This window comes from Micromys minutus (assembly GCF_963924665.1).
Source record: "Micromys minutus genome assembly, chromosome: 26".
NCBI lineage: Eukaryota > Metazoa > Chordata > Mammalia > Rodentia > Muridae > Micromys > Micromys minutus.
In genome coordinates, this window is record NC_137961.1 from 41,741,645 (window position 1) to 41,844,210 (window position 102,566).

The window sequence follows — 102,566 nt, forward strand, 5'->3', positions numbered from 1 at the left end:
TTAGGAGGAACTGGCAAGAGGCTCAGAGGGTAAAGACCCAAAGCCCGATGAGGTGAGTTCAACCCCCAGGACCACAAGATAGAGGAAGAAAACTGAGAACTGATTCCTACAAATTATCCTTTGATCTGTGCTTACATTCACATCCCTACACAAACACCTCATACATAAATGCGCGTGCGCGCGCGCGCACACACACACACACACACACACACACACAAGTAAATGCAGGAAAAGAGAGCAGTAAGCACCTCAGGAAGTGCTGGCTTTCCCTGTGGATGCTGTTGAGTGATGAGGCCTAGCTGCAGTCCGAGACTGATTGAACACACAGAGGACGACAACTGTAATAGACTAGTAAGGAAAAAGTGGAGCCAGAGTCCTGGATTAAGTTAATCCTAACTTTTTATCTTTTTTTCCTGACTCTCTACACTAATACTATGTTGCTTAAGTCTGGTTTTGTTAGTTTATCTGAAGGAAAATGTGTCTAAAATAATAGATGGCCTCCTTCAAATCCATTATGGCAGTTACTAGAGTTCTTGGTAAAGACATGGTGGTAGGGTCCCAACAGTCTGGTCTGGCCATTCAGTCCCTGCGGTGTTGAAAGCAGGATAGGGTTTATTTTCAGTGCAGATGTACCAGGGAGAATAGAGTCTAGTGACCTACAATCTGTCTTTGAGGTGTAAGCAACAGCTCTGCAGCTCTATATAGGGAAGTGCCAAAGTCAAGGAGATCTGCATAGCTAGTGATCCCCTTGAGACTGGGGTCTGGCTGGTTATTAGCCCAGGACTGGCCACTGCCACAGAAATTACTGCTGCTTTGGCAGGCAGTTTTCATTTCTGTCATATCTGTGATCCTAGAATTTAAGGTAAAGCAGGGGAAGAGAGTAACTCAGAGAACAGAGGGAGACACAGAATCAAGCCAGTGGCTGGGTCCTCTTCACCTGTACCGTTAGCAGAACCTCCTCTGCGTTTGTTACACATGAAGAATGTCCTCGTTAGTGTGACTTTAGTATTTCATTTTAAATGCATTATTTAACTGTGAGAGTTATTAGCTCAGATGCTATAATCTTGTTTTTATTGTGTTTTGGATACTGAACCCAGGGCTTCACACATGCCAGACAAGCCTTCTTCCAATGAGTTGCACCAGGTGGGTTTGTTATACATAAGTTTTTAATGTTTATATGTTCAATTTCTTCGTGATTTCTCCTTTTATCATCTACTGTATAGTTGTTGCTTGGGGCCTAGAAGGGGCAGGGTCCCAGGTATTCCAGGATGGCCTTGAACTCTCTGACCCTGCAGCTTCCATCTCTAAAGTGTTGTCATTATCTTAGAATGAGTTTCACTGCTGTGAAGAAACACCATGAGCACAGCAACTCTAATAAAGAAGATATATAATTGTAGAAAAAAGAAAAATATACAAAACCAAACTCTAGCTTACACACACACACACACACACACACACACACACACACGTATGTACACAAAACACACCAATGTGGGGGGTGACTGGACAAAGTTTATACAGAGTTGATAGATTACAAATTGTCTCTGTTAATTAAAACAAAGAATTTAAAAATGTATACAAGCCAAGTAGCTCAGATCATCATGACTGACTCTTACCCTTATCTTAAAGTGTTTGGGGTAGGTGGTGTTCATCTGGCTTATCCACTTTGGTGATCAGCACTATGGGGTTAGCACCAGCTAATACTGTAGAATCAGCACTGTGAGAAGCATAGCATGTTTAACATAAGGGCATTATTTGCTATGCTACACACAATACCTTCTTCACAGATATTTCAGGGCATAATTTCTGGTCTTAGTACCATCAACTTTCACTGCTTGCCTTTATGTTACAGCGGAGGGATTGTACAAATAGTGCTGATTCCCTGTGGACTTCCTGAAAGCTCTAGAACATACTTGTTGCCCAACTTCACTTCATTCTTTCTTGTTAAGCTTAAATATGTGGTTATACTTTATTTTTATTATAGTATGCAATTTTATACATTACTTTAAATCCTTTTAGTACAGGGCCAGGTACATATACATACATACATACACACACACATACATGCATACATAATCATAAGTGGAGAATGCCAAATTTCAAAAACAGTATAAGCTGTAAGCGTTTCATGTACCCTTAATTGAAATTAGTAAAATTCTTGTTCCTACTTAATACTACTTCTTGTTAAAATTTATAGGTAACCCAATTTTTCTACTTCTCATTTTTATTAAGAAAATCCATTTCAACTTGTCAGAAACTTAAATTTCTCCATTTCTCAGAGGAGAAAGCAAGCCTTCTGCTTTCTATGGAACAACTTCTCCATCTACTGGCCTAATTTAACATAGCAAATATCTTGGAATGAAGTGATCCTTTGTAACTCTATGTTCTTCATTGTGTCTCTCAAAAACAAACAAACAAACTCCACTGTCTGCAATTAAATGCATTTTCAAGCCTTAAGCTTTTCTGTCTCTGGGAGTTTATAAATCTATAACACAAAGCCATGTAGATGCTTAGATCACTGTCTCTATCTCTTAAAGAAAGCCAAGCCAGATTCTCCACAAAAGTATGAAACAGAATTGTGCATAGATTTAATAAAGAACAACTTAAAATGTAGGAATCATTTTAAATCTTTTTCTAAAGGCTTACTGGACTACTGGAAATGTCAACATGCCAATACTCACTTCTGGAACAGGGTAAGTGTGACAAATCAAGTGGGGATCCAAAAGGGCCAATCAGTTTTATGATTATGCATCAAAAACTCGTGCCACACACTGAACCTGAAACCAGTCTGACCATTGCATTCCAAACAAGAAAGCTTCACCCTTGAGGAATGTATTCCCTTCTAACACAGTAAGCCTCTTTTGTCTTAAACAAAATATCCTTGAAATTCCTGTGATGTTCACTCTTTGTATGACTCTCTATCTCTGTAGTATAATATACAATACATGTACTCTTAGACCTTAGGTGAGATTGAAATCCACCTTTTCAGGGATAAAGAGATGGCTCAGTGATTAAAACAGTTTGCTGCTGTTGCAAAGGTGTTGTATTCCCAGCACCGTTATTGGGTGACTCACAAGGGATCTAATGCTCTGTTCTGGTATTCACATGCACACACACACACACACACACACACACACACACACACACACACACAAATAAAAACAAATCTTTAAAAAAACAAAACAAAGCCAGCCAGGCAGTGGTGGTACACACTTTTATCCCAACACTTGGGAGCCAGAGACAGGGGACCTCTGTTAGCTCAGGGACAGCCTGGTCTCAGGGCTACACAAAGAAACCCTCCTCCAGCTAACCTCCAGTCACTTTTCTCTCCTCACAGGTTTCTTTCTTCATGAAGTAATTGTCTCCCTGTGTTAAGTAAGATGCTATTTAAAAAGTAAACACCACTAAACAGGCTCTTGACAAAGGGTAGCTTTTTGCTGGAAGTTACTGTCATTGTAAGAAGAAAGGATTTTGCTGTTTTCCCATAATCCCCTTCTTCATTAAATCTCTGACCAAAAAATAAAAGTCTATGATGACCCAAACACTGCGAGGCTCACAAATAGCAAGAAACAATAAGACTCCCATGAAGACTCCAAAGGACAGAAGCAAAAACAAAAGAAAAGTAAGCCCCTTCTTTCTCCAGTCTTTCCAACTCCCTAAGCCTCACACTCTATTGGCAGAGCCCCACAAAGGGCATCTAGCACAGTGTAAGGGAGAGCAATGGGTCCCAGACACAGCAAGGCAAGAGAGAAGGCAAAAGGCAGAAGGGTGACCTTGCAGGGGAAAATGAGATAAACAGGTTTGTTCTCCTAGAAAAGACCAATAAAATACACCTGGAGACTGGACTGGCCATGTAAAGGGCTCGGGAATCAACACATTATCCTAAGAAAAAGCTAAGAGTATCAGAAGAGAAAAAATCAATAACTCTTCCTAGACCATCAGAGAAATGAAGTCTACTATGCCTGAGGTCACATCAGAGGAGATCAGAAAGGTGAGCAGAGAATGTCTGCCATATGGAGAAGAGCAGAAGTCTCAGGACAGACCATGAACCTGGCAAGTGTGGGCATTAATAAGATGGGCAAAGTGAACATGAGATATATTAGAGGCAGAATTTAAATTTTCTAAGAGCTTATTGAAGATAAAGCATTTGAATCATATCAAACACCATGTGAAGCCATAGGGGAGACTTAATGGTAGAGCAATGCAGTCTGGTTTATATGTTAGAAGGAAAACAGCACTCTGTGGATTGTCCTGAGAAATGACTGGAAGCAGACAGCCCAGGTGGGGTGCTCAAGGGAGTAGAAAAAATTTCTGGGGGAGCTAAGGGAAGAAGGTGGTTGTAATGATAAGACAAATGTAAAGAGATGGAGAGATATTTTGGAGGGAAAATCGACTCTTTGGATAGATGGGATGTAGGACTCTAGGAATAGATGAGCTGTGGGTGATTTCTAGGGTTTCAGCTCAAGCAAGGGAGGATCATACTGCTTCCAGGAATATGAAAGGTGGGGAGAAGTAAGACCAGGCTGCTGAGGGAGAAGGAGTGAGGTTCTCCTCTGTTCCTATGAAATTTGGAAGTGATTTGAGTTCCTGTGAGAAGAGCTCAAGGGAGAAAGTTATCACATGAGTTTGGACAATAGGATAGTCTAAGTTGAAGAGCTGATTTTGATAGTGTTTAATAAATATTCTGGATAAGAGCACCAGGAAAAGAGAAGGAGGTAGAGAAATCCTATAGCAGGATTCCAAGACTCCCCAACATTAGGCCAAGTAGATATCAATCTAAGTAACAAACCAGGGAACATCTCCAAATACAGCTCATTTATTTGGGAGTGGATCTCATAAGGAACATGTACGTAGGAATATTCAAGGAGGAAAAGTATATCACCAGTTTTAAAGATATGACGAAGAGTGTTATTTAGGTTGCTGTATAATGATGACTACAAACCTCAATAACAATGATGTCATCAATCCAGGAAGGGCATGAGGCTGTGGGACAAATGTTCTTACAGGAATATTTGTCCTGTATCACTAGCTATGGGATAACCTTCTGCCTTAATTTGTAATCTTTTGCTAGAGCTTGGTACAAGTAACCCCATTATAATTCAAACAGCATTCAGAGTGTATGAAAGGAGAAAAGAGAGCTGTAGTGGAGTAAGCAGAATATCCAGAGGTTATACTGCTGATGCAAACAGAGAGGGCACAATTAGAAGGCAAAGTAGCTACTGCTGTCAGGAGGCCAGGAGAGATGGTTGTTGGCTTGGCAACATGAAGTCACTGCAGCCTTGACAACAGGAGTTTCCAAGGACTGTTGACAATAGAAGCCAAGAGGAATGCTGTGTGTCAATGAGAGGTGGGATGGTGGAGTGGGAAGCCTTGAATTCTCATACTGTGAATGCATGAGTTCATGGTGGGGTGGGAGGAGCAGGGATAGGCTCCTGGTGGGGTGGGAAGAGCTTGAATCCAGTGGCATTCTAGTGGAAAGAGAATGAAAGATCTCCAGGTAAACCAAGTGACTATCTGAGCATTGAAATCAAATTAGCAGCAGCCTCCTGAAAGTGAGAGAGAAGTGCCTTGGGCAATTGCACTCAGAGTGTAGCAAACTCAGGGTGTAGGGACTATCAGTCTGAGAAAATAGCCCCTACCTTCAGGATGCTGGTGATAATTCTATCATCTCTATCATATGCAAGTACACATTTATGAACCCTTGAAGAAGAAGTCAGGTCACAGGGACAGCAACTTGGGAAAAAGACCACCCAAAGCACAAAGTAAAAATCTACAGAGAAAATGAAATATCTACTGAAGACTTGTCACCTGAGATAGGATTATAACGTAATTGAAATAAATTCTTGCTACCTCCCCACCCACTTAACTCCATGCCCTTTATTTGTCTCTCTCTTTAGAAAAAAAAATAGGCAAACAAAAACAAAAAACAAAAAAAACCAGAATTTTAAAAGACACACACAAACATAAAAACACAAAGTCAGAAACCATAACAATCAAAAGACCCAATAAGACAAAAAAAAAAAAAAACAAAAAAACAAAAAACAAAAAAAAAAACATGCCATATAAAGCAATAGGAGACAAAAGGCCTACAAAAACACCATTGAGCTCATTTTGTGTTAGCTTCTACTGCTGGGCAGAGTGCCCACCCTGAAGTGTGCTTCGTATACACAGTGGGATTCGGTGTTTTTCTTTGTAAATGGTTGTCAATTGGAGATAGCTTTTTTTGGTTGAGGCTAGGAGCCTGTGTTCACTCCCCCATCTTAGTGCTGGAACCCTGTCTGGCTTGAATCTGTGTAGCTCTGTGCATGCTGCCACAGTCTATATGTGTCTGTCTCTATGTGCAGCTTCTTAACATCTTTCCACCACCTTTTCTAAATAGCTATCTGAGCCCTGAGGGGAGGGATTTGACTTAGACATCCCATTCAGGACTGTTTCAAAGTCTCCCACTGCACATTTTCAGTTGTGAGTGCCTGTATTTGTTCCCATCTACTGCAAGAGAAAGCGTCTTTGATGGTGGCTGAATGAGCCATTGTTCTATGGGTGTAGTAGAATGTCATTAAGAGTTCTTTTGTGATCTGGAGAGATGGCTTGGTGGTTAAGAGCACTGGCTGCTCTTCCAGAGGTCCTGAGTCTAAATCTCAGCAACCACATGTAGCTCCCAACTATCTGTAATGAGATCTGATGTGTCTGAAGACAGCTACAGTGTTTTTATACATAATAAATAAATAAATCATTTTTAAAAATAGTTCTTTTGTTAAAAATGTTCCTTTAGGAGAACAATAGAATTTGGTGTTCCTCTAAGAACATGACCTATCTGGTTTTGGGCTCTTGGCTACCCAAGCAGTGTGAGGCATGGTTTCTGCACTATGGAATATGCTTTAAATCCAAAAAGAGTAGTTGGTTACTCCTATAATTGTTCTGGGACTTCAACAGCATGTCATGCAAACAGGTCATTGTTATAGAACACAGAGTTTGTAGCTGGATGTTTGTACAGAGTTTGTAGATGGCTAACTTTCTCCTCTGGTAGTCCATGGGGTAAAGGCTCTAGTTAGGCACCAGCTCAACTTCTCCATGTTCAAAAACATATGTAAGTGTGGTCTTCAGCAATGGAGCTATGGTTATAATCTAATGGAAATTAAAATAAGCAAGTTAAATGTATTAGAGATTATAATAAAGTAATAACTCTCTATGCTTACCTTTAATGACTGTACTACTTAGGTTGTCAATGGGATACAAGATAGAGTCACTGAAAAGAAGGACCCAAAATTGAGAAAGCTCCTCTATCAGATTGGTCTGTGGGGCATGTTTGAAGAAGCATTGCCTTAATTAGTGATTGATGTGGCAAGAAGAACCAGCCCACTATGGGAAGTATCATCCCATCAAAGGTAGACTTAGATTGTATAAGAAAGCAGGGCGAGCAAGCAAGGGGGCAAAAAGCCAGTAAACAGCATTCTTCCATTGTCTCTGCTTCATTCTGCTCCTGCCTTGAGTTTCTGCATAGATTTCTTTCAATGATGACTGTAATGTACAAGCAAAATAAACCCTTTCGAAGTTTCCTTTGATCAGAGTGCTTTTATAACTGCAGTGGAAATTAAATCAGGACAGAAGCTGATCCCAGGAATTGGAGTGTGGTTGTGACAGACTTGACCTTGTGGTTTGGAGGAAGATTGTAGAAACATTTGGAACTTTGGGATGCAAACACTGTTGACTGTGTTGAACTTAATGAACATCCTGTGGGAACTTGCAAGGTAACTTTTTGGGGGGGAGGGAATTACACACAATAAAAGTTGGCTTATAAAATGTCACAGGGGAGTTTGAATGCCTCAAATACTATATCAAAGTTGGTTATTATATTTTTAGTTAAGGATATGTGATTTCTTCTCAGTTGGGGCTGAAGAAATAACAGTGATTAATAAGAGGCCATCACTGATTTGAAATCTCCTGAAGGTGTTTCCTCAGAGACAGAGACAGAAGCTGTGATCTAAAAGAAGCAAAGAGTGCATCAAGCTGACAGCTGAATGTGGCAAAAAACATGTGAGTCTCCTGCCTCATACTGGTTTTAAAAGCATGAAGGGGTCATGGACCGAGCTGAGTCTGACATTCTGTGGCTGAGTTGGAATGTCCCAGTAAAGGCCAAGAGAAGTCAACAGTGCAGACAAAGACTCAGTTGCAGTGGAGATCCCAAGATTTTGGAGATACCAGAACCAAGAGATAGCACCAAGGAGAGAGTGTAGGTGTGGAGTGGAGCCACCCTGAGCCTACAGGACAAGCTGTAAGTGCTGTGGTTTGTAGAACCAGAGAAGTAGAGCTGCTTAAGCCCTCAGGAGCCCCAAGGATTGTGAGTCCCAGATGTCAGACACTGAACTAAGTTTTACGTTGCTTTGATGGTAACTGTCCCCTGATTCTCTCCTCTTGGAATAGAAAAGAAATACATATTATATAACAGGAGCCTGCAAACAAGAATCTTTGAACTTGTAAGGGGTTTGAATTTTTTAAAGACTGTAAGACTTTTAAAGTTATATTTAACATTGTGATCCTGTGGATAAAAAAGAAGAGTTGTGGTTTATAATTATCATGTATTTGCATATCAAATTGACAAGGAGTCAACTGTCCGTATAGTGTTGTCATTGTGACACAAGCTAAAGTCATCTGGGAAGAACAAACATCAGTTGAGAAACTGCTTCTAACAGACTGACCAACAGACAAATTTTCTTGATTAATGATTGATGTGGGAGGGTCCAGCGACTGGGTATAGTGCTACCCCTTTGCAAGTAGTCCTGGGTGTGTAAGAGAGCAACCTGAGTAAGCCATGAGGGCAAATTTGTAATCACTACCCCTTCATAGTCTTTTAGTTCATGGCTTCAGGTTCCAGCCTTGAAATTCTGCCCAAACTTTATTCAGGGATGACCTATCATCTAAGAGTTGAAAGATTATAAGCCATTTCTACTTCTTCTAATTTTGGTTAGTGTTTTGCAAAACAACAGAGAAATCTACAGTTCCATGACAGGGCATAGTCAAGATGATAAATGTCACTTCCAAAACCATCTTCATGACTCTTTGAAGTTCGTTGCTCTGCCATGTTCTATGTGTTTAAAATATCCCAGAACAACATATCAGTGCTGTTATTATGTGGGAATCATTCATTTTGATGCCTGTATTAACAGTGTGTTTCCATTTCATTGTTGAGTATCCTACTGAGTGGCCACACCATAACCATGAAAATAATTGTTTTAATAAACTTTTAAGAAAAGTTTGTAGTCTTATGTATGGTGATTTAAGTAAGAATGACCCCATAGTTTCAATGCCTAGTCATCAGTGAGTGGCTATATTTGGGAAGGATTAAGAGGTAGGTATAGCCTTGTTGGAGAAAAAGTGTATCACTGGGGGTAAGCTTTGAAGTTTCAAAAGCCCAAGCCAGACCCAGGCTTTCTTTCTGCCTAAAGATCAACCATGGAGCTACTGCTCTAGCACCCACCTGTGTACTCTTATGCTCCCCAACATGATAATAGTGAACTAAACCTCTGAAGCCGTAAACAAGGCCCCAGTTGGGTGCTTTCTTTCATGGGAGTTGCTTTGGTCATGATGACCCTTCACAGAAACAGAACAGTGACTAAAACACTAAGTTTGCTTAAAACAGTCTTATTAGGTGCTCTTCACAGAGACAAAAAGAACAAGACATTTTGGCAGCCCATAAAATATAGGCTTGTATATAGTTTTGAACAGTGTGTGTGTGAATGTGTGAGATTGTGTGTGTGTGTGTGTGTGTGTGTGTGCTTTCAAGTATTTTTCTGTAAATATGTTTTACCATTACAACAATCAGAGTGCTCTCCAGAGCTGCCCCTTATTTCAGCTTTGTGTGAACCCACTTTTACTTACTATATAACCATAAATGTCTCCTTCCAGAGTACCTCCTTTTTGCTCTCTTTAAAAGTTGCAAAAACAACTGAGACACTGAGCACTTTAATTGCAGCGATGATGTATTGGCTGCACTCAGGGAATTAGCTCACAGATCTGTTCCCTGAGGCAAAATAAAAATGTCATGCACAGAGGCATCGCCGTGCTTATGCTAACTCTGGCATTTTACACACTTGAGCTCATTATTAATCTCATTAATTTTGTGATTGTTAATAACACTGCTATTTATATGTAACTTAGCCTTTGCACATTTCCATCAAACACAGCAAAACCCAGTGGATAATGGATTTAGAATGTTAGGCATGTGTCTGAATAATTTTCTGCAGCAGGAAATATTCTTTGAGATTCCATACAGATGAGCATACTGTGAAAATTGAGAAATGGTTTTATTCATGCTTTGATATGTAGGGTAAAGTCAGGTAAAATGCATTCATTTGCTCACCTGAGAATAAGAAAAGATAAATTTTCTAAAAGTATATCAGGTTGTAAACAAGATATCATGTTAGTTCTCCAATTGTAATATTTTTTTGAGCCCCAGCAAAAGCAATCTATGATGGAAAAGTTTGTTTCTGCTCACAGTTTAGTTCCAGTTATTTAGGTAGTCATGGATCACCCAATATGGGTTTGGGAAAACAAACTCAGGTCCTCGGAAAGAGCAGCAAGTGCTCTTAACCACTGAGCCATCTCTTCAGCCTTTAGTTTGTAAAATTTTATAAAGATTAACAAGAAACAAAAGTTTATGCATCGGGATGAAGCGGCCGCACACAGGTCCCTGGGAGCTTGAAAGAGCAGCAGGAACACTTTCCATCCTAATCAGAAGAGCGAGTCAACTTCTTCTGTCCATGTTCTACCCCTGAAAGGCTACCCAGAACTCTCAAGATTCAAGCAGCAGAACGGAACAGGGGTCCACACTTCCAGCCCAAGGCCATACCGGGTCCAGTTGCACCAGGACGGGGTGGCCCGCCTGCTCACAGGTTCCTGGATGCTCAGAAGAGCTGCAGAAACACTTTCCATCCTAAGAAAAAGGAAGACTCAGTGCCCTCCCCCACATGACTGAGCCCTAAGAAGCCTTGCAAGCACCCTCCCTACTGAGCACAAGGTAAGCCCAAGGCCTGACACATGCCCTCATTGGCTGTCCAGGGAGGGAACACCTGGTAGTTTCCTGAGCGAGAGATAGGGAGGTGAACAGTGGGATCAGGTCCTCTCTGGCCCCGTAAGAGGACCTACCCACAGATGTTTGAGACCCAGGAACAGCCTTGCAAGTGCTCTTCCAACTGAGCCCACATGGACCTTGCCATACAACCTTCAGGCTGTCCCAGGAGGAATGGCCTGGAACCCCTGAAGGCCAACTAGCCTGGTGCACTCTGGGATTGGGTCCTTTCCATCCCAGCAAGAGAGCAGGGTGACTTAGGACCCACCTGTACATGGCTGAGCTTCCAGAATAGCCTCACAAGAGCTCTCCCACCTGAGTCAATAAAGACAGAATGGAGTCGCAGCAATCAGAATTCACTGCCTGCCTACAGAGAGCCAAACACCGAGAACCAATTTTCTTCCTGAGCCCACAGGCCCTCAGATCCACAGGAAAAACAGGTTTCACACAGAGACAACAAGATCACCTATAATCACAGATAACAGGATGGCAAAAAGAAAGTGAAAGAACCTAAGCAATGGAAACCAAGACAACCTGGCAACATTAGAACGCAGCTCTCCCACCAAAGCAAATAGTGAATTGCCTAACACACCAGGAAAACAAGACCTAGACTTGAAATCATACTTCATGATGATGATGGAGATCTTGGAGAAGTGCATAAATTATACAATTACAGAAGAACCAGAAAAAAATCACTCAAAGAATTACAGGAAAACACAACCAAACAGATAAAGGAATTGAAAACAGAAATAGAAACAATAAAGAAAACACAAAAGAAGACAACCCTGGAGATGGAAAACCAAAAAAAGAACTCCAGAGTTACAGATGCAAGCATCAACAACAGACTCCAAGAGATGGAAGAGAGGATCTCAAATGCCGAAGACAATAGAAAACATAGACAAAACAGAGAAGATGCAAAAACCAAAAAGGTTCTAACCCAAAATATCTAGGAGATCCAGGACACAATAAGAAGACCAAACTTAAAGATAATAGGTGTAGAAGAGAGCAGAGAATATCAACTAAAAGGCACAGTAAATATCTTCAACAAAATCATAAAAGAAAACTTGCCTGCCCTAAAGAATGAGATGACCATGAACATACAGGAAACCTACAGAACTCCAAATAAATTGGATCAGAAGAGAAACTCCTCCCGACACATAATAGTCAAAAAACCAAATATTCGAAACAAAGAATTCTAAAACCTGTAAGGAAAAAAGGACAAGTAATATATAAAGGCAGACCAATCAGTATTTCACTAGAATTCTCAACAGAGACTACGAAAGCTAGAAGATCCTGGACAGAGGTCATACAGACCCTGAGAGAACACAAATGCCAGCCCAGGTTACTATATCCAGCAAAACTCTCAATCATCATAGATGGAGAAACCAAGATATTCTAGGGGAAGAAAACCAATTTACACAATATCTGTCCACAAATCCAGCCCTACAAAAAAGGATAAATGGAAAAATCCAGTAAAAGGAAGGAAACTGCACCCAAAGAAAAGCAAAAAAAATAATTACACAAAAAAGTCAAAAGAAGAAAAGCAAACAACCATAATTCTGCCTCTAACCACAAAAATAACAGGAAACAAAAGTCACTATTCCATAATTTCTCTTAACATCTATGAACTCAATTCCCCAATAAAAAGATATAGACTATCAGACTGCATATGTAAACAGGATCTAGCATTTTGCTGCATAGAAGAAACTCATTTCAGAGACAAAGACAGACACTACCTCAGAGTAAAAGGCTGGGGGGAAAAAAACTTCCAAGCAAATGAGCCCAGGAAACAAGCTGGAGTAGCTATTCTAATATCAAATAAAATAGATTTTTCAACCAAAGTTATCAAGAAGATAAGGAAGGAAATTTTGTACTCATCACAGGAACAATCTATCAAGATGAACTCTTAATCTTGAACATCTATGCTCCAAATACAACCACACCCACATTTATGAAAGGAATCCTACTGAAGTTCAAAGCATAGGTGTTTTGAACAATAACAATAATAATGTTAAACAGTTAAGAATAAACACAATGACAGTGGGAGACCTCAACACCCCACTCTCATCAATGGACACATCATGAAGACAGAAACTGAACAGAGACACAGCAAAACTAGCAGAGGTTATGAACCAACTGGAATTAATAGATATCTACAGGAAATTTCATCCAAAAACAAAAAAAATACTTTTTTCTCAGCACCTCATGGCACCTTCTCCAAAACTGACCATATAATCAGTCACAGAACAAGCCTCAATAGATAGAAGATTGAAATACTCCGATGCATTCTATCAGATCACCATGGACTAAGGCTTGTCTTTAATAACAGCAAAAACAACAAAAAGCCCACATACACACAGATGTTGAACAATGCTCTGCTCAATAATAACATGGTCAAGAAAGAAATACAGAAAGAAATCAAGGATTTTTTAGTATTTAACAAAAATGACACCACTACATACCCAAACATATGGAATGCAATGAAAGCAGTACTGAGAGGAAAACTCATAGCTCTGAGTGCCTCCAAAAAGAAACTAGAGAGAACATACACTAGCAGCTTGACAGCACAGCTGAAAGCCCTAGAACAAAAAGAAGCAGATACACCCAAGAGGAGTAGACAGTAGGAAATAAACTCAAGGCAGAAATCAACCAGAGACAAAAAGAACTATATAAAGGATCAATAAAACCAAGAGCTGGTTTTTTGAGGAAATCAACAAGATCGATAAACCGTTTAGCCAGACTAACTAGAGGGCAAAGAGAGAGTATCCAAATTAACATAATCAGAAATGAAAGGGGAGACATAGCAATGGAAACTGAGGAAATTGAAGGGAACATCAGATCCTACTACAAAAGCCTATATTCAACCAAACTGGAAAATCTGGAGAAAATGAAAAAATTTCTAGACAGATTCCAGATACCAAAGTTAAATGAGGATCAGATAAACCATCAAAACAGTCCCATAACACCTAAAGAAATAGAAGCAGTCATCAAAAGCCTTCCAACCCAAAAAAAAAAAAAAAAAAAAAAAAAAAAAAAAAAAAAAAAAAAAATCCCCAGGACCAGATGGGTTTAGTGGAGAATTCTATCAGACTTTTATAGAAGACTTAATACCTATACTCTCCAAATTATCCCACAAAATAGAAACAGAAGGAACACTATCCAACTCATTCTTCAAAGCCACAATTGCACTCATACCTAGACCACACAAAGACCCTACAAAGAAAGAGAACCTCAGAACAATTTCTCACTAAAACATCGATGTAAAGATACTAAACAAAATTCTTGCAAACCAAATCCAAGAACACATCAAAACAACCATCCACCATGACCAAATAGGCTTTATTCCAGGGATGCAGGGATGGTTCAACATAAGGAAATTCATCAATGTAATCTACCATATAAACAAACTCAAAGGAAAAAAAACCACATGATCCACTCACTAGATGCTGAGAAAGAAAGCATTTGACAAAATCCAACACCCCTTCATGATAAAAGTCTTGGAAATATCATGAATCCAAGGCCAATACCTTAACATAGTAAAAGTAATATACAGCAAACCAGTAGCCAACATCAAACTAAATGGAGAGAAACTTGAAGCAACCAATTAAAATCAGGGACTAGACAAGGCTGACTACTGTTCCCCTACCTATTCAATATAGTACTAGAAGTCCTGGCCAGAGCAATTAGACAACAAAAAGAAATCAAAGGGATTCACATTGGAAAGAAAGAAGTCAAAATATCACTATGTGCAGATGATATGATAGTATACTTATGTGACCTCAAAAATTCCACCAGAGAACTTTTACAACTAATAAACAACTTCAGCAAAGTGGCTGCCTATAAAATTAACTCAAACAAATCAACCTCCTTCTTCTATGCAATGGATAAACAGACTGAGAAAGAAATTAGGGCACCCACTCAGACTGGATACACCCAAATTTTAAATCATTAATAACTCAAGAGCTCAGAAAATAGCCTTGTGGCAATTTTTGGTATTTAAAAATCATTATGTTTAATCTATACACACCAAGAAAACTTTGACTATTTCCGTGTTACATTTTGCTTTACATGTACTTTATGCTTATGGTAACTAGTAAGATTTCAATGCATATTATCAAATCTTTTTTTAAAAAATCAAGTACTGACAAAAAATATATTTATATACTTTTATGCAAAAATGCTTTTAAAATCTGTACATTTATCTCTCTTTTTTAAAAAATAAAGTTGTAAGAAAAAAAAGAAGTTAGGAAATTGACACCATAATAGTCACAAAGACTATAAAATACCTTGGGGTGACCCTAACCAAGCAAGTGAAGGATCTGTATGACAAGAACTTCAAGACACAGAAGAAAGAAACTGAAGAAGTTCTCAGAAGATGGAAAGATCTCCCATGCTCATGGATTGGCAGGATCAACATTGTAAAAATGGCCATCTTGTCAAAAGTAATCTACAGATTCAATGCAAGCCTCATCAAAATTCCAACTCAATTCTTCATAGAGTTGGAAAGAGCAATTTGCAAATTCATCTGGAATAACAAAAAACCTAGAATAGAGAAATTTATTCTCAAGAATAGAAGCACTTCTGGGGGAATTACCACCCCTGATCTCAAGCTATATTACAAAGCAATTGTGATTAAATAAAATAAAATAAAATAAAATAAAATAAAATAACTGCATGGTATTAGTACAGAGATAGGCAGGTAGATCAATGGAACAGAATTGAGGACCCAGAAATGAACCCACACATCTATGGTCACTTGATCTTTCACAAAGGAGCTAAAACATTCAATGGAAAAAGGACAGCCTCTTCAACAAATGGTGTTCATTCAACTGGCAGTCAGCATGAAGAAGAATGCAAATCGATCCTTTCTTATCTCCTTGTACAAAGCTCAAGTCCAAGTGGATCAAAGATCTCCACAAAAGAGCAGGTACACTGAAACTATTAGAAGAGAAAGTGGGAAGAGCTTAGAACCCATAGGCACAGGGGAAAATTTCCTGAACAGAAAAATGGCCCTAAGATCGAGACTCAACAAATGGGACCTCATGAAATTGCAAAACTTCTGTAAGGCTAAGGAAACTGTTAAGAAGACAAAACAGCAGCATGCATATTGAGAAACAATCTTTACCGATTCTACATCTGATAAAAGGCTAGTATCCAATATACAAAAAAAAAAAAAAACTTAGAAAGCTAGACTATAAAGAAGTAAATAGGCAGAGCCCGGCCCATCTGCCACGCGGACTGCCAGCTCATAAGGTTGAGAGACTGGTGAGTGGGAGATCTGGGCATCTGGGGAGCAGAGAGATCTCTGCGGAGTGCGCACGCGGGGTGCACCCTCCGACCTGCCTGATCCGGGGACCAGGAACAGAACTTTGGAACCTCTGTTCCCACCCGGCGACCCTGAGGCATAGAACAGGGCTGGGTCCATCTGCCACCTGGACCAGTGGAGATCCAGGGACACAGACCAGATACAAGGGAAAGGCAAGAACATATCACTGACAACAAAATGGCAAGAGGAAAGCGAAAGAGTATATCCCAAGGAAACCAAGACAATCTGGCAACACCAGAACCCAGCTCTCCCATAAGAGCAAACATCAGAATTCCAAACACTCCAGAAAAAGAAGAGGCTGACCTGAAATCATACCTCAAGATGCTGATAGAGATACTTAAGAACGGGAGGAAAAGCAAAAAGATTCAGAAGCTTTTAAAGAGGAAACAAGAAAAACACTCAAAGAACTCAAAGAACTAGAGGAAAACAGAACCAAAGAAATAAAGGAATGGAAGAGGGAAATTAAAACAGAAATTGACACAATAAAGAAAACACTAAAAGAGATAACCCTAGAGGCAGAACACCAAAAAAAGAAATCAGGAGTCACAGAAGCAAGCATTTCAAATAGATTACAAGAGATCGAAGAGAGAATCTCGGGGACAGAAGACATTGCAAACATAGACAAAACAGCCAGAGAAGATGCAAAAAACAAAAAGCTCCTAACACAAAATGTCCAGGAAATCCAAGACACAATGAGAAGACCGAACCTAGGGATAATAGGAATAGAAGAGGGAGAAGAGTATCAACTAAGAGGAACAGTAAATATCTTCAACAAAATCATAGAAGAAAACTTCCCTACCCTCAAGAATGAGATGACCACGAGCATAAAAGAAGCCTTCAGAACTCCAAATAGGTTGGACCAGAAAAGAAATACCTCCCGACACATAATAGTAAAAACATCAAGTGCCCAAAGCAAAAAAAAGAATACTAAAAGCAGTAAGGGAGAAAGGTCAGGTAATATATAAAGGCAGACCAATCAGAATCACACCCAATTTCTCAACAGAGACTATGAAATCTAGAAGAGCCTGGACAGACATCATGCACACCCTAAGAGAGCACAAGTGCCAGCCCAAGCTGCTATACCCAGCAAAACTATCAATCACCATAGATGGAGAGATAAAGATATTTCAAGACAAATCAAAATTTACACAATATCTGAACACAAACCCAGCATTACAATGAATTATAGGTGGAAAACCCAATACAATGAGGGAAAATACAGCCTCGTAATAACAAGAAAACTCCTAAACAAGAAAACTAAAAAAAGAAAAAAGACACAGACACAACACAACCCACAAAAGCAATAATGGCAGGAAACAGAAACAACTATTCCTTGATATCTATTAACATAAATGGACTCAACTCCCCAATAAAGAGACATAGGCTATCAGACTGGATACATTAAAAAAAAATCCAGCTTTTTGCTGCATACAGAAAACTCATCTCAGAGACAAAGACAGACACTATCTCAGAGTAAAAATGTGGGAAAAAAACTTCCAAGCAAACAGCCCCAAGAAGCAAGCTGGAGTGGCTATTCTAATATTGAATAAAGTAAATTTCCAACCAAAAGTCATCAAAAAAGATAAGGAAGGACACTTTTTACTCATTACCTGGGAAATCTGTCAGGAGAAACTCTCAATTCTTAACATATATGCTCCAAATAAAAAATCACACACATTCATAAAAGAAACCCTACTAAAGCTCAAAAAATACATTTCACCCCACACAATAATAGTGGGAGACTTTAATACCCCACTCGCACCAATAGACAGATCATGGAAACAGAAACTGAACAAGGACACTGCAAAACTAGCAGAGACTTTGAACCAACTAGAATAAATAGATATATAAAGAACATATCATCCTAAAGTAAAAGAATACACTTTCTTCTCAGCACCCCATGGCACCTTCTCGAAAATTGACCACATAATTGGACACAGAACAAGCCTCAATCGATATAAGAAGATTGAAATACTCCCATGCATCCTCTCAGATCACCATGGTCTACGGCTGGTCTTTAACAACAACAAAGACAACAAAAAGCCTACATACACATGGAAAATAAACAACTCTCTGTTAAACGATAGCAGGGTCGAAGAAGAAATAAAGAAAGAAATTAAGGACTTTCTAGAATTCAATGAAAACGAAAACACAACATACCCAAACCTATGGGATGCAATGAAAGCAGTACTGAGAGGAAAACTCATAGCCCTAAGTGCTTCCAAAAAGAAACTGGAGAGAGCAACCTGACAGCACAGCTAAAAGCCCTAGAACAAAAGGAAGCAGATATACCCAAGAAGAGTTGACGGCAAGAAATAATCAAAATTAGGGCAGAAATAGACCAAATAGAAACAAAAAGAACCATTGAAAAAATCAACAAAACCAAGAGTTGGTTCTTTGAGAAAATCAACAAGATTGATAAACCCCTAGCCAGACAACTAGAGGGCAAAGAGAGAGTATACAAATTAACAAAATCAGAAAGGAAAGGGGAGACCTAACAATTGAAACTAAGGAAATTCAAGAAATCATCAGATCCTACTACAAAAACTTATACTCCACAAAATTGGAAAATCTGGAGAAAATGGATGAATTCCTAGACAGATACAAGATCCCAAAGTTAAACCAGGACCAAGTAAACCATCTAAATAACCCTATAACACCTAAAGAAATAGAAGAAGTCATCAAAAGCCTCCCAACCAAAAAAGACCCAGGTCCAGACGGGTTCAGTACAAAATTTTATCAGACATTTATTGTGGATATAACACCAATACTCTACAAACTATTCCAAAAGATAGAATCAGATAGAATGCTACCCAACTCATTTTTTGAGGCTACAATAACCCTTGTACCTAAACTACACAAAGACCCTATAAGGAAAGAGAACTTCAGACCAATCTCACTTATGAACATTGATGCAAAAATACTCAACAAAATCCTTGCAAACCGAATCCAAGAACACATCAAAACCATCATTCATCATGACCAAGTAGGCTTCATCCCTGGGATGCAGGGATGGTTAAATATAAGGAAATCCATCAATGTAATCCACCATATAAATAAACTTAAAGAACAAAATCACATGGTCATCTCACTAGATGCTGAGAAAGCATTTGACAAAATTCAACACCACTTCATATTAAAAGTCCTGGAAAGAACAGGAATCCAAGGTCCATACTTAAACATAATAAAAGCAATGTACAGCAAACCAACAGCCAACATCAAACTTAATGGTGGGAAACTTGAAGCAATCCCACTAAAATCAGGGACTCGACAAGGCTGCCCACTCTCCCCCTACCTATTCAACATAGTACTGGAAGTCCTGGCTGGAGCAATTAGACAGCAAAAGGAGATCAAGGGGATACAAATCGCAAAGGAAGAGATAAAAACATCACTCTTTGCCGATGACATGATAGTGTACTTAAGTGACCCCAAAAACTCCACCAGAGAACTCCTACAGCTGATAAACAAGTTCAGCAAAGTGGCTGGATACAAAATCAACTCAAACAAATCAGTAGCCTTCCTATACTCAAAGGACAAACATGTGGAGAAAGAAATTAGGGAAAACGTACCCTTCACAATTGTCACAGAAACTATAAAATACCTTGGTGTGACTCTAACTAAGCAAGTGAAGGACCTGTATGACAAGAACTTCAAACCTCTAAAGAAGGAAATTGAGGAGGATCTCAGAAAATGGAAAGATCTCCCATGCTCATGGATTAGAAAGATCAACATTTTAAAAATGGCCATCCTACCAAAAGCAATCTACAGATTCAACGCAATCCCCATCAAAATTCCAACACAGTTCTTCATGGAACTGGAAAGATCAATGTGCAATTTCATATGGAACAACAAAAGACCTAGAATAGCGAAATCCATCCTCAACAACAAGAAAATATCTGCGGGAATCACTATACCTGACCTCAAGCTATATTACAAGGCAATTGTGCTGAAAACTGCATGGTACTGGTACAGAAAGAGGCAGGTGGATCAATGGAATAGAATAGAAGATCCAGAAATGAGCCCTCACATATATGGTCACCTGATTTTTGACAAAGGAGCCGTAAACATTCAATGGAAAAAGGACAGCCCATTCAACAAATTGTGCTGGTCCAACTGGCATTCAGCATACAAAAGAAGTAAAATAGACCCTTTCTTATCTCCTTGTACAAAGCTCAAGTGTAAGTGGATCAAAGATCTCCACATTAAACCAGATACACTGAAACTATTAGATGAGAAAGTAGGGAAAACTTTAGAACATATAGGCACAGGGGAAATTTTTCTGAACAAAACACCAATGTCTCAAGCTCTAAGGTCAAAGATTAACAAATGGGACTTAAGAGATTGCAAAGTTTCTGTAAGGCTAAGGACATTGTCAAGAAAACAAAACGGCAGCCAACAGAATGGGAAAAGATCTTTACCAACTCCACATCAGACAGAGGCCTATTATCTAAGGTATACAAAGAACTCAAAAAGCTAGACACCAGAGAATCAAATAACCCTATTAAAAAATGGGGTACAGAGCTAAACAAAATGTTTTCAGTTGAGTAATATCGAATGGCTGAGAAATATCTGAGGAAGTGCTCGACATCCTTAGCCATCAGGGAAATGCAAATCAAAACAACCCTGAGATTCCACCTCACACCAGTCAGATTGGCCAAGATCCAAAACTCAGATGACAACAGATGCTGGCGAGGTTGAGGAGAAAGAGGAACCCTTCTCCACTGTTGGTGGGGTTGCAAACTAATACAACCACACTGGAAATTAGTCTGGCGATACCTCAGAAAATTGGACATAATACTACCTGAAGACCCAGCTATTCCACTTCTGGGCATATACCCCAGAGACACTTTAATACACAACAAAGATATACGCACCACAATGTTCATAGCAGCTCTATTTATAATAGCCAGAAGCTGGAAAGATTCCAGATGTCCTTCAGAAGATGAATGGATACAAAAATTGTGGTACATTTACACAATGGAATACTACTCAGCCACCAGAAACAATGACTTTATGAAATTCTTAAGAAAATGGTTTCATCTAGAGAATATCATCCTGAGTGAGATAACCCAGTCACAAAAGAACAGACATAATATGCAGTCACTGGTAATGGGAATCTAACCTCAGAGGCTCGCACTGCCCCAGAAACAACTCACAGAGTGTATGAAGTCCAAGAAATAAAGAAAACAAAACAAAACAAAAAAAAAAAAAAAATCTCTATACAACAAGAAAACTTTGTCTATTTCCATGTTACATTTTGTTTTACATGTACTTTATGCTCATTGTAACTATTAAGTTTTCAATGCATACTATCAAACCTTTAAAAAATCAAGTACTGACTAAAAAATATATTCATACAGTTTTATGTAAAAAATTATTTTAAAATCTGAAAAAAAAAGTACTGACAAAAATGTATTGTATAATTTTATGCAAAAATGCTTAAAATCTGTACATTTATCTTTGTTTTGTAAAATAAAGTTGTTTAAAAAAAGAAGTAAATAATCCTATTAAAAAATGTGGTACAGAGCTAAACAAAGAATTCTCGGCTGAAGAACATTGAATGGCTGAGAAGCACCTAAAGAAATGCTCAACATCCCTATTCTTCAGGGAAATACAAATCAAAACAACCCTGAGATTTCACCTCATACAAGTTAAAATGTCTAAGATCAAAAACTCAGGTGACAGCAGATGCTGGCTAGGATTCGGAGAAAGAAGAACACTCCTCCACTCTTGGTGGGGTTGTAACTTGGTACAACCACTCTGGAAATCAATTTGGTGGTTCCTCAGAAAATTTAACATAGTACTACCTGTAAACCCAATCTATTCCACTCCTGGGCATATCCCCCAAAGATGCTCCAACATATAACAAGGGCACATGTTCCACTATGTTCATAGAAGCCTTATTTATAATATTCAGAAGCTGGAAAGAACCCATATGTCCCTCAACAGATGAATGAATACAGAAAGTGTAGTACACTTACATAATGGAGAACTACTCAGCTATTAGAAACAATGACTTCATGAAATTCAAAGGCAAATGGATGGAACTAGAGACTATCACCTGAGTGAGGTAACCCAGTCACAAAGAACACACATGGTATGCACTCACTGATAAGCGGATACTAACCCCAGGAAGCTTTGAATACCCAATACCCAAGAAACAATTCACAGACATTATTAAGCTCAAAAAGAAGGAATGCCAAAATGAGGATTCCTCAGTCCTTCTTAGAAAAGATAACAAAACTCTCATGGGAGGAAATGCAAGGTCAAATAGAGGAACAGAAATTGAAAAATTATCACTCAGAAGCTGCCTCATCTGTGGATCCACCACATATGGAGCCACCAAATCCAAGCACTATAGCTGATCCCAAGAAGTATTTACTGTCAGGAACCAGACAGAGATGCCCCCTCAGGGACTATGCTAGAGTCATATAGGTACAGCTGAGCATGCTTGCAGCTAACCATCAGTCTTAACACAGGGACCCCAATAAAGTTGCTTAAGAAATGACCTAAAAAGCTGAAAGGGGTTGCAACCTCATGGGAAGATAACATTATCAACCAACCAAACACTCCAAAACTCCCATGGAGTAAAACACCAACCTTTGTTGGCAGTTTGAGAGACCTATTGATCCAGTTGAATATGTAGCTGAAGATACCAGTGTCTTGCATCAATGTGAGAAGAACTTTTGTTCCAGGGAGGGCATGTTTTCTCAATGTAGGGGAATGGCAAGGTAATGGGGTGCAGAGGGGGACCAGAAGGGAGTACAGTACCTTTGTGAAGGCAACTGAGGGGGAGGGGGATGGGAGCAGTGCAGGGTAAAGAGATAACATCTCAAATGTAAATACAGAGTATCTAAGAAAAAAGAGAAAAAAAAACAAAAGTTTAAAGTTGCTGTACTTTTTTTGTTGTTGAAAACAAAGCATAGCTTCCCAGAAAATACATCTGTCACTTTTGCAACAAATGAGTTGCTCATTGATAGAGTAATTCATAATTACTTCTCTCTCTCAGCTATGTCTCTATATAGTTGTAAAGTTATGAACAAAAAACATTTATTCTATTATATATAACTATGTAAGAACAGGGACACTATTATAACATTGTCCAATCATGTGTAAAAGTGTGATAATTACTGTTGTTAATGGTGAAAATTCTAACAGCTAACAAAGCACTCACTGGTGATAGAAATACTTCTATCGCATTTTGGGAATAATTTTATTTTGCTTTGGAGAAATTGTTTAGTTTTCCATCCTGGGAATTGAACTCCAGATCTCATCCATAGTAACTGAACATTCTGCCATTGAACCACATCTCTGAATCCTGTGGAGGAAATATACATCAATTTCAGAAAATACTGTGAATATTTTTCCCAACAAACAGAACTAGCTATGATTTAGAAAGTCCAATACAAGATTCAATTACCAATAACTATGAGATAATTGTGTCAAAGACATAACTATATTTTCATAGAGACTAATTTTGTTTCAGCCTAAGTGTCCATGAAGAGATAAGTAAATAAAGACAATGTAGTGCCCCTATGCACACTTACTGAGCTTTAAAGAAAGAGATCCTTGTCAACTGTGAGAATATAGATGAACTTGGAAAACATGTTAAGTAAATTAAGCAGGCACAGAAAAACAAATTATGTCACTAATTTATGTAATCTAAAACACTGGGACTCATGGAAAGAGCAGGAGTGAACTGGTGATTAGCCGAAAACTGGGGGTAGTGGAAGGAGTTAGAGAGACGCTTAAGCAAAAATTCAAAGTTAAAAAGGAGTAAATTCAAGAGGTCTATTTACATCTTGGTAATTACATATAATAACAATACACTGCATGTTTGATATTGCTCAAAGAGTAATTGTGTTTTTAACCACCAAAATATACATAAAGAATTTATGTTAAGTGACTTAATTAGCTATTTATGCATCATACATAGTATATTTATATACCAAAACATAGATACTATTTTGCTTATATATTAAAATACTGCCTTATATGGAGACTTAGACTGATGGAGATTAAATTGTTGCCTCTAGGAAACAAGTCTATTCTTTTAAAGCCTGACTTTGGTTTTGGACCACATTTCTATTTCTCTGAGATAGACTCTGTTTAAACAAAGAAACAAAAGCTGAAGGTATTGTCTCTATAGAGATCAGCCTGACAGCAGTGAGTTCCACTGTGCTCAGACTACCGTCTCTAAGGACTATTTTCCACGGAAGGAAATGGAGCTTTTCAGAGAATTGGCAGGTACTGGGCTAGGGAATGCATCGGACAAAGCAAGTGTGGAGACACGTTATATCAGAATGGAAGGACAGTATCAAGGCTGTCTGAGTTACATCAAAAGGACTCAGGAGCCAACCTGAAGACAGTCCCACTGAGTAAAGGTAGATTAATTTAACCATCAATCAAAATAATACTACAGATATTGAAACCAACATGTCTAGATTCATGAGTTCATGAACCCAAGAAAAGCACAACTGGTCTCGTTGGAAAATCATAGGAATCTAGTTTATTATTCTGAAACCTAGCAGTAAATAAGTAAATGCGATTGATGGGAGTAAAATAAAGTGTCTGTCTTTCCTAGAAGAATTAGACCTAAAGGAAACTAAATAGTTAATAAAGAAAGACATTCTTTGAATTGATGAAGGAAAAAAAAATTCGAGCTCCTGGTTTGGGCCGCATGGAGTGGGCTGTGGTGTCGGAAGGTATGAGGGTCCCCGCGAGTTGAGCAGCGGGCCTCTTCTGTGTGGATCCAGCTGTTGGGGTATCTCTTCTTTCTTCCTTCCTAAGCGTCCATTCTGGGAGTTCGAAGCTGTCCAAGAGGCACCGGTTGGATCTGGGAGAGGATTTCCCCTCGGTCAAGAAGGTGGGGGGAGATCGATGGGAAAGACCGGGAACAAGATTGGGATGGAGAGGACTGATCTAAAGATCGCGATAGAGAACTCAGTAGAGGAGACAGAACGGGAGAGGGAGAGAAGGAAAAGGAATTGAGAGCTTCCAGCAATGCTATGTTTATCAGGGCTGGATTGCCACCTTTAAAAGCTCATTCAGCTCACCCAACCTGCTCATTCAACACATTCTACGTTCTGCCCGTTCAACACACACCAGACACGCAGGACACACCTCACTTCCACAGGACGTTAATCCATTTACCAACCTGCCCCATACTCCTCGATATTATGATATTCTAAAGAAATGGCTTCAGCTCCCTGACTGGGAGTACAAGGATAGATTTACAGATATTCTTGTTAGAGGTCAGTCATTTGTACTGGTTGGTGAGACTGGGTCTGATAAAAACACAGATACCACAGTGGTGTGTGGAGTATACGCGATCCTTGCCAGGACCCAAAAGGGGTTGCCTGCACACAGCCCAGGAGAGTGGCGGCCATGAGTGTGGCTCAGAGACTTGCTGATGAGACGGACGTGATGTTGGGCCAGGAAAGTGGATACTCCATTTGATTCGAAGACTGCAGTACAAAAAGCATTCTTAAGTATATGACTGGCGGGATGCTACTTCGTGAAGCTGTGGGTGATCCCTTCCTGGAGCGTTATGGTGTGATAATTCTTGATGAGGCCCATGATTGGCTACAGATGCTCTCATGGGTATTCTAAAGGAGATCAGACTTAAGGTCAGTTATGAGTGCTACCCAAGAAGCTGTCACGTTCCAGATCTGCTTGGATACCTATCTTCTCTTAACTATACCTGCCCAAACACATCCTGTTGAGATTTTTTATACTCCAGAACCAGAAAGAGATTATCTTGAAGAATCAATTCAGACAGTGATCCAAATGCACATGTGTGAAGAGAAGAAAGGAGATCATCTTCTTTTCTTGAATGGTCAAGAAAAAATTGTTGAGGCCTGTAAGAGAATAAATCGTGAAGTTGATGATTTGGACCCTGAATTTGGTGATATTAAAATCATTCTATGGTATTCTATACTTCCACCCCAGCAACAACAACACATTTTCTAGCCACCACCTCCGAAAAAAAAAAAAACAGAATGGAACAATTGAAAGAAAGGTAGAAAGGTGGTTGTGTCAACTAACATTGCAGAGACCTCTTTGACAACAGATGGTGTGGTGTTTGCAATTGACCCTGGATTTGCAAAGCGAAAGGTATATAATTCTAGAATCAAAGCTGAGTCTCTTTTGGTGACAGTAATTAGTAAAGCTTCAGCTCAGCGAAGGGCTGGTGGAGCTGGACATACCAGACCTGGGAAATGCTTCAGGCTGTACACAGAGAAAGCTTATAAAACAGAAATGCAGGATAACGCCTACCCAGAGACCCGCATTCTAATTCAGGATCAGTTGTATTGCAACTGAACAAGCTTGGCATTGATGACTTGGTACATTTTGATTTTATGAACCCATCAGCTCCCAACACCGATGAGAACCCTAGAACACTTTATAAACAATGATGGAGATCTGACTGAATTGGGATCCACGATGGCAGAGTTTCCTTTTGATCCACAGGTCGCTAAAATGGTTATTGCAAACCATAACTACAACTGTCTTAATGAGCTATCTGTTACTGCTAGGCTGTCAGTCGCAGTGTTTTGTTCGCCCCACAGGGGCCAGAAAAGCTGCAGATGAGGCCAAGATGAGATTTTCCCACATAGACGGAGATCACCTGACACTGCTGAATGTCTACAACACTTTTAAACAATATCATGAATCTGTTCAGTGGTGTTATGCCAACTTCATTAACTACGGGTCCCTGGTGTCTGAAGACAATGTACAGCAGCAGCTATCAAGAATTATGGACAGATTTAATTTGCCTTGTCAAAATACTGATTTCACAGACAGGGACTGTTATGTTAATATAAGAAAAGCATTGGTTACTGGGTATTTTATGCAGGTGGCACTTTTAGAATGAACAGGGCGTTATTTAACTGTGAAAGCTAACCAGGAGGTCCAGCTGCACCCCTACTGTGCTGGATCACAGCCTGAATGGGTGCTTCATAATGAGTTTGTGCCGACAACAAAGAATTATATCCGGACCTGTACAGATATCAAGCCAGGATGGTTGGTGAAAATTGCCCCTTAATATATGGCATGAGCAATTTCCCACAGTGTGAAGCAGAGAAAGTTGGACCACATTATTGCCAAACTTCAACCCAAGGAATACTCAGAGTACTGACTCAATGCTTAGATCTGAAGTTATTCAGAGGACAGCTTTAAAAGATGAATGAAGTTAAGCTCAAGCTGTGCTCTTCATGTTGACTCAATAATGGCCTTTATTTAAAAGATTTTTAATTTTTCTTCACAGTAAATATTCCATTCTGATTTCATAAATTAAACATTTACGCCTCCCTTTTGTGTTGACACTGTAGCTCATACTGGAAGAGTCCATCAATGTTTTGCAGTTTATTGAAAGTAGTTCTATATACAACAATGTTACAAGCCTTTCTTTAGAAACTGTTGAAAATGCTTCTAAAATGTGATTATCCATGGTATGCATGGTTGTAACTGTTGACATTCCGTTTAGAAGTTACAACTGTTACAAGTGCTTCAGTAGACACAATCTTCTGTCTCCATGTAGAGGCACTGACTTCAATAAACTCTATTTATACTAAAAATAAAAACTCATAAACCCACCAAGGTTTGCTATGGTCTCCACTTGCAATTGATAAAGCATGGTATCATTTCATGGGTCTTGAAGATGCAAGATGCCGGGGTCACAGAGTCTGTACTCAGGACACAGAAGGCAGCATTCTACAGCACTGTCTCTCCACCTAGTGGAGGGATCAAAAAAAGTACCACACATACAGTGGGTTAGTGTCCCAGCAGGGAAAACTAAGCTGATGATGCTGAGCTTGGCTAAAGGAACCACGCAACTGTGATTAAGTTAAATGAGGCCTGAGGAATGAGGATAACCTCACTGGAGCAGATCCACTACAATCCCAGAGAGCCTTATAAGAGGGAAACAGAGGGGCAGAGACAGAGAATGTGGAGGTCGGAGAAGGGACGATGGTGCGGAAAGAGGACACAGCAAGGCAAGCATGTGCTTACTAGTCCCTGGGAAAGAAAGGACACTGTGGATGGAGCACAGTTCTGCCAACAATGCCATCTGCCCTCAATTCTGGACTTCTAGACACCTGATAACTTGTTACAACTGTGATTCAAAATTTACTATAAGGAGAGAAGAGGAGTTTTTTAATTTTTGAAGAATCATTGTGCCTTTTCCTTTAACCTAGGCAATGTGAAGGATTGTAGGCCATTGTTGAGAACTCAGTAAATTACATACCCAATGTCAATGTAATGCCACATGTCTTCAGGCCACATGTGGATGACTTTGTCAACTCTAGCAATTGCATCATAGTTAGATTTTGTCAACTTGACATAACTTAGACATACCGGAAAAGAAGTCATCTCAGTTGAAAAACTGCTTCTATCAGCTGGGGTTAGGGCATGTTTGTGGGTCACTTTCATAATTGCAGGTTGATGTGGTGGTAGACACCATGCTTGAGAAGCTGCAGTGGGCAAGTGAGCTTCCTGGATACAGCCACCATTTTATAGCATTTCAATGGGTGTGCCCTGGAGAGGGATTACCCCAGGGGCTTTGTCTCAGGATTGCTTCTTGCTACTGATGTGCCTTCCCATGTTTGTCATTGCTACATCCCTCATCTATCTGGTATGACTGGGTGTTAGGAGACCTTCATCTCCTATAGCCTGGTATGACTCCTTCCTGGGTGATAGATAACCTACTCTATTGGGCAATTTTTCTGCAGACCAACATTAAGATAAGCTTTGATAAAATATCATTTAGATGAATTAATTATTTTACAAGATTCTTGATTTTATTTAAACAGTTTTAGGAAGTTAGAGTAGTTGGTAGGGAATTTAAGGAACTGGCTTAAATTGCTTTGCCAGAAAGATATAATATAGTTAGAACCAAGAATAGGCTGCCCTTCGGTGTAGGATAGCAAACAGAGGCTACATAGGTTAGAAAAGGAGAATAGACTGTCCCTCGGTGTAGCTTCGCAAACAAAGGCTGCATAGCTTAGAAAAGGAGCTCAGTGAATGTTCATGCATTACAAGTGTGTAATTACTGAAGAGAAAAACAGGCTTGGGACAAGTTAATGGTCAAAGAAAACACTTCTTTTAGGTTGGGTCTGAGTTCCTGATCTAGGGATGTAGTCATAGGCACAGGTTTCTGTGTATACCATGAAAAGCCAGGGTTCTGAATAAAGAGTAAATAATTCTGAGTATAAGAATAGAGAGCAGATGATTAGCCAACTTAGCTGAACAAGATTTCAAAAATAAGACATAAGAGAGATGATGATCTGTTTCTTGGTAAACACAAATTGCTGTCAACAAAGCATAGGGAAGCACTTGCTGTTGTAAACTAACTTGCTTATACTTTGTTAATCAATAACAAAAGAATTATTGCTTTTGGGTCTTGAACTTTGGAGTGAAAGATAGATGAGAAATGTTTAGTTAGGTATAAGTTTCAAAAGAAAATACATAATCAGTCATCCTGTTGTAATTTTCTTTTGGGTAATGATTTTAACTTGTTTTTGAAAAATATGTTCTTGTGGTGGTTGTTTTCAGAGAATATGTAACTTGTAGCTATGATCTTTTTCTTACATAGAGAACTCTGTCTTGGGTGATATAAAAAGACTAAAAGAAAATAAAGTTGTTGAAGTCAATTCATTGGAGTTTGCTCTATCTACCAGATTATACATACACGCATGCACACATGCACACACACACATTGGCTGGAGTTCTGTTCCATTTACTCAATGTATGAATATGTATCTCTGTGTGTGTGTGTGTGTGTGTGTGTGTGTGTGTGTGTGTGTGAAGTTGTTGAAACTTGCACATTGGTACTTGCTTCATCCACCAAGTGTGCCTGCTTTATATCGTCGCCGACCCAATATCCCTCCTCAGATCACTGAACATATTGTTGGAGCTCATCTTAGACAATGTGGTAGGACCAAGCCCACTATGGGCAGTGCCATTCCTAGGCACTTGGGCCTGGACTGTAAAGGAAAGTAGCTGAGCAAGCCAGAGAAGGTAGTCTGTACCAGGCCTCTCCCTTGTTTCTGCTTCCAGCTCTTATCTGACCTCCCTCAAGGATAAAGTGTCATGGAAGTGTAAGCCAAATAAACCCTTTCATCCCCAGATGGCTTTTGGTCAGTGCTCTCTCACAGCAACAGAAAGCAAACTAGGACAGAAATCCAGCATAAAAATTAGTTAATTCTTAGAAAGATTAAACTAAGCAAAAAGAAAAAATGCAACAGATTATTAAAAAATATAACCATAAAAAACAATTGCTAAGCTTCAGAAAATGGAGATTTAGACTAACAGAACTTCTCAACAAACACCATAAAAACCAGATTTCTGGCCATTTTTAGGAGCTGGAGAAAAGAACTGGTGCTGGAGTTGTGCATGAGGCGCTGAGCTTGATGGCCAGCATCATGTAAACTGGGTGGTACCTGACTGTGAGGCCAGCACTCAGGGAGTCTATGCAGACTGTGATTGCAAAGTCTCAGCTATATATTGAGCCAGCCTGGGGTAACCCTGTGGAAGTAGAAAAAGGAATTGGGAATGGGGGTGGGAAGGAGAGTTAAGAAGAACAGAGGGAAAAAGAAAGAAAGCCATTTCTCCCTCAAAGTTAAATTGTGAAGTTCCAGTAGACAGATGTAAGAGAAAATATTAAATATTACTAACTTAACAGGAGCCCAGAACCTCTGAACAAAACTAGACATGAAGGAAGAACAAGCAAGCTAGAAAGTGTACACATAAATGCAAATAAATACTGGACAATAATAATGCCTTAAAGAGTTATTACCTAAAAGTATAACATCCAAGACAATAATGGCACAGAAATGGAAAAGCAGTAAAGTAGTCAGTGTTGCAAGAACCTATAATTACTGGGGAGAAAACCAAAAGTCATAATGAACACTAGATTTGAATGCAATGAAGATGAACACTGTCCAAGCTTAGGTAAACATTAAGATGGTGAACAAAGGGCTTTGGGGAAACAACAGCAGCAGTGATCCCCAGGTTCTTCAAAGTACGGATTAATGTGGTCAAAGTCATTCTGGGAACCACAATGTCAAGCTCTTAATAAAGCTAATTTGCTGACCCAATGCTTTTATTTCTATTGTGACCTTTGGACAGACAGATCTTGGGTCATGGCATTATATTTCAGTGCCCATATAGATATGATGAATCAGTCTTGGAATTTTCCTAGCCACTTAAAAGATTAACATTCATTAATCTGTTAATGTGTCTTTTAAAGAAGTTGCAGGATGCTTGTGAGCCACTTGATGTGGGTGCTAGGAACTGGGTTCAGATCCTCTGTAAAAGCAGTATACACTCTTAGCCATCTTTCTGGCTCCCGTTAATTTTTCTTGTAGTCCATTGGCACTCTGCTTTTCCCCATGACTGCATGCTCGCCACATGTTCACATTCTGCCAACAGAGGGCAGCAGCTGACCACGATCCTGTTCACTTAACCTTGGCACTTTCATTGCAGAACTTGGAATGGGCATGATGTAGTGTGTTGCTTCTTGTCACCAAGAAGGAGATGAACATGATGAGGAAGGCTCTTCCATGTTAAAAACAACACTGCTAACTGAACTACACTACCAGCCCCCGGCTATTTTTTTCCCTCAGCATTCTCAGCATTTAAACCTACATGTGGAAGTGGTTTTCATGTACTGGAAAAAGAAATGAGCCAGGCAAATGACAAATTTGGTGGGTTTTCTCTCCTTTCATTTGTCAATGCTACCCAATCATTTCATTGGAAACATAAATCAGCAACAGCTGCCTTGGGTCATGGCATTATATTTCAGTGCTGGGACAGATATGATAGATCAGTCCTGACATTTTCCTGCCCACTTAAAAAGAGCCTAGGAAATTAACATACATGAAGGATACTCAGTAATTACACAACAATGATGAGAGTCGAGGCTGAGCTGCCCTTGGTTCTAACACCCCACCCCCCGGTGAAGATCCCTCTTACCTGGCTGTCCCTACATTACCACCCTACAGCAAGGATCTCTGTTCTGCAAAGAACAAGCTGGAAAACAGTTTAATACAGTATTGTAGACCACGTGGTGACTAAAGTTTGATCTCTCCTTTTTGTGTAACTAACAGTACTTATAGCAATACTTTGTAATGTCGAGGTGTCAGCCATTTTGTTGGTAAAGGTTGAAAGGATGAGCTCTGGCGTAAAATGAGTCTTCATGCAAACCAAGATCACCATTTTCTCTGTGACCTAAGGAAACTCACAAGACCACTCTGAACGCCAATTTCTCCCCTATGAAACAGTACTGGTAACTTTACAGACCACAAACAGTTGTTTAAATGGGCATTTAAGAAGACGATCTTTTTTTCAAATGGCTGAGAAGCACCTAAAGATATGTTCAATATCCCTAGTCATCAGGGAAATGCAAATCAAAACAACCCTAAGATTCCACTTCACACCAGTCAGAATGGCTAAGATCAAAAACTCAGGTGACAGTAGATGCTGGTGAGGATGTGGAGAAAGGAACACTCCTCCACTGTTGGTGGGGTTGTAAACTGGTACAACCACTCTGGAAATCTGTCTGGAGGCTCCTTAGAAAATTGAACATAGTACTATCTGAAGACCCAGTTATTCTACTCCTGGGCATATACCCCAAAGATGCTCCAACATATAACAAGGACACATGTTCCACCATGTTTATGGCAGCCTTATTTATAATAGCCAGAAGCTGGAAAGAACCCAGATATCCTTCAGTAGATGAATGGATACAAAAATTGTGGTACATTTACACAATGGAGTATTACTCAGCTATTAGAAACATTGACTTCATGAAATTCCTAGGCAAATGGATGAAACCAGAGACTATCATCATGAGTGAAGTAATCCAGTCACAAGAGAGCACACATGGATGTTCTTTTGTGAACTGCACAGAGAATGACAAGACAAACAACTGAAGAGGAAAAGTGATCTCCCCTAAAGACACGGAACTGGTAAGTCTGGACAAGAACCCAGGCTTGTAACCATGAAAACCAAGGATTTTTTATACTACTCTTGTACAAAAGAGATCCAGTGATCTTTACAAGCTATCTTGCTGGGAAATGCCCAAAGTCGAAAGAAGCCAAAAAGCACCTCCAGATGGCTGAGAGTTGATTGAACCAACATGGGATGAACTAGATAAAAAGATGAGAGAAGCTGAAACTGAACCCCATGAGGGAAAGAGGAAAATGGAATCTCTGTGGTCCATCTTCAGCATCCATCAGCAGAAAACCCACTACATATTCAACCTCTACCAGAGGAAAGCCATACGCAGAGAACTATGGATACTGCATTAAAGGAGGCTATGCGGACAAAACCTGACTGCAAAGTGGAAGAAGCGGGGCTATGCGAATCTACGCTGCCTACAATGCATTCAGACTCAGGACACCAACTCTGGCACCAACTGCATTTGCTGGCTTCCCAAAAGCAGGCTGGAAGAGGGTCGCATCATGGAGTGCACACACTGCGGTTGCCGGGGCTGCTCTGGCTGACACCCTTGACTCCTCTGCATCCTGGACTTTTGGACCTCGGGCTTACGCTTATTGGGCCACTGCCTCCTGAAGCAGCTCTTCTCAGAGTGGTGCTCAGAGAAAAGGCCCAGAGGGAGCATGAGCTCTAGTGTTCACCAGTTGAGATCTGTAAAAATAAAACCTTTAAACCTCTTTTTAAAAAAAGAAGATGCATGGTATGCATCCCCAAAGCTGGGAATACCCAAGAAATCATCCACAGAACTTAAAAAGCTTGAAAAGAAGAAAAGCCAAAATCGGGGTGCCTCAGTCCTTCTTAAAAGGGAGAACAAAACACTCACAGGAGGAAATGCAAGGCCAAATAGAGGAATAGGGATTGAAGAAAAGATCATTCAGAAGCCACCTCACCCGGGGATCCACCCCATATGCAGCCACCAAACCCAAGCACTATTGCTGATGCCAAGAAGTACTTGCTGGCAGGAACCAGAAAGATACGCTCCTCAGGGACTCTGCCAGAGTCATACAGATACAGCTGAGCATGCTTGCAGCTAACCATCGGACTGAACTCCAGGATCTCAATGAGGTTGCTAAAGAAAGGACTGAAGAAACTGAAAGGGGTTGCAACCTCATGGGAAGAACATTATCTACCAACCAAACCCTCCAAAACTTCCATGGACTAAAACTCCAACCATTGAGCACACACTGAGAGACCTTTGGCTTCAGTTTCATATGTAGCTGAAGATAGCAGTGTCTGGTATCGATGTGAGAAAAGGCCTTTGGTCCAGGGAGGGCACGTTTTCCCACTGTAGGGGAAGCCAAGGCAATGGGGTGGAGAGGGTGAATCTTCGTGAAGACAAGTGAAGGGGAAGGGGAGATGTGAGCAGAGTTGGGAAGGGGATAATATTTCAAATGTAAATATAGAGGTATCTAATAAAAAAAAGGAGTAGTTTTTATTAGGAAAGTGTTGCTTTATTACCAGTAGCTGGCCAGGGCATTCTGGGAAAGCCTCCAAGGATTCAGATACCTAGGCAGTAAGAAAGAGCAGAAAATTAAGGGTGTGGCAGATTGGGAGAGGGTGGGACTGAATGTTATGATGCTGCCTTTCCTTATGATGATAGCTTTGGGGGTTAAAAAGAACAATAAAGTATTAATTTCAATTTTTTCCTGGCATGGAAAAATGTGTACACTGAATGAAGGAGAAAGGAGATATTCTGGTCTTCTCAAATAGGAAATTTAGGAGGAACAGTTTATACTTCATTTGTTGACAGATTTCATTCCTCTGTGCTAGGCAAGAGAAACCTGAACTGTGTGGAGGCTAACAGGAACCAATGAGGAAGCAGCGGTGAGGTGCTGACAGCAGGCAGAGTCAGCAGCCCCGTGCTGCCGTCTGTGATGTGTTAGGCTCCGTGTGCCAGGGAAGGAATGAACTGGCATGCCTCCCAGTCCTCATGAAGTAGATCTTTCTAGGTAGTAGTTCCCTGTGCCAATCTATGAGCATGCTAAAACAGAATTGTGTGATAAAATCTTAGCTTCCTCAGAATCTGAAAACGGATTCCATCCACAAAACAATGAATCAGACACTTTAGGGTACATGGGAAGCTATATTTTTAAAGTGTCCTCTGATTCTGAAAAATACCACCAGTGTTTCATGGAAGAAAGGCTGCTATGTTCCCAAGTACCATGCCATTAATGGCGTGGTAAAGAGCAGCTGAGAAGAAGGGCGTAGAAACCTCCCAGATCTTGGCAAGCATTCTTAGCTACCTCCTTTCTTTTCACATCTGTGATTGGACTGTTTTCTTCACTGGCTATCAGTTATATTCATGTTGTAATTGAACCTTAAGATAGGCCAAGTCATTGAAGTCAGGTAGGCTTGGCTTCACCCTACTTCCGGCCTTCCACGGACTCTCACCTTAATGCCCAGGGGATGCTAATACTCCTGTTCTTCAGGTTTTTATGGTGAACATCTAACATACATGGGCATCCAAGAAACAAACTGTCCACTGAATGGAGATGGAATTTGGGGAGTGGGTGGAAAGTCTCCTTATCTGTTAGATGCAGAAATTATACCTCCTCTACAAAACTGAGTATAGTGGAGGTAATGTTGTACAGCAAGATCAAGAGACAGACAGAAATACAACAGTCAGATATACTGAGGACTCAATTCACTGTGGCCCATCTCACACCACTCAGCTCTTTAATGGCGGTTGGAGGAGCTGAAGTGAATGACATGAAAAGATTCAGCCATGGGTCTCTACTTCTAGCATAGTAACTGCATTACTGTATAGACTGGCCAAACAGATGAGAAGGACCAAGTCTTCCCTTACTGACATCTGGCTAGAGATTAAATATAATTGAGTATAGATGACAAGACTTAATTTCACACACATTTCAAATGCTTACTTTCCCTCCTAATAAGTTGAGTTATTGGGTGCCAGGCAGGGTTGATTTTTAGATCAACAACTGCCAAACATGCTCTTTGTACACTACTGCCTTGAGTAGGGCTCTATCTACAAGGCAGCTTATCCTGACAACTGGCAGACTGTCATCAGGCCATTGTGGTTGCTTCAGATGCACTGCAGATGCCCGGGGCTGGGGGGATGCTGAGACACCATTCCTACAGTGATATGAAGAAATGTCTACTCACCCCAGACTGATCAGAGACCAAAGTACAAACACTGTCAGAAGTCCAACCTAGTGAACCAATAAGTTTTGATTTGTTTTACTTACAGAAATATGTGTGAGGAGTTACTCATAGGAGCAGAAACTACTCAAAGACATCTGTATCACCAAAGCCCACCCTAGCATAGATAACGGTTCACAAAAACTAGAAACCTGGAAAACAACGGACATCCCACAAACAATTCAGTGTTTTAGAGGGTATGTTTTTTTTCTAGGTGGTAGAGTTGGTCTGAATCTCTTCCCGGCAGCTATGCTGGACTTTGCGTCTTCTAGGCAGCTTGGCTTGAGAGTGACTCTGAACAACTCTTACTGCTTATATACATTTGAAGTGGAGAGTGATTCTGGTCAGTTTCAGGAACTCCCTGAAGCTATTTTGAGTCATTTACTTACTGTTTTATGAAGCTTCCCTGCAGTGTGGAGTGTTTCACCCCTGTGAATATCCTGTCTTGAAACAGCCTGTTGTTTTACCTCCCCTTTATATCTTAAGAACTTCTATCTTAAGAAGTTTCCTTCCAAAATGCAAGGCTGGAAAGACTGCTACTCAACAGCTAGCTATTCCACAGAAACAAGGAGCACTCTACCTACTGGCTGCTGTTGAAGCTAAAACTTTTGATCCAGGAGCCCCTGCTCCAATCATGACTTCTTCAGCAAACTGACTTTGGAGAACTGACCTCTGTAAAACAGCCAAAAAAATTCCAGATGAGTCTGCAAACTGGGAAGTAGTCTTCCTCCAGACTAGGGAAGGGAGTAACAATTTATTGACTCTGGGAGAAAAGTAAACTGTGATTTGGTACAATGTGGGGCTTGTCATTTTGTTTATGCAGCACTTGTGATTAGAAGAGTGCCTGTGCAGGGATGTGACCAGTGAAATTACAGTCCATACACAAGTGTGTCCTGTCCACTTCCAGCCATGTGAGGCTGTTTCCTCTAACTTCGTTAGTCTGCAAGACTCCTGGGATTGCAATATTAGGCCGAATACAGCACCTAGTCTCTATCAAGCTAGGCAGGTTATACAGAGGGAAGATGCGGCTTCCATATCTGATGGCAGAGACAAAAAAACTTCCATATCTGATGACAGAGACAAAAAAACTTCCATTTCTGATGGCAGAGACAAAAAAACTTCCATATCTGATGGCAGAGACAAAAAACTTCCATATCTGATGGCAGAGACAAAAAAAACTTCCATATCTGATGGCAGAGACAAGAACTTTTATATCTGATGGCAGAGACAAAAAACTTCCATATCTGTTGACAGAGACAAAAACTTCCATATCTGATGACAGAGACAAAACAGCACTGGCATTGGTAGTGACTAAGTAGCTGAAGAGTTCCAGAGTCATCAATAACTAAGACTATCAAAGTCAGTGGTCAAAGATCAGAGAGACAACACAGAAGGCAGCTAAGAGTTCCCGAGCTCAGGTGTTTGCTGGCAGGAACCAGATAGGGGTGCCTCCTTGGGGCTCTGCCAGAGTCATGCAGCTGAGCATGCTAGCAGCTGAGCATCAGACTGAGCATGAGGACTTTGGTGAGGGTGCTGGGGGGTGGGGATGTAGGAGGTGAAGAGGGTTGTGGACTTATGGGAAGAACAACATTGTCGACCAACCAAATCTTCCACAGCTCCCATGAACTAGAACACCAGCCATTGAGCGCGCATTGAGAGGCCCATGGCTCCAGGTGCATATGCAGCAGAGAGTAGCAGTGTCGGGCATCAGTGTGAGAAGAGGCCTTTGGCCCAGGGAGGGCGTGTTTTCCCAGTGTGGGGGAAGCCAAGGCACTGAGGTGGAGAGGGTGATTGGGAGAGGGTGCACCTTTGTGAAGACAAGTGGAGGGGGAGGGGGGCTGTGAGTGGGATGGGGGAATGGGATAACATTTCAAATATAAATACAGAGAGTATCTAATTAAAATTAAAAAAAAGAAATTCAAGGTATATTTATTTTCTAAATAGATTAAAAAAAGAGAGAGAGAGATAAAACATTCTTCCAAAAAAATGAGTTCCCGAGCCCTTCAAGAGCTCTGACCTATACTACTATGGAATGGTTAAAGGATTTCCAGGACAGGAAATGCAAGAAGCTATGACTACATAGGAAGAGCAAGAGTGTAGGCAGGCAGAAGCTCTAAAGAACAGGAAGCAGAAACTGTAAAGCTTGGTCTCTTTGATGGCAATCCTGACAACCAAAGATCAGTAGTTACAAGTCTACCAGCTGCAGAGAATAAGCAAGAGCAATGAGCCTCTGCCTCGAGTACCTGGAATAATAAACCTTAGACTTTGACAGTTTGGAACTGAATTCCAGTCTATGAGTGTTGGGATTCTGCAGACCCCACCCCTCAGTTACCTGGCAACAGCCAGGTATGCTCTGCCCCACTGACCTGACCCTGTAAAGGGCGCTGCTTGCCCTCTCCTCTCTCTTGCCTCTCTTGTTCTCTCTTTTGATATCTCCCCCTTACCCCTCCTTTCCCCTTCCCTTCCCCACTCTCTCTCCACGTGCTCATGGCTGTCCTCTACTCCACTACTCCTCCATTCCTCTCTTGTCTCTCTCTGCCTCCACTACCCTCTTAACTCTCCTGTAACCTAAATAAACTCTATTCCGTACTATACCATCATGTTGCTGGTCCCTCAGGAGGAAGAGATTCCCAACATGGGCCCCCAGAGGCATCTCTCTTGCCCCCAGGCCTCTCCGCACCTCCATGGGCCGTATCCTCCCCCCTCCCCCACTCTCTTCATCCTTTTCCTAATATTGGTGCTGAAACCCAGGACGTCATCTTTTAACAACATTGGTGCCCCATGACTTTTAACAAAAATGAGTTCCTGGAACTCAGGGCCTTCAACACTAAGTGACAACCTAGAGCAGCAAAAGCCCCATCCCTAGCCAGATGTTTGACATACTAGTTATTAGTCATTCTCCCTGTATGATGCTTATTCAAGTAACTCAATATCTTAGGGTTTCTACTCCTGCACAAACATCATGACCAAGAAGCAAGTTGGGGAGGAAAGGGTTTACTCAGCTTACACTTCCACACTGCTGTTCATCACCAGAGGAAGTCAGGACTGGAACTCAAGCAGGTCAGGAAGCAGGAGCTGAGGCAGAGGCCATGGAGGGATGTTGCTTACTGGCTTGCTTCTCTTGGCTTGCTCAGCCTGCTTCCTTATAGAACCCAGGTCTCCGAGCCCAGGAATGCACCACCCACAATGGGCTGAGCCAGGGATGGCACCACCCACAGTGGGCTGGGCCAGGGATGGCTCCACCCACAATGGGCGGGGCCCTCCCCCCTAGATCACTAGTTGAGAAAATGCCTTACAGCTGGATCTCATGGAGGCATTTCCTCAACTGAGGCTCCTTTCTCTGTGATAACTCCAGCTTGTGTCAGGTTGACACAGAACCAGCCAGTACACTCAATGAAGAAACCTACACTGAATTTCCAAACACTCTGGGCAGCAAATCCTCACAGCCTTTCATGTAGAGCTAATCATATCTCTGAATTTACACTGACTTGAGAGGCTACACTGCTAAACATGAACAGAACCCCTACTCATTCTCACAGCTCAGCCTTTAGGTCGGTGGACAGCACGTTATATAACGGGTTGCTGTGGGCTGGAAGCAAGTTTTATGTAGAAATTTTGCATTCTGTGTAAGTTACAGAAATGTTGAGGTCCTATTTTTCGAGGGTGTTCCTGATATCTGCTTCTTGTGCTTTATGCAAGTAGAAACAGAGAACTGGCTTTTTCAGGCAATTACAGGTCACATTCTGTCCCACGTGAGTGACAGTCAGCCTTCTCCCTTGCTCCAGAAGACCTAGAAACCCGCTCTACACTTCCTGGGACTGAGCCACTAGCAATGCTAGATGCAACCCTAAGGCCCAGTCTCTCCCGCCTATGGGGCGGAGCCACGAAGATCAATGGCCTTCAGCTTAGGGCCTTCGTGCTCTGGGCAGTAGGGAGGGGTGGAGCAAATCCTAGGCTCCGCCCCTGCCCGAGGCCAACAGTCTCTGGATCTAGGGGCGGGGCCCGGGCTCGGGCGCCCCACCCCTCAGCTTAAGTCCCCAGGGTCGGCCATGTAGGGGATTCGTCCCTCAAATATGACCTGCCTTCAGTCTCTCGAAAAGGAGGTGTCCTAAGTATTGTCCCTTGTCCGGAACCTCAAGTTCTGGCCCTTGGGACTGAATAGGCCCTAGACTCCGCCCATCTGCCGTGGTCGGAAGGTTCCGAAGGGCGGGCAGACCCGGTTCAGCCTCCAAAGCTTCAGCCACAGCCTGCAGCTTCTGAAGGGAGGAGGTGCCCAGGCCCCGCCCCTCTCCTGCAGCAGCTCGTTCCGGCCGGCTCTTGCTCCGGTCCCGCCTCGCTGCCAAAGCGTCCGGAGAACCGCTCAGGGGGAGGAGCGCGGAGTCGGCCTAGATCCTTGCTAGCACCCGGCCGTGTGCTCGGTGAGCCCCACTGTGAGCGGTGAGTACCACGCGGCCCCGGGGCATCGGTGCAGGCCTTTCCCACGGTGCAGACCGGGAGACAGCAGGCGAGCTGCGTGGGGAGGCCGTGGAGCTGGCTCCTGGGGTGACCTCTCTGCCCGCTCCCCAGCCTGCGTCGCTTTGGTCTGGGAGTGGCTTTACTCCGCGCCCCGAGAGTTGTCGCCTTAGTGTGAGGGCCGCGCCGCCGCCGGGGTGTCATTCTGCCAGGCCGGCCCTCACACTAAGGGATAGAAAGCAGCGATTGGGCCTGGCAGGTTGGAGACCCCAACACGGGGCGAAGACTGGTGGGCTGAGGGTGAGAGACCCCTCAGTGAAAGGGTTGGGCATAGAGTCCAAGGTGATTGATTGAGAAACCTAAGGAAAACGGGACTGTACTACTCCGCCAGGCCAGTATTACTAGAACTGCACATCTCCTTGCACGCATGACAGCCTCCAAGCAGAAGTTGCTGAACTTTGGATTTAGGACCGGCTGTGCGCCTAAGAAACTTTTGTTATATGCATTGTACCTATTGATTTTTGTGTATATATACAACGTGTAGACATTTGATATGCTTGATTCAGAATAGACCAATTATATTTTAACATAACATTTTTTAAAATCCCGTGTTTTCCAAAACATTGTTATTAACAGTGGCATTGTTTAACCTTTCTGCAAATTGCTGCTTAGAAGACACTCAGCCTATTGCAGTGTGACATGTCATGTAATTTCCGAAGACTTTCAGGTATATTGATGAAAGTGTAACATTGTATTGTTTAGAAGTGGTTTTGGCAGCCCAGATGCCTACCTGCATCTGTGTTTCTCTGCAGCGTGTTTTAGAACTACTGAAGTAGCCGTAGGAGGCACAGCTCACTGGGTTCGCCACTTTATGGAGCTAGTTAACCTCTGATACTCAGGAGCGCTCTGGACTTCACTTCAGAACTGAATGCCAGATCCCCACCGTTGGTGGTGACTCTGGGCTTCTGCAAACTCACCGACGGTTCATGTGTGCCTTGGTTGTTTCTATGTACACATCCATTTCCATGGAAGCATCGGGTTCCTGCATTAATGGTCCAAACCAGACCCATGGGTTGAGGGAGGTGTGTATGAATAGGTTTAGGGTAATGTTACCAGCTAGCTGAGAGGTGATCTCTGAAATACCAGGTGGCATGTTCTTGCCTTCTTTCCCTCTGTTCAGTTCTGTCTGTGGTTTCTAGCCTTGAATTTGTTGATGTGTCCCAGTCTCTGAATTCTGCCACTTCCACATTCCTGGTGAGCTCTGTGTGTGGTCCTTCCTCTGACACTAGAAAGCAGTTGCCTAGCATGTCCGTGTGCAATAGATGGAATGCTGCATTAGAATCTTTCCTTTGTTTCATGCTGGCTACACAAATTTGAGATAAAATTATGTACATGTTAGCATATACATATATATATATATCAAACCAAACACATTTCTTTATCCTCTACCCAAGAGGGTATTGTGTTCTGATTGAGCAGCTTAAGCACTTTGGATAATACATTAGAAATGGTTTCTGCATGTCCTGTTGTACCCACAGTCAGGAAGGAGGGACTGGGATGTAAACCCTGGACACTTGTCTTGGTATAAGACTTTGCAGCGATGCTGGAGTAGATACATCTCATCCCCAACTCTTCTGAATCTTGGGAAATTAAAGATTTTAAAAGATGAAGGGCCCATCTGGAATTAATTTACAGTCACGAACATAGGTAACTACCATTCAGTTAAGATAATTTCTGGTCTGTATTTGTACATGAAACACAGTCATGTAAGAAAAGCAATACCTGCAAGTAAAGTGTGTATCAAAGCACATGCAAAGGGTACCAGAGGCCTAATGTGAAGGGCAATGAAAATAAAAGGTGCCCATTACCATGTTCCTGGTAAACAACGTTGTCCTGTTTACTCCCTTCTGCCTTGTAGGAGAAAATACCTCCTGGGGTAGCTAGAACCTGGATAGGGAAATCCCCTCCAACCTGTGTGAATTCTTGGCCTTGTGGAGGTCACTTGAGCTCTCAGAACCTCAGTGTCTCTGACTTTACAACTAGGCCATTGTTAGTAGGTGAGCCCTGAGCACCCAGGGCTTCCTGGGAGATTCATGCGTTTCTTCTCAGTTCTGTGTCCAGCGGTTACATTTCTGAATAGGCTTTAATGGGAATATTTATTTACACCCTGGAAATCATCCAGCACTCCATATCTGAGCTTTTCCTACCCAGGAACAAATTGCTAAACATTTACCAACACACTGCTGCTGTTGTTGGAGCCAGGGCTCATTTAATTTGTTTAGTTTCTTTCTTTCTTTCCTTCTGTTTTTCTTCCTTTCTTCCTTCCTTCCTTCTTTCTTCCTTTCTTTTTTTTTTCAAAACCAGACCCCTTAGCTGGAACAAAATTACTAGGTATGGGGAGTTTTATTCAAGTTTTCCAAATTTTTCATAGATGGGGGTGGGGGAAGCTATATTTAAAATATACTAATATTGATCAACATTGTGTGTGTGTGAGAGAGAGAGAAAGAGAGAGAGAGAGAGAGAGAGAGAGAGAGAGAGAGAGAGAGAGAGAGAGAGAGAGTGTGAAAAACCAAACAGCAGAAGCCACACCATGCAGTTCTTATGCTGCTACTGTATGAAAGCAGCCATGGCTGTATAAAGCAAAGGAACTTATCTGTGTTCAAATACAACCTGTTAACAAAACAGGTACTGGGCTGTGGTTTATGAACCCTTATACTAGAATATAAAGAGGAAGCCTGTTTCAAAATATCTTCTGTGTAAAAAGGAGATTCTTTAGAAATTCTGGGAGTGGAATCTCCAAAATGGATGTATGTGGAAGTTGAAGCTACAGAGGACTTAGAAGCAACCATAGAAGAACGTAAAGAGGTTGTTCACAGAAGGACTCCATTGGCATGCACAGTGAGTGGGAATCCTTATTCCCAGCTCTCTGGAGCCATCTCAGGTTTTTACTGGGGTAGATGAACCAGCCTTCTAATACAGTGTAGACTTTAACTGTAGGCACAAAACCACCAGCATCTCTAACAGCTATCCTAACTTCAGGGGCAGGATAGATCTTCCTTATACACGTGTAGATTATAATATTTACACATGTTTGTACACATACTATAGGCATGTACATGTTACCTGTACACATACATAAGTTGTATTCTTATGTGATCTCACACCCAGGAACTTAAAGTAGCCTCAGAAGTGGAAAACAAGCAGTAAACCATTAACAGTTGCCATTTCTAAGAAGGAGGGGAGAGTAGGATAAAACCAAGTCAAGAAGGAGCCTTTCCCCTCTTAGTTTTTGTAATATTAGAACCTTATCTGTCTTGTTGGATTCATGGGTTGTTTTTGCAACCTCAAGCAAGAAAGAAAATTGGAACAGCCTATGCCTTTAAAGGGAGATGGGTGATTTTTTTTTTTTTTTTTTTTTTTTTTTTGGTAAGAATGCTCCTACACCACACCCCCAAAATAAGGCAGGTGTCTTAGTGTTTTGTTGTTGTAAAGAGACATCATGACTATGACAACTCTTAGAAAAGAAAGCACTTAATAGGGCTTGCTTAGTTTCAGAGGTTTAGTCCATTATCGTCACCAGGAATGCGCTGTCAGGAAGGCAGACTTGGTGCTTGATCTACTTCAGCCAATAAGAAGAGGAGAAACTCAAAGCCCACCCCCGGTGACACACACCTTCCAACAAGGCAACACCTCATAATCCTCCTCAAGTAGTGTGATTCCCTAATGACCAAGCATTCAAATACATGAATTTCACACCACCACAGCAAGTGGCATTGCTGTGTCACATTGCGGAGTAAGTATGTGTAATACTAGTATATATTAACCCAATATTCAGAGCAAACCCTCTCAAGTCAAAACATCTCAGTATATATCCCTAGTGTTTGCTTAAATTCTTACTAGAGGTTAGAAGTGCTAAAAGCTAAATGTTCATTAATGGGCCCTATGCAAACCTTTGCACTGGTGCTATGAAAATCTGGTATGTAGTACTTAAGATAAAAGGTCTAAAGTGAGTGTTTCCTTTGATCTCTGTTTTTGAGGAGAGAAAATAAAAGTGTGCTCATGGGTGTGTGTGTGTGTGTGTGTGTGTGTGTGTGTGTGTGTGTGTGTGCGTGCGTGCGCATGTGTCCACCTGGGTAAAGAGACTGGGTTGGCCACAGTAATTAGTAGATTTCTCTTGGTGATGGGGTTAATGTGGGATTTGGATTTTCCTCAACATTGCTTCTTAGAGCTTTGCAGCATAAATATGTTCTAAATTTGCTTGTGACAAAGCTAATCAGCACAGTTGTTTTACAAGTAACACGTGGAGAAAACAGTTGCCCCCTTCTTAAGCTGAGTCACCAACAGGCTGCCTGGGCTTTGCAGGGCTTTTTTTCCCAGTGGAGGCAAGAGAGGAGAGCAAGGCGTGGGGAACTGAAAACAGGCTCACTGACTACTGGAGTCACATTGTGCTGTGTTGACTTCCCCCTGGAGTCTACTGTGACCCTTTGTCCACTTGACTGGGAGGTTAGATTTAGTGCCATCAGCTGACCTCTTCCTGGATCTTTTGGATGCCCCCTGACCCTCCATCTGTCTCTGCCTTTCTGTCTCTCTCTTGCTCGCTCACTTGATGTCTCATTTTGAACTATCTTAATAAGAAATTTGGGACACACAAGTGATCTAGCTTCTACAGTCTGGACATTACCTAGAGACCTGTCTCTTCTTCCATATCCTTCCTCCTCCCTCACCTTCTCCCTGAGCCAGGAGTTGTCTTCTAGTTCAGCTGCTTACATTAACAAAAGGAACTAACACCCTTCTTTATGGTGCTTTTGTTTGTTCTTTTGTCTGTCTTTCAGTTGCCTCCGGTGAATCTGGTAGAGCCTCAGTGCTTGAGCCCTCCCACCTTTGCTCTTAACCTCACCTGAGCCAACTCTGGCTTTTCTAAAGCCTTCCTCCCATCCCAGTTGTAGCTGGTTTTATGCACTGTTCTTTCTTCTGGCCCTTTCATATTGTAATTAAATGTGTGATTTGTCAGTGTTTTCTTTTAGGTTGTAATCTTTGAGTAAAAGGTGTGTCTTTTTATCTTCTTTTGTTCTGTGGTACCTAGTAATTACTGCAATAAAGATCCTCCAGAGATGCACGCCAAGAGTTGATAACTCCCTGGAGCAGAGCTGGATAGATGGCTCACCAATTTAAGAACACTGGCTGATCTTTCAAAGGGCCTGAGTTCTGTTCCCAGCACCCACATGATAGCTCCAATCATCTGTAACCCCAGTTTCAGGGGGTCCCTCTGGCCTCTCCACCTGTACCAACCACCCAAACGGTGTACATGCATGCATGCAGGCAAAACCACTCATATGCATTAAATAAAAATATATTAAAAAGAATCAATGGAGGAATAAAACGAGTGTAAAAGATGTTTTCAAACATTAGCTATGGCTGAGTAAAGTTTCTCATTTGCATAGATTTTTGAAAGTCTTAAAGAGTTGTGATGGACCAGTCGTTTGCTTTGCTTGTTTTTTAAGAAAAATTAAAAAACATCTGTATCTGGAACCTTCTTAAGATTAGATCTGTCTAATCTTACGATGCTTCTTCCCAGTCCAGGAAAAGTACTTAAAAATCCATATCTTATTAGATGAGAGTGTTTCTTGGCTCTGTTTAATAAATGTGTTTTAAGGTATAGATTTAAATCTATAAGAGGAATGGGCTATTTTTCTAGCCTTCCACCTTCATGCAGTAATTTGGTAACATCTCATCAATTACTGTAACTCATGTCATAAAGCTCCCAGGATGTGCAGTGCTTAGTGGGTTTAACTCTCTCAGACGTCACAGTTCCTTGTCACATGGGCAGAGAAGCACAGACAGGTACTGTGACTTTAAATATGCAAAGAAACAGTGATTTTTTTTTTAAATCTTCTTTAGGAAATTCTTGTCTACTGTCCTAAGGAGTAGCCAAACTGAAGTGCAAATTAGAAAGCAAAGAATTGGGGATTAAATGTTATGGACTTGCAAGGGCATGAACCCACCTTGCTAAGCACGGTATGTCAGAGCAGTGCGGCACTGGTTCTGACCACTGACTGCTTTATTATCTACATTACGACTTCTCATTCTCTGAGTCAGCAGTTCCTTTGACTTTGCAGATGTGACTGTGCTTCTCTCTCTTGTTCACTGCTGACTTAGGGCAGTTTGGGGAAGCTTGGAAGCCTGTTTCTGTATGACTTGCCTTGGACCATCGCTCCAAATGACTATACAGACCACTGATTACTCGTTGTCCCCTCATCTTTCATGTGTTAGCATTACAGAACAGGTTACAGGTTATGCCACGGTTCAGGACGATGCATCATTCTAAGTTGGCCTCCTACGTGATTCACTAGTTTGAATCTTTGGTTGAGAAGAAGAGCGATTAATAGACTTGGTCAAGAACGGCCAAGAGTCTGCCATGTTTGAGAGCTGTACCAGGGAGATGTAAGGAAGATGAGAGTCTGTTGCATTCTCCAGCCTTGGGAGTCAGGATGTTGTTTCCTGCATTGGCAAGATAAGGAATCAGTTGTCTTCATGCTGCTTGCTTGCCTTACGTGCTTGCCTTACCTGCATGCCTTAATGCATCCCTTACATACTTACCTTACGTGCATGCCTTACATGCTTACCTTACATGCATGCCTTACATGCTTGCCTTACATGCATGCTTTAATGCATGCCTTACATGCTTGCCTTACATGCTTACCTTACATGCATGCCTTACATGCTTGCCTTACATGCATGCTTTAATGCATGCCTTACATGCTTGCCTTTCATGCATGCCTTACATGCTTGCCTTACATGCATGCCTTACATGCTTGCCTTACATGCTTGCCTTAATGCATGCCTTACATGCTTGCCTTAATGCATGCCTTACATGCTTGCCTTACATGCTTGCCTTAATGTATGCCTTACATGCATGCCTTACATGCTTGCCTTACATGCATGCCTTACATGCTTGCCTTAATGCATGCCTTACATGCTTGCCTTACATGCTTGCCTTAATGTATGCCTTACATGCTTACCTTACATGCATGCCTTACATGCTTGCCTTACATGCATGCCTTACATGCTTGCCTTACATGCATGCCTTACATGCTTGCCTTACATGCTTGCCTTAATGCATGCCTTACATGCTTGCCTTACATGCTTGCCTTACATGCTTGCCTTAATGCATGCCTTACATGCTTGCCTTAATGTATGCCTTACATGCATGCCTTACATGCTTGCCTTACATGCATGCCTTACATGCTTGCCTTAATGCATGCCTTACATGCTTGCCTTACATGCATGCCTTACATGCTTGCCTTACATGCTTGCCTTAATGCATGCCTTACATGCTTGCCTTACATGCTTGCCTTACATGCATGCCTTCACTATTCACATCAACCCATCCTTTCCAAGTTGCCCCAAATTAAGGACATTTTAGGGAGCTTGAGACTGTCTGGTCCTCACTTAGATACATTAGAGTTTGAATTATTTGTGATTTAGTTCTTTCAAACGCTATTTAATTTGGATATTTGTATGTGAAATGACTCTGCCTGTAGCTGAGAGGTTGCATCCTGAGTGCAAGAGAGTTGACTGTGGCAAGATGAGGCCTGAGATTAACTCCTAGCTAGGCTATCGCCCAGAGGCCTCACAGGTGATCATACCCTTCTGACTGTCACTTATAAAATAAGACAGTGGCACCTTGTGAATGAGTTGCTTAAAGAGTTGTTCACCAAGTCTCCTTATCAGGAATTCACTGATCATCTTGTGAAAACCCACACCAGAGTCTCTGTTCAGAGGACCCAGGCTCCAGCTGTGGCTACCACATAAGGATTTTTATAAAAGACAAAATAAATAATGAACCAAGAAAAAAAAAGAGTTGTTCAGCACTTTTAGGTGCTTGGCACTGCAGTAACAACCCGCGTATCCTTGAGCAGTAGCTGCTTCTGCCCTGTGATGTTGTAGTGCTTCCCAGCTGTGGTCCTGACCCCACCCACCTTCAGGTCTCAGCAAATGCATGAGTGAATGAAGGTGATGTTATCTGCAAACATACTAGGTCACATTATCCTAAGACACATGTGGCCCACAGGCTTGATACTCCTTCCTTGGACAGTCCAAAGAGGCACAGATACCAAGACTCTATTACTTGTTACATCTCTGACCTAAGGAAGTGGCTGGCAGTCATGTGTGTCAGCCACACCACATGAATTCACTGAGCTGGAACTACAGTGTTATTGCCTAAGAGTTTGAGGGACTGCATTTTGCATTGCAGTCCAAATCTCAACACTTCTGCCTGTGGCTTCAGAGTGTCCCATACTGGCTGTGATGATCCCTGCTGTGGGGCAGGAATATGCTGACAGAGAGACAGGAGGGAGTCTCAGGCTCTGCAAGCTTTTGCTGTTCTTGTAGGAAATCACTCAGACAGGTTTGTGTTTGTGAGCTTGTGGGAACTTAGCATGGGTCATTTTCTCTTGAGTCCTAACAGTTCTGAGACTCTGACTAGACCACCTTGGGACCTCCAAAACCTGGTGAATGCCAAAGTAAAAGTAGCCTTGGGAGGTCCCTGGAAAGAGTCTCAGCTGCTCCTGCTATGTAAGACTTCCCTCCCTCTGCTCTTCCTCCAAATGTAGATGCAAGCCAGGAATGGTGGCACATAAGCCTCAAATTCTAGCATTTGGGAAACTGAGGCAAGAGGTAACATTTACAACACACAGATTGACACACTCTCACACATACACAGTCACACCCATTTACACACACACTCACATATACACACTCACATTCACCCACACTCACAATTTAGATGCAGAGAGGGTAGTTGTGGTCTCTGTGGGCAACTCTTACTAAGCCCACTAATAACCATAAGAAACGGCAGGTGAAGACGACATACCCCGAGGAACTGAGGGTGACCTTCTCTAGTAGAGAATGAGGCAGGCTGGCCTAGGGCCTGACTGCTGCCTCAGCACCTCTGCTTTCTGCATTAGTGTTTTGTGCCCCAGGGTGGCTGTTTTTCCTAGATGTCTCTGGAATCTATAAATGCTGAAATCGTGAAACTGTTTCAGTTAGCGCCCCCCCCCCATGATCCTAAAAATAAAAAAGAAGTCTTCTGTTGTCGTGATTTGCTGAGCTAACTTAAAATGAGTTGATTGGGTTGATTCTTTGTCTTTGAGCTACAGGTACAGACATTGCCCCCTTCAGGATTGGGAAGCCCTAAAAAAGAGAGAACTTGTCAGGCATTGCTGCGCCTTCCTCCTGTCCCCAGATCATGACCACATTTACAGAGTGTGTACATTTGCTAAGTACTACATGATCATTTCTGTGATGCATACCCAGAGTTTCCAGTGTTGTTTAGTACTGAACTAAAAAGAAACAAAGGTTAGGTTAGACTCAGGAAGGAACCACATCTTAATTATAATCTAATATTTTCCTACTGAGTTCATGTCTCATCAAATTTTAACCAACTTTTTTTTGTTGAAAGCCTATAATTTAAACCAGGTGGACAGCCAGGAATATAAAACTGTCTTTATAACGCCCCTCCAGTGGCTGAAAAGTCCCAAGTAGCCTGATTCCCAGCTTGGTGTTTTCCCTCTGGTTCTAGCCCCACTAGTCTACCCACAGGGCCCTTGCATGGGATCTCAACCTCTTGCTCAGACCTTGATGGAATTGCGTATAGGAGCTGCCTTCAGTTTTCTGCTTGGTGGCTTTAGTGGAGGATCCTTGGTCATCTTACCTTCCTTCCCATTGTCCCTGAGCTGCCTATTGTCCTTGCCCTACTTTACAAAGAGCAGAGTCCCCACTCCACATTCTACTGTGTGTTTACTTGTTTAGTCTGTGTATACTGGCCTGTAATGGCAGAAGCTCTGTTTCTGTCTCTTTGCTGGTGTCTCCCTGGAACCTATCACAGTTTCTGAATCAATTAATATAAATATTGAATGCACGAGTCAGAAATTGTTATTGGAGGGCTTTCTGGACCATTATCTAACTTTACCTTAGACCCTCGATCTACCTTACTTTGTACATTGTGAATGTGGAACTTACTTTGTACATTGTGAAAGTGGAGTGTAGAAATGTTGGATACCTACATAAAAACTAATTATTTCACATCCATTTAAAAAGTAAATGGCCATCTAGAAGTATATGGCCTAATCTGGTCTGTTACCTAGGATAGGAGAGAAGACAGAAAGGAAGTAGATCAATAAATAACGTACAAACGTACCAAGAAGAGGCAGCCTGGCACAGGCTTTCTGAGAGGGTAGTTCTGCATGTAGCATGTTATCGGTGCCCCAGAAAAGGTGCTGTCAGAGCTGGTGGCTGCTTCATTGTTTTTTGGTTTGGTTTGATTCTTTTGTGACAGGGCCTCACTATGTAGCTCTGGCTGTCTAGAAACTCACTATGTAGATTAGACTAGTCTTGAACTCATACAGATCCCCCTGCCTCCGCCTCCCAAGTTCTGGGATTAAAGGTATTCGAATGTGAATGCAGTGCGTGCAGAGGCCAGAAGCAAGCATCACATCATCTTGAGGTGGAATTAGATGTGGTTTTGAGACATGGATGCTGGGAATCAAAGTCAGGTCCTCTGGAAGAACAGTCAGCACTCCTACCTAACCCCTGAGCCATCTGTCCTACCCCAGAACTGACTGCCAACAAACCATTGCTTTCGCCAAGGCCTTGTCAAGTGTCGCTGTGGTTTTCTAGTCTCTCCCAGAGCAGATAATTGTACTGGCTTCTCCATTAAATCATGCCATTCATAAGACAATAGCTTTTAGTTAAGAGGTTTTCATTCGGTTCAAATCACTTTTACAAATAGCTGGAAGAATCAGAGTTACCCTGCTTCTGAGGAAATTCATTCCCCACATGTACCCACAGCACACGGACAGCAAACCCGTCCTAGAGCTGGGAACAAGCCGTGGCCATTCTGCCTTGGAGACACCTGGCCTCATGTTCATGCACACATACACAATCTTGCATTAAAAAAAAACAAAAAACAAAAGTTGTTTATAGGTAGCAATGTTTGCATGCCAGTCAGTTTGGGAATGGGACCAATTAATTTCTCTTTAAATAGAAAGAAAAACGGAAGCATAGCTTAGCTGCCTTTCCAGTGAACTGAAGTAAACTCTAAACGTGACAACTGACTTTGGAGTTGAGAGCTGTATACGTTTAGAACGGACGATGGGGAAAGGTGGCCACACAGCAAGAAATGCCAAGGAAACCTCTCTGTCCTCACATAGACTGTTAGTCTGTAATGTGCTCTTGTTATCTCTTCAAGTCCCAAGTGAGCAGTACTGAAGGTGTGCTGTCTGTGGCTCCTGCCCGTCCAGCTTCTACAGAACATGCAGTGCCCAGGACGAAGACCGAAAGCCCCGAATTCTGCATCCATTCCACTGCAATAGGGCTGTGTTAGGCAGATCACTCCTCTGCTTCCTCCTCTGAGGGCGCAGGGTCCCGTTGACTGTGTCTCTTACATAGGCAGTTTGACAGGAGTCAACTCTGGTAGTGAGGTGCAACATTGTAACATAGACCTCATAAAGAACTCTGGTAGTGAGGTGCAACATTGCAACAGACCTAGTAAAGCTGAGAGCTGGAGTCCAGTCCGGAGGATGCAGCCTGTCTTGGTTGGTTGGTTTAGTTTGGTTTGGTTTGCCCTGATCATTGGCACTTTGCTCCAAAAAAATATGTCTTTGGTGGACAAAACCAGCATGCACCCTTTGGTCCTGACGCTACTTATAATGTGGTTCACCATGCCTTTCAAGCAAGGGTGATGGTTTGGCATCCATTCATCAGCAGTACTCAGGCTTTCTCTTAGAACCCACTTGTAAGATTGCTGCTTGGAAATGGAAGTTTAGTCAAGGGCTGCACCTTGGCCTAGATGGGAGTTGTGCTTTCACTTAAACCAATAAGCCTCTTGTATTGCTGTTGTAGGCTGTGAGGCTCTCAATTTTGTAAGCACAGAGCCAACTGTGCAACACATTTTAGAGCTTTGTTTATGTAAGGGGAAATCCAGAGTCTGAGTCGCAAATCCAGATGCAGAGCAAGGGCTGTCCCATTTCCTCTGGGATTACAGCACCGTCCCTTGTCAGTATTAATACCTCAGTTACATTCCTTGGACACGAGAGCATCTGGTCACCAGAGGCTGTCTCACTTCGTCACCCAGTTTGACCTCACTGACAGATAAGCAGTTTACAAATGAAGAAATTCACATATCTAACAGACAAATCAGAAATATTTAACTTTATTAGCTGCTAAGGAAATATAAAGATTGCTTTTTATCTCTCAAAACTTGGCAAAATGCAAGAACAAATTATCTTGCCTGGTCTGTGCACCTCTGTTCACTGCTGGCATAAAAAACATTCAGATAACCTTTCGGGGTGCTTGGACAAAAGTGGAGATGGAAAATCCTCTCACCTAGCAGTCCTGTTTCTAGGAACTGAAAGCTGACGGTTTATTAAGTGGATTGGGGGCCTCTAAAGCTCTGTGTACAAAAATGCAGCATTGTTTGGTGATATTTGCAAACAGCCACGGTTAGGGTGAGCCAAGGTGTGATGGAGGGGATCCCCACAGGGCAGTAAGACCAAGGAGAATCAGAACTTACCGGCATGACTCCCCCTTTATAGTCTACCTCGGATTAGGGTGTCTGTGCTGGATACGTCCGTATGTGTTTATTTTATGATCTCCTCTAAGTCCCCAGTGTTTGTACCCTGCAGTCCCCCGTGCAGATGCCCCGTGCCCTCCCAGTCACTGCTCTAATCACATCATTGTCTTTACTAGTTCAGGACATGGGTACAGTGATGTCCCACTGAGTGCAGACATCCCTTTATTAAATCCTTCTGTATAAAAACCCTTACACTTTCACTTGACTGAGAGCCAGAGGTGAGTGTTCCAGGGCCCCAGGTATTCAGCTAAGCTCCAAGGAGGGCAGGCTTTGAACGATTGCTCTTTGGGAGAGCATTGCCCAGTTTTTCTTATTTTCTCTTCTCCCTTTTACTTGTTTGCTTTTTCTCCTGCTTCTAATATTGAATTCTGTGAAACAGAAAAGGCAGCAGCCTAAAACAGTCTGCCCTGTATGCTGACTCTTCCCACTGACCCAGAGAAGAAACCAGAATAGTGTGCTGGCCTCTTCCCCCTAGCCACAGCTCAGTCTCTGGGCCCATGCCTGTTTTACAGTGTTTCTATATGCAGATTAGACTGATAAAACGAGGAAAGAGGCCAGAGCAAAGCCACTGGGGAGAAAGCAGGATAGAGAGGAACGCTGGAACCTGCGTTTACTCAAACGTTCATAGGGTCCTCTAGCCAATTGGTGGGCTTCCTGGACAAAGCTGGACCTCCTGTTTGGAGGTTTACACGAAGATTCTTGAGTCCTCCAGATTATTTCCCAACTTCCAAGTAAAACCAGTTTTTACTTGCTATCACACAGCTACTATTGTTTTTGACCTGTGGCTCAGTAAAGATGAGCAGGGCATGTGATTAAGGCGTGACTCAGAAGGGGTGCTAAAGGAAAGAATAAGTCCGACTTGCTGGTCCTTGGAGATTTCTGGTAGTTATCTTCAGCTAGGTGCACGTGGGTAGCCTGGTTGGGCCAGCATTACTTCCGTAGGGGAAGTGGGGCAATGGGAACAAGCAGGGATCAAACCTCACTCCGTCTCTTCCTAGGATAAATACATTGTAGCATCCCTCGGCCGCTGTTACTACGGATGATGAGTGGGAATGCAGACGTGCTGCCTTGGTGGAACTCTCACCAGGACTGCAGCGACAGCACAAGAGCTGCCTTCCACATCTCTCCCTCCTGATCTCTTTTTGCTGGAGGGATTTTTACACGGCCTGAATAAAGGTATAGAAAAAGACATAGACTCCAGGTATTTACTGAAATATAAAGAAATCTATTTTAAAACAAGTCTTTGATATATGTGTTAACTTCTCTATACACACACACACACACATACACACACACACAATTTTAGTATCTATTAAAGAAAAAGCCAGTTTACACACTAATGGGATGAATGTGCTTGTTTTGTTTTATATGAAGAACTAAATCTTGGCTGATTATTTGATACTGCAAGATTGGAGTTGACTGGTATCCTGATTTTATCACCATCAATGCTGAGAATGCTGCTTCGAATCAGTACACAGTACAAAATGGCAAAGACATGCTTAGGGACATTCAGAGACTGATAGAAACTGTTGGAATCCTAATGCAAGATTCATTTTATGATTTGGTTTTTTTTTTAAGGTTTATTTATTTTTATATATTTGAATACACTGTCATTGACTTCAGACACACCAGAGAAGGCACTAGATCCCATTACAGATGGTTGTGAGCCACCATGTGGTTGCTGGGAATTGAACTCAGGACCTCTAGAAGAACAGTCAGTGCTCTTAACTGCTGAGCCATCTCTCCAGCCCCATCAAGATTTTTTTTTAATGAAACTGAAGTTAGCAATCAAATTGCACTTTTTAAAAACCAAACATTTTAACACAATACAACTCAAAGATACACTTTATTTGGTATTTACAAGAACGATAGTAAGAAATATTAAAAGTTTCTGTTTTCCATAATTAAATCACTCTATAAGAACAGAAAACTTTGACTGTAGATCATAACAGACAGTAGTTTGGATTCTGAGTGGAAGTGCTGGGTAACATCGGTTGGGGTGGTGTGTTGTAACGACATGTAGTTCTGTGTGCTCGTGTGTGTGTGCAGAGGCAGTGGGATGGTGTGTTGTAACAACATGTAGTTCTGTGTGCACGTGTGTGTGTACAGAGGCAGTGGGATGGTGTGTTGTAACGACATGTAGTACTGTGTGCACGTGTGTGTGCAGAGGCAGTGGGGTGGTGTGCTGTTACGACATGTAGTTCTGTGTGCACGTGTGTGTGCAGAGGCAGTGGGGTGGTGTGCTGTAACGACATGTAGTTCTGTGTGCACGTGTGTGTGCAGAGAAGTCTGGTGTGGCATGAGTGAGCACTGGCAGAACCTTCTCAGGATCATTACCCAGTGGATTTTGAGTTGATTTTTAGTAGTTGTGTTAAATTCTTCCTGCCCACCCCATCATACAGACAGACTATTTGAGAAGCTCAGGGTACTCAGCTTGGTGCCTGCTTCTGCTCAGTGAGTAGGACGTACTTCCTTTCTCCTCTAATGCAGGGTTTGCTTTGTGGCCTTAATACTGTTAGCGTTACCGACTTCCAGGGGAAGGGGAGTCAGTGAGAACGCATCATACAAGCCAGTTTCTGCTGCAGCCGATCGAGCACTGTATCCGTCCTAAGATACGATCTGCAGGCTGCTGGGAGTAGCGGAGTCACGTGAGGACCAGAGTTACACCCAGGGCATCGGAGAGCAGTGCTAAGGAAATCAGCTCCTTGGCCCTCACTGAATGGCAGTAGGTACGGGTACAGGCTAGCAGTTGATTTAATTGTACATTTTTGACTGGCTGCAGGCACCTAGCACCTTATAACAAGATACGGAGATAGGAACTATTCGGAAGTTAAGTGAGTGACGGTTTTGATCAGTCCTTTGAGCATTTTCCTTACTTCCTCTAACTGCAACCCTAGAGATGTTCTTCAGTCTATTTTTCCCCCCTAGGCAGGAAAACAACAGGTTTATCATTGTAGTTGCTATAGTGTGGAGTGAAAAATTTGAACATGGGGCCTAAATAAAACATGGATGGCAAATTCAAAGGATATAGCAGTGTGGCATTTGTAAACAGATGCCTTCTTCAAATTGATTAATCTCAGTTTCACAAGCTCTAAGATTTGCACACTACTTAAATAGACAAGTTTGATGTTGCTTATTACAGAGTATTGATTTTTTTTTTTAAGACTTCATTGGTTCCCCACTTGCTAAGGTAAGGCTGGGCATGGAAGTGCATGTCTCCGTGATCTCCAGCTCTTAGGAGGCAGGGACAGGTATGCCCGTGAGTTCAAGGCCTGTTTTACTGAATAGCAAGTTGCAGGCAGCAAGAGCTACACATTGAGACCCTGTCCAAACAAACAACAAAACCTAAAACCACTGCTCACCCCCACCCCACCCCACCCTGTGCAGTCTCCTGTTCGTGTGCATGTACCTTGGTGTGTGCTGGTTAGTTTTCTGTAAGCCTGACCTGCACTAGAGTTGTCTAGTATGTTACTTTAGTTACTTCTCGATTGCTGTGATAAAGCACCATGACCAGGGTAACGTAGCTGAAAACGTGTTTATCTGAGCTTCAGGCTCCAGAGGGATGAAGTCGTGTGGACAGCCCAGGCTTGGCAGCTGAATTCTGAAGCTGAGAGCTTATACCTTGAGTCACAGGCAGGAGGCAGGTGAGGTAGGGGACTGGGAATGGCCTGTGGCTTTTTGAATCTCAAAGCTTTCCCCCAGTGACACATTTTCTCCAGCAAGAACACACCTCCTAAAACACCCTGAACAGTGCCTCCAGCTGGGGACCAAGTGTTCAAGCATCTGAGCCTCTGGGGGACATTCTCATTCCAACCACCACATCTGGGAAGAGGGACACTTTATCAGATTTGCCGGTAGCACATCTCTGGCATTTTCCTGATTGGTAACGGATGTGGAAAGCACAGGCTGCTGAGGGTGATGCCATCCCTGGGGGAGTAGTGGAACTGTTATCATAGGGTTCAGCTTTGTCTGTTGATGGTAGTTTCATAGGAAAGCATATCATTGTGAACCTCACTCAGTATTTCAGACATTAAGGAATGTTATAAGTGACTGTAAAATAAATCATTCCTGTGTATAAAGCAGCAAATCATAAGGATATTTTTGTTTTTGTTTTGTTTTGTTTTTAAGGAGAATACCTTTCACTTTTTGGAATTACTACTCAAAGATTTTGTAATTATTCTCCAAGTAGGTTATTTAATAAAAATTAAAAAAAAAATAACCTTGTTCTCAGTTCTATGTTTGGCTGCTAGGATCTGCCTCTGTATTTGTTGTGATCTGGCAGAGCCTCTCAGGAGACAGCTATATCAGGCTCCTTTCAGCGTGTATTTCTGGGGATCAGCAGTATTGTTTGGGTTTGATGGCTGAATATGAACTAGATCCCCAGGTGGTCTCTGGATGGCCTTTCCTTCAGTTTCTGCTCCAAGCTTTGTCTCCATATTTCCTCCCGAGAATATGTTTGTTCCCCCTTCTAAGAAGGACTGAAGCACCCATACTTTGTTTGTCCTTCTTGAGCTTCATGTGGTCTGTGAATTGTATCTTGGGTATTTTGAGATTTTGGGCTAATATCTACTTATCAGTGAGCGCATACCATGGGTGTATTTCTGTGATTGGGTTACCTCATTCAGGAGGATATTTTCTAGATCCATCCATTTGCCTAAGAATTTCATGAAGTCATTATTTCTAATAGCTGAGTATTATTCCATTGTGTAAATGTACCACAATTTCTATATCCATTCCTCTATTGATGGACATCTGGGTTCTTTCCAGCTTCTGGCTATTGTATATAAGGCTGCTATGAACTAAGTCCTTTTTGTATGTTGGAGCATCTTTTGGGTGTATGCCCAGTAGTGGTATAGCTGTGTCCTCGGATAGTGCTATGTCCAATTTCCTGAGGAAGAGTCACACTGATTTCTAAAGTGATTATACCAGCTTGTAATACACCAACAATGGAGGAATGTTCCTCTTTCTCTACATCCTCACCAGCATCTGCTGTCATCTGGGTTTTTTATCTTAGTCATTCTGACTGGTGTGAGGTGGAATCTCAGGGTTGTTTTGATTTGCATTTCCCTAGTAACTAAGGATGTTGAACATTTCTTTAGATGCTTCTCAGCCATTAGGTATTCCTCCATTGAGAATGCTTTGTTTACCTCTGTACCCCCATTTTTAGTAGGATTATTTGGTTCTCTGGAGTCTAACTTACTGGGTTTTTGTGTATATTGGATAATAGCCCTCTATCAGAGGTAGGATTGGTGAAAATCTTTTCCTATTCTGTTGGTTACCATTTTTTACTAATAACAGTCTCCTTTTCCTTACAGAAGCTTTGCAGTTTTATGAGGTCTTATTTGTCGATTCTTGATGTCAGTACATAAGCCATTGGTTTTCTGTTCAGGAAATTTTCCCCTGTGCCTATGTATTTAAGGCTCTTCTCCACTTTCTCTTCTATTAGTTTCAGTGTATCTGGTTTTATGTGGTGGACCTTAATTCACTTAGACTTGAGCTTTGTACAAGGAGATAAGAATAGATCAATTTGCATTCTTCTACATGTGATCACTAGTTGAACCAGCACCATTTGTTAAAAATGCTGTCTTCAATTCTATTCCATTGATCTACGCGCCTGTCTCTGTACCGATACCATGCAGTTTTTATCACAATTGATCTGTAATACAGCTTGAGGCCAGGGATGGTGATTCTCCTGGAAGTTTTTTTAATTGTTGAATATGGTTTTTGCTATCCTGAGTTTTTTTTGTTATTCCAAATGAATTTTCAAATTGCTCTTTCTAATTCTATGAAGAATTGAGTTGGAATTTTGATGGGGATTGCATTGAATCTATAGATTGCTTTTGGCAAGATGGCCATTTTTACTCTGTTAATCCTGCCAGTCTGTGAGCATGGGAGATCTTTACATTTTCTGAGATCTCCTTCAATTTCTCTCTTCAGAGACTTGAAGTTCTTGTCCTACAGATCTTTAACTTGCTTGGTTAGAGTCACACCAAAGCATTTTGTATTATTTGTGACTATTGTGAAAGGTTTCATTTCCCTAATTTCTTTCTCAGCCTGTTTATCCTTTGAGTAAAAGAAGTTGACTGATTTGTTTGAGTTTAATTTTATATCCAGCCACTTTGCTGAAGTTGCTTATCAGCTGTAAGAGTGCTCTGGTGGAATTTTTGGGGTCATTTAAGTAACTATCATATCATCTGCAAATAGTGATATTTTGACTTCTTCCATTCCAATTTCTATCCCTTTGACCCCCTTTTCTTGTCTGGTTGCTCTGGCCAGGACTTACAGTGCTGTATTGAATAGGTAGGGAGAGAGTGGGAATCCTCGTGTAGTCCCTGATCTTAGTGGGATTACTTCAAATTTCTCTCCATTTAGTTTGATGTTGGCTACTGGTTAGGTATATATTGCTTTTACTATTATTTAGGTATGGGCTTTGAATTCCTGATCTTTCCAAGACTTAGCATGAAGAGGTGTTAAATTTTGTCCAATGCTTTCTAAGCATCTGGTGAGATGATTTTTTTTTTTTTTTGAGTTTGTTTATATAGTGAATTACATTGATGGATTTCTATATATTGAACCATCCCTTCATCCTTGTGATGAAGCCTACTTGATCATAATGGATGATCATCTTGATGTGTTCTTGGATTCAGTTTGTGAGAATTTTATTGAGTATTTGTGCATCGATGCTTATGAGGGAAATTGGTTAGAAGTTTTTTTCTTTGTAGGGTCTTTGTTTGATTTAGGAATGAGCATAATTGTGGCTTCATAGAAGGTTGGGTAGTGCTTTCTCTGTCTCTATTTTGTGGAATAGTTTGGAGAGTATTGGTATTAGGTCTTTTATGAAGATCTGATAGAATTTTGTACCGAACCCATCTGGTCTTGGTCTTTTTTTTTTTTTTTTTTTTTTTTTGGATTGGGAGTGTTATAGGACTGTTTGATTCTTATTTAAGTTTGGTAGCTGGTATCTGTCTAGAAAATTATCCATTTCATCCAGATTTTCCAGTTAAGTATAGGGTTTTATAATAGGAGCTGATGATTTCTTGAATTTTCTCAGTTTCAGTTGTTATGTCTCCACTTTCCTTTCTGATTTTGTTAATTTAGATACTCTCTCTGTGCCCTCTGGGTAGTCTGGTTAAGGGTTTGTGTGTCTAATTGACTTTTTTTAAAGAACTAGGATCTGGTTTTGTTGGTTTTTTTTTTTTAATATATATATTTTTTTTCCTTTTTGTTTCTACTTGGTTAATTTCAGCCCCGTGTTTGATTATGTCCTGCTGTCTACTCCTCTTGGGTGTATATGCTTTTTTTTCCCCCTAGAGCTTTCAGGTGTGCTGTTAAGCTGCTAGTGTATGCTCTCTTCAGTTTGTTTTTGGAGGCACTCAGATCCTGAGTTTTCTTCTTAGCACTGCTTTCATTGTGTCCCATAAGTTTGGATATGTTGTGCCTTCATTTTCATTAAATTCTAAAAAGTCTTTCATTTATTTCTTTGTTTCTTCCTTGACCAAGTTATCATTGAGTAGAGCATTGTTCGACTTCCATGTGTATGTTGGCTTTCTTTTCTTTTTGTTGTTATTGGGGACCAGTCTTAGTCCATGGTGAATTGATAGGATGCATGGGATTATTTTAGTGTTCTTGTATCTGTTGAGGCCTGTTTTGTGACCAATTACATGGTCATTTTTGGAAAAGGTACCATGAGGTGCTGAGAAGAAGGCATATATATATTTTGCTTCATAATTAAATGTTCTGTAGATGTCTGTTAAATCCATTTGGCTCATAACTTCTGTGAGTTTCACTGTGTTCCTGTTTAGTTTCTGTTTCCATGATCTGTCCATTGATGAGAGTGGGGTGTTGAAGTCTCCCACTATTATTGTATGAGGTGCAATGTGTGCTTTGAGCTTTAGTAAGGTTTCTTTTATGAATAAGGCCCTTTCATTTGGAGCATAGATGTTCAGAATTGAGAGTTCATCTTGGTGGATTCTTCTTTTGCTGAGTGTAAAGTGTCCTTTTTTATCTTTTTTGATAACTTTTGGTTGAAATTTTATTTTATTCAATATTAGAATGTCTATTCCAGCTTGTTTCTCTGGACCATTTGCTTGGAAAATTGTTTTCCAGCCTCTTAATCTGAGATAGTGTCTATCTTTGTCACTGAGGTGTGTTTCCTGTGTGCAGCAAAATGCTGGGCCCTGTTTATGTATTAAATCAGTTAGTTCATGTCTTTTTATTGGGGAATTGAGTCCACGTGTTTTAGTTTTTACATTTACCTGGGCAGTGTGGCCCTTGGTTGTAATCCTACACCCAGAAGGCTAAAGAGAGCCACTGGCATGAGTGCAGAGCTGCCACTGGCTACATGGTGAGTGACAAGCCAGCCAGGGCTGCACGGTCAAACCCTGTGCCAAGGGTTCTCTCACATTATTTTGTTTCTTGAAATATTGCCAGGGCACAATTAGATCTCTCAGTGATGAAATTAAGTCTCAATATAAAATATGTTTCATATATGATCTGTGTGTGTGTGTGTGTGTGTGTGTGTGTGTGTGTGTGTGTGTGTCCCTAAAGGCAATATTGTACACTGTTTGCTAGCACAGCTGTGTTTTAGTTGTACCCAGTCACATGAGTTCAAGTATAAAATCTCAGGTTATGGCATCCTCTCAGTACACAGAAGCTCAGGTTCTCCATCATTTTAAATGTAAGATGTTTGGAATTGGCAGATAGTTCTGTGCTGCACTTTGGACTGATGCACAGATAGCCATCACAAACAATTCTATCCTGTGCCATAATGACATTCTGCCATATTGGTCATTCTATAAGTGTAGCGACTATCTAAATAATATTTACTCATATAAACCTTGAGATGAAGCGTGGAAAATACTATTTTTATACTTAAACTATAAGTATTAGGGCAGGCCTGGAGAGAGCACACACACATGGCACACACATTTTACATGCAGGCAAACATTAGTACTCATCAAACCAAAGTAAATAACAATATTGGAGAATAGGTTAATGGAAGGGTAAGTCCCATTTTAGTGTGATTTGTTCTCAGTTGTGTTGTTAAATAAAAATACCTTCATATGTATGTTGGTCCTAGGAATAGTGTCTTTCTGAGCTAGGGTAGCTTCCCCTGCACACACATGTGGGGAGTTGGAGCCTGACCTGAAGCCCAAAGGAAAAGCAGGAAACAGCATGGGAGAGAACGGATTCTCAGATGTCAGCACATTGTTTACTAAGCGCTGCCAAGGCGGATCAGGAAGGCTTCCAACCATCGTATTCAAGTTTACTAAAAATGCTGCAGAAATTTAAAAAATGGAACCACATAGAACAGGATCTGAAAGCAGGCTCTTGGGCCCCTGCTCCCAGTAATTTCAGCAGTTGTGGTGGTTTCTGAGAGGCAGATCACAAGATGTATAAACTCACCTGCATGGCCTCCTGGCTTCTACTAACAGATGAGTCCAGTTTCAAGGTTTGCTCATAGTGCCACAATTTTCTGTGAGATGCAGCTTTTATTTCCGCTCTTTGAAGTTTATAGAAGAATGTTGGAAGGCTGTAGAAATATGAGAGACAGTACTTGGTCCATTTGCTGTTTTGAGAAGCAAATGCTGGCTTTCAGACATGGCAAGAAGCACATTGTTGAGGTTATCAATCTTGTGTTAATTCAAGTCCCATCCCACCTTCTATTTTGAAAAGTTGATAAATAATTTATGGATGTCAGTATGTACCATAATTTCTACAAAGAGTCCAGCTTCCAAAATAAAATTATTTTCGAATTTCATACATAAATAAAATTACTTTGATTATATTCATCCTCCCCTTAACCCCACCCCCGTTATTTTGTTTTGCAGAGACACGTAACCATCAATAATCATGAAGAACCCATTTGCACACCTTTCTGAGCCCTTGGACCCTGCACAGCCAGGAAAGAGATTCTTCAACTTGAATAAATTGAGCGACTCAAGATACGGTGGGTGCATCGCTGTGCTGTGATTGCTCTGTTAGCAGCTGGTTTCATGCTGTGCCTGGTCCTACGATCACATAGCCTTCAGGAGGGAGCTGGGGGAAATCATAGGAGACAGTGCAGTGTGTGGTTTATACACAGACAGGCACAAACTTCCCCAAGTCTACTTCTTACTTTCTTGTCTAATTTGTAATAGTAATTTTCATATATTTCAAGATAAAATTTCTATTTTGTAAATAAAATAGCTTTTTAAATAAGTTATTGTTATATTAAGTGGCTATGCTATCTTATGTTTAGGACTTTTAATTGGGTCATATTCTCATTTCATAAGCATTGGGTTTTTTTTTTTAAGATTTATTTATTTATTATATATAAGCATACTGTAGCTGTCTTCAGACACACCAGAAGAGGGCATCAGATCTTATTACAGATGGTTGTGAGCCATCATGTGGTTTCTGGGATTTGAACTCAGAATCTGTGGAAGAGCAGTCAGTGCTCTTAACCACTGAACCATCTCTCTCCAGCCCAAACATTGGTTTAACAAATGCTATTCCATGTATCTATAAAAATACATATTGCTTGCTACATATCACACAGTGAAGTCTAGACTGATCATGCATTCTGATGACTTACTGGTAACTTTTCTTTCTGTTAATGAATTCAAAATAAGCAACCATTTAACATAAGTACATAAACTGTTTAGTCTAATTTTTGAGTATTTTCAACTACTAATGTCTCCTAAATCTATTCACTGTACATAGTTTTCACCTTATATACATTTTAAACTTGCTGATCACTTGGCCCTCTTTCCCTGTTAGAAGAATAATCTAATGTCATGTATGAAGTTTATCTAAAGATTGGCTTTCAGGAGAGTGCCCACCCTGCAGCTTGTGGTTTGTAACGCTTTCTCCTTTATCCCCAGGACGCTTACCATTTTCTATCCGGGTTCTCCTGGAGGCAGCCGTTCGGAACTGTGACGAGTTTTTGGTGAAGAAAAGTGACATTGAGAATATCCTGAGCTGGAATGTCACACAGCATAAGAACATAGAAGTGCCATTTAAGCCAGCCCGAGTCATACTGCAAGACTTCACGTGAGCTGTAACAAAAATGCTTTGTCTCTGAGAAATCAGGACATAAAAGGAAAGCAAGGAGTCTGCTTTGGAACAAGAGGAGACTGCTGTGTCTCTAGTAGTCACCCCCTACCTGACAGGAGTGCCATCCTCAGAACTGATTGCACGAGGAAGGGCAGAAGGCAGCGTGCAGGGGGCCCTGTGGGGCCTGCACTCAGCTTGTGTCCTGCTGCTCCTGAAACCTGCACTGCCCTGTGGCACAGTCCCACACACTGTCTTCCCACTTTACTCTCGTGTTATTTTATTCCCTTGGTTTCTTTATGTTTCTTTATATGGAAGGAAATCACTAGATTTTATATTTTAAAGATAGTAGAACTAATTTAATTAGTATAAGTCTGATTGGCAGCCCATTTTTCTAAATTCTAACTTTTTTATTGTAAATTCTCGTATATTGTTGCATAATGTAAGTAGGTAATGTCCACTGAGCACATTGTCTGCATACCTCCTACTCCCCCTTTTCTCCTCCCTTCCCCTCCTGTAGGTCCCACTGCTCTCTGAAACAGTTTCACATCTACTTTCATGTAATATACATACAGACAGTGTTATATATGTACAGAAAACTCAGGAGCCGCACATGAGAGAAAGCGTGTGTTTGTCTCCCTACTGGCATGGTCAACTCTAGAGACAATCTCCAGTAGCATTCATTTTGCTGCACATGGTTTAATTTTTAGGGTTAAATTCGGTTCTTTGGGACTACCATCATTTGTACTGTGTGCTCCATTATACTGCCTCTATCCGCTGTTGTCTCTTAGATATCTAGTTGGCTGCCGCTGGGACAGGGCCACAGAGAACTCATGGTCAGTGTCTGTGATGTGTTCCTGACAGGAGCCATTTAGGTTTTTTCCTAAGAAATCTCTGTGCTGACTGCCACTCTGGATGGACGATTGTGCGTGCCCATTCTCAGTGCGGACTGTTCCCTTTGGTCCACATCCGGAAATCTCTGTGCTGACTGCCACTGTGGATGGACGATTGTGCGTGCCCATTCTCAGTGCGGACTGTTCCCTTTGGTCCACATCCGGAAATCTCTGTGCTGACTGCCACTGTGGATGGACGATTGTGCGTGCCCATTCTCAGTGCGGACTGTTCCCTTTGGTCCACATCCTCAGTATGTGTTGATGATTTTCTTAATGACTTCCATTTTAACTAGAGTAACATGGAATCCCAGTGTAATTAAATTCACTTTTCTTTGGTGGCTACTGAGGAACTAAACATTTTATGTTTTTATTGGCCATTTGTATAATATCTTTTAGGAACTGTCTTTTCATTTCATTAGGCTGTTTATTGATTCAGTTATTTACTTGTTTAGTTTTTGAGATCTTTGTGTATTCTAGATGTTAGTTCTCTGCCGGCTGTGTCAATAGCAACGATCATCTATTCTTGTATTGTCTGCCCCTTCATTTGATAAGCCATTAACATGAGTGTCCAGAACCCTCTAAATGATGGAATCTCTAGTGTTACTCTTCTTAGTGTGGTGGCTAGTGTTGTGTTGTCACCTGGACAGAATCACCTGGGAGAAGGTCTCTGAGAATTCTGTGAAGGGTTCATTGATGTGGGAAGGCCTGTGGTAGTTGTGCACAAGACCATTCCCTGGGCAAGGGCTCTCGACTGTATGAGTGGACTGCTGTGTGAGGACTGAACATGTGTGTTCTTGGCGCTCTTCTTGATCGACTGCTTCAAGCTGCTGCCCTGACTTCCCCATGAAGGGGCTGCACAGAGTGCCAAGGGTACCGTTCGGTAACCCCTCCCCCTTAATAAGTGTGTTTGTCACTGTTCCACAGCAGTGAGAACAGAAGACATCGTGGGGGCTTTGGCAGCCTGGGGTCTTTTACATGTCTGAGTGGACTTTAATGTTGTATTTTTCTGTATCTGAAAAATAGCATTAGAATTTTGATGAGGATTACATTTAACAGTAATTTTTCCAACCCATGTGTATGAAACTCTGACCGTCTTTTAGGGTCCTCAGATTCTTTCTTTGGTGTTTTGAAGTTGTCACTGTAGAGACCTTTTACTGTTTTGGAAAGTCTTATTCCAAGGCATATATTCAGTCCTTTGAGTTTGGTCTAAGGCTGAAGGGTGCTCTGGGAAGCAGTCATTCTAGTAGAGTATAAGCACTGGTTTCCATGGTTTCTTTTGCTTAAGTTAACAGATGGTGGAATAGACAAGGAGATTCTGCTCACTCATACTACCTGCCACCTATGTGGTTTCCACTTACAACTTCCATTTGTCTCAGTCACCTTTCCTTAGCTCATCTGAGAAGATGGCCCTTGTCCTTATTAACACTGGCAAACCTGCGAAATCCAGTGGCACACATTGATGGCTGTCTTATGCTTGCTCCTTTCTTTCCTTAGGGGTGTGCCTGCTGTGGTTGATTTTGCAGCAATGCGTGATGCTGTGAAGAAGTTGGGAGGAGATCCAGAGAAAATAAACCCTGTCTGCCCCGCTGACCTTGTAATTGATCATTCCATCCAGGTTGATTTCAACAGAAGGTGAGGAGACTTAGGAGGAATACTTTGGGTTTCTGCTTTGTGCAAAATATTAGAATATATATCTTTAAAAAATATGTGTACGAGTTGGACTGATGATAGCTTAGCAGGTTGTCGTACTTGCTGCCAAGCCTGAGGCCCTGACTTCCGTCCTTGAAACCCACATGAGAGAAGAAGAGAACCAGTTTGCACCAGTCATTCTTTGACCAACATATGAGGGCCATGGAACATGCATGCCCACACATGCCCATTTACGTTCAAATATATGAAGGAAGATTGTCTTTAAAGGTGTTGCCAGAAAATACTCTCCTGTGAATGACACAGGGAGAAGTGGGCTGTGTAAACCCTGTTATTGCTTGTTTGCTTTGGATAGGAGTGTTCTGCATCTAGTAGCTTGAGTATAGCTTGAAGTCTGATTCAAAACACAGGTGTGCATTTTGTCTCGAGAGATGGTCAACGAAAGTGCATGTGTAACTTTAGAGCAGTCGGGTTGCTCTGAGTCCACTACAGTGTTATTCCTGCTTTTATCACAAGTACCTGTTCTGTCTCTGGCTACCTGGGCCTTGCCATAGTGCCTGCTCGTTTTACCCTTCATCGTTCCTGCTTGGGATGTATCCTCATTCTCTCCTGCCAAAATCCATCCAATCTTTCATAGCCAGCTTAAATCCTTCATTGGCTAGCCTGTGTTCATCTTGCTGGACCCTGTCTAGAGTGGACCCATAAGTCCTGGGCGTACGGTGGCCTGAGTTGCCTGGCCTACTGAAAATAATACACACTTACCATAACTAAAGCGGTTGACCTTGAACTCGACCCTGCGTTAAAGGAGAAGTAAAGTTAAGGTGACAGCTACCTTGAGATGGGGAGAAACTAATTTCTGAAGCTGACTGGGCATCTCATTTCTCCCATCTCTACCCTTCACGTCCAAAGTAGTGAAAAGTCTTTTCAAAGACATTGAAATATGACTTTATAGTTGCAAATTAGCAACTTAGCAATGACATCTTCATAAACATTTAAGAGATGAAGACATCTTAAGCAAACTATTTGTAACATTTATAATCCTAACCTGTCTTACAGGTAACTGAGGCTCCGCGTTTATAGGTAGTGATGGGCAGTCTCCTGCTCTGTGTTAGTGAACTTTCTGTCTTCCTTCTCATTCCTCAAAGGCTTTGCTGAAGTTGGGGAATGAGTCTTTGGGATAGACGGCATCCAGATAGCAAGCATCACTGTGTGTCCAGAACCACAGACTCTGGGAAGTAAGGGCAATGGTTCGTCAAGGGCCCAGAGACCACCAGGAAAGGGTGAGAGGGAAACTGTCATTCATTCTTTTCTCCAAAAGGCAGAGTGTGGACCGTCAAGCCATGGAAGTCACCTAGTGCTGTATAAAAACAACTCGGATCTCCGTGTCAGTCAGCGGTGAGAACTGTTGTTCTGACATGCCTACAGGTTGGTCAGATGGTGAGCTGTGTGAGGAGTCTGGCTCGGACAGAAGCATGAGGACTGTCTGGTGACAAGGGACTTTCACATTCTCTTAAGCAGTAAGAGTAGCAGTTCGAATTTTTACTATAAATCAGATACATTTGATACATAATAGTAATTTTAGCTAAGGAGTTAATCATTTTGGATGTGTCAAATGTCTGACTAGAAAGACTTTTCTAAATTTAGAATTAAAGAAAAATGTCTGTAGGTATCGTGCCTCTAAAAATAATAGAGGATTTGTTATCTGCCAAAAGTGTGGCAAAGGTTGTATCTTATTATAATTAGGATTATGCCTTAGTTATCAGAGAGTCGTGAGGGGGACATTTTGTGCACTAACAGCACGGTAGTTGGAAGGATGGACGCAGTAGCTCCTCACAAACTCTGTGTCTTGCTCTGGAGAGATGGCTCAGCTGTTAAGAGTTCATGCTGTGTTTAGTTCCCAGCACTTGCAGTAGGAGGCTCAACACTACCAGTAACTAGCTCTGGGGACCTGACCCACTTCTGTGGTTTCTGGGGGCTCCTGCATTTACACGCACTCACAAGCACACAGACACACAACTGAAAATGAATCTTTAAAAAGACAAGACATTCCAATGTCCTTTGTCCTGGGATTTCTGCATTCAAGCACACTTCTAACTAATACTGAAAATTCAGACAAAGCTCATGGCCAGTGTACTTACTGGCTGGTTTTATGTCAGCGTAACACCAGCTAGAGTCATCAGAGAGGCGGGAGCTTCAATGGAAAAAATGCTTCTCTATAAGATGTAGGCGGAGCTAGAGCTCCTTGGCCCCCCACCGCCTCCCACCCTGGCCCCCCACCCCCAATCCCTCCCACCACCCCTCACCTCTGTCACCGCCACCTCTGAGGGGCCCTCTGTGTCTGTGCTCTGTGCTCTGCAGAAGCCAGGCTGGAGACTAGCTTGTGGGAGCAGCTGTTTGGCGGTGGGTTTGATAAGCTAGAGTTACAGACTGGAACATGTGGCAGTTAGCGTCAGGAGCCCTAAGGCTGTTGTGACCGTCCTGTGCTTGGAGATCTTAGTGGTTCCTTTCCTTGTCAGAGGTCATGTTAGAGCCCCAGAGTGAGTGAGAAAGCTGAGACTTGGGGTCAGCTTCCATCCTGGTGTCTCCCCGTCCACAGGGGTGAGTCACTCTAGGTGTGGTTCTCAGTTCTCATGTTTGTGTTTTTAGAAAAAAAAAAAACTGCTAATAAATAGTGGATGTTTCAGTAAAGTCATTTGATGATCTTTCTCTAAAACCTCAAAGGAAAACAAAAGATGTAGGCAAGCTTGTGGGGTATCTTCATGACTGATGATTGTGGGAGGGCTCACTCATGGATATGGTCATCCCTGGGCTATAAGAAGGCAGGCCGAGTAAACCAGAGACAAGCCAATAAGGACACCCTCCATGGCCATCTGCTCCTGCCTCCAGGTTCCTTGGCTTCTCTGGAGGGTGGACTGACACCTGAAAGTGCAAGCTGAAATAAACCCTGTTCTTCCAAGTTGCCTTGGCCATGGTGCTTCATCACAGCAATAATAATCCTAACTAAGCAGGCTTGCAATGAAAGTATCATTATAAATGAAAACCTAGGCCCCTTCTAAATGTCCCACAGAAGGAAATAATGCATTAAATTATGACATGCCTTGAAGTGGAGTGCTGGTTTCCCATAGTTACACTGATGAATAGCGCTCAGAATGTACTCACATCGTAGTTCAGTGTGCCAGGATCTAAGGTGTATGTATGAAAACCGGCGATGTCCAGGCTTTGTGAGTGTCAGAGGACGTGTCAGCCTGCTAAACAGCCCGCTCTGGGATTTTAACTAGGCTTTATTTTTAAAACAAGAAACTATTATGTGATCATTTTAAAGGGTCATTGAAAAAATATTCTCACAAAACCAAAAATGAGCCAAAAGGAAATAAAATCAACCCACTGTTGGAGATGTAAGTGGGTTCCATACATCCTCAAAGGAATAACGCTCTCTAATATTAAATGGTTAAACTAGGTGGATTCAGCATGAAGAGAAATATGGCCAGACTCTTAGACAGACTGACTGCTCCTCACCTTTCCCTTAGCCCCAGAACCATTCTTGGGTGCTGTCTCTCACATGCCCCCTTTAAGTCACTTGAGCACTGCTCAGTGGTTCTGGTTTGGAATGTAGAGGTTAAAATACAAAGGTCATGCTCTACTAGGATAAGGATTTTCTCAAGTCCTACCACACAGGTAATAATAATGTCACCTCACAAAGCCATAGCTACTTCACCTTAGAGCAGTGGCTCTTAACCTGTGGGTCATCCAACCCTTTCATGGGGTTACACCTCAGATTTCCTGCATATCAGATGTTTACACTGTGATTCCTAACAGTGGCAGTGAAGTGATTTTATGGTTGTGGGTCACCACAACGTGAACTGTATTAACGGGTGCAGCTTTAGGAAGGTTGTGGACCACTGTCTTAGAGACTGCAGCTGCGAAGAGCTTGGCGTCCTGTATTTCTTGGAAGGCAGAGATCCTGGAAGCCCAATGCGGTGATGCCACATCGGCCCTGCTGCCCTCCGATCCTCTCGGCTCTCTTCTTGATTTTCTTGTCCTTTAGGTTGGAACTTAAAGTGTTGACTTTCATCAATTCTGTTCTCTCTTTTTTTTAATGGATCTTTTTCATTTACATGGTCATAATGAAAATAGTAATTAGGAAAACATAAAGTGCAACAGTAAATGTTGCATATAAATTCAAATCTAGTGCCATGCATTAGAACCTTTCTGTTAAAACGTCTTCATTGTAATGTTTATTTAAACAATCATTTTAGGTTGATCATCCTGTATGCATGTGTTTGTGGGTATGGGTGGTGCACAATCTGTAGGTCGAGGACGTTGTCACTTGCAGTAAATGTTCTCCTCACACCATGTGGACTTTAGGGATGAAACTTAGGTTGTCAGCTTGGTGGCAGGTGCCTTTACCCACTGAGCCTCATCATCAGCCCCCATTGTGGTAGATAGTAGGTTGGTGGGTGGGTGGGTTGGTTGGTTTGAGGGTGGGTGGGTTGGTTTTAGTGTGTGCCGGGGAGGGGGTTGTTTTATTTTTCTTTCCCTTACCTTTTAAAAGAAGTAAATGTGATATGTGCGCTCCTGTGGGAGTGAGTGCTGAGGCTGATCCCCGGGTCTGCCCTGGGGAAGCTGGAGAAGCGGGGGAAGGGCGTCAGGGCTGCACATTGCCAGGGATCAGGGACCCTTCGTCTGCTTTGAATGTGGCATTGCAGCTGAGTGCACCCAACTAGTTACTGTCATGTGTCCTGTTTTCATCTCACTGGTGTCCCTGGTTTTTCCCCAAGAATTTCACAACAGTTAATGGCTTGTAGGAAAGCTATTTTCTCTGGGAATATTACTTGAGTTTCTAGGCTCTGTTCCATGAAAGTGTCAGGAACCACAAATGTGAATTTACATTACATATTTCAGAGGATTATTATCCCCTCTGTTTATGAGGCTGCTCACATTTGGAGATATTCTCTAGGTTGGAGTGAGGTGTGCCGAATCATGGGTAACCCTCGGACCTTGAACATGCTGACACATGAGTATCCTCGGACTTTGAACACAAAGAGGATGAGGAGCTTGTGGCCAGTTGTTTACATGAGACCCTGTCTCAAAAAAGAAAAGAAAAGAAAAGAAAAGGCTCACTAGGCCAGACTAATTTAGGAAACTTTGGGTGGTATTAAAACTAAATAAATTTCAAAATTTAGAATTCTTGGTCTGTTTGTTCATTCTGTTAACCAAAACAAGACAAATTGAGCCACACTTAGTATGATACACGTTTGTTTTCATGGTGTAAGGTTGGAACAACCTGAGCATTTCTGGCTTTTGATCATTTTGCCCAACATGTTCTGGGGTAAATCCTTCCGTCCTTCCGTCCTTCTGTGTAGCATCTCCTGATGCTGGATGTTAAAGCAGAGAGTAGTGACTAGAGTCCAGGACTGCTCATGTGTCACAGGAGAGAGGCCACCAGCCACATAATGAGTCGTAGTGAAACCTGCACTGGCAGAAGTAATGTTTGGAGATCCCTTCTCTGGTTTTAAGTTGAACGGACCTGTGTTGTACCCATATTTATTCAATAAGCTAGTAAATTTCAAAGAGGAAGTTTAGTGAATATATAACTTCAATGCAGTTACTAAGTGTGGCAACCCCTGAGAAGGAACCAATAACCCTGACTTGGGAACCGGAGGGCTCTCCAGAGGGCCACTCACTCCAAACCCTGAAGCACCCAGACTGAGGGAAAGAGGATCAAAGCTTCATGTTAAGAGAGGACAGTAGAGAATCAGAGCTCCCAAAGGTGACCCCAGGAGCTGGACTGGAGAATATGAAGGATCTGGAAAATCAGGGTTCATTCAGGTCAGGCAGAAGAACTGGCTTTTGAAACAACGGATGTATGGTTTATTAGAATATGTCGAGCTAACAACGGTGTGTGTGCACAGGAGACTCATTACTAGTGGTGATATGAAAGTGGGTTAGTGGACTGAGAAGCTGACTGGAGCTACACTTGTGACAAACGCTTGGGTAGTCGTGGATACTAGACAGAAAGAGAAGAGGTCATAGATGATCTGTGGACAGATGGAGGAGAAAGATGAGGGAAAGAAGGCAGGGTATTAGGGTTTCTCCTTGATGTACATGCACCAGGGCAGGAAGAGGCAGGCAGGAGCCAGAGGGCTGGAAGCCTCGGGAGGAACCGTGAGATGGTGAAACTGAGGGATGGGTGTGTCCTAACGATCTGCTGATGTAGGTGCCTGCACTGGAGTCCTGCCTTGTTCTGCTCCAGCTGGGCCTCTCCTTTCTCCATGTCTTTCTTTGCTTTTCTCTAACATGTAAATACTCAGGCATTCATCTTATCAGTAGGATCAATATTTTTTATTTTTTTACAAAGTTCAGCCTACTGAACAGTGAAGATGCAGCCTTTGCATCCTCAGCAGCTAGTGTGTAAGTGAAAGGAAGGGCTCAGGGTGAAGTGAAGACTGGAGAATACACTGGGGTTCAAATGACAGCTCACGATCGATGAGTCATCTGACCATGACAACTCAGCCAACTTCCTCGTGCCGCTGTGGCTGCTTCTGTGGGTTGTGACGGTGACACAGTGAGACACACGACACTGTGGGGTGGGGTAAGAATGTCAACACCAATCCAAAAACCTGCATCTCACCACCTACTCGCTGTGCCGCACCGGCAGCTTTAACTTCTGTGTATCTCGTTCTCCTCACTTGAAAATGCATACATTAGAAGTGCCTAACTCAGAATATAATTCTGGAGATTCATTGAGGAAATTAATGAAGCAGTTAGAATAGCAGCTGTTTCCCAGAAATGTCAATAGTCAGTGATTTCGTAATGAGTGGAGCTTGACTTGGGTCTTAGCTGCTCACTGTCTCCTCATAGTCCACGTACAGACTGAGTGCCTTCTGTAATCAGAGGGCAGGGTTGAGACTGTGGCTTATTCTACCTGAGTGATCTTGAGCAAACCTCTGCATGTGACCTGCAGTCCACAGCTGTTGAGGACAGCAGCCGTGTATATAATCCCCAGTCGGGAAGACAAGACCCTGAGACTCTGGGCACCGTGGACCTTGCTCTTCACTTTGTCCAGCACAGATCCCTTCGCAGGAACCCACGTGTGGCTCAGCAAAGAGAGAAGCAGGCGCAGAAGCAAAGGTCCCCTGTGTGCCTCTGCTGCTCTAGTCATACATTTGTTTGTCCCTAGAGTCAGACGTGGGGCTCAACGTTCAGTGGATTGAGCTCCTGTTTTTTCACTGGGCTTAAGGGCTTTGGAGCAATCACTTGAACCAGGTCATTTGTAACATGCATTTGCAGCGTGCCTCGGTTTCCCAGCTGGTGAGAGGGATGAATACCAGCCTGCAGACCTGCAGATCATCTCCAGCAGGTTGGAGGTGGTAATGTGAAGTCTTGTAATTTATACACCTAGTTCTTTCTTTCTGACAGGGCAGACAGTTTACAGAAGAATCAAGACCTGGAATTTGAAAGAAATAGAGAACGATTTGAATTTTTAAAGGTATGGACCAGAGTTCAGTTTCTGTTTGGTCCCGTGTTTGTGGGGCATGAGAAGAGGTGTGCAAACCAAGTAAAAATGTTTTCAGTGTTCTTCCTGTTGTTCAATCCTAGTGGGGTTCCCAGGCCTTTTGCAACATGAGGATTATTCCTCCTGGCTCAGGAATCATTCACCAAGTGAATCTGGAGTATTTGGCAAGAGTAGTATTTGATCAGGATGGATGTTACTACCCAGACAGCCTCGTGGGCACAGACTCACACACTACCATGATTGATGGTCTGGGAGTCCTTGGTTGGGGTGAGTGTTCTCCCACTTTCCTATCACATGCACCTCGCTCACGGCCTGTGTTTGCATGGTCACAGAAGAAGGTGCCTTGTCTGTTCTATTTGCTGCTGTATTTTCAGTTCCTAGAGGTAAAATTCACTTTCTGTTTAGAGAAATAAACTGAATTAAGTTTAAGGACATTTGTGTAAGTGAAAATCAACTGGCATTTGTTAACAATGGTGCCTCCCAAGTCAACTCTATTAAGTATGGCTTTAAAGAGATTTTGGTGCAGGTCCTGGGAGAAGGCACAGTCTATAGAGGGAATAGAGAGAAATGAGTGCTCCTTAGGGAAATACAGCACTATACCGGGTAAACGTGCTGGCAGGGTTTCTTGAATCTGTGGCTGAGGGACAGTGAGGACTATAAAAGCGTAATTCTGCTGTGCCGTTCACTGCAGGTGTCGGTGGTATTGAAGCAGAAGCTGTCATGCTGGGTCAGCCCATCAGTATGGTCCTTCCCCAGGTGATTGGCTACAAGCTGATGGGGAAGCCTCACCCTCTAGTAACATCCACGGACATCGTGCTCACCATTACCAAGGTGTGTACGTGTGTATGTGTGTGTGTGTGTGTGTGTGCCTGTGTGTGTGTCTGTGTGTCTGTTTGTGTGTCTGCCTCTGACTGTGTCTGCCTGTGTGTATCTGTGTTTATGTGTGTGTGTGTCTGCCTATGTGTGTGTGTGTCTGCCTGTGTGTGTGTCTGCCTGTGTGTGTCTGTGTTTATGTGTGTGTGTCTGCCTGTGTGTGTGTGTGTGTCTGTTTATGTGTGTGTGTGTCTGCCTGTGTGTGTGTCTGCCTGTGTGTGTCTGTGTTTGTGTGTGTGTCTGCCTGTGTATGTGTGTGCCTGTGTGTGTCTGTGTTTATGTGTGTGTGTCTGTCCGTGTGTGTTTCTGTTTATGTGTGTGTGTCTGCCTGTGTGTGTCTGTGTTTATGTGTGTGTGTATCTGCCTGTGTGTGTGTCTGTGTTTGTTTGTGTGTGTCTGCCTGTGTGTGTGTTTGTTGCTTCCACAGAAAGTCAATGACAAACAGAATAAACACAGTTTATGTTCCAGTGAGGCTAGGATACAATGTGTTAATAGATATTAAAATAAAATGAGATAAAAGTGATTCTTGTAGTAAATTTAGATGGTTATCTTCTTTCTTTTTTTTTCTTTATTCTTTACCTTAATTTAAAAAATTGTGACACAAAATATGCAGAAATTAAAATCATGTTCATATTCCTGTCACTGAGATTTTTTTCAGGACAGGGTCTCCCTTATATATCCCTGCTGTCCCAGAACTCTCTGTAGACCAGGCTGTCATTAGACTAAGGTGTGTGCCACTACACCCAGCTGCTGTCCCCAAGATGTCAAGATGTGATAATGTCCTACCAGATTTGCTTCTGAGCAGATGAATCTTAATATTTTTAATGAGTTAGCATGTCTTTATAATTAGCACGTATTTATGGTTCAGCAGATCTCCTTCCCAGACATAATCACTGTGTTGAGGTTAAAAATTATTCCCACACATATTTTAAACTTTTGCTACAATTCTTTCCACATGGGTCTTTTTCTTTTGAGTTTTGTTACATTTTTACCTCCCTGTGTGTGAGGCAGGGGTGGAGTACAGAGGGGAGATGACTTCTGTCCCCACCTGGATCTGTTCATATGTAAATAGCCACTTGGTTATGTGAATAATTTGATACTTTTCTTACTTTAAGTCTCTTTATAGCAACAGATGTATCTACTGGTTGGAAAGTGTTAGGGCTTTATTTTTTAAAAAGACACAGTCACAAAGGAACATCCCCACCCCCTCTTTTTATTCACTTGCTTTACAAAAAGCAAAATACTTTACAAAAATACAAAATACAAAAATACTTTTCCAAGAAACATGATTTGTGGTAGCAAGTATTAAGTATTATGCCTTTAAAAACAAATCATTTACTTAAATATTGTGATTACAAAAGAAATAAGGTGGTTTATGGTCTTTCATTTAAACACTTTTTTTTCTTAGTCATATAGAATAGAAGCCATTTGTATAGACCTTGTGCTGAAAAAGCCAAAAGGTTTTCTTTGATTTAATCTTTATAGACTTTAGAGTTGTATTTATTTGGACACCACAAATTGTCAAAGTATTTTTCAAAAATGGAATAACAGGACTGACCACAGAAGTGTGGTAGAATGCGTGTAACTGTGCAGTCTCAGCTGGACTGACCACAGAAATGTGGTAGAATGTGTGTAACCATGCAGTCTCAGCTGTCTGTGAAGCTGGCTTCCTGGGGATATGTGGTAGCCAGAACTGTGCATTGTGTGTAAAAGCAAACCATTCACCCTAATACTGTGCTTCATTCTGAGGTTTGTCATTTAAAACAACTTACCCAGCTATTATTCATATTTTTGCCATTTTTTCTTTCTTCTTAAATTACAAGAATTAATTTTCTACCATCTCAGATTTACAGGAAGGTTGATAGAAAACTAGTAGAGCCCCTGCCCCTTCTTCCCAGCTCCCCTAATGTTCACACCATAATGGCCTTCTCAGAACTAAGGCTAAGGTGTCACCTGTCCCTCCGTGATGTCCCTTCGCCGTTCTGGGATCCAGTCCTAGATGCACTGTTGCTTTTAGCGAGCGTTGCCAAGAAGCAGTTTTACGCACGCACTGTCAGGCCTCACGCTTTCCTGTTATTTCCACTCTACAGCACCTCCGACAAGTAGGGGTTGTGGGCAAATTTGTGGAGTTTTTTGGGCCAGGAGTGGCCCAGCTGTCCATTGCTGACCGAGCTACAATTGCCAACATGTGCCCAGAGTATGGCGCAACTGCAGCCTTCTTCCCGGTTGATGACGTCAGCATCGCGTACCTGGTGCAGACAGGTAAGTGAACGGGAGGCAGAGACGCTACAGCACTGCCTTCCACCTCTGCGCACACCAAGCTCTTGTTGTCAGAATGGAGGGAAGATAGCCAAGTAAACAAGCTCTCTCCAGTACCCAGAACCCAGATGTGTATATGCTGGGTTTCAGCTGCTGATTTCTTCATATTGACACAAGAGAGCTTAGTGCTGGTAACTGTTGTCTCTGGGGTGTCTTTTGGGTACCCCCATCATACATTGGTAGGGAAGATTGATGAACTACTTACTTAAATAATAGTTGAGGAAACCTAGAATTGGAGCCATCTAATTAGCCAAGGCTGATAAGTAGCAGAGAGAGAATGGAAGGCTATGGCTGGGCTTAGTGGCAATATGGCACTGGAGGTAAGACTTCAGACATTAGATGCAAATTCAGACTCTGGGTTCTGCCTTGTCCTGGCTGTATTTCTTAGAGAATTTACCTAATAATTTTCCTGAGCTAGCATTGCCTCCTTACTAAATGAGAATAATAACAGAAATAATAGTAGTACTTGTTTCATGGAACCAGAGTTTGAAGCAATTCATCTGAAGCCCTTGGTACGAAGTGCCAGACACACTAAAATGCTTATGAGCCGGAGGTATGAGGTGGCTCATAATTATTTCAACAGAGTGATGCTAACAGTGTCTGTGGCAAGTTGGGGACAGATTTATGGGTGCAGTTGGGCAGTGGACTTGTCCCTGTAAGTAGAACCAGGATCTGTTCTGCACACATCACTTTGGTAGGAGGAGGAGCCCACTGTGGAGGCTGAGGGAAGCGTTGGCGTGTGTGTTCACACACAGCTGCAGACGGGCTCTCTCCAGGAAATAATGCTTATTTTTTACTACTGCCATGCAGGTCGTGAGGAACACAAAGTAAAGCACATCAAAAAGTATCTTGAGGCTGTTGGCATGTTTCGGGATTTCAATGACTCCTCTCAAGACCCAGACTTCACCCAGGTATGAGCGCAGCTGCTAGCCAACCCGTTTCTTCTTTCTGAGGCCCCAGTTGCTGTGGTCCCACGGTGGGAAATTAGTCTCTGTGCTGTTAGAAGGGACAGAACAGGGTAGCAAAGGGTGAAAAATGAGGTTAAGGACATAAACGTACTAGAGTGACTTCCTAATGTGGCTGCTGACCTAACCTCTGTGAATTGAGTGCCCCTCGCCACCTACTGACTGACACTTCTGCATAGCAGACTTCATTATTAAGGAGGCTGAGTTATTTAAAGACCAAGGCCGCCATCATCACAGTCCTGGGAATTGCTGAAGTCTCTCCCAGGTCAGGGGTTCTGCTTATCCAGTGATTTGCTCTGTTTTCTAGGGAAAACTGAGTCCATATTTTCCTAAGCAGCCATGATTAGAAAGTAAACAAGACTTGGGGTCCCAGGTTTCTCGTATCAAGCGGGAAAAGTAGTCACTGAGTTGTCAGACTGTTTTCTGCAGTGATGGATTATGGGTCTGTCCCTCAGTAGAGAGCCCATCTCAGCCTGAAAGCCATGTGTGACCTACTCTTCAGAGTAGGAAGTGGAAGGCAGCAGGCAGCCTATATCCTCCCTGTTTAAGGCTGCAGAGTCCTGCCAGCCATGCTTCTCCTGTGCCCAAATTAATATTGGGAAATTAATCTTGCACATGGTAAGAAGATTGCCGGCTTCCTAGTTTGGGAATGTGGCTGCATGTTTGTTTGGTTCTTTATTGCTGGGATGTTCTGAGGTCTCTGCTGTGGTTTTGCTGTTTCTTTATGAGGTCGTTAATTGCTTTTGGCTCGGGCAAACAGGTTGTGGAATTAGATTTGAAAACAGTTGTGCCTTGCTGCAGTGGACCAAAAAGACCTCAGGACAAAGTTGCTGTGTCAGAGATGAAAAAGGACTTCGAAAGCTGCCTTGGAGCCAAGGTAGGGCCTCTGGCTCTGTCTGTGTCTTAGGGTCCAGGCTCGCCCCACACCTTGTTAGGAATCTTCCCAAAGCCTAGGGCCAAGGGCATTTCTTCTCTATCCTAAGTGCTCTCATAATTCCCCATTAGCTATGGGCCCAGCAGCTTCTCTGCACCACATGCTTGCCTATAAGTACAACCTGTTTATGCACATATCCTTTTCATATGAAGACCCGTTTTCTACAGTGTTGTTGGCCCTATTCACACACACTCTTTAGGTCCCTGGACTTTCACTTTTCCTTCTCTGTGTGTGCAGGTCCCTGTTCCATCCCCTGACATCCTGTTCTGTTCCACCCATAAAGTTCTGCTCTGATACCTTCTCTGTAGCATGGCCCCAAGCATCTCCTAGCAGGAAGTCATCTTTCCCTCACTTGAAACTTAATAACACATACCCTGAAGTACCTTACATTACTGATCAGAGTAATTGAAAGGTATATTAATAAATATCACCTTCTCCAAATTTCCACGTGGTCAGAATTAGTAGTCTCAGGCCATAGCCTCTCAACTGCACACTAAGGAATTAGGGCATTTTTCAGGCTAACTTTGAACTGTGTATAGATTTAATCTCGTAGTCTTGAGGAGGGACAAAAGCAATTGTTATTAACTGCATTGTTGAGCAAGATTCAGGACTCAACTGCTTTTGTGAGTATTTAAAAAGAATAATGAGAAGTTGAAATTTTCTGGAAGTATTTGTTCTGTTAGCTGTTGGCACTTAAAATTACTATCAAAGTTTTCTCTTTATAGCAGACTGTGTATGTCCTATTTCTTTCTAACTACATGCAATATGTTCAACCTTCCCTTTTTAACAGCAAGGGTTTAAAGGTTTTCAAGTTGCTCCAGACCATCACGGTGACCACAAGACGTTCATCTACAATGACAGTGAATTCACTCTTGCTCACGGCTCTGTGGTGATCGCTGCCATCACCAGCTGCACAAACACCAGCAATCCGTCCGTGATGCTGGGGGCAGGTGAGTGCGTCTTGTTCCAGCTGCTTTTCAGACGTAGACACTGATTGGCCCAAAGAATTCCTATGCAACAAATAGCATCCAATAGAAAATATTTGAAGTGGAAGTGATAGTGTGAAGCATCCTTCTTTGTGCTGAGCACGAGAATGAGTAGAGGGAAGCAGATGAAGCAGGGTTTGTGCCAACACCTAGAATCTGAGTCTGCCTGAGAGAGAGAAGGAATAGAAGGAGCTGCTGTTGTGTCATAAGCCCCGTCCGGACTGTGTGGACGGTGAACTTTGCACAGTCTTGTGCACTGGCAGTTGCAGCCGGACTGGGGCACAGGGCACAGGTCGATCAGACTCCATGTGCCCAGCCTGTTGTGCAATGCTGAGAAGCAGTTAATAGTTACATACGGAGTTCAGATGTTTCGTCAGCCTTCAGAGCCTCCCTTGGGTCCAGAGACCAGAGCCAACTGTTCTTTCTCAGTGGGCCAAAGGAAAACCTTTTTAAAGTTCATCTTCGCCACCTAAGCTTTCCATCCTTATCTGGAATGAACCAGTTTTATCAGGCAACATCAGCATCCCCGCATGGCCTTGTCTGCTTGCTCTCTTGCCTCTTTGCCTCATGTCTCCCATGCTGTGATGCTTCTAGAGCTGGAGTATGGGCTGTTCCATTACAGCCCAGCCCGGGCCTCTGAACTTCTGCTGTACGAATATCTGTGCCCTAGATCTACTCTTCAGTATACAATTTATGTACCTCAGAAAAGGCCTTCCCAGTTATAATTTTCATTTAAATCCAAAAATAATTTTAGATAATTTTCCTTCCAAAAATTAAAAACTCAGTTTGTAAGATATTCCCAGATGGCTTGAATTTATTTCTTTCATTTGTTCAGCTGATTGTTTTTGTATGTTGAGAACTGGCAGTCTGCACAGGTTGGTCTAGCCTCACATAGGTTCTGCCTCCTCGTTGGGAGTAATGACCTGGCCTCTGTGCCAGGTCGTGATTTGTACTTATTAAAAGAAGCAAGAACCCACATACCTCTTGTTTAATTTCTGTGACTCTTTTGGGCTTGCTGCATGCTTCAGCTGTCTCTGGGTAGTGGACTTTTGATCTGTCAGTCAAGAAATGTAACTGGGAAAACCAGTCTTTTTCCTAATGTGTTCTTAACATTTAGGTGTGTCTAAATGCTGTGTCTCTGTTCACCGTTTCACAGGGTTGTTAGCAAAGAAAGCTGTAGAGGCAGGGCTCAACGTGAAGCCTTACATCAAAACCAGCCTGTCTCCTGGAAGCGGAGTGGTCACCTACTACCTTCGAGAGAGTGGAGTCATGCCTTACCTGTCCCAGTTAGGGTGAGGAAAGGGTGTTTTATTTGTGCCTTTGCTTTTGAGGAAGTCCTCTGGCATCTGTGTCTGTGTGTAGCGGGTATGAGCTTATCTGCTGTTCTGTACTTACACAGCATTTAACACACAGTAGGCAGACTTAAACCCTAGAGTTCCAACTGCATGGGGCCAATGGATAGTTGTAAGTTCATCACACAAACCCTGGCTTCCGGGTGACATTCGCTCCTTTCCCCAGAAGAGGGCACTGTTCCTCATTTGTACTGAGATGAACCACAGGCTGCTTGGTAGTGACTGTGCACTGAGTCAGTATTTGGCATGACAGTCATTACTTACATGACTGCAGTCATTCTAGTCCTGGAGGCAAGTGTAGATGCCAAAACAGTTTCTCCCATTACCGTGGTAGTTATTAGTTTGAATAACATCTGTTTTCAAAAAAAATTCAAAAGGTTTGGGGAACTCACAGTAATAGGAGATGGGGATGACACATCTGGTTTCAGCTTTTAAATATTCCAAGTCGTTCAACTCCTGTGTTACAAGCTTAAGATGTCAGTAGCATCCTGTTCTGAGCTCACGCTGCCTGTCCTTTATGGCCCGTGGCCCCGGGAGTATTCCAGCAGAGAGCACTGAGCGGACATTTTCTGTGCTTTGATGCCTAGGTTTGACGTGGTGGGTTATGGCTGCATGACTTGCATCGGCAATAGTGGACCCCTTCCTGATCCTGTGGTAGACGCGATCACTCAGGTAATGTCAGAGCTCTGGGTTCATAGAACATGTGGCAAACTCCCTACGTTTTAAGACAGTCTTTGGAATGGGAATGTGGTTAAGAATGTGCTTTAGAATGAAGATTAACGAGGGCAACTAAATGAGCTGGTTTGGGCCTCGGTTTCCACATCTGTAAATTGGAGATGTAGAGTACCTGTTTTAGAGCTGAATGGAGGGACACTAGGCAGCCCCAGCACAGCAAGGCCTGCCCTTCTCCCCCACTCCATCTGCTTCATTAAAAGCCAACCATTCCTTATTTGGCCACTTCAACCTTCTGAGACTGACTACCAAAGTCTTAAAGTCCAACAATCAAAAGCCCCCTTTACTTGCCTTAATCATGTCAATCAAAAATTAAACACCTCGTCCTAACACAAGGTTTCCCCCTTTACCTTTGAAAACTGCCTCTGTCTCCTCTCTATCCAGAGACCGTCCTTTGTCCTGTGCCCCAACATGTCCCAACAAGTTTCCCTTGCCCTCATCCTCTATCTCCTGCCTCTGTCTCTTCTTCCCTGTCCTGTGACCCTCTAGGGCAGATAAATTTACTTTGTGCTGAGAACGTGGTCTTGGGGTGTCTTGACCCCTACACTGAAAATGATGATAGTAAAAGCGAAGTGCTTAGAACAGAGGCTGGAACAAGGGCAAGGGCGCAGATCATGCTGGTTTTGATGAAAAGGAGCTCTAAAATTGTTTATTGCTGGTCATCTGAAACTTGATTCAGAATCATACTTGTGTAAACTACCTCAGTTGGTGTGGCTTCTGGCCCCACAGAAGCGCTGTTGGACCTGCCATTGTGGCCTCCTGTGGCTGTCACCTTTTGCTCTTTTTGGGGATTCTCACTTGTCTTCGACTCCTGCAACAAAAATTATGTCATTATGGCCTGTCTGGTGTTTTCTCAAGGACAGAAGTTACTGAGCACTGCTCCCTGCATTGGACCTGGAGCATCTCCCTTGGCATACCCCCCAAGCCCTCCTCCCTGCAGCAGGAGACCCGAGGGAAGCGTGGCTGATGTGGTTGGTCACGTGCTGTGAACACTGACCTGACAGCAGCCTCCTGTGGACTAATAGTTCCCTTGCCTCACACAGGGAGACCTCGTAGCGGTTGGAGTGCTGTCTGGGAACAGGAACTTTGAAGGTCGAGTCCATCCTAACACACGGGCCAACTACTTAGCATCTCCCCCCCTAGTGATAGCATATGCAATTGCAGGAACTGTCAGGATTGACTTCGAGAAAGAGCCTCTGGGTAAGATTCCGAGGTTTGTGACTCTCTTTCTGGTGAATTGAAACGTGCACTGGAAGGACGTTGCAGCTTTGGGGGCATGCTGGCATGGGTCTTAAATCCCAGGACTCAGAAAGCAGAGGCAGGCAGATCTCTAAAAGAGAGCTCCAGGCCACTCAGGGCTAGAGACAGGGGTCTCTTCACTGTCCTCCAGGGTACAGCCAAAGATGAAGGAAGAAGCGAGACACTATTGGGGGGGGTAGGTGGCCAAGCGGACACAACATCCAAACAAACGCATTAGAATTTGCCGTTTCGGGTTCTTCAGCAGCCCTTGGCCTTTGCTTCCTGCTGGCCTCCTGAGGTAGCTTCCCATTACCTGTATGAGCTTTGCCTCTCTGCGTCCTCACTCCAGCCTGAGGAGATTCAGTGTGGCAAACATCCCTTAGATGTGCATTTAGGAAATCTAACTCGAGCTATACTTGACTCTCGGTGGCTTTGGATTCTACTCTTTTAACTATCCCTGTTCACTGAATGGACTTGACCCTAAATCAGTGTTCCCAGTGTTGTCAGGAAGACGCGAGCTGAGGTAAAGCTGCGTCACCCACTGCACATCTTCAGTGTGCCGCAGGCAGGCACAGCACCCCTCTGTGCACACAGGTCCTTCTTATAGTCACTGTACATAGCATGGAGAATAATCCTGAACAGTGACCAGCGATCTCCACGGAGCCAGTGCCGTGCCTGACATCGACAGGCGTCATTCAGGGTGACCTGTGTGTGGCTGGCTCTGAGTCCCCGTTCAGAACAGCACTGTTGGCCTCCTCAGTGTCCAGAGAGCACTGGCTTCAAGTCTGCCAAATAACAAACGACAAAGTATTTCACGTTAGGTGCAGGCCACCTCTAAGCCACTCATTGTCACCATCATATCCATGTTGTGTAGGGAATGATGGGGTTACAAGTTCAGTGCGGGCACTGTTTTTTTATAGTTGATTGAATTAACAAATTCAAAACCTACAAGTTAGAGGCCCAGCTGTATGTAAAGTGTGTAAAGAAGGGAGCATATGCTACCAGGTTATCTGTTAAATGCGTTCTGTGTGATCATGAAAACGGGTGTTTTCTCGTCATAACATGTCTTCCCAGGAGTGAACGCACAGGGCCAACGAGTGTTTCTGAAGGATATCTGGCCAACTCGAGATGAGATCCAGGCGGTGGAACGGCAGTATGTTATCCCTGGGATGTTTAAGGAGGTCTATCAGAAAATAGAGGTGAGACACCACGGTGCACGCACACACCAGAGAGATTTATTTTCTCTGCAGACCTGGAGGCTAACGGGAGCATAGGCTATAGAGAGAAACATTTCTTCCTTTGGGCAGGGGCGTGCTCTTAGTTTTTCTTCACGCATGGCGCACAGACTGGGACAAGGGGTGGCACAGCCCTCAGGAACAGTCCTTAGATCACTGCAGCTCCACTCTCTCAGTGTCCCTGTGTTGAGGACCATGATGGTCTCTATATTTTGTCTCTGGAGTGGAGTTGCTTGGTTGAATGTTAAAAAATAAAATCAGAATGTGCCAATGTGTTGAAATGAGGGGGGAAAGTTGTATATTTTAAAATAGGAGGAAAGCCAGGGATAGTGGCTCATGCCTTTCATCCCAGCACAGCACCCAGAAGGCAGAGGCAAGTGTGTCCCCAGGCATTGGAGACTGGCCTGGTCTGCAGAGTGAGCCCCAGGACAGCCCAGGTCAATGTAGTAAGTAACTAAATGAATGAATAAATGAGACAGGAGGAAATGAGTGGAAAAAGAGCCTCAGTAATGTTCTTTCCTGGTGGCCCAGGTCTTCTGACCAGGGTGATGGTTTGAAGACTGTAGGATGGGGGTGGTGGGCATGGGGTCCTCTCATTGTTCCCTCCACAAGCTACTCACTGGGTGTCAAGAGCTTTGTCAGCCATCTGACTCTGTGTTTCTGGAAAGGTCAAGTTAAGGATCTAAGAAGCCAACTTAGATACACAGTGGCTGTAGTTTGCTATCTAGTGTCCATGTAACCTGGAAACCCACTATTTTAAGAATATATATCCATCATCTGTTGGTTCCAGCACAGATGGGGTGGGGCTCATGAGGCCCCATCCCTCCGTGATGCACTGTTGCTTGGAGAAGAGGAGTCATTTTCTTCAGTAGTGTAGCTGCTGAGAAGGTGTCCAGGATCCTGTAACTCACGAAACCCATGTGCATACAAGCAATGTTAATTAAACTGAGCAGGTCAGAAGAAAAAGGCATGAATGTAGGAGAGGGGAGGTGAGAAGGAAATGTGGTTAGTAAGAATTTGAGGGGACAAGAGGGTAATGGGGGGAATATGCCCAAAACATCGTACACGTGTATATGAAATCATTAAAAAAAGAAAATATAGACACATATTAGAAATAAAAATCGCTTTACCAGATTAGAACAATAGCATTTCGTGTCTGTGGGTGCAGAGCCAGTGGGAGCCTCAGCCTTCCCAAGCTCTAAGCAAAAGTCATCCTTCTTGGCTGACACCATCTACTGAGGACCTCCCTGGGCTTGAAGTAGCTGCTACTCACCATTTCTCTGATGGTGACCATCTACCAAGATGAAAGTGAAGAAGCCATGTTAGCAGTACTGAGGGAAGCTGGAAGCTAAGAGCTTCCATGGGACTGGGGATCTTAGTCCAAGCCCAGGTATCTTCACAGGAGACCTGCCAGTGAGTCCCTGGGGAGGCTGCAAAGTGCCTTTCTACTAGGACCGGACAAACTGGAGTCCTGTCACTTAGCAAGACAAAGGATCCATTTTGACTGAGTCTTTTCCCCTTTTTTAAATCTTTGTTTTCAGACTGTAAACAAAAGCTGGAATGCCTTAGCAGCCCCTTCAGAGAAGCTGTATGCATGGAATCCCAAGTCTACCTATATTAAGTCACCGCCATTCTTTGAAAGCTTGGTATGGATTTTTACTATATTTGTTGTGTATTTAAATTGTATTTGTTTTGTGAGCGTGTGGCACTTGTATGTGAGCATGGGCACGGGTGTGCCATGACACGTGGCGGTCAGAGGCAGCTCACCGAGTCAGTTCCCTCTGGCCACGGTTCCAGGGGTCAGACTCAGGTCCTCGGGTTGGTATTGGCAAGAACTTTTACCACACACACACCATCTCACTGGCCGAACCTCTTCCTAATGTGTATGGCAGTTTTGCTTGCATGAGTATCTGTGTACCACATGATGCTGACAAGAGGGTGCTGTGTCCTCTGCACCTAGTTATAGACCGTTGTTAGCCGTCATGCAGGTGATAGAAACTAAAGAGAGTGTCTGGCCCTCCGTCTGTACAGCCCCTGGCTTTTACTTTTAAACATAAGCTCTTTTAAAGATGGTTTTTCTTGTACGGTCTTACTTCTTGTGCTGGCTGCCCATTAGCATATTCAACCTGATAATGCTGAGAGTTTCAGGAGGCTTGGCTGTAGGCACTGGTTCTCTGGACAGAAGTTCTGTGAGGCTGTGCAGAGACATCCTGGTGAAAAGACACCACCCAGGAGGGGACCTGCTAAGGTCTGTAGGACTGGTCCAGGAGAACAGGAGAATATCCACAGGGCTTGCCGTGTTTATTTAAATCCTCCACTCTGTGATGGGTTGCTCTGGGGAGGGGTGGGGGATGTCAGCCTCCCAGTTCCTTGGTGTCTGAAGAATTGTGGAGCAGCAGAAAGAATGTCCTTGCAGCTGTATACCTATTGCCTTTGAGGGCTAGTACCAACCTTCTAGCCAAGGTTCTAGCCAAGGTTCAGAAGCAAATACTCAGTTTACCTTACTTTTAATTGTAAACATCGCCACTGGGAGCCAGTAGTTGAGGATTTTCCATGCACTGATGTAGACCTCAGTCTGGTTCACGTGGTGTCGAGTCTGGGAAACCTGGGCAAATGCTGATGTGTACATTCTTCAATAGACTTTAGATCTCCAGCCACCCAAGTCTATAGTGGATGCCTATGTGCTACTAAATTTAGGAGATTCAGTAACAACAGACCATATCTCTCCAGCCGGGAATATTGCAAGAAACAGCCCTGCGGCTCGCTACCTGACAAACAGGGGGTGAGTGTGGGTGCGGACGGAAGGGCTGAAGGCGGAGGGAGGAATATGACAGAACTGGCATTGCTCTTCCTGCGCCGACTTCGGGGATCTTGGCTAAGCACTGGTGCTTAAAAAGCACTTGGTTTCCCTGCTTTTGCTGTCTCACTAGCACCATAGGAGAGCTTGTGAGTGCCACATGACAGGAGGGACAGCTTCCTAAGCAAGTGTATGCCTTAGGCTCGTCCTTAAGTGGGAAGCCTGGCAGAGCCTGCTGGAGGCCCAGCAGTGTTATACCCTGGAATTCACTGTCGTCCTGTTGACAGTGATACAGGACTCTGCGAAGTGTCCTTCATCCCCTCAGACAAGCTGGCAGCCATAGGTGCGCCCACACCCTTCTGTGTCAGCTCAATACAGAAAATGAGTTCAGGGTTCCTGAGTCTAACTTCCATGAGACTTGTATGAAGACCAAAAGGACTCCTGATTCTGCCCCTCCTTTCTGAGTCAGTTCTCTTGTAGAGAGGGCTGTGTGAATTTGAGAAGCAGAACACAGTTTTCTCTGGGGGTGGGGATTCTTTTGGCGTTGGAGTTCTTTAGGGCAGAGAATACAAGCAAGTGTAATGGCCCCACTCCCTGCAATGCACAACCCACAACATTTGGGATAGGATTTCAGAGGTTCTGCGTATGCTTACCTGCTTCTGAAACCCAGCAGAAGCTCCCTAACCTCTGGATAGAGATGTGACAATTAAATCATGTTATCCCTGAACCCCAGTGTGTAAGAGACAGGCCAGTAGTCTGGCTGCTGTGTTGGCTGAAGCATGCTGTTCTTGGCATCACCGAGTCCTTTCACCGGTTTCCACACATAAGGTGCGGGCCCTCTGGCCCTGCCGCGAGCCTCCTTTTCTGAGATTTTTATGTTGTGTTGCCGTGCGCTGCTTCCATTGGCCTCGGGCCCTGTTCCTCAGGCAGATTCAGGCCCACTTGTGGGAGCTGTTTAGTTGCCCTCCATTCTCTGGTTCATTTTTCTGGCCTCCTTATTGCTTTTCATTCACTTTTCACATATATGGAGCTGTGTGAGCTTCCTGCTGAGTTAAGGGGATATCCAGATACGAAAGGGTTTTTGTTTTTGTTTTTGTGGTCTGTGTGTAAGCTAAGTCACTCTTCACTCACGGGCTATGCCACCTTCTGTTATTAGCCTAACGCCACGAGAATTCAATTCCTATGGCTCCCGCCGGGGTAATGACGCCATCATGGCACGGGGGACATTTGCCAACATCCGCTTGTTGAACAAGTTTCTGAACAAGCAGGCACCTCAGACCATCCATCTTCCTTCAGGAGAAACCGTGAGTATCATTCCCTTCAGAAACCAGTGTCTGCCAGGCTGATGTCTGTTCTTCACAGCCACGGCCTGCCCGACTTCCTACGGTTCCTGTTGCTAGGTGTTCATGTGTGCGGTCCGTCACAGTACAGATTACCATCTCCTCATGATTAGTGCTTGGGCACCAGGGTTAACTAAGTCTTGTTTCCTGGAAATTGAGCTTTAAAAAAACTCTGAGCAAAATTTCATCTGTGTTTAAAGTACTTGAAGACTAAATTCCAGATTATTTAGGATATTTGTCAAGAAGGGCTATTGTGTGTCCCCACTGGTACATGTTTTAAGGAAGGGCCATGGAGGCCCTTTCAGGTTTGCCCAGTCCTGAAGCTGGTACATGTCTTGGAGTTGTATGTTTGTAGATATGGGTATAAGAGGTGGGAAAGCCTGGACTCAGAGCCGCTGGGGTGATCCCAGAACCAGTCATTTACCTCTGTGGGCCTTTTGATAAATTTGTGACCTAGAAATAACACCAGCCTTACATGGCTCTGAGGCTTAAAACAATATGAGATGCTCTGTAAGATCCAGGATGGCACTGTGTCTGCAGGTCCCCAAAGAACTCATGGAACTGCCCGAGAATAGCATACCCTCCTTGAAAAGGACCTGCTAGCTGCCGCCATCACTGCCACTTCCTCCTCTTCTTCCATATCCTCTTCCTTTTCCTCCTCCTCTTCCTCTTCCATGTCCTCTTTTTCTCTTCTTCCTCCTCATCTTCCTCCTTCTCTTCCTTCTCCTTTTCTTCCTTCTCTTTCTCTTCCTCTTTCTCCTCTTCTGCCTCCTCCTCTTCCATATCCTCTTCCTGCTCTTCCATATCCTCTTCCTCCTCCTCTTTTTCTTCCTCCTCTTCGTTTTCTTTTACTGAAAATATATTTTTATCAATATACTCTGATTATAATTTCTCAACAACTCAAGTTCTTCTCACTGCCATTCCCATCCAAATCCCCCTTTCTGTGTCACCTTAGAAAACAAATGGGTATCTATAGAATAATAAAATAAAAACAAACTAGAATAAAACAAAACAAACCAGGCAATCTGGAGGAAACATTTTTCCACTAAGTTTCCCTCTTCTAAAAGGACTCTACCTGGTGTCGCATTGATATAAAATTACCGAGCACAACAGTCCTGAACAAAGTGTAGCAGGTAGGTGGGGTGGAGAGAGAGCAGGGCACAGGGGCACAGCAAGACTTAGAAAACTTTAAAAAAATTGTCACAGAGATATTTTTGTAGCAATAGCAGTCATAAGCCAAGATCTTTGTACATTTTGGAAAAAGGAAGAAAACATTAAAAAATTCAAAGGCAAGGCTGATCTCTTTAGAAAATTTCTAGGAATTTACAGGAGCCACAAAGGGAAAGATCAAGGAAAGGGACTGAACTCACACAGCATAACATCTGATTTACTACAAGTCCGATAGACAATGTTTAATGGGTGCTGGAGAGGGGTCAGGGGGAGCATTACCAAATTACAAGGAATGTGTTTTGAAAAGCTCCACTGGACAGTAGCCACGTGATTGCAAAGACCTTGTCAAGTCACAGTGCGTGAAATTAGGAAAAATACAAATTCTGGAAGGACACCAGCCTATAGGTAACATAAGCTACTTCCCTGGCTCGTAATCTCTGGAATGTGGTGGGCAGGCCGTTTCCTCTGATCCTTCCATTTCCTTGTGCAGAGAAAGATACATCCTCTGTTGTAGTAGAACCAGTGTAAGGTTATCCTACTGACTTACAAATACAGGAGACTCAGACCATTACTGGGGGGAGCCCCTAGTCTACTTTCTGAACTGTGGGCCTGGCCTGGCTACCTCCCAGTGATACACCAGGTACCTGCTGCTTCTTCTGGCCTCATGCTCATGGCCCATCTCTCCACATGGAGGTTTTCTCCTCTCCTGCTCATCTTCCTCCTCCTCCTGCTTCTCTACCCCCACCCAGGTAACTCAAAACCCACCAACCTCCAATCCCTCTAGTAATGGGCTATAGCCAATTGTATTTAACCAGTAGTTTTAAATTAAGAAACATGGTTTGATAACAAAAGCTTGTAAACGTGAGAATTTACTTAGGTGCCTAGACCTTTGGGTGAAGAATTTAGCATTAACAATACATAGCAGCACACCAAACCTCACTGGGTTGTGTAGCATTTCTGTATCATGAGTTCTGTCTAGCTCAAGGTTTAGGTGACAACAAATGAAGTTAAGCACAGCCCCAGCCATCCACCGGGATTTTGGCATGTGAAAAAGCCTTTCGCGGGGTTTAACCAAAGGCTTGCCTTGAGCCCCTTTCAGTTGACTCCTTTTTAAGATTTACTTTCTGAACCACTTAGCTATAAACAAACAATTTTTAAATTCCCAATCACCAGTGATGCCACCAGACGTATGGGGAATTCTCAGCTCAGCAGAAAATGTCCTGTGAGAAGCACATCTGTCTCTGGAAGATGTTTCTCACTCACTGAATGAGCCGACCCTTCCTGACCTGTGGCTTCAGGCTTCCATGCATGCTTCTGCTGCCTCTGCCGTGGCCTGCGCGTACAGGAACAAGGCTTTGCATTTGATGTATGACTTATAAATATACTGTAAGGGCCCAAAAATGACGGCAGACCCCAGACTCAGTATGGAAAGACAGTGTTGATTCTGCAGAAACATCCAGCATGAAGGGTCAGCCAGTTTTGAAATAGCAGCTGCATCCAGAGGTGCTCAGGCCTTCTCTTAGGGAGCCGGGAGAACTCTCTAGAAGGATTAGTTGATCTAATAACTCCTTGGTGGGTGCTGGGGAGGTCACGGGTGATCTGCATTCTTAGGTCATGAAATTTAACCACAGGATGAGATAGGGCTCCCTAGCCCAGATGGCCATCTTGAGATGAGATATTCTCCATTCCTGTGGTTGTCCCAGGCTGTGCTTTGGGTTTTATGGCCTGGAGTTTGTGGTCTGTCATGGAGCTGGTGCCTGTGGCCTTCTTTTCGAAATGAGGCCTGGTCCTTAAGTGGAGACAATGGGCTTCATGTTGTCTTTTCTGCACCATCTTGTTTTTCTTGCCTCTCAGAACTGACCGTTGCTGGGCCCCTAGTCCTGGGCAGAGACCCTGGCTGCATAGGGGTATCTTCCAGTTGCAAATGGTTTAGTCAGTGGAAGAGAAGGAAACAAAAACCTTATGTAGTTCCCGTTTATCCAGCACCCTGGGATTTGAATTGATTATTGGAGAGCAGTTCCGGTTCAGTTCGGTTTAGTAGAAATGAGTGGACCAGTATTATAGAGAACAAGCAAGTGACTTAGCTGTCCTTGAGGTCCTTTGGTCCCATCACTGTCACTGGTGTTCTCTGGGTCTGTGTGCCCACTTTTGTCCGTCTATAAAACTTTCCTTTCGTCTTCTCAGCTTGATGTGTTCGATGCGGCTGAGCGGTACCAGCAGGCCGGACTTCCCCTGATTGTTCTGGCTGGCAAAGAATACGGGTCAGGCAGCTCCCGAGACTGGGCAGCCAAGGGCCCTTTCCTGCTGGTATGTACGGAACAGAAGCTTCCTGGTGGGGCCACTCAGAACTGGGGCTGGAGCCAGGAGGGTGCTTGGTAGTAGATGCTGTGGTTTTGTTCCCAAGACAGTGTAAAAGAGCAGATTGTGATGTTCACCCAGACTGCTTCTCTGCGGATCTAGAGCTCTTCCACCCAAAGCAAGCAGTCTCTAGAACTGGCTCAGGCATATCAGCTGGGCGTGGGACAGCATCGGCTCTGCAGGAATCTGTCGAGGGCTTCAGAGGAAAGCCCATGGGGACTGACACATTTAGAATGTATATGCAGTTATTTCTCATATATATTTCATAATGTGTGTAAACAACATGGTTTTCATAATCGCCACCACTCTAGAGGACCTGGGAGAACAGAGCCCGTAAATGAGGCTGACTAACACCTCATGCAGTGCCCAACTTTATTCAGAACCTCAGACAATTTATACCCTGAGTTAAGAAAGGCCACCCGAGTAAAGCTCTTGTGAGTTCAAACTGTACGCAATCACAAGGAGGAGAGGCGCATGGCAAAGCCATGTTTCACACCGAGGTATATAAAGGATCATTTAAACATTTAGTACAATTATAGAAGAGTAATTTAATAGAATTAATAGAATAATAACTGCAAGCATTAATGAGTATTCCAAAATAACCTCCCTCCTATCCGCTACATCTGGGAGGGACACTAGAAACACATTGCAAGAGCAATTGCCTGTTCTGAAGGAACCTGAGCTCACAAGGCTCTCGTGTTGTTTCTTGGGGTTTTCTCATAAGCACTCAGAATTCTCCTCACATGACTCATGTTCCAGCACATAGTGTCAGAGCTCAGAGCCCCACATGTGTCCTTGGTGAAGGTAAGGAGTGAGCTTCAAGCTGTAAGGGAGCAGTGAGGAGCTGGGCTTCTTTAGAAGCCGGGTAAAGCAAGGGTGGGTGCTTTAACTTTAAAGTGCATTATTTAGTATGTCCACTCATGCGTGTGCGTGCACAGGTGCGTACACAGGAGCACCCACACAGCCACAGGTCAGAGGAAAGTGTGCAGCAGTTGATTCTGGCCTTGTGGGACCTGCAGCCTGGTGACAAGTGCTGACTATCGCACCAGCCGATGGGTGTGCACATCTTATATTCTGCCAGTGTTTGACTTCGGTGTTCTCCTTAGAAAGCACATTTCATTTAGTAAAGGCTTAGACACTGGGATTCTTAAAACCTCTCCTGGTGATTCTAACATGCAACAGCTTCAATGCCCACTACTTTACTTACAATCAAGTAAATTGAAATTTAAACGCAGTCACACACACACTCTCTCACACACACACACTCACACACACTCAATCACACACACACACACACACTCACACTCAATCACACATACATACTCTCACACTCAATTACACACACTCTCACACACACATTCACATACTCACACACTCACACACACACACACATTCACACACTCACACACACTTACATAGACACACTCCCAAACACTCCTCCCCATACACTCACACACACACTCATACACACATACACCCACTCACACACACATTCACACACACACACACACACACACACACACACCTGCAAGGTTCTGCTGCAGTAGATCCGAGGTGGTGTGTAAGAACTAATAACTAACAGGAAAGCCTAGTTACTCCAGTTCTCTGAGATATAATATGAGTTGCATAGTAACAATAAAAAGTCCTTTGTAGGAAACTTCATAGCAACAGTGTTAAGTGTGGTTTGATCCTGAAGCAGGGGGTGTGGAAGCTATCCGTGCTAATCATTTACTTACTAGTACATTCTGAATGTCAGTTTTGATTAAACCCTTGCATTTGCTGATATGTGCCCACAATAAAATAAAACCCAAAGAAAAGAAGACGATTTTATTTTTGAGACATGCATTGCAGATACAGATTAACTGAGGGCTCTTATATCTCAAAGTGGTCAAATGCATGGTCAGACCTCATGGGTTCCAATACTCTATCCCACCACTGAGACTCCCAGTGAAAGGTTATAGCGAGGGTTGGATCTCGAGGCTGCTGGAGGCAGGAAAGAGAAGTAGGTACTTACAGAGTGCTGGTGTATTACAGGCACTCAGATACGACTCACCGCGAAATCATTTATAACCAGAAGATAGCATTTTAAATGAAGAATTAACAACAGGTCTATAATCTAGTTGTGCGAATTTCTGAAGAAGCCTCTTGCAAAGTTTCTGTGTACCTCCTAAAGAAAAGTTGGAGCTGTGTCTAAACTTCTCTCTTGGTTCATCAGGGAATCAAAGCCGTCCTGGCAGAGAGCTACGAGCGCATTCACCGAAGCAACTTGGTTGGCATGGGGGTGATCCCCCTTGAGTATCTCCCTGGAGAAACAGCAGACTCGCTGGGACTCACGGGGAGGGAAAGATACACTATCAACATTCCCGAAGACCTCAAGCCACGCATGAAGGTTCAGATAAAGGTGAGCAGGGCTCCTGCTGGCAGAGCCTGAAGGCCCCCGTTCTCTGTCATCAGCTGATAGGAAGAAAGGAAGTAGTGGGTAGAGAGGAGGTAACTCCGGGTGACTGGAAGCCTGGGTCTGGCTGCCTTCCTTTACAGCACAGGCTAATGTCTGCTGATTAGCTTATGTTTTAATACATAGTGTTTATCAAGCCATTCTGAACTCCCATCCACAACCAGCTCCGTCTCTGTCAGCCCAAAGAATAGTGGTGAGAGTTCAGAGGTGATGCTTTTCTGTTACCTAAAATTTTCCTTTTTGCTTTTTTAGTGAAACTGCACTCCCTCATGAACCTTGTCCCAGCCCCAGACTTTAATTAGCCCCATGGTTGTGCTTTAAAGGAGAAAAGTCCCCACAGTCTCCTGCATCTGAACTCTTGATAACCAGCAGTGTTGCTCTGGGAGGGTTAGGTGTGAGCCATGCTGGGGGAAGTATGTTACTGGGACACAAAGTTGTAAGAGTTCAGAGATTTATCATCGCAGTTCCCTCCCTCTGCTCGGCACTGTGGTTGAAGAGCTGAGCGCTCATCTTCCTGCTCCTGCACCCACCATGATGAGCTCTTAGCTTCCAGAACATAAGCCAGGATAAACCGTAGTGTTTTATCACAACGACAGAAAGGTAACTAACGTAGAGGTAATGATACATCCTCATGAGAGGCAAGAATAAAGTACCTTGTACCAACATGCCAAGAAGATTTAGCACTGCAGAGACCAGCTGCTGAGGTCCCAACATGACCCAAGACGAGCAACTGGATCAGCTGCCTAAGGAACAGCCCCACAGACTTCTGCTGTCCTGAGAGGTCACTTCATTCCCTATGCCTCTCACCTGCATCATTAATTCTGCAATGCTTCTTAATCTCTAGTGGGCACATAAATCCCCAGGGTTCTTGTTGGGTGCAGAGACCACTGGTGTCATCTGCTGCTGTCATATACCACACCAACCGCGGCAGTGGGCAGGCGGAGTCTCCCTGAGGCAGGGCCTCACAGTGGGCAGGCGGAGTCTCCCTGAGGCAGGGTCTCACCGTTCAGCCAGCCTTCAGCAGCACTGTCCCTCTTTGTTCTTGCAGCTGGACACTGGGAAGACCTTCCAGGCCATTATGAGGTTCGACACTGATGTGGAGCTCACTTACTTCTGCAATGGAGGCATCCTGAACTACATGATCCGAAAGATGGCCCAGTAGGTGCTGGCCTCTCTGGGGACCTGCACTTGGTGCTAGATCCAGTGAGGTACCAGACCTCCGGTGGAGGCCTGGCAGAGCAGCCATCTCTACTTCTAATGAGGATGCTGTCGAGATGCGCAAGCGGGCCCTGTCGTTCCTGGAGGCACAGAGCCAGGAGTATCTAGTCTTATGATTTGTTAATCTTTTTATCCTTTTCTATAATCTGGAATCTAGAATCAGGGGAAGGTCTGTAGTACCAGAGAGAACTACCTTCTCTTTATAGTCACTGATCACTGGACACTGATTCACTCTAATCTTCAGCTGAACACTAGCCAGTATTCTCAGAAGTGTCTCCTACCCTTTCTGTTGTGTTTGTCTCTGCTCAGTGACACCCTTCCATGGAGAGCCCATCCCTCCGTATATTACAGCAGTGTTAACTGATGTAGCTTAAGAACTTCTTCCCACTTCAAATTCATAGCACTGATGGGATCCCTTCCTTCCAAGTGAGCAAAGACCTTGTGGATAGGTCAGCTGTGAAAAGTGTTTGATCATCTACCTTTCAATCAACATGAGATTGCCTTTACCACTTTCAATGTTTGTTGACAGGATTTGAAAGTAACTGGGGAGAGATGGGATTTCTAATTCTAATTTGAATAAAATTAAATATATTTTCATGAAAATGAGTTGGCTTTGGAATCTAGCTTCATTGGGGATGTCGCAGTGCTGTAATACAAAGTCATGTGAGTCCCCAAAAGACTCAAGCCTGCTGCTCCTTCCAGTGCATCTATCTGAACGGCAGACACAGAGGGACACTGAGGAGCCACTGTGTGAGCTGACCGTGCGAGAACAGCAGACAGGAAGACACCTTCTACCTTGGTCACAGCAGCAGCAAGGAGCAAATCGTAGCTTCTCGGTGCCCTAAAATCTGCTCACTGGTCTTTGTAACTCGGCTTATTTTAGGGTGTGCCTTATTCTACTCAGGCTGCTGTAACAAAAGGCCTGGATAAGAACTAGAGCTGAGTGGGCTGGAGAGATGGCTCAGCGGTTAGAGCACTGCCTGCTCTTCAAATCCCAGCAACCACATGGTGGCTCACAACCATCTGTAATGGAATCTGATGCCCTCTTCTGATGTGTCTGAAAGACAGCTAGCTACGGTGTTCTTATAAATAATAAATAAATTAAATCTTTAAACATAAAGAACTAGACCTGAGAATTAACTAGGCATGGATGGTCTGAATCTTGTCTCCACCCACTGCCTCTTATGGATTAAAATTTCCATTGGAGGGAGGATTGTTTTGTGTCTCTTCACTTTTTTCTTTTTATTGTTACTGTTTTCTTTTTTGTGTGTTTTGAGACAGTCTCTCTGTGTAGCCTTGGCTGTCCTAGAACTCACTCTATTGGCCAGACTGGCCTCGAACTCATAGAGATCTGCCTGCCTCTGCCTCCCAAGTGCCAGATTGAAGGTGTGCCCCACTACCACTCGACTGTGCCTATTTTTTTAACTAAAATGTAAAAATTGTATTTACTTTGTACATGATTTTTTAATATGTAAACAGAGTGGCTGAATTGAATGAAATTCCATGTCCTTCCATCTTTTCTTTCTTTTTTTCTATAAGTATAGAATAGAGTTTATTCAGAGCATGGGGAAGGGAGTTGAGAAGGCAGAGAGAGTGTAGAGGAGTAGAGGCCAGCCATGAGCAGGTGGAGAGAAGGGGAAGGGGAATAGGGAGAGAGGGGAAGAGGCTGAGGAAGCAGGAACAAGAGAGGGAGCAAAAGAATCTTCTGTATTTTCATGGATGGCTTGTAATATTCTCCATTCTTTCCACGGCTGACTCTTCCTGCTTCCTCAGCAATAGTTGTAACTACTAACTTTACACATCATGAGATTGTGCAGGTGTCTGTCTTCTGTGCATGGCTTTCTTCACTTAGCACAGTGTCCATAAGGTTCATCCATTTGTGCGCACACACATGTGTCCTGTATTGTGTTTACTGATTTAGCCATGGATAGACAGCTAGGCAGATTCTACCGGAGCTTTTGTGAGTAGTGCTGAGATGAATGTCCACAGAGGTGTTTCCTCAGCACACTGGTTCAGTCCCTTCAGGTGCATACCTAGGAGTGGAATTTCTGGCGATAACAATGTTCTTTGTGAACATCTGGAGAGCTCCGTTCTCCTTAATGTCTTTATGTGCACGTGTCTGTGCTCTTCACCTGTGTGTGCTCAGCACCCCACCCTCCTACCCCCGTACTCACACTACTACTAACCTTCATTTCTTTAAGTTATGTTAACTATGGTTTTATTTGCAGCACCCTGATGATTAATGATGTTGGCTATATTTCAATATATGTATTGATCATTTTTGTGACTTGTTTTTAAAAATGTTTGCTCAAGTCCTTTGCCCATTTTTAATTGAATTATTTCATTTTGTCGTTGATTTCTAATACCACCTATTCTGGACAGTAGGTATTTATCAAATATTTTCTCCTATCTTGCAGTCAGTCTAACTTTTTCCATAGCTAGAAAACTTTTATTTTGAAGTAGTCCGATGGGCCTATTTTCCTTTTTGTTGCTGAAGATGTAACTGTAAACAGTGCCATAGCATTTCTTTTGAGTTTATCTAATCCTTTCTTGGAGTGAGGTCTTAGGCTTAAGTCTTTTATCTATTTTGATTAGATTTTTACATAGAGTAAGATAAGGGTCCAGCTTCGTTCCTTTGCACACATCCATTCGGTTTTTCCAACAGCACTTACTGAAGAGACAGCTCTGTGTGTCTTGGCTTTCTTGTCGAGTCATAACCACACCCGTGTGTAGGTCTATTTCTGCACTCTCTGTTCTTTTCCATCGGTTTTTGCATCTCATTTTATGTCAGCAGAATGCTATTTTCATTGCTGTGTCTTTGTAATATATTTTGAAGTTTGATAACAAATAATTTGTTTTCCTTCTCAGCAAAATCTTTAGCTGTAGGCAGTCTTGTGGTTCTGTGTACATAGAAAGGTAGCTTTTGTTCTTAGAAAAATATCCTTAGGAAGAAATAGCATTGGGAATGTCCTAGGATCACATTGAATCTGCAGATCATGGTGTTAGCACAGACATATTAATATCTTTAAATTTTTTTCACTGCATGGAATCTAATTTCCTTAATTTCCCCTGTGGCTCCTTAGTTGTTTGAGAGCATAGTATTTACACATTTTCTGCCCATTTCTAAAATTTGTCCCATTACTGGTGAGGACGTCCTTCCACATGGCTGTAGCTGTCCCTCTCGGCCCCTTCCTGTATGAGCAGATGATGTTCCCTAGTGGGTCCTTTGTCTAGTGGAGGTTTACAGTTGTGACCAATGTGAGCCTCCGGAGTCATGTGACATTACAGGCTGTTCCAATAGCTAAGAGCACATATGAAAACTTGCTCTTCCTCCACATCTTGGACTTTAATGCCACACTTGTTTTTATACTGTGCACCTAGTAACACGTGGTTGTGATTATCATTTAATGGTGTGGAAGTAAATGGTTGAAAGACTCGTATCCTGTCCAGCAGTGTTCTCGCTGGGTGTGTACCTTCCCTGTGAGTTTTATGCTTTTGTGTCTTGTTGTTTGTACCTCTGGCTTGAGGAGCAATGTGTAGTGTTTCCTATGATGGGGCTGTTGGGATGGTTCCCTCATCTTGTATTTGAGAAATGCTTCGTCCTCTAATTCTGAAGAACAGCTATGCCAGGAACAAAATGCTTGGCTGGCTTTTTAGGGATGGGGCTGTTTAATCTTGGCTTCCTCGACCTCCAGAAACATTGATGCTTAAGCTATCTCTACTTCGTGGTTTTGTTGCAGCAGCTTGAGCAAACTAAGATGCTGGTTGCCAGAGAAGTGTCTGGTGGCCGCACCTCTGGAATAAGCTTTTTCCACCCCCCACTCCTCTAGCTAAATGTGTCCTCTGTACTTTGTGCTTCGGTATTGCCCAGTGTCCAATGCTGGCCCAAAATTAGACTGTACAGCCTTTACCTGAGTTCTCAAGGCAGCGCTGGCCCAAATACTACTCCCCATTCCTTCCTCTTGTAAAGGGGATGGATACCTCCTTTGTGTTTATGATTTTTCAAGCTCATTACTGCCCTATCCTTTTTACACAGCAGGCATTCCTTGGCGTCCGCAGTGACCTAAATGGCAAATTTACTTAACAAAGTACAGGTATCTTTCAAGTGTATGTCTATGTGTGTGTGTACATGTGTGTTTCATAGAAAATACTAAATAAAGGAAGAATATGTTAGTCATGTCAGTCTTGGGGTGTTAAGAGCACAACTTCCTCAGGCTTATTGGGTCTAGTGATTTAGATGCAGTATCTCCCCTCAGCTCAGCTCTAATGGCCCCTGAGATAGCACCTATTTATGTCTCCTATTCTGAGTCCCTCTATGGGTCAGGCTTAGGCTACCACCAGCTGTTTGGTGACAGATAATCATTTGTCATTGCAAACATCTGCCTCGGGCACAGATGATAGGACTTCTTACTCATCAGTAAAGAACCTTAACTTTGGCACAGCCTCTCCTTCAGGACTATGTTAGTGAGTATGTTACTTTTCTGTTGCTGTGGGAATATATCCCAATGAAAGCAATTTAAAGGAGAAGGGTTTGTATTAATGTAGAGTTCCAGACCAATGTTTGTGCTGTTAGAGAGAACATGGTAGCAGGTGGGAAGGCATGGTGGGTAGAGCGAGAGGCTGGCCAGTCACATTGTATCTACTCTTAGGTCTGGAGCCCAAGTGTTCAAGGATTTTAGGACTGAAACAGCATCTCTTGTGAAAACAGGAACTGTGCTTCCACTGGCTCTTTAGGAAGCTGTTAAATGTTTTAAGCATGGATGTGATTTAACAGTCAACTAATTTCTGTTCTCTTAGTCCAATTGCCATAAACAAAGGTAATCGTTGCTGGTGTTTTTATTAAGCGTTTTAAAAATTTACACTCAAGCCTGTGCCTGTTCATTAAACACAGACTTGTAGAGGGAGGTAGTGGTTATATTTTATGGTGTATTAAAGCAGTTACTGGCATGATCCACTTTTATCTACCAGTCAGATACCTGGTCATGGTTTTAAGGATGCTAATTAACAATGAACAATGTTTCAGGTTTCAATGGATGTTAGTTAATATGGCAAGAGCAACACAGTGACCCGTGTGCTGTAAAGCTGGAAAAGGTACAAAAATCTCTGGCCACTCTGAGCATCCCTCAGAAAACTACATAACCCCATCCCACAAGACATAATGCAGAAATACCGGCATCTGGTTGGCTTGTTGTGTGAAATGTAGTCAGTATTAAGTCTGTTTTAAGTACAGGAGTCCAGCAACTTTACTGTACAGTGAGGCCTTTAAGGCTCCAGGTCAGGATGAAAATGCCATGATATCAGACTGGTCTGTGGTTGCAGAACAAGTTGTATCTGAGCATCAAAAAGGACACACGGATGGCAGCCTGCAAGGACTCTAGTGAGAACCACTGGGAGATTCCAGATGCACTTCAATCAGGAAGTCCAAGACCAGTGTTAGTGTTTACTGCTGTGAGCACACACCATGACCAAGGCAACTCTTACACAAACATTAGTTGGGGCTGCCTTACGGGTTCAGAGATTCAGTTCATTATCATCAAGATTGGAGCATGACAAAATCCAGCAGGCATGGTGCAGGAGCTGAGAGTTCTACATCTTCATCTGAAGGCTGCTAGAAAAATACTTGCTGCCAGGCAGCTAGGATGAGGATCTTAAAGCCCACACTGAAGTGACACACCTACTGCACAAGGCCACACCTTCTAATAGTGCCACTCCCTGGGCCAAGCATATACAAACCATTAGAACCAGCATTTTCTCATCTCTCAAAACCTGTTTTATTCATTCAGTACTTAGTGACCCAGGATTTTGCTTAAGTCCATGTACAACTCAAATTCTTGTTTGTTCTCAACTTTAGTCTGCTTTCCCCTAT

At 42.8% G+C, this 102,566-nt stretch overlaps 1 protein-coding gene and 2 pseudogenes across 4 annotated transcripts; all 3 read left to right on the forward strand.

The window, feature by feature from the left end:
* The first annotated feature begins 25,071 nt into the window (after window positions 1-25,071).
* On the forward strand, window positions 25,072-27,531 carry LOC308437571 (ATP-dependent RNA helicase DHX15-like; annotated as a pseudogene). Its single transcript has 2 exons — window positions 25,072-25,096; window positions 25,148-27,531. The product of its transcript is annotated as an ATP-dependent RNA helicase DHX15-like (transcript).
* A 5,938-nt stretch (window positions 27,532-33,469) lies between these two features.
* Window positions 33,470-33,898, forward strand: LOC308437543 (protein BUD31 homolog; annotated as a pseudogene). The gene has a single exon. The product of its transcript is annotated as a protein BUD31 homolog (transcript).
* A 6,870-nt stretch (window positions 33,899-40,768) lies between these two features.
* Window positions 40,769-97,306, forward strand: ACO1 (aconitase 1). Of its 2 annotated transcripts, none has more exons than XM_080938765.1 (21): window positions 40,769-40,991; window positions 63,468-63,586; window positions 64,503-64,671; window positions 67,059-67,196; window positions 74,631-74,700; window positions 74,811-74,994; window positions 75,419-75,558; window positions 77,691-77,862; window positions 78,730-78,830; window positions 79,645-79,761; window positions 80,609-80,768; window positions 81,961-82,096; window positions 82,744-82,828; window positions 83,932-84,088; window positions 85,202-85,326; window positions 86,904-87,008; window positions 88,002-88,144; window positions 89,316-89,463; window positions 92,854-92,976; window positions 95,243-95,428; window positions 96,531-97,306. In XM_080938765.1, the coding sequence occupies exons 2-21, from the start codon at window positions 63,490-63,492 to the stop codon at window positions 96,642-96,644; spliced, it is 2,670 nt and encodes an 889-aa protein (XP_080794891.1). In that variant the 5' UTR covers window positions 40,769-40,991; window positions 63,468-63,489; the 3' UTR covers window positions 96,645-97,306. The 2 variants fall into 2 exon arrangements, with proteins under 2 accessions (XP_080794891.1, XP_080794892.1); XM_080938766.1 differs by lacking the exon at window positions 40,769-40,991 and adding an exon at window positions 54,718-54,813.
* Window positions 97,307-102,566: the final 5,260 nt, after the last annotated feature.

Coding starts and splice junctions, on each gene's coding strand:
- ACO1 (XM_080938765.1), top strand. CDS start 63,490: ATGAAGAACCCATTTGCACACCTTTCTGAGCCCTTGGACCCTGCACAG. Junction 63,587..64,502: donor ATTGAGCGACTCAAGATACG/GTGGGTGCATCG, acceptor CTTTATCCCCAG/GACGCTTACCATTTTCTATC. Junction 88,145..89,315: donor CGCTACCTGACAAACAGGGG/GTGAGTGTGGGT, acceptor TTCTGTTATTAG/CCTAACGCCACGAGAATTCA.